We start from the raw sequence: 118,759 nt of genomic DNA, 5'->3' as shown, positions 1-118,759 counted from the left end.
ATATATATGTATATATATATATATATATATATATATATATATATGTATGTATGTATGTATATATGTATATATACATATGTATACATATGTAGACACACGCACACACATATGTGTGTGTATGTATATGTGTATATATATATATGTATATGTGTGTGTGTGTGTGTGTATTTGTGTGTGTGTGTACATGTATCTATATTTATATCTATATCTATAAGAATGAGTGAAAAAATACATGTATAAATCTATCTTATATGTTTAAGCCTGCTAATTTGTTTTTAAAAATGATCTGACAAATGATAGATTAAAACTACTGACCATTGTTTAGTCTTCAAGAGAATTAAAGGGAGTATCTAAGGTGGCAGATGGGATAATACTAAGTACTTCCCTTAGAAGATGAAAATTTCACCTCGGTGTTTCCCTCTGCTCTCAGATTGACCAGAAGATTTTTTTTTATTACCTTCTCTGTAGATGTGGTTTATTGAATATTCTTCAAAGGATTTTAGTAAGTCAAGTACTCTCTCTAATTGGCTACTCAATTTCCAATTTGGGGTGGACCTCTTCCTCAGGGCATTAATGATTATTGCAGAATTTTCTTCTATTTCTAGTTTCTTAATTTGCAGTCTTTTTGCCAGCACCAAGGGCTTGTATTTCTACCTCCAATGGGCTTGTTTAGGCTAGAAATTTTATATCCATAGTTGTTGTGAATAATGCACCCTATCCCTGCTGCACCCAGATTGCCTCTGGAGGCTCCATCAAAATTTAGCTTGTACCATCCATTCCGAGGAGGTGTGCACTTGACTTGATCCCTTTTGTTAGGGTTTCCCCTGTTTCCATTACCTATGAAGGATGGGATTTTTAGTCTGTTCCATTTTCTTCTAGTAATTTCATCCAATCTTGTTAGGAGCACTTCCTTCCTTTGTTGCATGAGGAGCCTACTATTAGTGACTTCAACTATAGCTAATTCTACCTTATTAATTAGTAGATCCTCATTCATAATTTTAGCTTTGAAGATTCTCTCATTTCTGTCCTTCCAGATTTCCCATATCAGGATAGATGGTGCTATAGTCCATGATATGCTATATATTCTTAGGTATTCTGGTGTTGGCCAGCGCTAAAACCAACTAAGAAGGTCATGATGAATAGTTTTAGACCATCCTAGTTTGTTGCTTAGCTAATTCCAATGTCTATTGCTAAATTGGCAGTTCAGAAAAATATGATTGACTGTTTGTTCATCCTTTTCGCATAAGAGGCATCTAGTAGGGCCTTCAAACCCTAATTTAGTGAACTGGTCTGCTGTAAGAATCCTTTTTTGCAAATTTTCCCAGGTAAAAGTACCTACTTTGGGTGAACATTGTTTATTCTAGTATAGCTTAATCAGCAAATTGGTATTGGGGTTTTGCAGTTTATTCTGAAGAAGATTACACCCTTCCTTAACACTATATGAGCCCATTTTGGATCCATCCCAAACAAGTTTATCACCTCCAAGATGGAATGAGAGATTTTTGGTTGCTAATAGTCTCCTAATTGATTCTATGTCTTGCCTAGGTAGGTTAAGGTTGTCCACGGATTTCCATTCCCAACCAAGGGATGGATCACCCTTGGGGAATATCACATAATCCTTGACATATATCCCCCATTGAGTCTTTAGCCTTTCTTTAACCTGAACATTATTTATCAGCGTATCTAACGTAAGATAACCTCCCCAGGAATCTTCCCAAAATAAGGCTTCGTCACCCTTAGCAACATCCCATGTCAGCTTTTCCAGAATAATGTCCCTACAGTCTAGCAGAAAATTCCAAATCCTCAAAACTTTTAGGAGGGGAGGCTATCCTAAATATGCTTATCGGTTCATTATTAGTAAGGTATTTAGATTTTAGTATTTTAACCCATTTAATATTTGGTTCCTTATACATTCTACAGATCAATTTGGCTCCTAGAGCCTTATTTTGCCTATTTAGATCCTTCAATCCTACTCCTCCTTGTTTAATAGGTCTACACGTTTTGTTGTAGACAATCAAGGCCAACTCCCTCTAATCTGCTGACCCATTCCAGTAGAAATTTCTCATCTTCTTATTAAGTTTTTCATTTATGATTTTGGGTTATTGGAGACAAGACGTCTGGTAAATGGGTACAACTAAAAGTATTGTTTTTAGCTTCATGACTTTCCCAGTTGAGGATAGCCACTTATTCTTCCACAATTCAAGCTTCTTATCTATCTTTGTTACTATATGGTCCCAAGTGTTCTTGCTCCTCTGACCCTTATCTAAGGGCAGTCCAAGGTATTTACTAGGAAGTGATTCTTTCCTGTATCCCAAAATGTTGCAAATTTCTAGCTCAATTATGGGGGTACAGTTAAAGAAGAAAATCTTTGATTTATTATTATTAACCAATTGTCCTAAGGCTTTGGAATACAAAGAGAGTATTTCCTTAAACCTCCTAGCTTCTTGTGTGTTGGCTTCCCCCATCAACATGGTATCATCAACGAATTGGTGATGAGTCATTGGATCCATTATGTTAGTTACTCTGATGCCTTTTAACTGGAAGTTGCTCATAGCCTTGGAGATAGATTTGCCTAAGGCCTCTGCCATAACAATGAAAAGAAAAGGTGAGATTGGGTCTCCTTGTCTGAGGCCCCTAGAAATATCAAAGAAACCTTATGGGGTTTCATTGACAAGGATTGAGATTTCTGGGTTGGAGATACATTCATAGATCAGATTGATCCATTGTTTTGAGAATCCAAAAGCTTCTAGGCACTTGTAGAGAAACATCCAATCCACTTTGTCGTAAGATTTCTTAATATCTAACTTAATCATCATCCCAGGGTGAAGGTTTTGTTCGATATAGTGTATGACTTCCTGGGCTATGGTGATTCCATCAAAGATTGATCTTCCTAGGATAAACCTTGTCTACTCATCTGCTATAATTATTGGTAAGATTGTTTTGAGCCTATTTTGCAACGATTTAGTGAGAATTTTATAGATAGTATTGCAAAGGGATATTGGTCTAAATTCATCAAAGTCTTGTCTATTCTTTTTTAGGAATTAAAGTAATAAAGGTGTGGTTAATTTCTTTTAAAAATCTTCCCCGAGTTTCTAGCAGCTTCTAGAGCCTCTACCATCTCTCTACCTAGAATATGCCAACATTTTTGAAAAAAAAACATGTTGGAAAGCCATCTGGTCCTAGGGATTTATCAGGATGCAGTTGATTTAGGGCAGTAAGGATCTCCAACTCAGTAAGTTTTCTATTAAGAATTTGGTTTTGATCTTTAGATACTATCTTAGGAATATTTTCTAGAAGGATAGATTGAGCTCTCATATCTGATGAGTCCCAATTATTTAGAATGTTCTTAAAAAAATTAATAGCTTTTTTAAATATTTCCTTAGGGTCTTCAACCATATTCCCTTCCCCATCTTTGATTCTAACAATTTATTAATGTTTCTTCTTTGTTTAGTGCTATTGTGAAAAAAATTTGTGTTCTTATCTCCTTGTTGTAACCATGTCTCTCTAGATTTCCATTTTCAGAAGACTTCTTCTTTGGAAAGGATATCCTCATAACTTCTTAATAATTATTTTTCCTTTTGATAACTATTTTGATCCATACCTTCCTTCAATACTTTCTCATTAAGTTCTCCCAACTCTTTTTCTAATATTTCTTTCAATTCGAAGATATTCTCAGAATGCTCCTTATTCTATTGTAGTAATCTCCTCTCAATTGATTTTAGTTTTGATATAAAACATAATAGTTTTGATCCTATGAAAGACTCCTCATTCCACCATTGTTCTATGAGACATGAAATTTTTGTCCATCATCCACATTTTTTCAAATTTAAAAGAACATTTTGAATGCCTGCTTTCCTCTTCTATTATTAATTGTACAGGGAAGTGATCCAAACCAGAGTTTGGGAGAATGTTAGAGTGCATGTAGTAGGGGAAGTTTGTCATATTTTCCTTAAAGAAGAATCTATCAAGTTTTTCTGCTATGTGGCTAAGACCTGATCTTCTGTTGTTCCAAGTGAGGCTCCCTTTGTTGGCCTTAACTTCCATTAAATTGTTTTGATTAACCCAATACCTAAAATCTTTCAGGGATTGGGGTTCTTTTCTCACCCCTCCCCTCTTTTCCACTAAATCCATAATAGAATTGAAGTCCCCTCCTAAAATGAAGTGTGTATCTATGTGTTGTCTGAAAAGACCTTCTAGTTCATTTTATAATTCATTCTTCTTATATGTCTGTATAGGTCCATAGATATTACCTATCAACAAGGATAAGTTGATATGGAAGCTTCTGACTAGCCCACCGATCCAGTTTTTGTTACTGCCTAGGATATCAAAGGATGCTCTTCTAGGATCCTAGATTACTCCCAGACCCCCTGAAGCTCCTTTATCCCTAACTGATTCCATCTTTTAGACTCCCAATTTCTTGATAAAGATTTCAGTTTCTTTTGCATCTAATTTTGTTTCTTGAATTAAAATAATTTCTTATTTCCATGAGAATATATTGCGCTTGATGATGTGTTGTTTGTGCCCATAACATTCAATGTAATGAATTTCATTTCTCATTGGGAATGATCTTCCCCTTCCCTACATTGAAAAAGGAGGTCAATTTTCCTTGGTCTTTTGCTAGACCATCTTTCATTCTTAATTCACCTAGTGATTTCCTGCCTCTTTGTTTAGCTTCTTTTGCATAATCTGGGTTGTTTATACTCTGATAGTTTTGCATAATGCCCAGTTTGAGTCCCTCCTTGCAAGCCTCCAAATTTAGAGGTTTTCCTTCCTCTACATTTTCAATCTGATTAATGTTCATGCTATTAATGTCAGGATCTACCTCTGATTTCTTTTCCTCTGACTCTAACTCAACATTTTCTTCCTCAATATCCATAATTTTTAATATTTTTTGAATTAAAAATTGTTTTTTTGTAGTCTCTTCTTCAAGATCTCCTTCCTCCACTTGATTTAATCCTATCATTTCATAAACTGCCTTCAATTCTAGTGGGACCTCTTGGGGGTTAATAGCCATAGAGTATAATATTTGATCTTTGTTATTGATATCCTGGGTCTTTTTCTAGATCGTTACTTGTGTTCTCTTGGATCTGGTCCTCCTCTGATTGCTTCATAATGTCAAGCTGGCCCTCAACTTATGCCCTAAAATTATCTATATCCATTAGAAGTTGATTTAGGGATTCTTTGTTGATTGACAAAGAATTGGTATTTGCCTCTGTCAAACTTGGGGTTTGATTATTTTGAGTGTTTTCCAGGGGTAGACTCAATTGTTCTATCCCTATGGATTCTATGCAAAACCTTCCCTTCTCCATGTTAAATTTGATTACCACGTCTTGTTTTGGAATTGAGGTTTTATTTACCTTAATATTATCGCTAGGTTTATATCTATTTTTGAGTTTGATATCCGTTTCATCTATAAACCCATCATAGAAGGAAGGTTTTATTGTCCAATTTCCTTTCTCTATTACTAGATCTAGCTAATCAAGTTGGTTGATTTTGGGGTCCAAGTTTAAGAGGATTTTGATGTTCTGATTTATCTTCCCTGGCTAGGCCTTTGCAACCAATAAATGTACCTATTTTGTTGCCAATTGTTTCTAGAATTTGCAAAAAATGATATTCTAGTGGGAGTGTTCCCAAGTTTACCCATTTAGGGCAAAGATTAGGTTTGAATGTAAGAGGATCAAAATTAGGGAACCATTCAAAACAATAAAAACAATATCCTCTAAAAAATTTAATGTTTCCACTTCATGTTTCCTATTTAACCTCCTTATTTTTGCAAATAATAAATAGGAAATCATTGTCTAAGTTAGAAATACTTACTTGGTTGGGGAATTTGTATTCCCACCAGTCGATCACGTTCTATGTAGGTTGATTCTATTTTCTCTTTTTCCAATAATCCCAAATTAAAATAGCGACCCCAAATATGTTGAATTAGATTCGTCGCTAACTTGACAAAGCTCTTTCCTTGATGCGAGTTCGTATTGGGCTCATTCGAATTCTGCTTAAGGGAAAAAACCCTAGTCTTCCCTAGTGGGACACAATTTGCTCATGTTGCAAGATAGTGCTCGCTTTTGTGCAAAAAAAAAATCGTACCCTAGAAGCATTTGCCTTGAATCCTTGCTGCTTAATGTAGGGTCTTCATGGTTCCCTTCTGTTATTTCCTGAGATACCTGCATTAGGGAGAAGAGAGTTACCATGTTCCTTGAACCGCCTCCTATTCTTCCTGGAATGGAAAATTTGTCATCCATCATCCATATTTGGAGAGATAGCTATTAGTTTTTGAGTGACGATCTGACATCCTTTTGTTGTCTAAATAGAATTCTGCATTTATCCACCCAACCTCCATTCTCAAAAACCCATTGTGGGCGATAACCGCTGTTAGAGCCTTCTTTTGAGGGGTTTGAATTGCCATGGAACCCTAGTTAGAGGGTATTGAAATTTGGTACTTTTCAAGGGGGAGATACAAGAGAACAATACACCCTCATTGTCGGTAGTTGATTAACACCTCTCTGTCGTAGGAAGCCATGTTTATTTGGTTTTCATGCAGGCTCTCCCTAGGAAGAGGGCTTCCTTTTAAGTTTAAATTTTTTTTTCTCTCATTATTCTATAATTAGAGCATATATTTTTTGCATGTGTAAGGAAAGTTATTTATTGGTTACACAATTAAAATTAATTAATTTTTTAATCTTAGAGGATCTAGTTAATACTGAGAGGGGGGATGAATAAGTATTTACAACAATTTCAAACATAAAACTTGAACTTAAAAAACTTCACCAAATCAATCATAAACTAGTAATAAACTCTTTACCATTACCGATAATCATTGATAACCAACTGTTAAACTGATTTAACAATACTGCTCATCAAGTGTTCATCAACATGCATAAGCTAAAAGTAAATCAAATCAACACATCAGAAACATTCACCACATGAACACCATATTTTTCACATGGAAACCCAAATAGGGAAAAACCACGGTGGAAATTGGTACCCACAAAAAGTGTGCACTCTTTCGGAATGCACCTTGTTAGGAGCCTAGCCTGGTTAGGAGCTTACAAAGATGCCCTGTTAGGAGCAGACCCTGTTAGGAGTCACCCGGTTAAGGGATTTAGATGATGAGCCATGTTAGGAGCTTTGACCTATTAGGATGAACCTTGCAAGAGGATTTAACACTCAGATGTTGAGCTACCTAGTTAAGGGATTTACAATGTAAGGCTTGCTAGGACCTACCCGGTTAAGGGATTTTGATTACTGCAACTGTTAGGGAACAACAATGAATGAATTGGGTATATCACTTAACTGCTTGCTTGATCAGATCCAATTCTGCTCCAAATCTGCTACACTCTAGCAAATCTCTCACACTCTGGTTCGACTTCACACTCTTCTCAAAAACCACCGACACAACAAACATCAACTAAACCGACATAAATAACCTTTTCAACTTAGTCGGTTACAAAACCCTAAGACTTACAATATACATCATCATAGATCTTTATAACTCATTATAGATCATCATTGATTATCATATGGATCATTACAATCAATTACAAATCAATTACAACCATTGAATTATCACTGCATCTCAATCTGATACTCTTTCAAACCCTTAGCTCATTCTGCTAAGCACTTCGCACATTCCCAAGAAATTCACTTTTTGATCATGCCAAAACATCATTCAAACACTTCACATGGTTCCAACCACGTCATCACCAACATTTTAACTTGATGTAGATCACCACCAAACCAAAAATCATTACCGGTTAAGAGAATTCTTTGTTGGTCCTTAAACCCTTCTTAAACCCTAGCAAAAATACAACATAAATCATAAACATGACTTTCGGTAACCAAAACATGATGCGGTTTCGGTCAGATACATATTACAATGATACAAACTCACATTCCAAACCGCAACACTTCAATCATCACCAATCACCAGATCTAATCAAAATATTTCCTCATTTACCGGTTAAGATCCTAATTCCCAGTTTCTTGTTTCTTTACCGGTAAGGTCTTTCCAGTAGACCAAAAAGACTAAGATGACAAAATACAACATGTTAAACATCAGTTGTCATCAATGACAACACAAATAACTGATCAAAGTCATCCAATCATCCAATCTCAATCTCTTCATCACAATGTCATCACAAATAGTCCTTTACCGGTTTAGTCATCATTGTTCATCTGCATCATTTATGCCAATCATGCCAATATTCTCCCCCTTTGGCATTGATGGCAACACCAACATAAATACCAACATATTCAACTAAAATCATGCTGCTCAGTTTTGGAACTTCTTTGCTGCACTTTACTCTTCTCCACCTGGAACTAAATATTCATTGCTTCTCCCCCTTTCTGTTACACATCTTCTCCTCCTTAGGCTAATATATTTCTTCTCCCCAATCATATTTCTTATTCCCCCCCTTTGACAACAATGCCAAAGGTGCATATGTATCGTCAGTCATCAAATCTGTTGCGGCTGTCTTCAACATCTCTGCCAATCTCATCTAAGTTGCTCCCCCTGCGGAGTAGCCATCATTTCATCAATCCATAGTGAAAAGTGTTCAATAAACATACTAGATTGATGCATCTCATGCATCCTAGTTTTTATTATGTAGGGGTCTGACCCCTAATTTACCTCTGAGGTACTCAAAGGTAGTCTTCGGTAATGGTTTTGTGAAAATGTCTGCTAGCTGCTCTTTGCATGTCACATACTCCATTCTGACTTGTTTTTCCTATACTCTCTCCCTTAGAAAGTGATATTTCAATTCTATGTGTTTAGTTCTTGCATGTAATATAAGATTTTTTGAAATATTAATTGCACTGGTATGGTCAAAATAAATAGTTACCGGTTCAGACATATCAAGTTTAAAACCTTCTAACACATGTCTCATCTAGATTGCCTGTGTGCAATTCATTGATGCTACAACATACTCTACCTTAGTTTTTGACTGTGATACACATATTTGCTTCTTAATTGTCCAAGCAACCAATCTACCTCCAAGAAGAAAAGCTCCATCGGTAGTGCTTTTCCAGTCATCAATGTTGCCTACCCAATCTGCATCAGTAAACACTTCCAAAGAAAAATCATTTTTATAAGGATCCCATAAACCATAATCAATTGTGCCTTTCAAGTACCGAAATATCCTTTTCACCACTACCAAGTGAGTCTCCTTGGGATCTTTCTAAAATATAGAAACCAAACCAACAACATGTGTAGTATTAGGCCTACTCTGAACAACATAATGCAACTTACCAATCATGGACTTGTATTCTTTTTCATCAACAGAGAGTGAATCATCCTATTTAGACAATTTACAACCTGTCACCATCGGAGTACCAACTGGTTTACAATCATCTATGCCAAATGTTTTCAACACTTCCTTTACATACTTACTCTAACGGATAAATATTCCACCATCCAATTGCTGGACCTACAACCCAATGAAAAACTTAATCTCACCAATAAGAGACATCTCAAATTCTTTCTTCATCTCCTCAACAAAAGCCATACATAAATCATCATCACCTCCAAAAATTATCATCTACAAATACTTTAGCTATCAACACTTTGTCTCTGTCAGTCTTAAGATATATGTTATTATCCTCACTGGTACGCTGGAATCCTATCTTGATCAAGTGTGCATGCAATCTTTTATACCATGCTCTTGGTGCCTGCTTCAATCCATATAGTGCCTTATGTAACTTGCAAACCATATCTTTATCCTCAGACAAAATAAATCCATCTGGTTGTTCTATGTACACTTCTTCCTCAAGGATGCCATTAAGAAAATAATATTTAGCATCCATCTGGTAGACCTTAAAGCCTTTAAATGCAACATAAGCAAGTAACATTCTTACTCCTTCCAATCTTGCCACCGGTGCAAAGGTTTCTCCATAATCTTCTCCTTCTTCTTGTGCATAGCCTTTGCATACCAACCTTGCTTTATTCCTCACAACCTTCCCTTCTTCATTCAACTTGTTTCTAAAGACCCAGTTAGTGCCAATCACATTCTTATCTTCCGGTCTGGGAACAAGTGTCCATGTCTTGTTCTTCTCTATCTGATCCAATTCCTCATTGATAGAATTAATCCAATCATCATCCTTCAATGCCTCTCTTACTATTTTAGGCTCAATAGTAGAAATCAGACAGGAGTTTTCTCTGATTTTCCTTCTTGTTTGTACGCCAACATTTTTATCTCCTATAATTTGTTCTTCTGAATGATTTAATCTAACATACCTTGGTATTACCGGTTCCGGTGTTGTGCCTTTTGCTTCATATTCTTCATCTTATTCATCAGTTTCTTCATTTATCGGTTGAGCACCTATTTCTGCATTTTTCTGCTCATCATTCTTTTGTACTTCCAGTTCAATAAACACAAGTTTTTCTTCATCTTTCTCAAGTTCAGATCTGCTGGTCTCATCAGATTTATCAGAGAGTTAATCTACCTTCACATTTGCACTCTCAATGATCCTTTTTTTCTCTTGTTATAACATTTGAAAACCTTACTCTTTGTAGAGTAACCAAGAAAAATACCTTCATCACACTTTGCATCAAACTTTCCAGTGAAATCATCACGTTTAATGAAACATTTACTCCCAATTTTTAAAGTAACTTACATTAGGATTCTTGGCATGCCATAATTCATAATGTATTTTGTTGTTACCTCTCTTGACAAGTACCTGGTTCAAAGTGTAAGTAGCAGTGCTAACTGCTTCTCTCCAAAACATTTTCGGTACTTCACCTTGAATCAACATGGTTCTAGCAGCTTCAACAATCGTTCTATTCATTATCTCTGATATCCCATTCTATTGTGGAGTTCTAGGAGCTGACATTTGCCTCTTGATTCCATGTTCATCGTAAAACTTCACAAACTCATCAGAAGTAAATTCTCCTCCCCGGTTAGTTCTCAAACATTTCAAATTCTTCTCGATTTCTTTCTCAACTAAAGCTTTGAATGCTTTGAATTTACTGAATGCCTCAGACTTTTCTCTTAGAAAAGTTACCCACATCATCTTGAAAAAATCATCAATGAAAATCATGAAATATCTATCACCATAATAGCTCTTAGTCCTCATAGGACCACAAAGATCAATATGAACCAAATCTAGAAGATTTTCTGAAGAGAAAAGCTTACTCTTAAAAGATACATAAGTCATCTTACCCATCTGAGAGTCCTTACATAACAAATTATCCAGTTTAAAAAGCTAGAGCAAACCTCTCACAATACTTGATTTACTAACCTTTATCAAATTGTCAAAATTCACATGACAAAACCTCTTGTGCCATAACTAGTTGTCTTCAATCTTTGCCACCAAACAACTATTCACATTAGTATTCAGATAAAAAAGCTTACCTCTTGTCTGCTTTCCAGTAGCAATCAATTCTCCATTACTTTCAAGAATCCTGCACACTCCACTTTTAAATTCTAGAAGATATCCCTTATCTTTTAATTGACCAATACTCAAAAGATTATGTTTTAATCCATCAACCCAAAAGGCATCATCTGCATTACTTTTTCCATTCAATGAAATAGTTCCTTTACCTTTAACCATGCAGGGTGAGTTGTTACTGATGAATACTAAGAGGGGGGGGTGAATTAGTATGCCAAAAATCAATGTACTTAAACACTTTACTAGACTAACAGTAAACCGGTAAAACAATTTAGCAGACAAATCGGTTAGCACATATGCAAACCAAATAGAAAATAATGCATTCACCCATAGAAGCACAAACACCATAACACAAGAGATTTTGATGTTGAAACCTAAATGGGAAAAACCACGGTGAGATGGAATTCACAAGTAACTATCTGCAGAATAGGAACCAGACCGGTTAAGGTCATACAATGTTCTTTACCAGAACAGATCCTGTTAGGAATCTCAATCTCTGTTAGGAGATAAGTCCGATTAAATACTACCTTCCTAGAGGATTTTAGATCCACATATGTGAACCACCTTGTTAGAGGATTTACAAAAGGCTTTTGGGCCTACCCGGTTAAGGGCTTCAGACCTGTCAAAGATGTGAGTAATCAACAAGTGAGTGATCTAGCAAATAGTACAGATTGCTTGGTTACATCCTTGATAGCTCATTCTTAATGCATTCCAGCATTACTTCAGACTTCAACACATTGACACTCTCTCTAACTCATCAACCACCTTGAACCCTAGCAACAACATATAACCCTAGACATGATGTCCTTATAAAGGAATCTGATTTCATGTCGGTCCAATAGAACTACATTACAATTTCCTAGGTTCAATGCATCTAGACATATTCTGTAACATGACACAAGAAGCACCGTTAAAGTGTCGGCACCGTCAAACAATCGGTGGATGGTAACTCATCACAAAATGTTGGTTGGTAACTCATCACAGAGTATTACCGGTTCATACAAAATACCGATTGCCCGTTTGACAAAAATAAAGACTGGGAAATATGTGTTCTGCCGCTTTGATCCTTCGTACCGCTTGAGATCCTCAAACCGCTTGGGGTCAACATACCTCTTCAGATCGGTAAGCACTTTCTGCAAAACACCAATAGTCTAAGGACTATAATGCATCATACCGGTTGGGAACAATTGCTAGTTGAGCATAACTCATACATATAAAAGTGATCTCAATGCAAGTGTGTGTCCATCAATGACAATCACAATATAATCATAAAAAATGCCAACAATCTCCCCCTTTGGCATTGATGGCAAAACTTAGGAAAATTTTGACATCTAAGTGTTTTACAACAAAAATATGCCAGAATCAAAATTCTCCCCCTAAGCATATACACTATCCCTTTTGTAGAAAATACAATGTATACTACTTCTTAACAGAAATAACATGAAAGTATACATCAAAACATTCAAAATTTATACTTCTCCCCCTTTGCCAACAATGACAACAAAATATTACAGACTAACCCCTGTTGCATTAGTATTAAGAGAATAAGAGTTCATGACAATAAAGAATAAAACTTGTCAAAAACTGATTTAAAGTCCTGCAAAAATTCTTTCATAGATAAGGACCAAGACTCAAGTAGGGAGCTAGCCACTTCTTTCTTTGTCTGCATCTGGGAGACTTGTTCTTCCATGGCGTCTATTGTGCTCATCTCTTGAGTCACCGTCAAGGCATCCAGATTGAGATAACATTTCTGAAGTATTTGCAGGTGTGGGAGTAGAACCAGTTGTAGTTCCTGCAAATCTTGAGTCGAATTGCTGATTTCCAACTCTATTTTGGCAGACTGGATATGAAACTGGTGAACAGTTTGCCCATAAGCTATAAAAGAGTCATATGGCGGCTTGAAGGTGCTCATGTATAACTACAAGTCAGTTTGTAGCTTTTGCTTCTGTACAAGCACATCATCACAGAAGATATGGGGTTGGCAAATCTTACTCAATAGTAGATTCCCCTCATCCAGAGCATTCCTTATGTCTTTTTGAGCTTTTTGCAGATCAGACCGGAGCTCATTTAGCTTCTTCACCAGGGCAATGTTGAGGGCTTTTTGATGCTCTTTATTGGCATTTGCCTCTACTACCTCTTCTAGGCTCTGCCCTTGATCATCCACTATGGTGCATAGGAGCTTCAATTGTGCCAGTGATGAATCAGTATTGGGGAGGTTTGTGTCGGGTAACAAACCGGTAAGAGTGTCCACCGCAGCTTGGATCACATCTTGCTCCTTCTTCCTCCTTATCACTTCAAGGCGTTCTTGAGAAACCTTAATGCTCTGTAGAAGCTCCATTTTGTTTGCAGACTGGAGGTCAATAGGGCTAGTGAGGTCAGCCGGTTTGGCTTGAATACTGGTTGCCTTTGGAGTCTCCATCTGAGTGCTTTTTGCCGCTTCTTCTTTCTCTGTAGCTCTTAACTTTTCCTCTTCTGTCTTTTTCTTTTCCTCTTCTTCTATTTTCCTTTTCTCTTCTTTCCTTTGCTTCTCTTCTTCTTCGTCCTTTTTCCTCTGCTCCTTTTCCTGCTGCTTCTTCTCCTCTTCCTTTTTCTTTTCTTCATCTTTCCACTTCTTTTCTTCTTCATTCTTCTTCTTCTCCTCTTCCTTCTTCCTCTTCTCCTCTTCATCCTTCATCTTTTCCTCTTCCTTCTTCCTCTTCTCCTCTTCATCCGTCTTCTTCTTTTCCTCTTCCTTTTTCCTCTTCTCCTCTTCTCCTCTTCATCCTTCTTCTTCTTCTCCTCTTCCTTTTTCCTCTTCTCCTCTTCATCCTTCTTCTTCTTCTCCGCTTGCTTCTTTGCTTCCTCCTTTTTGTCCTCTGCTTCCTTTTGCTTGTCTACCTGTTCTTCTTGCTTCTACTATCCTATTGCTTCTTATGGTGCATCCTGAGTAACATTTTCACCTTCTAAGGCATCTACATCAATGGGGTCTATTTGTTCTGTGACCGGTTCTTCTTCACTGTCATACACCTCATCCGGTTTGCCAGTTTCTAGTTCTTGCTCAGTTTTTCTGTTGGCTTCAGCCACTTGATGCATCTTAAGGGCTTCTTGAGCATGAGTATGTGTATCCTTGATCACTTCTTGACCCTTTCCTTCCAGTAACAGGAGTCTTCTTCTTCTCATGAAGAAGAGGCCTTTGTATTTATTCATAACTTCGAAAAGTTCTGAATTGGATACATCAGGAAAATGTTGAGCGAATATTTTCTCCCTCATTTCCTGTTCCTTTTCTATGGCAATGCACCATTTATTGTCTAAAGAATTGTACAAAGAATCCAGTGTCTCAGATCTAATTTTTGAAGGCGACCGGTCATTAACACATAAATACCTAATGATTTCCTGTTCAACTGCTTCCTTTTCATCATCATTGAAATCATCAAAACAATCAATCAAATCATTCAACACTTTTCTCCTAATATTCTTTATAGTTCTTTGACAATGTGTCAAAGGTTTGTAGGAAGAAATGTCAATATTTACCGGTGTCGATGATGTCGGTTCATTCTTTGTCTTTTTCTTTGTTTGTCTTGTCTTCTTGGGTTTTTCTTCAGACACAGTTTCTTCTGAGTCCAGTGAGTTATTCCTTGTCTTCCTCTTCCTCTCGAAGACTTTGGCAGGTGCTGTTTCCAGTTTCTTCTTTGCAGGTGACCGCTTGGTCACTTTGGGACTGGCTGCAGTAACTGGTGCCGATGTCGAAGGCACTACCATTCCTTTCTTTTCAAGGGGTTCTACAACCGGTGCAACCCTTTCCAAATAGGTGTCGATTCTCTTTGCCTTAGGATCAAGGGTGAGGAGATTAGGGTAGAAGCATACCCATCTAGCATATCATACATCACCTCATAGCCCATAGGCTCTACTTCTTCCTGTCTAGGCTCAACAGCCTCCATTATGCATTCATCCACTTTGATGATAAAGCAGCTATCCTCTTCATATTTCTTAATAATGTCACTGGATATCCTCATCCTTAGGCTCATCTTGCTTCTAAAGTCATCAAAGTACTTGTTCAAAACATCAGGGTAACCGGTTCCAACTGCTTGCAGGCTCTCTTTGATCTGCTTGGTAACCGGTTGGTCGGCAAACCACTGAATATCTCCAACTCCTGGGAAATAACCTTGGAAGTAGAAGAATAACCCTACCAGTAGTTGTCCAAACTTGAATCTCAGTGCATTATCTTGTTTGATTGACTTAAGATTCAACATAAGTAGTCTTTGCATACAGGTGCACATATCAAACGATGCATCCTCCTTGATCATCCTGTAAGCAACATTTACCGCTGCAGCATAGACATAATTAATTCTGCTGGCAGAGAACGTCCGGTAGCCTATCACCATGCAGGCATACTTGACCAGATCATCCTTGATTGAGTTGACAGTCATGCCACGTGAGTCGCTCACTGAACTAGTGAGCTTGGACATTTCAGTCTTGTTGACCTTCCTTAGGGCTGGCGCTTCCCCTGTATTGTAGAAACCGATGACACTAGTACATTTAGGTCAAGATTTCGACGGCCAATCGTCAAAATTCCAACCACATTCATCGCACTACCAACAAAAAAGGCTGTCAAAAACTTTGTGTCGGAAGTTCCGACTATCCTTGTGGCGTCGCAATTCCGACATTACCTCCAACCTTTCCGATGGCCACCATGCATGCTCATTCCGTGAAAGAATACCGTCGCCATCTCGGGCTGTCGTCGGAATTCCGACAGAGGAGTGCCGTCGGATGCACAACATCCATGTCAGGCGTTTCATTAGTTGTCATTGGAATTCCGACGATGAGAGATGATGTGGGTCGAATGGCTTTGCCGTCGGTGCATGAAAGCATTGAACAAGTTCTACTTTTAAAAATTACATGAAACATTTTTAATTTATTTGATTCAGTATTATTTGCAAAAATGATTATCAATGATGTTTCCTTTCTCCAAGAATTGTCTAGAACCTTTCCGTCAGATAATATGTAATATTGAATGACTAAATTTTTTCTTTACAATTGCTTATTTAATTTAATTATTATCTCAGCGTGAATTAAAAATTATATCTGTACAGAAGCAGAACATACAAGTTGAAGAGTCTCTTCCATGCAAATTTCCTAAAAGAAAGCAAGGAGGCATTATCTTGAATGACATGGAAACAAGCTCATCAGCTGCCTAGAAGAGAGCAATTGGAGAATGGTAGAGGAAAGTGTTTAAGGGTGATAAATAGATAGATAGTATGCAGTACAAACAAACAATGTCTGGAGTGTCTGATGTGACGTCTCTAATTTATGTCCGGAGAGTCTAACTGGTTTTGGAGTTCTTGCGAAACCTATTGGGCCACGCTTGGAGGAAATCAATGTGTTCATGCAAGGAGCACCTTTTTTCTATTATGAGAATGATACTTTTGCACCGAGGGATATTTGGAAGTCAATATCCAAAAATTTCTATAGTGTGGAACAAGAGTTGGTGGACTCGAAGTATAATTGTCAGCTTTCAGAAGACCAAGAGGTTATGTACACAATCTCCCAATAGAAGAGCGATTTCAAGAATTACCTTTCCCCCCCATGACTATTCAGGAAGCACTTCCTCAAACAAAGGACTATTGGCCTCCATGGGATCAAAGAAAAAAATTAAAGCATAGACTCTAGACGATGTGGTGGTGTTCTTCGTGAAGAACTCTACACTATAATTGAAAATTCACAAGGGAAACTACAAGATAGTGAATAGAAATACAATCTTGAAAAGTGGGAAGAATGGATCTTGGTTTGGGTGGGGCCAAGCCAGGTGGCTCCTCTAGAGGTTGACGAGATAGAAATCATATTAGGATTTTAAAAAGATCACACTCGTGGAACTTCGTGTGTGAGTGATCGATTGCGGTGTTTGGGTAATGCATTCCAAATAGATACAGTTGCATGCCATCAAGACATTACCCATTTGGAATGCATTACCCAAACACCACAATCAATCACTCGCACATGAAGTTCCATGAGTGTGATCTTTTTCAAATCCTAATATGATTTCTATCTCGTCAACCTCTAGAGGAGCCACCTGACTTGGCCCCACCCAAACCAAGATCCATTCTTCCCACTTTTCAAGATTGTATTTCTCTTCACTATCCTGCAGTTTCCCTCATGAATTTTCAATTATAGTGTAGAGTTCTTCACGAAGGACACCGCCACATCGTCTAGAGTTTATGCTTTAATTTTTTTCTTTGATCCCATGGACGCCAATAGTCCTTTGTTTGAGGAAGTGCTTCTTGAATAGTCATGGGGGGGAGGTAATTCTTGAAATCGCTCTTCTATTGGGAGATTGTGTACATAACCTCTTGGTCTTCTGAAAGCTGACAATTATACTTCGAGTCCGCCAACTCTTGTTCCACACTATAGAAATTTTTGGATATTGACTTCCAAATATCCCTCGGTGCAAAAGTATCATTCTCATAATAGAAAAAAGGTGCTCCTTGCATGAACACATTGATTTCCTCCAAGCGTGGCCCAATAGGTTTCGCAGGAACTCTAAAACCAATTAGACCCTCCGAACATAAATTAGAGACGCCACATCAGACACTCCAAACATTGTTTGTTTGTATTGCATACTATCTATCTATTTATCACCCTTAAACACTTTCCTCTGCCATTCTCCAATTGCTCTCTTCTAGGCAGCTGATGAGCTTGTTTCCATGTCATTCAAGATAATGCCCGCTTGCTTTCTTCTAGGAAATTTGCTTGCACATGACTCTTGAACTTGTATGTTCTGCTTCCGTACAGATATAAATTTTAATTCACGCTTAGATAATAATTAAATAAAATAAGCATTTGTAATGAAAAGATTTAGTCATTCGATGTTACATATTATCTGATGGAAAGATCCTAGACAATTCTTGGAGAAAGGAAACATCATTGATAATTGTTTTTTTCAAATAACACTGAATCAAATAAATTAAAAATGTTTCATGTAATTTTTAAAAGTAGAACTCGTTCAATGCTTTCATGCACCGACAGCAAAGCCATCTGACCCACACCATTATGCATAATAGAACAAACAATATAATAGGCTATTATAAAGAATATATACAAAAATATGAAAGAACATTAAATTACCATTACAAACCCATAAACCATTAAATAGTGAAAATAGATATAAATTTGTAAATGTCTCCCTATAAACACCACAACCATAACCAAAACAAAAAAAATTCTTACTCGCAAAAACTTAGTTGGTGAGTTGCAAGTCTACAACATCTCTCAGATGATCAAACCGTTTCTTAATTTTGTTCTTCTGGTTAGTCACTAGATTTAGTTGCATGTTCAAGTTTTCTATTTGAAGCTTTCTGTTTCCCTATATTTGAGACATAATAAAATTCTTGTGAGTAGGAAATTGATTCAGGAGTTACGTGTGAAGAATTTGGCAAAGTAAATGATGACAATCAAACTCAAATTTTATCTGTCTTGATTAAAGACTTTTATCCTGATGGCATTAAATTAAAGTTCTTTCTCTATTTTTTGGTGATCTCTAGAGTAGAGGTTGCTTTGCATCGACTTGGGATACATTTAACTTGTGTTGTATTTGTGAAAATATGTATCCTAGGATGATGCAATGCAACCTCTGCTCCACCAATACCAGATAGAAGAGAAAGTACTTTAATTTAAAACCATCACAATAAAATGCTTTCAAGACATATATTAGGTATAAAAGGAAGCCTACCCTGTCATTTGAAGGGGTTTACCTACAATTCAAGTGATCTCTTAATTATAAAATCAATTCAATTCCAAGTGAACATGCAATCAAGCATTCATCAAGAATTGAAGGAGAAATCAAGTTAATAAAGATATTTAATAAAGATATCATCTTTTAAATTAAGAAATGGGCAGGAGATAAAGAATACAAACCTTCCATATTGCACACTTCAAGGTATATTAAAATTAGTTTAAAGTGTATTCATTTAGGGACATTTCATAAAATATTCTCAACTTACATATCATAAAAGGATCTACTCCACCAATACCAGATAGAAGAGAAAGTACTTTAATTTAAAGCCATCAGGATAAAATGCTTTCAAGACATATAAAATCAAGTGATCTCTTAGTTATAAAATCAATTCAATTCCAAGTGAACAGACAACCAAGCATTGAAGGAGAATTCAAGCTGGCGCAGGTGAATTTGGAAGACAAAAGGACTCAATGAAGCCATTAAAGACTTTTGAAGGTCTTAGGAGTGAAGAGCCAATCAATTATGATGTCTTAATGGGGCAGCCTTAAACAACACACACTAAGCTTTGACTACTTAGGTGTGTTGTGGGCCCATTCCTTCCCTTGACGTCCCTTCCCGTCTGTTTCCGTTAAAAAGACAATCACCGTTAGCATAGATTGCAGGATATGCACAAGATGTGCTTGAAATGGATTTAGAAACTTCCAACCAAATGTGATTAGTGAGTATAGATGTTGTAGTGCAACTGCCCAGGTACACATGCATGCAAAATATGTAAGCTTAGATAAGGCACATGAACTATTTGACATAATGCCTCAAAGATCACCCAATATCCAATGACGGTTGGGAGAAAGAAAACATCAATTTTTTGATAATCTTAAATATTTCTTTATTCATCACTATAAATCTATTATGAATATAGTCTCAATATTGCAGAAATTTATTCTATTATGAATGCAATATTTAGGGATGTAATCTTTATATATATATTTTTAATTAGGAAAAGGTCCTAATAGAATCCCCAACTAATTAATCTACAGAAATATACCTCTAAAGAAATAAATTCAATCCTCACCACTATGGTCTTGAAGGATTTTAAGACACTTGGATTCCGATTTTGGCCCGCTTTTCCTTGACCCTATGTTAAGATAGTAAACTAGTTTGAGAGAATCTATTGGGTGGGAAATTGTGTATGGTTGCAATTATTTTCATGCATGGAAAGTGATTTAAAGTTTGGACCAATAGAGGATAAGTATTTCTTGAACCTTCAAGGACACGTGTAGAGCACCGCATGGATGTTTCTCCATTATTGAACTCTTTGAATATGTAAGTAAATTATTTTTGGTTGATGACACAGTAAGTGTGGTATTTGTCTTTTCGATATGTTGTGGATAATATTAATCAAATATGGAATTTTTTTGATGCTATATACACTATGTTTTGGATTGAATCTAGGTAAGCGAAGAGGTAATGGAAGAATAAAAGAGGTACACAAAGGAAGAAGAGTGAAATAGGTGGTTTGGGATGGAGGTTACAAGTATATATGATAATTCGTATGGATAATTTGTTGAAGATAAAGAGGCAAATAAGCTATCACAACTTCAACATGAATGAATGCCTCATCTACAGAAGTAAAAGGTACCTCTAATGGTTTCAAAATTTGTCAAAATAGTTATGATATACCAAATAATCAAGTGGAATATCCTTTAGGTAACTAATATTATCTTCAAACTATTTATTTTTATTTTCATCATATCCTTTCCATGTGCATTTCCCTTGGTTTTAGTCCCATTTTTTCTTTATTTTATATATATTCAAAACAAAATTTATAGATGCCTCTACTTGTCTCACCACTCATTAATTGTTTGGGATTTTCATTCCATTCACCAAGGTTGTCATCTATTCTAAGACTTTGTGTCATGGCCAAGCTAAATTATTATTCTCTCCATCTTGTTAATGACCATTTCATTAATGAATCCTTCCTCATAATTTTGGATAAGTGAGACAATGTTAGCTCAAGGAATCTTTTCAATCCTCTTTCAAGATTCTTTTCCAAGTAATAATCTTGCATATTGGAAAATAAATTACGCTTCTATTTTTCCAAGCTACTCTTCCTTATAATGTTTAGATTTATTCTAAAGTGCTCATTGTGACTCATGTTTACTACTCTTCCTATTAGTCTCATTCCAATATCTCCTACAAAAATATGGAATGATTACATTTATATTTTATTTGTGTCTCCTAAATATCCACAAAATTTGGAACAATAATACAATTTTTCAATATTACTATGAGCATCACTTTGATGAAATGAGTACTAAGTGATCCATTCTTATGAGGGGTTCATGTAAACTACTCATGAGAATGGGTCAGCTTGACTCTAAAACTATGCAAGTGAATCTTGATATAAATATCATAGTATGAAAGTCTTGTGAAAACACTCATTCTTCTAGCATTGAAAGTTGTGAGAGAGTTATTAAGGGGATTCTCGTGTGTATAGATTCAATGTATAGTTCAAGACAGATTTTGAGGTGATATTTCTTTCCTTTTGGTACATCTATCTTTAAATTGGATGTTCTTTTGCCTTCATGGTAGGGAGTAAGTAATTTTTATGTGGGTTCCTTTTTTCATTCTTGGATTATTAAGGAAAACATAGTTTGTGAAGAGGAGGTTTTGCTTGTTATCTTATAAAAAAATCGGGTATTAGCTATTATAATAAATGATAGACAAAACAATGTCCTCTAAGGCTGTTGAAGAGAAATATCTATATGATGGATTCTCTTCCCAATTTATCTTCAAAGTTATTTAGTAAAAATTTGGGAAACCAAAATAGGGTATGTTGATTTGCAAAGGAAGAACTAAATCTCCCAAGCTTGTTCCAACAACCATAAAATTTTATGATTGGGATGCAAGGGAGATTAGTGGATTTGATGGGTTGGCTTTGGCTAGATTCACCTAAGACAATTGATGATTTATTAGGCATTGTTGTCGTCGATGCATTGTTAAGGTTATTATGGTTGATTATCAAAGCTAGTGGGATTCAAATATAGAGGTGTGTTTAAGATAATTCTTATCATTGGTTGGTTAATAAAAATATGGTTTCAAGATTGATGCACAAACATATTAGAAGGGCACTTTTATGATGTATGTGAAATAATCACATTATTAAGCAAAATAATAGGTAATCTATAGGCAAGCATACTCCATATATAGATATTCTATATGAGGGACATGACTAATTCCACAAACTATAAGATTGACTAGGCTTTTCTCATTAGTGGAATCATATAATAGCTAGTGTGTATTGTTGGCTAGATGCATGAATTTGTAGTTTCCATACAACTAAGAAATGATAATGTTTCTAAGTACAAACCAAGTGGGAACTATAGACCCACTAATCTTATTTGTAACCACTCGCCACGACTATATTATGATAACTCTCTTATTGATAATAGAGAGTATCTAATACATTTATTAAGACCTTGATTATGGTCATGGTAGACCACACAAAGAATGACTTCCATAGGAGGCTAAGAAGGTGATCCATGAACAAGAGTTTGTTTCATTCAATCCTTAACATTAACTATCATTAAGGTGGAGAAATTTTTGAGGTGAGAAATTTAGTGAAATATTACTTAATATTCTAACTAGAGATATTACATACTAATCATGAAGTGTGAGTTCATATGACTCACTGATATATAATGATAAAGTATTACATAATTAAAATTGTAAAAAACACTACCTACTTGATATTAAATTTATTATTATTCTAATGTGCAAAGAATAAACAAGATAATCTAGGAATTAAATCTGTTACGGTTTCATCATTAATAGATGGATGGATTGAATGAGTGATCAGTGAAGTAGTTGAATTTGTGCCTATAATTCTAGAGGTTGGAGAGTTTAAAAGAGTTGCATGTACATCGATCATTGACGACCGAATTAATGCATCTACTTGTGCACATAAAAGGCCCACATGAATGCATCTTAAAACTTACTCATTGGATATGCTTTCTACTATTGCTTTGTCAATCACATCCACAATATTTCCTCTCGCAAAAGATTTCCATACCTAAACAAGAATGACTAATACTCATCTTGATGAGATATATAATATAATCTACCTCTTTGTCTGGATTCTCTGGATAAGTATTACATGGGGAGAAATGGGGGTGATGGGGGAGGAGATTACAATCTTCTATCAGGATGTAGATTTATTTTTTGACCATATTAATGTAACGAAAATGAACCAAAAATTTTCTTGATTAATCTGTTCTAATACCCTAACTAGCAAGGAATTTTGTTGATACAATTGTAGCACAAGTTCAAGAAAATTTCACCGCAAAAATACCAGTCCTCAAGAGCGCTCGCATCCATAATTCTTTCTCAAAGATGACTTCTTCCTCCGTCCATAACTCTTATTGCTGTTGACGGAGGCCCGGGCGTTGCCGTTTACACAACCCATTTTGGGCTCCCTTGCGATCATCCTCGCTGGTTATGTGCCAGCCCTTGGCATTTTGTGCCCGTGGCACTTCGTGCCCGTGGCACTTCGTGCCCGTGGCACTTCGTGCCCGTGGCACTTCGTGCCCGTGGCACTTCGTGCCCGTGGCACTTCGTGCCCGTGGCACTTCGTGCCCGTGGCACTTCGTGCCCGTGGCACTTCGTGCCCGTGGCACTTCGTGCCCGTGGCACTTCGTGCCCGTGGCACTTCGTGCCCGTGGCACTTCGTGCCCGTGGCACTTCGTGCCCGTGGCACTTCGTGCCCGTGGCACTTCGTGCCCGTGGCACTTCGTGCCCGTGGCACTTCGTGCCCGTGGCACTTCGTGCCCGTGGCACTTCGTGCCCGTGGCACTTCGTGCCCGTGGCACTTCGTTCCCCCGTTCCGCGTTGCGGCCGTGTTTGTCACACCAATGATCGCTACAGAGGCGGGACGAATGAGAGGCGAGATTTTGTAAACAGGCAGGATTTTGGTCTTTTCTTTTTTTTTTAAGTAATGCACGCGGTCGTCGGAATTTCGACGAACACGGGCACTTTTTCTAAAAAACCCTAATGTCATTGCATTATCGTCGAAATCCGATGAAATCGGGCATTTTTTCAAAAAAAAATCAAGTTTGATCACAATATACCTTCTCCGTTGGAATTTTAGGCTAAATGTATTAGTGTGATGACCTGAATAGCTTGCAGTGTGATATCATGTGTTCTCTCAAGATACATCTTGTCACCATGGACTCTGCTCAGAATGATTCGAATGTGGTCCTCTGTGAAATCCTCTAGGAAGTAAACCGCATTGTGAAGCTTCTTCTTCTCCAAGATGCTATACTCTGGTTTGATCTTTTTATCCTTCCCACAGAATAGACCTAACTGAGAATGGATTGCGAGAGACCCCAGGTCTTCAATTTTACAATCTATATAATCAGAAATGCCTTCTTCCACTATCACATCAACCGGTACTTGAGACAAGGCATTATATTTTGACTTTCGTTGTATGAAGTCCATAGAATCAACAGTTGCACTAGAACTATCATGAGATGCAGAAGCCATGATAAAACAGAAAACTCGAGAAATACCTTTCAAAAATTGAGAATTTAGGGCTTGCTAATTTCGCTTCGCCTCACACTTCGTCAGTTGCTGAATCACCGCTTTGAGTTCTTCTCTTGACCGTTTGATATTTGCTTCTGAATCTTCTTTAGGGTTTTGAGATTTCTTTGAATCGCAACACAAGTCACTTTTTCTTCGCTCTGCACTTGAAAAACTTCTTCGCTCAAAAAATGATAGTGAGAAATGATTTGAAAATTCCTTTTAAACATATTCCTCACCTACTGTAATAAATGCTCCACCATTAGGGCGTAAACCCTAATTTGCCAGTTACCATTTCCACTCTCCTGCCAAATGACAAGTATCACATATCGGTTAAGGTCTTTTACCGGTATAAACCGGGGGTTCGAAACATTTCACAATTTGCTCCCCCTAAGCTTTTTAGATGCTTAGTTTGCCAGTTCCGTGATTTCCACACTAGGTGCAGAAATCGGTTCTTCTTGCAACATCGCTGGTTTCCTTTTCTAAGTTTTGTTCATATCCGCTTGAACAGTGTCAATATCAATCTTTCCTTCCGGAGTGACCGGTATGTCATCCGATATGTTCTTTCTTGTTCTGCAGAATCTGGCAATGTGACCCGGTTTGTTGCAATGATAGCAGACCATTCCAGGTGCTCTCCAAGGTCCATTATTCATGTTACCGTTCTTCCTCCTACATGTTGCAACAATGTGACCATGACCATGGCAGATCAAATAGTTTGCTTTCCATCTGGTTGCCGCTTGATAGCCACCGCTTCCTGACTGATGATTAAAGGCATTAAACCGGTTGTGATTCCGGTTCAAAAAAGGTTCCAGACCAACTCCTTAAGTCCTCTGAGGATATCTTCCAGTGTTGTTCATAACAGACCTGCATTCAGATGCTCTATGCCCAAACTTGTTGCATGCATAACAGTTACCATTGAATCTATAGGATCTAGGCTTATCATTTAGAAAACAAGGAAAATTATTATAAGCCTTACTCCTACACACATTGGCAGTATGTCCTTCTTTAAGATAGTTAAAGCAAACAAGTTTAAACTTTTGCTTACCTTTATCCTTTGATGCCGGTTGTTTCTTCGATGCTCCACCATTTGTACCAGAGGTCTCACCTTCCTCATGACCGGAATAACCAAGTCCATCAGTATTCTTGATAGGTTTGGCAGATTCAAGCTTTTGCTCTAGCTTAACAGTACTCTTGTTGAACTTAGCAAGTATTTCCTTTGACTCAGAGAGTTCTTTGGAAATAGCAGCATTTGTTTCCATCAGGTTTTCATTCTCAGAGATGGCAATGTTCAGTTTTCCTTGCATGTCTTCCTTTTCCACTTTGCTCGCATGGAGTTGAGGAGTTAGGGCACTGATCTCTTGCTTCAGCTTGGAGATTTCATGATCTTTGTCTTTTACCAGATCTTCAGCTTTCCTCTGGTTCTCAAGCTCATGGCACATTCAAATAGTCAGTCCTTCCAATTCTTTTCTCAGGTTGGAATTGGATTCATTCAACTTTTCTACTTCTTGAATCAGGGCTTCCATGTCCGCTTCATCAGAAGAACTATTTTCAGATAGCTCCATCAGTTTTTTAGCATGTTCTCTCCTTTTTGCTTGAGAGGCCTTATATTTGACCATAAGATCATCATAGGCTTGCTTAGACTGAGTGAGCCGATGAGTAAGTTCCCTCATAGTATATTCCCCCATATCTCTTTCCAAGTGGTTAGACTTATAGAAAGGTAGGCTCTGATACCAATTGATGAATACTAAGAGGGGGAGTGAATTAGTATGCCAAAAATCAATGTACTTAAACACTTTACTAGACTAACAGTAAACTGGTAAAACAATTTAGCAAACAAATCGGTTAGCACATATGCAAACCAAACAGCAAATAATGCATTCACCCACAGAAGCACAAACACCATAACACAAGAGATTTTGACGTAGAAACCCAAATGGGAAAAACCACGGTGAGATGGAACTCACAAGTAACTATCTGCAGAATAGGAACCAGACTGGTTAAGGTCATAAAATGTTCTTTACCAGAACAGATCCTGTTAGGAATCTCAGTCTTTGTTAGGAGATACGTCCGATTAAAGACTACCTTGCTAGAGGATTTTAGATCCACAGATGTGAACCACCTTGTTAGAGGATTTACAAAAGGCTTTTGGGCCTACCCGGTTAAGGGCTTCAGACCTGTCGAAGATGTGAGTAATCAACAAGTGAGTGATCTAGCAAATAGCACAGATTGCTTGGTTAGATCCTTGGTAGCTCGTTCCTAATGCATTCCAGCATTGCTTCAGTCTTCAAAACATTGACACTTTCTCTAACTCATCAACCACCTTGAACCCTAGCAACAACATAAAACCCTAGACATGATGTCCTTATAAAGGAATCTGATTTCATGTCGGTCCAATAGAATTACATTACAATTTCCTAGGTTCAATGCATCTAGACATATTCTGTAACACGACACAAGAAGCACCGTTAAAGTGTGGGCACCATCAAAAAATCGGTGGATGGTAACTCATCACAAAATGCTGGTTGGTAACTCATCACAGAGTATTACCGGTTCATACAAAATACCGGTTGCCAGTTTGACAAAAATGAAAACTGGGAAATATGTGTTCTGCCGCTTTGATCCTTCGTACTGCTTGAGATCCTCAAACTGCTTGGGGTCAACATACCTCTTCAGATCGGTAAACACTTTCTGCAAAACACCAATAGTCTAAGGACTATAATGCATCATACCGGTTGGGAACAATTGCCAGTTGAGCATAACTCATACATATAAAAGTGATCTCAATGCAAGTGTGTGTCCATCAATGACAATCACAACATAATCATAAAAAATGCCAACAGCTACCAAACCTTACCACACTACCATAAGATTCTTCAAGATATAAGAAATTGTTTCCATCATCGGTCATGTGGTGTGAGCAACCACTATCTGTTATCCATTCATCACTACTATCCATGTAAGACACCAATGCCTTTTCATCAATTAGATCTTCCTTTGCAACAACAAACACTATCTCCTCGTTGTCATCTTCTTCTAATTCTTCATCAGTTACTCCTTCATCAATTGCAACAAAGCAATGTTTTTGTCCTTTTCCTTTAAATTTCCTGAACTTTTCCTTTTTATCACCGTTAGGACAATTTACAGCAATGTGTCCAATCTTATTACAGGAAAAAGACTTCAAGGGTAATTTACCTTTGTACTTATCGGTGCCTCTAGGAAATCTTTTAGCCAATAGTGCCTCAAGTTCCATCATATGATCTTCATTATCATCCTCACCTCTACTACTGCCATGACTAGACCTGCAGTCATGATTATGAAAAATATCCTTTCCTTTCCTCATAGATGTACCGGTTACAGAAGATTTAAAAGAAGATTTAGACGGTTTTGAAACACTATTATTAAAGTTGTTTAACTCAAATACAATCAACTTTACAATAAAAGAATCAATAGTGACTTTATCTTTAGAAATAGATCTCAATTCTTGAATTGCAGAAACTCTAATAGCATATTGTGGTAGGAGAGTTCTAAGCATTTTACTAACAACAATATCATCATCAATCTTACCTCCAACACTCTTAATACCACCTACAACTTCTTTAATCCTTTGACCATATTGTGCAATGTTCTCACCATCAACCATTTTTATGTCATCAAATTTGCCTCTTAAACTTTCTTCTTTTTCTCGTTGTACATGTTCATCTCCTCCATAAATCAAGTCTAATTTCTTCCATACCTCAGAAGCAGTTTCTAATCCATGAACATCTATATACTTAGAATCAGATAAAGTACTTACAATTGCTTCAAAGGCTTGAATTTTTTCTTGTTGTTATTTAAGCTCATCTGGTGTCAAGGGGCTGGTAGTAGGAGCAACATACTTGTTTACCACATGATTCCAATACTGAGCACCCAATCCTTTAATGTATATCTTCATTCAGTCTTTCCATATCCAGTATTTGTCCTTGGTAAACTTGGGACTGTCCTTCTTCATCATCTTTCTTCAGGATCTTTCCCTCAAGCTGTTAAGCTTTCTGCACACTGAGGACCAATACTCTGATAGCAATTGTTAATCTTAGAGGATACAATTAATACTGAGAGGGGGGGGGGGGTGAATCAGTATTAACAACAATTTCAAACATAAAACTTGAATTTATAAAACTTCACCAAATCAATCATAAACCAGTAATAAACTCTTTACCATTACCGATAATCACTGATAACTAGCTGTTAAACTGATTTAACAAAACTGGTCATTAAGTGTTCATCAACATGCATAAACTGAAAGTATATCAAATCAACACATCAGAAACATTCACCACATGAACACCATGTTTTTCATGTGGAAACCCAAATAGGGAAAAACCATAGTGGGGATTGGTACCCACAAAAAGTGTGCACTCTTTCGAAATGCGCCCTGTTAGGAGCCTATCCTAGTTAGGAGCTTACAAAGATGCCCTGTTAGGAGTCACCCATATAAGGGATTTAGATGATGAGCCTTGCTAGGAGCTTTGACTTGTTAGGATCAACCTCGCAAGAGGATTTAACACTAAGATGTTGAGCTACCCGGTTAAGGTATTTTGACTGCTGCAACTGTTAGGGAACAACAATGAATGATCTAGGTATAGCACTTAACTACTTGCTTGATCAGATCCAATTTTGCTCCAAATCTGCTACACTTTGGCAGATCTCTCACACTTTGGTTCGGCTTCACACTCTTCTCAAAAACCATCGACACAACAAACACCAACTAAACCAACATAAACAACCTTTACAACTTAGTCGGTTACAAAACAGTAAGATTTACAACATAGATCATCACAAATCTTTACAACTCATTACAGATCATCATTAATAATCACATGGATCATTACAATCAATTACAACCATTGAATGATCACCGCATCTTGATCTGATACTCTTTCAAACCCTTAGCTCATTCCGCTAAGCAATGCGCACATTCCCATGAAATTCGCTCTTTGATCGTGCCAAAACATCATTCAAATACTTCATGCAGTTCCAACCACATCATCACCAACATTTGAACTTGATGTAGATCACCGCCCGGTTAAGAGAATTATAAGCCGGTCCTTAAACCCTTCTTAAACCCTAGCAAAAATACAACATAAATCATAAACATGACTTTCGGTAACCAAAACATGATGCGGTTCCAGTCAGATACATATTACAATGATACAGACTCACATTCCAAACTGCAACACTTCTATCATCACCAATCGCCAGATCTAATCAAAACATTTCCTCGGTTACTGCTTAAGGTCCTAATTCTCAGTTTCCTGTTTCTTTACCAGTAAGGTCTTTCCAGTAGACCAAAAAGACTAAGATGACAAAATACAACATAGTAAACATCAATTGCCATCAATTACAACACAAATAATTGATCAAATTCATCCAATCATGCAATCTCAATCTCTTCATCACAATATCATCACAAACATTCCTTTACCGGTTCAGTCACCATTCTTCATCTATGAACAAAATAAAGTAAGTGGATAGGATTTGTTGTTGTGTAGATGTGGAGAGAAAACCTAGTTTTGATTTTTCAACGGACTAGCTAAACCACTAACTATAGAAGTCAAGATGTTGTGAATATCTGATGCATGGACTTAGACTCTTAGGTTATCTCTATGCACACAGGTTCGCAAATACCGATGATGGTGTAGATGCAACACTGTAGGATCGTACAAGAGAAACCATTAAACATGCCATACCGCAAAAACTATTCCCCATTATACACCAACTAAGAGATATTGAGATATAGGATGATCAAGGCAACCTTGAACAGGTATAGTCCTAGGACACAAGATAGAAATCAAAGAAAAAAGCTCAATCATGTAAACAACATGGACATGACCAACTGATATCTCTTGCCAAGAGTAGGACATGGATATAGATATATTGTTGGACATGAGAAGGATACATCTCGATGGGTAGGTGATGGATTTGGATAAACTACCAGACATGGGAAGGTTGCATGTCGATGGGCAGGGTGTGGATAGATTGATGGGAGACAACAAATAAGCGAGTTGTGTAGGGTTTGCAGTTGGGAGGTTTGTCGCTTGGATTTAGTTAGCACAATATGGATGGGTGTTCGGATAACACACAAGTCAATATAAGCTCAGATAGATGGGAAAAGCTCAATTTGATGGGAAAGATCAGTGTAAATGGGATAAAGCTTAGTGTGATGGGGATCATAAATGGATTAGATAATATGGGAGGGGGATTAATGAATGAATATGATTGGATGGGATGGGGAATATGATTGGATTAGATTGGATGAGATGGGGAATATGATTGAATATGATAGGATTGGATTGTGGATATAGGATAAATGGATTAGAACCAATGACAAGGGAGAACCAAGGCTTGGTAAAAGAATGGAATGGAGGAATAGATTGCTTGAATTGGAGATGGATGGATTAAGTGGATGGATAGTGACAAGATAGGTGGAATAGGGATCCAAGAACTATGTTGCAAAGGAGTGCAACACCCCACCTTAGAGGTAGTACAATGAAGGATAGAAGGGATGGTGGATAAAGGTTGAATGGGATGGAAGGATAGAGTGCAAGGGATATAGATGGAGGGGGAATTAAGGCTTGTAGTTTCCAAATCATACATGGATATTATTTTTCCTCTATATTGATCAAGATAAAAGGTATGAATGGAGGATGGATTTAGATAGGATGAGGGGTATGAGATGGAGGATATGGATAGGATAGTTAAGATCAAATATATGAAAGGAGGATGGATGTAGATAGGATGTAGATAGTGGATAAGGAATATGGAAGATGTGGATGACAGGATGGCATAGATGAAGCTTTCCCCCAAGTGTATAGTGCAAAGGGATGAGGGGATTATTCATGACACATGTTTACCAATTTTTAATCATGGTACTTACCCAAGGTGCCACAAGAAGTGGTTTTCACCATTGGATGGATTTTTTTATCTTTATTATTTTTTTTTGCTTTTTTTCCCTCTCTTTTTTGAATTATTTTGGAAATAGTTTGGATGGATACGAATTAGGATAAGGATGGTGGATAAGGGGATGTAAAAGGTAGTGGATGCATGAAATTGAGATGGAGGGGGGACTCAAGCATCTAGTTCCATGGATAGTATCCCTTAAAGATGTGCTCTATTGAACCAAGATAACTAGAGGTATGCTCATAGATGTTGGTATAAATAGACGGGGAGATGAAATGGATGGAAGATAAGGGGATAAGGATTTATTAAAAAGCTTGAATTAAAGGGATGGGAGTATGGAAAATGGATGTTGGATAATGGATGGGATTTTGGAAGACTTGTGGATAAATGGATGGGGATGTTGGGAAGATCAACATTGGCACACATCTTGAAGGGTGGTGGAGTTTTGGGGAAGAGGATTTTAAATTAGATGGAGGATCAAATGTGGATTTTGGGACATCAGGACTCGAAATAGATGAAGGGGATGAGAGACTTAAGATAGTGGATTTTGAGATGTAAGGGCCCAAAATGAATTTTGAAGATGGAGGATTGGAGGACTTATGAGTGGAGGGAGCTTTTGGATCAGCAAGTTTGGATGCCAATTTGGACTTTACTTTGAGGTGCATTTCTTCTATGAGTATCTTGGGAATCCACATAGTTTTTATTTTTTTATTTTTGGGTCTTTGTGGCCTTTTGGATCATATTTTTCTTTCCTTGAGAATGTATTTTTGAGGGGACATGTTGATCCTTGGATTTTTGTGGATTTTTAGAGTTATGCATTTTTGATTTGGCATCCAAATTGCTTCCAGTAGAAATGGTTTGGGTGCATGAGGATGGATGGATTGGAAATTTTATGGATGGGATGATGGAGGGAGAATGTGGGAAGGGATTCAAGGATGTGCGCCTTTGTTGATCTTTCTTAGGGATTATTTGAGGTGATGTAGTGGTGTATGGAGGGATGTAAGGACCCAAGATGGATGAAAGCGATGAAGGATTTAGCGTTGGAACATAAGGACCCAAACTAGATGTGGATGAGGAAGGAATGGACTTTAGGACATAAGGACCCAAAAGGAGTTTGGAAGATGGGGGATGGTGTGATTTTGATTTATATGAAGGGATTTTGGATTTAGGAGGGATGCAAGGTATACCAAAATCTTGAGCATGAGCTTTGTAGCCAAGGCCATATGAACTTGTATTTTATTTGACTTGAAGGGATTCCAATATGCCTTGTTCATGGAGGCCTAACCATTTGCCTTGATAATTCATTTTTTGACAATTTTTTTTTCAAATAAGATGTTATTTTGGAAACAAGACGCAAATCCATGTTGAGGGGGATGGGATGTGGAAGGGATTGTAAGCTCTTGGAGGAAACCATAATGGATGCCAAGTTGATAGGTATGGAATTCATAAATGGCTTGGATAGAGATGATGGGATCTTGAGGAGGAATAGGATCATGTGGAGGATTAGGATCATGTGGAGGATGAGGATCATGTGTGGGATTATGAGGATTATTAGGATCATGAGATGGATTGGGATCATAACATGGAGATAGAGGAATACTTTGATCTTGACTTGGGGAAGGATCATGTGGTGGAGTGGGAGGAATGATTGGATCTTGAGATGGAAGGAAATCATTGGATGGAGGGATTATTTTTTCGTGAGATGGAGTGGAGGGGATGGGATCATGAGATGGAGTGGAGGATAGAGATGGATTTTGAGATGGAGAGGCATCATGAGAAGGAGGAATTCCTTGATCTTGAGATGGAGAGGAATCTATGCTAGCATGATCTGGAACAAGCTCTTAACATGTTTGGGGTTGTGGGGATGGTGTGATGGAGGAGGAAATTAAAGCTTCAAGTTGGGTAGATTGAGGGATGGGAGTATCATGAAGCTGAGGTAATTGAGGGTTGTCCTTATTTAGAGGGGATGAAGGTGGATGGAGGACTTAGGGAGATTGGGCAACTTTGTTTAGAGGTGTCGATTTTGTCTCCTTTTCTAGTATTTCTTGGATAAAATTGCAGAGAAAGGACTTCGAGGATGGGGATGGTGTGGATTTTGACACCTTTGTACCTTTGGACCAAGTATGGATGTTGATCTAAGACTAAGGAAAGATCCACTTACATATAATATACAATAATGATACAAAGTGACACATAAATGCCATAGAATATAAAGAATATGTCAGAATTGATAGTGACTTTTTCATGTAGGGTATTTATTTTTTCTATTGGATGACATTAAGCCATACTGTATGGTTTGTAGAGCCAAGTACAAATCCATATGACTAAACAAACCTCTAATGTCCCCTAGAAAAAGTGTCAAAATTCAACAATTTGATAAGTTTTTGGGCCTTTTGAATGCAATGACATGGTCAAAATTGGCTCAAAGTGCCTTGAAAATTTAGCTACCTCCTAGATCTGATAACTTCAAACCTACTTAATACCATTTTAGATCTGACATAATATAACAAAATTTTATGAAACAAAAGGAAAACCTAACTTTCTAAGGCCCTAATTCAATTGCGAGATCAATGAAACCCTAACATACACCTAGCACATTCTTCAAAACTAATGATGTCCCTTAGCTTTAGGAAGGAATCTATAGTACTAGCGATTTGATACCATGTACGAGTTAATGTTGACTCCTCAACACCCCCAAGATAAGTTGTTAGACCAAAAAAGTTTCCACAAGAGAGAAAATGACAAGAATAGCTCGCTTCATTATACAAGTTTGATTGATTAAATATGAAATATATATAATGAGATGCCTTGCTTATAAAGGCAAAGTTTGATAAAGTATGATTAACTAACATGACAAAAACACTAAACTCTTAGGTAACTAAAAGTAAATAAGTCATAAAGATAATATATGAACAACTAAGACTTCTAGAAACAACACCTAGGACCAAAGTAAACTTAAGTCACATGAATAAGTCCCCTTATAGGAACTACCTAGGTAAAACGCCTTGCTAAGTACAAAACTTTATTTACACCAATAGTGCATACCCAAGTCCTTGATTTCTTGGAGTCCCTTTAGGTTTTAGTGGCTCTAGTATATGTTATTCATGTATTCAAAAACCTTTATCTTTATAGTCCATGTTTTCACATATTTGGTGACATTCAAGATAAAGCCAAAATGTGATATTTTTAAATATTTTCTTTATCTAAGGGTTCGTAATGCTTGAAATTGTGGAATGTTGTTCAAGATCCTATTAGAATTGGTCATGGTAGACCATGTGACTTGGGTAAAAGTGGGACTTGTCCTACATAGAATGAATAATGTAGTTCATACTCTCCATATCCTTTGCCAATTATTTTACCCTTGATCTTAGGTATAGATATGTTAGAGGATGTATGATGATGATAAGGTTGATGGATCATTCATGGGGCAATAGCAGGAATGGTTGTAATTTCTTTCCAAGGTCTTGTAATATTGAAAAGGTTGTTGAGCATCAAGTATGATTACCTAAATACATTTATGTAGGAATTTTATGTATTGGTGGTATGTGGATGGAACGATATCCATGGTCAATCAAGAAGTATGTTGTATGGGAGATCAAGGTTTAAAATTTGGCATGTGGTCTTTATGGTAACATGCCCAACTTGTATATGTAATTTTATGGTTCTTGTTGACTCGTGCTCGACATCATCCTAAGCTTTAATGACAATATTATTCGTAGGATCAATGACATCCTTATAACATCCCATTTTTTTTTTTATCAACTTAAGGGTATATATATTTAATCTTGCTCCACCATCTATAAAGATACAATTAATTGTGTGCTTATGTATGTGATCCTCAATGTGAAGTGGTTAATTGTGGGATGGGTTAGAACTAGGCAAGTATTTGTCTATAAAAATGGGGTGATGTGGTGAAGAAAGGTTATCATGGTTTGAAATTGATTGAGGTTGATTCCATTAGGGATACATTATTATTGTAGGGATTTGTCCAATATTTCTTTATGAATGTGCGAGGTCCTTAGTAACTCTAAGATGGATATTTGTGCTAGTTTGGACTAAGTAGTCTAGGAGGTTGTATTTGTTTGAGGAATAAGATGAGGATGAAGCTCCTAGAATGTGACTCAACTACAATGTGTCATAATAACACAATTAGGGGCTTTAATGGTGATGGTGGTTACTTGTGGATGACTTTCTTCAATGCAACTAATAGTATAATCAAGTGAGTAAGTTTTGACATTATTGGCTTAAGTGTTACAAGAGATTGCCTTGTAATAATTAGAGGCTTTGTATTCATCATGGGAGGGAAAAGGTTACGCATACATATATAACGTCTCATTAAAAGAGTTAGAGGATTGACCTTCAATGTGTACATCACCTTGATAAATAAGATCTTGGATATGGTATTTCAATTTCATGCATTTGTGTGTATGATGTCCCTTGACCCTATGGTATTCACAATATTCATCCTATTTGTACCAATTGGGTTTAGGTTGGATTTTGGTGAATAGTTTAACCATTGGAAATTTGATTAAGTTATCGTGGGCTAGTTTATAAAACACAACCTCTATGGGTTCCCCAAGAGCAGTGGAGTTTCTTTTTGGTGAGTTATTTTGCCTAGGATTTCCTTCTAGGATGATCATAGTTCGTTGAAAGATTTGGGCTTTATTGTTTTGGTTATGGGATGATGTTTGTAAGTTTTGAACATATTTAGAGTCTGTGATACCACCATTAATAAACTTCTTGTTTTTGTTCTAGAAGCAATATTTGTTATTAGATTGGTTATGGTTGACATCTTTATCTTCTTCATTGATCTTAACTAATTGTTTAGCAATTAGGGCTGTCTCTATGGTTAATCCTTTGTACACTATCTCATTGAATGAATGGCTACATTGTAATTGCAAGTGGAAGCCCATGTATTAGTTTATGATTTGTAAAAGATGGTAACTGATTTTTTTTCGAGAATTGGACAAGGGAACTTACTAGAAAGGTGTCTCCAACTTTGTAGGAAAGAAACAAAACTCACTCCATTCTTTTGTTTGGTTTTACACAAGTATAACATGGTAGCCTCACGTTCAATATTATAGGAGAAGTGGGAAACAAAAGTTTTGGTAAGGTCTTCAAATATTGAAATAGATCTAGGAGAAGATGTGCAAACCACTCCAAGGCTTGCCCACCTAAACTCCTAGGAAACAACTTGATAAGAAATTTGCTATTACATGCTTCCTCTTGGAAAGTTATATTTACACTTTGATATGTTCTCTAGGATCACCTTTCCCTTAATATTTATCACATTTAGGGATTTCATAGTTCTTGGGGAAAGGTGTTGCCATGATGACTTTATTAAATGGATAGGGATATATTTCCTAAAATGTGCATCTCTTCTTGTGTTTTTCTATTTGGATCCCTTGATCACGTTCCTTGTGTATTGTAATGTTTTGGCCATGTTGGGATTATTGGATGTGGATGTGTTTGTTGTTGATGTTTGATGTGGGTATGTTTAAGATGTCTTGATGTGGAAGTGTTGGGTTGATGTATTGGTATGTGGTATGTTGGGGGATGGGCATGGATGTAGATATTAAATTTATTTGGGGTTGTTGTTGAGGTTGGATAAAACTTTCTTAGTTGCTAGGTGTAAATGGGATGGATACATGAGGACTTTTTTGTGTCCTATTGGTTGTGGGTATGCTTACTCTAAATGGGGTCGATGTATTGGTAGGTGGATGAGGTTTAACTTGTTGCATTACTATGGAGGTCGTGTGGAGTCTAATGGTTATGAGAAATTAATGTCATTTGGTTAGAGAGAGGGTTGTACCCACAAGGGGTTAAAGGATGATGTGGGCATGTTGGGTGGGGACCTCTATCTCCTAATTTGTGATAGGTCTCAATCTTATAGTAGAAGTTTGACTCCCACAAGTTCAAGGGATTTCTTTACCATTTCTCCATTATATTGGACAAAGGTTTGTAGTCTTGGTGAATGTTCAAGTTGGTCCACGAGGATTTCTTCTCCATGCCATGGTGATGTGGGTTGGTTGATGGTATCCTATATGGTGAAATTATCATATGACTTCATTTGTTTCTTAGCTTGAGACTTAGTGAAAATGATGTAAAGGGGATAGACCTAGTAAGATTGATGTTTTAATGGGGTTTTTGATTGTATGATTAAGTAATTTTCTAATGAAGGATGTGGATAATGTCAAAGGTTACTAAATATTTTGTGATTTGAGGGTAATGTGGAGTAATATGGATCTTATGTAAGAATGTGGATGAAGATGATTGATTTTGGACTTTTGACTAAGTGTTGGATTAAATGAATTTGTAGAAGACTAAAGTATGATGGGAGGTACAAGACCAGGGATTAAGTAAATCTAGATCCTTGATGTTAAGGGGTGATTTTTTGTTGTTTCTATTTTTTTCTCGTGACTCTAATAAATTGTAGTTCCTTCATAGTTAGCTTCCTCATTTTACTTGTCATATTGTGCTTTAGGATAGGGTATACTATTGGAAAGTGTCCATGCTCATAAATGACTCTACATTTAAATAAGACATTCATAGTTGAACGGTTGTTGATTGTTCCCATTAAGTTCCACCCACCTCTAGAATAATTTTGTTCCATAACATATTTTCTAGTTCAATGCTTTCACATGACTAACATTCAAGATCCCATGCTTCATAGTGACTTCTTGAGCTATTATATATTCCCATATGGCCTCTCCCAGTGCCTTGAGGGTTGCTTCTTTCCAATGTTAAATTCAGAGCCAAAAGAGTCTTACCTAACTTAGGATTGACTTGGGAGGTCATGAAATGTTCCTGATTTTTTGGTTCTCTTGCATTGTAGTTGTCTTTGACCTTCTTGGTACATGTCATCCTTATTAGTGGGGTTATTTGATATTACTAATAAACTTAGGTGGTCTAGATGACTCAGATGACACTTTTCAAAATTATTTCTAGGTTTTGGTGTGTTCTTCAACTTGGAGAGAGTGTCTATTTACAATAAGTCACTCGATTAGGTCCATTTCTCATTATTCACCATCAAAATTACTCTAAATCAACTAGATTTCGATTTTGATGTTTTTTGACAATTTTAAAAAATTTAGTGAATTAATGAGCTATAATTTAATTATTTTTGCTAATTTATTAAAAAAATTTAATGATCACCCTAGTATAATAGCTCGTTCGAATACAAATTGAAAGTTTTAAATGTTGGACATAGATAAAGTGAGTTTTGGTGCCCTGAATGTTTAAATAATAAAATAAATCACCTTTGAAGTAATAAGGTTTATTTCAATTATAAAGTGATTTTATATTATGCTTTTTCAAAAATTCTCGAGATGGTTATAAAAGAAGGTTGGGGTCTTATTTGAAAAAAATATAAGGTTCAAAAGCTTGTTTATTTCTTTGCAGAGATTCAAAGATTTGCGCCTATGGCCAAACTCTTACTGGTGGGACAAAAACCCCAATGGTTTCTTGAGGCTGAGGGTGAAAACTCTTGTTCATTGGTGTAAATTCAAATGCATATTAAGACAAGGTTCACATTTGTGCTAAAGAGATTTACATGTTTTTACATTTGGATTCAATGATTGAAGATTGTTGAAATTTGTGAAGTCTTTTGGCAAAGACAAATTTCATGCTACATTTTGTTTGGATAGATTCCCTGCTTGTTTGGAGCCGTGGAAATTTGTATAATGGGCAATTTGCTTGATTAGTGGTTGCAACTTTTCTTTGAAGAATTGACAAAGGAGTTTTGAAATAAGGACAAAACCAAGTTTGTCTTTAAATGCCACCTCAAATTTCAAATGCCCCAATAAGACAAAAAAATGCCATTGGTGAAGGCAAAAGGGAATGAATGAATGAAATATTTTAATAACCTCCATGGGGTCAAAGTAGCCTATGCGACCCCGCAAACAATGCACATACCCATAAAAAGGGCACTAAAACCTTAAACAATTTGCAACCTCCTCTCTAGTTCTATTCTTCTATAGTGAATTTTGATTAATAGGTTTGTTGTTTTGTCTAGTTTTGTCTTTTCAAAGTGTTTAAATTGTTCATTTTGAAAATGTCTTCATAGGTGGCATGGATGTCACAGTATGCCAGGCATTCGGTGACAAAATGTCGCTTTGTCTATACTGCTCTCGCGTTACCAAATTGGCATATTTTCTTTTCTCACTCTTCTTTAGGAATCATCCATCTACCTGTATTCACACCTTAGGTGATGGGAGTTGATTCTTAATTTGGCTATTGACATTTTTGCTCTTGATTTAATATTCTCCTATGTAGGCTTATATATCATGGTCTTCCTTGGTGTTGAATTCTTTGATATAATAGACTTTTTTATGCCCATTTTGTTTTGTTCATAAGCTACTCTTGAATTTCTCATTCACAAATGTTTTTATTTCTTCATTGGTGTCCAAGCATTCCTGTATACTAACATCCCATTTTTTCATCCATGTGTTCTTTCTATCCAATTTTTCCTCCATAATCATCTTTGGCCAACATTATTTTTCCATATTCCGAGTCTTCTCTAGATAACTTACCAAATGAACCATCGTCGATGCTTCCAAAAGATAGATGCCAATTTCTACCAATGGAATCTCATATGAGATAGCAGTTTTAATTTTGAAACTACTTATGATTAGATGTTTTTGAATTCTTTCTACTTGCCTCCATTTTTGATTTGACATACTACAACCCCAAATTTCACATCCGCATAGGATCACCGAGGTGACCAACCAACCAACAAGCATTCTCGTAGTTTTCCAATCCCATAACTTTGCATTCCCACACCTATTTTGTAGCAAATATAGTGCTCTCCATCATCCTTCAATTCTTTTTGCTCTACACAATTCCTAATTAAGTTCGTTGTGAAAATCGAGTCCAAGGTATTTGTACTCATTCACCACTTCCAACATATTGGCTTCAAATAAAAAGTTATTTTGTATTTTTTTTAAAATTTTTTCTCAAAGAGAAGATCATCACTTTGGTCTTGCTAATGTTCACTTGCACCCTACCTCATGACAAAAGGTTTCAAGCGCCTTCAAGTATTTCTTCAACTATTTGTTGTTTTGGCAATTAAGATGAGATCATCCGCATATAGAAGTAACTTCATTACATATTTAACCAACTAAACTCTCTCTCCACTAGTCTTGTTTACCCAAACTAAATTGGAGAAAGTGGGCAGCTTTGTTTGACACCACTATCACTGCCGAAACATTCTAGCCTGCTCATATAGCCTATGTACTGCAGCTCTATAATTCAATTTTTTAAAGTGAGCCGATAAAATTGGGCTAAAGGAGATGTGATTCATTGTCTTTAGAAAAGTCGTGGGTTGCATATTTTGACTGCTAAACTTCGTTTACTATTGTGGTCATTATGTGACTTGGCGTGGAGAACTCAATGGGCAAATTAAGAAAGCTCTGGTCGATGTTGAAGATTCAGGAGTCTTGAATAAGACAATGTTAGGAAAGAAGACAAGTGAACACCAATATTGAAGCTTTGCTGAAAACGTGGATAGCTATAAACTTGGTCGATTTGCTTCTGCTGGCCGAGTTAGCTTTCGAATTGGACGTGATGACTGGAGAGATAAAAGAATATTGAGTAGGCCGCTGGAATCGGTTGTTCGACTGAAGCTAATATTTGCATTGAGCGATTGGAAATGAAGGAATGATTTGGCTGGGCGTTTGAAATTGATAGTTATCTTTTGGAGATTTGAAGCTATTATTGTTCTTGCAATTACTTGGAGATGAGAAATCTTCATTTGGTGAAACGTGGGTGTTAGCTGACATAAAATCTTGCTACAGGTTTGATTGGAAATTCAATGCTAAGGCGTGAAGCTATTAGTGTGTTAAGCAACAAAGAACTGGCTGGCAATAGTCTATAACTTGCGTGTGATTTCACGAATAACATGGAATTGAAAGAGCTGGGCATATCAAGAAAACATTGGTGTGGAAACAGAGATCATCATATTGGGTGTGACTATTCATTTTGGCTTGACCACTTCCCAGGAACAGCAACTGACGTTTTTTTTTCCTGTGCATATAAGTCTTGGACAGAATATATTTTGAGCTGGTGATTCAAGGGAAATGTTTAAGGGTTCACATCTGCTGAAGTTTGATTGAGTAAATCATTTGTAATCTTTCTAAGGACTATAAGTAGCAAATAAGTGCAGAACTTTATTTTCTGTTATGTACGAGAGCCCTCTACATTAATATAAATTGTGTTTCCTGCAAATAATTTATTCCTGTTCTGTTACTTCAGTTGGATGTCTACCCTACGATGCATATGGTACTATAGACTGGTATCATTTTAATCTGCAATGAGCATATAAACTCAGAAGAACACACACAGAGTTTGATACATGCATACACAAATTAATAAAGGAAGACAAACTGAAACCTTTAACAGAAACTCTTGAACAAATTATGTTATGCAAAAGGAGGAAAAAGGTTGAAAATTTTAGTAGGGGATCTTACAGATCATCTATTGGGTTGATGGTTGGTGACCAGTTATTCATGAATAATCTCAATTCTCATAAACCAGGTTCCTCATTGGAAAATCCATTTCTATTCGAATTTAGTGGCCAAAACCACCATAAAATACCGTTGGGCACTAGTAAAAGTTTCATTGATCCTGCTGGTTTCCAGCTTTCCTGTGTCCGAGGACTCAATTTTATGTCCATTTGAAGGTCTTGTGAAACGATAAGCAGCTACATACAGTCTTCCATTTTGTCCAAGAAAAGAGAAACCTTTAAAAGGTTGGCCGGGTTGAGATAACCTCCATTTTCTTTTTTTGATGGAAAATGGATTTGGAAATTATACACTAGGCATGGTACTTGATGATCCTTAAAGATCTTTGCAAATCTGACCGGATTTTGAGCAATGGCTTCTTTGAGATTGTGACTTATTGTAGAGCTTTGCAAGCAATGGCTATGTGAAGAGCTCATGGCCTCTTTGTTCTTTGGAATTTCGTTCCTTTAACCCTAGCAAAATTTGTAATACACTGTGGTAATGAAAATGGCAGCTTTTATATTATGGTATCAAAGTTACTGTTTACAGGCTGATAGGGTGCCTACAAGTCTTACACTAGCTATACACACCTTTTAAAATAAAAGCAAGTAATTTTTTTCACAAAATACAAATGATGAATAAAATCAAGTGCTCAACTGTATTTCCTTTCTATTTTATTACTTTGATATATATAGAGAGAGGGATCGCTATCTGTTTCCACTTTATTAGTTCCTTGCATTTCATTGTGCGCATGACATTTATAGTTTGTTGACCAAGCACGATTAATGCAACTGAAAATAGAATTAACACATGGACTGAATTTTTTTTTTAAATGCTAAATAAATTTGGTAAATAGCTAATGGTAGATCATAACTGAACTGAGACGTTACTTATACATTATGCACCCTTGAAATTTTAAGAGTGTTCTCAAAACCAGAACACGTTGTAAAACAAAAAAATTATTCTGTTACCTATTCAATCTTAGTTATCATTAAACTAATCCACTCAGTACAACATTTGAGGAACAATAGTGCTCAACGATAGGCAAGAAAGAAGTGTCATGAAGCCATGGTTGTAGATGGACAGTTACCAATGGTGTCACAACCAAGAATGTCTTTGTACTCTCTTGTAATCCAAAACTGATCATATACTTTCCCATCTGAGCTTTTCTTGTACTCAAATAGCAAAGAGGAATGATTGAAAGCTGTGAGCTTCACGAATCCAAAATCATAATCTTTGAAAAGGCTCCAACTGGTCTGTAAAGTGGTAAAGTCAGCCAAGGCTGCCCCACCACCACCAACCACAACATGAATAGTTGCATTAAAAGTACCCCTATAATTAACTCTTTCATCACTCACGCAATAGTTCTGCACCATAAGAACATGATGTCATTAATAAGTCTGTAAGTCTAATAATCTATCTTCAACAAATATTTGAATCTGCCAAGAAAGGACCACTTTTAAAAGGACATAGATATAAAGAAAAACAATTATGCACCACTCAATTTACATTTATTCATCAGCAGTATCATAAATAACTTACTTGATAAATGGGGCATGTTCGCTCATAACTGTGAACATGACCAAAAAAGGCAAGGTCCACCTTATACTTCTGCCATAGTGTTTGAAGACTCTCTCTCCCCATAGGCTCTTCAAATGATCCTTCCTCTGCATACCAAGATGCAGAGGAGTAGCCCAAAATGCGGTGTGAAATGAAAATAAGCCATGGTTGTTTATGTCTATCAACAGATGCAAAGCATTCCTCAATAAACTTGTATTGTTCCGTTCCCTCTCGCCAATCAAACTCTGAATTTGCAATGCAGAAATGGAACATGCCATAGTCTAAAGAATACCTGAACATTCATGCTTACAATTATTTATTAGTAGACATAATTGCATAATTGGAACTGAACAGAGGAACATACTAAAACCTTTCTTTACATTTCTACATTTCTGCATCCAGTAACTAGTTAAATACAAATTTTGTCTACATAAATAATAGTGTAAACTAGGAAGCAAAATGTAAATGAAACTGCAAAGATGTCACTCTAAACATCTACTATTTGCACATTCTTTTTGTCCTTCACTTAATTATGTTACTCAATAGCTATGGACATGTCTGTCTACAATGAAAGCTATAAATAGGACTGTGCTGAGCATTCTGCTATTTTCCTTTGGTATTTACTCATTTAACAATAACAAGTGCCATCATTCCATGTCCTTCATAGAATCATAACTAAAAGCTTCACACCTTGTGGAGCATTGCACATACACCATGTTTCTATAATGTGTTTGATCCTGCCACTTAAAATAAGCTCATACTGCTGTACATGATTGAGAGTTTGGAGGTCCTCGAAAGAAAAATAAATTGAAGTGGGGGCATGTGTGACCAGAACACATGTTTTCATCTTGTGCCCCCCTAGGTTATTTTGGGGATGTATTTTTCTAAATTATTTGTGTGTGATGCACACTATTGATCTTGTGATCCAATCTAGCAAAATTTACCTTGAGATTATCCACTACCCAACTAAATATGAAAAACTGCTTCTGAGGTCTTGGTTTCAAAGTTTGTGTGGGGACATGCAAGCTGTTCTTTTCTTCATGAAAGCACCAACAATCCTAAGTGTTAGTGCTTGGCAGTACCATTAATTTAAAAATTTTGGTTAGTGTGTCATCTCCTTCATTTAGCATCTTTGTGAAAGTGGTTAAGCCTTTAAGCTTTGCAATTTAAAGAGTATTGTTGTCCATCCAACCAGAGGATACTCAATGATTGAAGAATTAAATACTACTTGCCTCTATCAAGCAAAAAATTAGAATGGGATGTAACCCTTGCTTCTAGTAAGAATATAGAAAAGGGAAAGGATATAACTCTTGTTCAGGCACATGCAATGGAGATTGGAGACACCAACCTCTTGGCTGAAGAATTAAAGTAAAAACATTAGTTTGCACTTTATTTCCATTTTAAGGATATTGTTCATATTCATACTTTCCTTGAGGAAGTAAGCATAGAAGATGAAACAATAGGGAGGTTAGGAAATCATATTTTAATTTGGCCTCAGCTCACATAGAGATGTTCCCTTGTTATGATGATACCATTTACATTTTAGAAGAAAGAACAATTTAGGGGAAGAAAATGTATGGGCTATCACGATCCATAAATTGAGTAGGATGCTCCTAAACAACTTACCAATCACGGATATCCACTTCTTGACTTCTAAAAACCACCTCAGTACAACCAATTTTTAGCGTTTTAGTCATATAAGTTATAACAATTGGACAATCATGTATTTGAATTCAAACATCATCGTGCTAGCATGGAAACATGAAAACAAAAATAAGGAAACATATGACAATGATGTAGACATGATATTTGACCTACAGAAACCCTAAATAGGGGAAAATTTTTAGTTTGACGGGAAAATACTCATCTCCACTATGCAAAAATCAAGTAGAGTCATGTACAATGATGTATGGTTTGACTATGACCTACAAAGTTCAACAAGTTAAACAAGTTTATACAACCTCCATCCAGCTGCTTTGTTCCAAAACCCTGCTCCAAATGTGTATTTAGCATGCAAATCAATAGTTCCGAAGGTAAACCAACAAGAGTACCGACCCATATGTAGTGCTCAAAACTGGTTGAATTCATAGTTACAAGACATAGACTTGGTGTAGATTCGACAATTTGAAAAAAGTTTAAACCATGAAATATACAGATTTTTTAGGATTTACAACTTGTATCATGCACCCTTCAATAAATAAACTTAAATGACACAATAAACTAATCAAATGGAAGCTACTTTGGTTACATACACAAGCATACATCATCACATTAGTATAAAAGTAGATTTTAGTTGAAGGAAACAAATTATTAGATATATAAATATTGTCAAGTGTTTAAGGTGTACAAAACTCATGGATTATGATATCCACGACATCAAAAACAAAAATCACAATATGGAGTCATGAACTATGGCAGAAAGGAGCTTGTATCACTCACCGTAACATTAATAGCTCTATGTGAAGTAAACAAGTTTGGGATCATAGTTTGAGGACTCGGTCTCGACAACCCAAAATAGGACTCGGACTCGGGACTTGGCAAAGAGGAAAAATGTAGTTTTACAAAAAAAACAAAAACAAAAGAAATTAAATTAAATGATTTAGAGAACATAGGAGCCTAATTTGATTATCAATTTGTCATAATTCAAACATTACACATGTCATATGATCTTCAAACAATTAATATTTAAAAGTTCATCATTCAAATTTCACAATTTCATACATAGTTTCAAATTCAAATATATAACAACATTAGTTTATAAATGTTTACACATAATGATATGTCAAAATGAGAAAATCTGAAAAACAATTAAATACAATCTACATCTTTCTCTTTCCTCTCCTAATGTAACTCAATTTTTCAGACCTTGAACTAGAAGGTGCCACTGCTACAACATCTAAATGTTGATGAATTGTTTCTTGATCTTCAAAATATTCTTCGTCCTCCTCCACTGCATCCAATTATTCTAGGGGTTTGGGAGTGGAGAACCTAATGGATTTGAGGGACAACAATGATAAGTTGCACAAGGTGTTAGATATGAGAATAACCCAACGATAGAAAAAATTTTTGGATGACTAAAAATGGTTTAGTTTGAGCCAAAATATGAAGAAATGGACGAGTTTGAGCCAAAACATGAAGAAATGGACAAGAAAGTGCAAAAAGAAGTGAGAAAAGAAATAAAAAACCCAATTTTTAAAGTTGCTGAGAGTCCCGCATCAAGACTGGTGAGTTCGACTCTAGGACTTGAGCGAGTCTCACTGCAAAAATCGAGTGTTTTTGCTTTGGAATCATCTAGATGAGGTTCACGAGTCCGTGGCGAGTCGAATTAGGGAACCAATGGACTCGCGAGTTCCGCTAGTCCCAACAAGTCCTAGCCAAGTTTTCAATCTATGCTTAGGATATTTTGACTTAGAAAACTACAAGTATAAATATGATCTAATTTTTAGGGATTAAATGGGGAAAAAATAGAGAATAAAAAATGTTGCTCTTCTATTTAACATGGCCTAAAAATATTTTCATTTTAAAAAAAAAACTAGAGTAGGGATTTGGGAGTATTGCCCTCAATGGAATCAAAGAACAGTCTCCCTTGTGGGGTTGAGGGGCAATGCCCCTTGTGGGGTCTAGGGGTAGCATCCTTAGTGCACTCCTAGTCATGATATAGGGTGCCAAGCCCAAATTAAAGCCTTTGACACCACACAAACTATCATGGTGCATGCCTTCACAAATTTATTGCTTTTACCCACCCTCCAAAGGTCCTCAAACTCTCCAAAGAATGCTTGACTTAGATGCTTTTATATCTTAAGCATTTTTTAATTTTTATGCTTCACATACATATTTTTGAGGAGTTTGGTGAGTCTAGCAAGACTTTCTATGTACTTGGTTCATGAGTCCTCAGGCCTTGTTTTGACCTACTTGCCTCGAGACTTGCTGAGTTTGGGCAAGTCTTGGTGACTCTTGCAACACTGGTTGAAATAACCTCCTACACATCCCCAAAGAGTGCGGACATGCAAACCAACGCTTGAAAAGTGAGATGAATAGATGAAATCCCTTATATTCCATGTTTTCCTAAATTAGCCTAAATCATGGGGGGCATGTGAGATAGTGTCAAAGTAGTTGACGAATCTTCTCTAAATCACAACTTCGATATGACTTGAGCTCTTTGCACACCCTGCCCTATGTATTTTGATGTGAATAAGTATATAATTAATTTTATACAATAATTTTAATATTATAACTATTATGCACTATTATAGATGGCACTTTGATGAGAAAGGGGCAAACCCCTATAGTTTATAATTAATACTATAAAGTAGTTTTAAAATTTAAAGTATTGACTATTAATATAGTTTTTAATTAATATGTTTAATTTTTGCTCAAACAAAGACACAATTTATTATATGAGCAATGTATCCAAAGTGCTCCATGAAATAAATCTGAATGACAACAAACAAGCTTATATACTTGTAATAAAATAACCTCCAACACATAATCATTAACATTTGTCTCCACCTAAAATAGTAATTGCAAGCTATGCATTGCCAAAACCAATGGCTTGCTACTCTTTTGCTTCAGCTAAACAAATGCCTTTTGTTGAATTCTACCCCATATAAAGGACTTGCCAATTGCCATTAGGGAATATAAAAGCATTGCAATTGTGGAATATGATTTGATAAGCTTTCTCAAATATTGAACTACCCCGACAATACTCTCCTCAATCACAATGAAAGTCTTGGATCACTTCAAAATGGCTTTTAGTTTTACTAAATTCCTAACAGTAGTTGGATTGCTGTCTAATAAATTTTGATCTCAATTACTTCATAGACTTAGCCAATATTTGATCTCAGTCTTAGACAACTGTTTGGTGCATTTGGTGACTGCCTTCTTAAAAGGTTAACTGAATATCAGCCTATGTAATCAGCAACATGAATATAAACAACAAAAATCTATTTTCTGCAATTCATGGGTTAAACTCAATTTTAATTTGCTCTCTATTAGCTTTAAAAAATTAGGATTTTTTGTCTATTTTTCTAAAACGTTGTATGATTTTTTTTTAAATCCGATTTTTTCCCAATTTTTTGAAAAATCTTATACTTTCGGTTTGCCCATCTTTTCCCCAAATGATTTTTGCTGCTCTGGTTTTTATTGAATCTTCTTTCACTTTTGTGCTTGAATATTACTTTGAGCTTTGCTATTTTAATTCATGACTCTGTTTACCACATGATATCCTTTAATAATCATTACATTTAAGCAACATTATTTGTTATAGACAGTTAGAAGAATTGGATAATTTGCTAGCATTGCTTAAACTCTTGTTGTTCACTATTAGCAAAATAATTCAATAGTCCCCCAGAAATTAGTTTTTAAGGACTGGGAAGAAACTTCAACCATCCATGAAATAAGGAACCACTAAGAACTTGCAAAATTTGTAGAAGATTCATAATTATATTTGTGGAAGCACCACTACTAATCTTTTTAGACCCATGAAACCATTCATAATCCATACTAATAGTAGTGAAAATAAAATTGATGCAGTACTATAAGAGAAAATAATTTAATAGCTTAAGATTGTATAAAGATGAAACTAGAAGAATGAATGCAATGTCCCCTTTTCCACTCTAGTTTGTTTTGGGGACTGTTGGCCAATTCTGAGACCTGTTGGTCAGTAAGAGGCAGGATTAGGGTTTCCTATTTTCTAGGAGGATGTTTTGGCATTTTTGGTGGCTTGCATGTTGGAATTTTACAGTTCTGATACTAGATTCCTTCTGGGTTTTTGGAAAGCTTTGCAATGATGATACATGCATAGCAAGTAGCAAAGTTTGGTAACCTTACTATTTTTAGTAAGTGGAGGCGAGAGCAGCTTACTTTTTTGGGTTTCTTTGGGTTTTCAGAGAACCTCGTGTTGGTGTGACATGCAAACGAATCTAAAGACTTTTCCGGACTTACTATTTTAGTAAGTTGTGATGGTTGCTCAATATGTGGTTAAATTGCATTTGGACACAATTACTATTTTTAGCAGTATGCTATTTTTAGTAAGTGATAGTTGCTTCCCGGTTTGTGCCCTAACAGAATTTGGAGACACTATTTTTAGGGTTTTGGCTTGAGCCAGTGCAACACAGGCTATTTATGGCAATCCAGCTTGGCATAATGATCCAGAGATTCAGTTCTATTTTTGGTAGGCAAATTGGATTCAGCTTCTTTAGCTCGATTATAAGATCAAATGGACCTAGTCATTTATTAATTAAATGACTCAAGTTATTTCTTCTTTTTGGGGGCGTCCATCTTAAAAATATTTTATTAAAGATTTTAATCTTTAAAAATGTGTAGACAAATGCTTATGTTGGGTGATTATTTGTTGAGGAAAAATGTTTTATAAGTGAAATATTAGCTAAGGCGTAATGGATGCCTAAGGGAGAAATAAGTTAATTTTGCAATATATTTCACTTCATTTCCTTGGACGCCATAACTCACTTCATGGATATTTCATAAAGTATATTTGCTACCTTGAGGGGGTCGATTTGAAGAATTAAGAATTATTTTTGACTTAAGTTAAGTGGGCTTCCCTTTTGGAGAAAATACATGATTTAAAATAAAGGAAAATATTATTTTTGCTTGGGCGTCCAAATTGGATGTAATTTCATTTCATTTCATGGCAATTTGGAGGGAGTTGAATTTGAATTTGGAGCTTCAAAATGTTATAAATAAGAGTGTTGGGCTCTTGTTTTTGGTATCCATTATTGCTTTGATAACGAAGTGCTGCCAAAATGCTGTCAGACTCTTACTTCGAGGAACGCATACCTCCTAGTGCCTCAGTTTCGTGCTTGAGAGATAGCGCTTGCTGAATGTATGACTGTTTCTCATCCACAGGAGTAGATTGGACTCAATGTGGTGAAGATTTGTGTGGTTTTTTGAGTGTTCTTGTTGCTGGTCATGGAGTGTGCTGAAGTAGATTCTTGGTTGCAGGTCTCAGTGTGTCACTTTTCTCGTTCTGGGATGCTGGGAGTATATCAGATTTAGATATTTTCCGTTTTGGAGTGTTTTCTTGTGTGGAGAGTTCCTTGTACCTTGTGGAGTAGATAGAGCAATATGTGCAGCTGTGTTCAGTGATTTACCCTTGTTGCAAACATGATAATTATTGTAATGTTGAATAGTTGTACTATTAGCAAGTTGTATTTGGAATTTCTCTTCATTTCCCACCGAATAAGTGGAAGAGGCCGGTTTACCGCCTTGCATTGTTATTTATCTTTCCAGCTTCAATCTTCAGTTAATAATGAACTGCTCCCATTGCATAAAAGGTTGAGCGATCTATTCCATGATTGTAATTTCTAGTCCTCTCATTGAATAAGCGGTTCAGTGAGTGTTTGCTTCATTTTCTTGGTTTTGTCCTTGGCTGGTTTACTGTCAAGTGTTATCAGCACTTCTATCACCCACTGGATAAGTGGAAGGGGCTGGCTTGCCGCCCAAGCGTTGTAATATTTCCAGTTGTTGAAGCTAATGATCCCCTCAACACCGTATGCTCTCACCTTCCCATATTGGGCTCTTGGTGATCAGAAAGTAGAAGGGTTACAATTCCAACATTATTGTATTTTCATTTCTTAACCTTAACGGGTTCTTGTTGTGTTGTAGCTGGAAATTAATTGAAAAAAATTGTGGGGACATTTCAATGAAGATACAAATTCTCTAGTTAATTCTCAATGATAACCCACATAATCTAAATACATAAACATTACTGACAAGGTAATTTCAGAGTATCCATAAACCATGAACCTTTACCCAAACTTCCTTTCGAAAAGTCTTTAATAGTTAATAATATAAATAGTTGATTATCTTCTACACTTGCAAACAAAAAATTCACTCAAAATCAAGGTCAACAATAAACTAAGCACCTAGAGGTTAATTGCTCATTGTGTTTTGTAGATCAACATCTTGTTGTGCGTTTTGTAGGTTTGCCCGCATGGTAGGAGATAATGAGGACCCTGCAATTCGATGCCATAATCAATCTCAAATCTCCAAAATCTTATGTCGACCCCACAAAAGGGAGGTTGAGCATTTGTCCAAAATCGCACATTATTCCCAAAATTGCCTAGTTTCATAGAGAAAGAGTTAGGCGTTCAAAGCTAAAATATCTCCTCTCAAATCGGCCCAAAAGGCTGAAATGTGAGGTAAAACTCCCAAAATTGGCTTGTAGGCTGAAGATTGCAAAAAGGGTTCAAATCGCGCGGAGGGTAACTTTAGACGAAAATAGGAAAGAAAGACGAAATCGCGAATTCCATCTTTTAGGCCAAAAATGTTCTAAGTTAAAATCGCACATCTTTGGCAAAATACCCAAAGCCCTAGTCATCACTAAAAAGAAATCACCCAAAACATCTCCAAAGGCCGAAATGTCTTTGCAGGGCGAAAATGAAATCGTGGATTTAAGTGGAAGTTCGGTCATTCTCCCCTAAAATCGTGAATTTCGTCCCAAAGAGGTGGGGTTAAAACCAAAACTCGACCCTTTATTGGATTTTGCTAGAAATGAAAGAAGCGTCTAAGTTTGCAAAGCCTCTTCTAAGCCGAAGTTTCTAACGCAATGCAAAGTCGCGCTTTAAGTCTAAAATGGCCAAAAATAGACGAGTAAAGTTCGACCCTCCCCATGTTTTGTACAACATCGCAGAAAAGGCCCGAACTTCATTAAAGGCGATATAACTCAAGGCATAAAATCGCACAAAAAAAGCAAATAGCCCGAAGTTCAAATGAAAGAGGCGATAAAAGAGCAAATTGCACAATTCACCTAAATGGCCGAATTTGCAATGGAAGAGAGGGGTGATTTAAAAGTTTGAAAATTGCTAACCAAGGGTCATACATTTCATCAAACATCGCTGAGTTTTGTCTTTTAAGTGTCAAGCGTTAGGCAAATGTGGAATAAAGGGGGGGGCATTTTAAAATTCGGTGATTTTTCTAAAATTGCAAAACTAAAAATCCCGAATTTCATCTAAGGGAATGTTTAAAAAACAAAGTTTGGCGTTTCATATTGCTTTGCAGGACAAAATAAAGTTCGCTTAACTCTCATTTTGGTTCAAAGGGCTGAACTTTGTCAGGTAAAAAGAAAGAAAGTATTTTAAAGCGTTTGCAATTTGGCCAAAGATGCCGAGTTTTGCCAAGGGGTCAACCAAGTGAGAACTCGTGCATTTTAATCCTAAAGCCCTAATTTTGCAAAGGAGACTTATATTTTAAAAGTGAATGTCTTTCGTCTTTCATTTTCAAAGCCTGACCATGCCTAAATTTAATATTTTGAAAAATTAAATTTATTTAATTTTTCAAAATGATTAATGCAAAGTGAAATTCATTGTTTACAGATCGACGACATCGAGAGGGCTAGAGCGTGAACTTGAAGCGCAATTTGGAGACGCGATCGCGATCAAAGCCGGGAAGCAAGGATGCAGAGCGCAAGATCAAAAAATGAAGCATGGGAAGCACGCCACCACTTGAACCAGTAAGACCAAAGTGAAGAACACAAAATGCTACAAAATGTGCATTCTCAAAAGGATACACAGCTTGAAGAAATTCCAAAAAATCAATTTGAAAATTGAACTTCTTTAATGTAAACAACTACCTGTGGGTCCTACCTAATGGATTCAAAATGAGGGGACAAAGGTCAGTTATCTCTGACTACCAAATTGACTAAATTGAAGCAAAACAGTTGTAGGTAGTTGTGATAGTGGTTGGGGGGATAACTGAGGATTGAGTAGGCATGGGTCAAAGCTGCCATGCTTCTGGAGGGCAGATCAGGGTTGTTGGATGCAGTCAATCCTGGCCTCTGATTCAATATGTAAAATCTATAAAAGGCAGGATGCCTCTCTTTGTAAAGGGTTAGAGTTTTTTTGTAGACAGTTAGATTTTTGGGGTTAGAATGTTAGATTCTAGTTAGATTTTTAGAGTAGATAGTTTTCAGATTAGGAGTAGCATAGAAATGCTGCAGAAATTGTTGTAATAAAAGCTAGAATCAATATAATGGACATTGATTTGGTGTTTATCATCTTGGTTTTATTCTGCTTGCATGGTTTTCTTCAGCAAATTAGATAGATTCTTTTGGTGTGCAAGTATTTGATGGATTCAGGTTCATACCATTGGGGATATGTTGATTGTGTATCCTTGTGTATGGTTAGTTTGAGCCATTAAAATTGTGTTTAGTTCAATTGCAAGTGTTTGTCTGAGCTGCACCAGAATTGGGTGTTTGGGTACGCACCTGCAGTCTGAAAATCTTCTAAGTCCCCTTGAAGATTGCACCATTCTTGTGAGGTTGTGAGTTATTCTGGCCAAGCAGGGATTGGTTATGTCGAATCTGTCTACCCGCATACCAGTCTTGTTAATCTTAGGTCTCTTAACCCTTCTCTTTTGCTTTTATTTCACAGTTTGAGAATCGCAACAAACCTACTTGTTGTAAACGTAATACCCCTTGTGCTCCCATCAAAACACATCGACCGTTGAGCTATCCCGCAATCAAGAATTGACATTTGGAACCTTGAGGTTGTCCCCTTTGATCAACTAAAACAGCATTAGGGATTTCCTTATGCAAGAGAGGCTAGGATATTCAACGAGAACATTCTATTTTGCGTTGGCCGAATAGAGTTGTAGCAATACAATTTTAGTCATGTCAACACAATCCCATCTTTAGTAGTTTTACTTTTGTCTTTCAATAAATTTCTATAACTTCTTCAATTAATGTGGTGCTAATCTTATCTCTTGTATTTTGTAGCTCATTCATGGATTTCTTTCTTGGCTAAAATTTTAAACAATAAAATACCTTCCTTGCTTTCCATTCACATAAACAAGTGATCATTATTTTCTTTTTTTATGTAGGTCGAGAGTTGAGGAATACCAAGACACTATCCTCTGAACATGATCGTGTCTCTAGCTTGGCTTTTAGGGCCTTTGTTATACATATCTTTGACCAGATTAATTTAATGAGAAACTCATACACTGGTAATTTGACCTCAATTTTCAATAAAAATGGTACATATGGATTATTGGAAGAAGCATTGATTTTTATTTTTCCCATTATGAGAATGTCAGAATGGGTTTAGGGACTTCTTGGAATATTTTATTGTACAGGTTTGTATACCGAACACTGAAATTGATTGGAGGGAATACTACAATGTAGGCACCTAAAAAGAGTAGATATTGGCTCTAGCCTCAAATTCTACTACACCAAAATCAAATAAAAAAACAGATTATGACAAGTTGTCGCCAAGAAGCTACTGACATAAAGTTACATACAAGAATCATTCCATAAAAGTAGACATGAGATTTACCATGTGTACATCTTAAAATAATCAAGGCAAACAAAGGGCTTCATTAATTTATTTCATGTTTTTATATTTACAAGATAAGTAAATCATTGCTAGATAATATGGAGAGGATGATTGGGGTCTCTCTCATGTTTGCTCGCATCTCTTTTCTTTGGATATAAGGGTGCAAAGTTTCCTTCATGAGTATATTGTAAATCGATTTATGGCTAGTTATATATGTACTCAAAGAGAATGTTAATTCTCTAAATACTAGGGCCAAAGTTGAATCTTATATGTATGCTCTTTTTTGCCTACATTGGGAAATACTCCCTAAAAAGTTATGATGCTAGATGTCATAGTAGTCATTGTACTCTAATTTTTTAAGCATGTATAAGATGTTCAAAAAATGAAATGAATCAATAATGGAAGAGATCCCATTGGTTGTGTGATTTTGTCATGTCCTTTTTAATTTTTTTTCTAAAAATAACCAATTACTAAAAATAGTAAGCCAACAATCCCAGAATAGAAAATTAGGACTAGCTGACAGTTTTGGATATATGAATAAATTGAGTGATTTGGTAGATATTAGAATACTATTTAAACACCAAATATATTTTAATATTGATTATATTTTAAATATTGGCAGGGGATTCTCTTTGATCCTGTTTTTGTCATTTAGTGGTTATGACAAATGAAAACAAGTGGCACAATGCATTTGGAGTGAAACAAAATAATGGACACTTGGCACTGGGTTACATACACTTCATGCAAGGGAATATCTTCCCTTGGTTGTGGCTTTTTTTTTCCAAATTGCTTTTTGGCCTATTTTTGGCATTTAGTGACTTGTGACAAGTTGGGACAAGTGGAAATTTGCATTTGGAGTAAAAGAGGACAGGGGACACATGGCCATGGAGGTTACAGACATTTGATGGAGTGGGAATCTCTCCTTGGCGTGGGATTTGGTCTCCCAACTTGGAAATTGAAGTGTTTCAATATATACGCTTTGACTTCATTTTGCATCATTCTATCTTATCATTTCAACAGGTTAATGTTGTTTCCTTCTGAGGCCAATAATTCAATCAAAAGTGAAATCTTTAGGGCTGAAGGGTAGTGGTTATGAGAATCTCTAGAGGCAATCTCAACCATAGATTGTATTAGTGCTGAAGCTCTACATTTGTGTTGTTGTGTGCAGGTGTTTTTGGGAGTTTGAAGTGCATAGTTTAGAGTTTTAGTTTCAGTTTGGTATTGTTGTGCCTTGCACACACTCCCCGTCTTCGACAGGGTCCCCCCCTTTTCTGTTTTCTCGTCTTGTCCTTGCTCAGGTTCTGAGTAGGGAGTTTTAGTAATTTGCAAAGAAGATGCAGGAATTAGGAATTTGAGGCATTAAGGGGATGAAGGAAATTCGCCTTGGAGGGTGATCACAATTTCGTTTGCAAAGGGGAAGATGAATGAAGAGCCTAGTATCGTCAAATCGACGTCGCTCATCAGTAAGCTTAAAGTCTGAAGCGAGAATGCCAGAGGCAAAACAAAATGTACCTTTTGACGGAATTGCAAAGTTAAGAGGATGAGTGAGCATAACGATTTCAAAAATCGGTAAAATGAGTCAAACCTGAGCCAAAGATTTAAAAGTCGACCTGGTAGGTCGAAATTCAAGTCTGAATGCAACCAAAGGTAAAATTTCGGCCTCTGACGGAAATGTAAGCCTAAATCCAAAACTCGGCCCTCAAAACCGAAATTCAAAATACTGAAGGAAAATCAGCCTACTAGCCCGAAATAAGAGATAAGTGGAAAAGTTCAAAATTCGGCCTACTAGCCTGAAATGCAAGGATAAGTTCAAAATTCGGGCCATAAAGACGAAGTTGGAGGTCATTTAAAGAAACTCACAAAATTCCCATTCAGGCCGAATCAGAGAAAAGACTTAAGTTTTAAATCATGCAAATAAGACAAAGGGCCGAAAATCACTAAACGTTGCGAAATTGCGATCTAGGTTGAAAAACTTAAAGTTCACAAAATTGCCAACTAGCCCGAAAATGAAATCAAGTCTTTACACCGCGCAAAAGGCTCGATTGGGCCGAAAATAAGAGAGTCCAAATCATGAAAGCAAACAATAGAGCCTAAATCGCACATTTCAGGCTTTTAGGCCGAAAGGACGTAGGGTGTAAAATCGCGCCAGTTCACTTATTTGCTCGAAAACTTTAAAGTTGAAAGTGAACTTTCAAAATAGCCTTGTAAGCCGAAATTCATTGATTAAGTCTAAATCGCGAAAATACCCAAGAGAGTTTTAAAACGTCAACTCACAAAGTCTTCTCATCGATCGAAAATAACCAAAACGTGAGAAGAAGCCAAAAAAGTAGAAAAGGCATTAATTTAAAAATCTTGCAAAACTCCTCCTTCGCCCGAAATTCTCATTTCAATAGGTAAAAGGTCTCGCAAATAAGCCAGGTAAGCCGAAAAGTTGAATTTGGAAATCACAAGTTCATGACCCGAAGGCGTTGAAGTCAAATCTCGCGAAATCTCGCAAAGAGTTCGCAAAATGCCAAAGATGAAATCAAGTCTTTACATCGTGCAAAAAGGTCATTTGGCCCGAAACTTATTCAAATAGGAAATTGCGTTATTTGCTAATGATCCAAAAAATAAAACAGAGAACATCATACAAATCACGCAAAGGAAGGACTTTTAGCTAGAAGGGGGAAGGCCGAAAGTCTTCAATATCTCCAAGGTCATGTAGAAAATCTTCTGGGAGGCCGAAAATCTTCAAGTCTTTGCAAAATCGCGGGGTTAACCGTTCATTTACCAAAGCGTCCAAAATTTCCGAGATCGCAAAAACATCAGCATTTGGCCGAAAATCATTCTCCATTGGACAAAGCTATTTTCACCAGGTAAGTTCAAATTTCTCCTTCAAATCATTAAAATTGTGCAAAATGGTCATGATAGTTAGCCTAGGGTTAGAGTGTAAGTGAAAGAGTGAATTTTGAAGGTTATAATTTAAGAAAATATCAACATAACATGCAACAACAACCAACTGGCGAAATCGGCCTTTAGACTGAAATTTCAAACTTAGAGAAATTTTGGAAAATTCAGCTCTAAACTAAAAACAAAGAACACTCTTTTCAAAGTGCATTCTCGAAACAATCAGTGTACAATTATCAAAACATTCAAACACTAAGTTGCAGGCCAGAGCGTTTTCAACTTTTCGCCATTAGCAATCAGGAGTAACATTTCGAAAATCCGCTCCAAGAGCAGCAATTAACCAAGCCAACTTGATTTTCAGCTTCAAATTGCATTTGGCTTCTGGACGATCAGATTTAATTTGTTTAAATGTCGCGTTTTAGCAATGTTTTCAAATTTCGATTACCTCATTGATCGTCAATTTTAACGCTAACGCCATCTTCTGGCTTTGCTAACCCATTTTTTTGGCCTTAATCTTGTCTCGTAATCTGTGTTCGGTTGTGTAGGACAGATGCCTAAATCAGCGACAGAGTCCTCAAAAGCATCTGATGCAACTGGAACATCCCAAATTTCCAAAGCTGACATTCCCTGCAAGGTCGAAAAAATGAAGTACCAGTACCAAGGAGGAGTCAAGGAGTCAAAGGTCCAGAGTGTGTGGGACAGCGTAGGGGATACGGACCTAAGTCATTGATATTCAGGATTTCAGGAACAGAGTGTACTCTACTCAGCTGGGTCATGGGACTTCATCAATCCAATCTCTTTGAGGAATGGATGTTCTACTTCACTGGGCAAGTCTTCACTGGGAAGTCTAAGTTCGACTGGGCTCAGATCATCAACGACAATATTCATACACAGCTGGTTGAGCTTGAAGAAAAAAAGTACTTTACCATGACTTCCTACTTGGTCTACATGTTTTCTCGACATCGGCCGCTAACAGGATTAATTAAGAAAGGTGAGACTGGGAACAGGCCGAATCAAGTGAAAGTATATGACTTCTACCCTCAGTTGCATTACTATGACATTGCCCAGAGAGAAAAGAATAACATCGCATACACAATTGGTCAGTACGAGCATGTTAATGATGCTTTTACAATGCGCCTGGTTAGATTAATGCAAGGAGGATTGCATATAAGGCTGTCAAAATAGGCGACCACCCTGATCTGGAAATACGGTGCATGGTTCATCCAGTTCACCTACATCAGAATAGCAGGCTTTGAGAGAACACCATACCGGCTTCCGCGCTATCCATCAGACAGGTTAGTCCTCATGGAGGTAGCAAGGTAGACACACCCAGGAGGTAGCTTACTCAGAGACAAAAAGCAATCGGGGTTCACCTTCCCCATGATTTTGGGTAATCTTGATGCACATTTCAAGAATTCGGTGCAAGCTGAAGAATCATTTGCTGAATTGGCGTCCTATTGCTTATAGGACCATGAGGGATTGGGAAAGAAGGCCTATGGCAAGCATTATAGGGCCAAGGCATCGATAGAGGACTATTGGAGCAATTGTTCAGATGACTTTGAGGTCCGTCGACGGGAATATTCAAGGTTGAGTGTTCAACAAATGCGACTTTATGAGTACCGCCAGGTCCTTGATCAAGTAACAGACTATGGAAATTGCTTGCAAGTCCAGGAATTTGAAGCAGTCAAGGACCTCCCGCTAGTCATTGATTGGACTCAGGACCCAATCACAAATTTTGAAGCAGTCATGGAAGGTCTAAGGAGGTACACAGATAATTGGTTATCCCAACAAATTGAGAGTCAAAACCATGAAGGAATCCAATTCACATACAATTTGATGGGTAGTCTCGATTCCCAGTCTTCAGAGGAAGAAGGAACCTCAAGCACGCCAAAGGAAGAGGTTGAAAAACCTGAAAAGAAGAGAAAGAAAGCAAGGGCCAATAGGGGGACTCGAACATCGAAAAGAACAAGAAGAGAAAAGATCCCAATCAGGAGGCCAAAGGTTACTTCCTCATCCAAGGACCCCAGTTTAGAGGATGATGTGGTTGAACTTGATTACATACCCACTCCAGCTTCACAAAATGATCTTGTTGCATTAGAGGCAAATGATCCTCAACAACAAAATGAGCAAGAAGCAAAGGTGAGGATCATTGGTTTGGACGGACCTGGAAATCAGGTCGAGGGAGAGATTGCACCTGATCAAGGGATTGGTAAACAAGAGATCACGCAAGAGAGAAGGCATGAGTTGTAGCAGGAAAGCGGCAACAAAGATGACACCACAGTTGAGGGAGAACATAAAGAAGATGGAACTCAAGAACCCACCAGGATTGAAGAGCAGCCGTTACTAGAGGATATCCAGCAGTTGCTCACTAAAGTGGGAGAGAACTCAGCTGTGATTAAAGGATTGGATACTGCACCCATTCCTCCTAGGCCCGATCAGTTATGGATAAGCAGTGAGTCAACTGAGGCCTCCAAAGAACAAAGTGAGAATCTAGCAATTACATCTGGACAGACCATCCCTTAGGATTGGTTAATAGCTCGTGCACAACGGAAAGCAGCTGTCAAACCACCAATTAACCTGGAGGATATCTTCTCTCGAATAGGAGAAGGAAAATCCAAAGGCAGGAAAAAGCCGAAGACTTACTCCAAGATCACTAAAGATGAGCAAAGGAATCGCATGATTCATATTGCTACCCCACTTGCAGACAAACCAACAGATTAGATTGCATTGGCTGATTACAACCATCCCAATAGGGCGAGCAACCAAAGAGCAGGAGAGGGAAGAATTCAAAGATTCTATGCAGAACATGCTCAGACAGCTGGACGGAATGACCGCTGAGAGAGATATGTACCGGGCTCGTGTTGAGCAAGCTGAAGGGTACATAGATCACCTGTTGAGACCGCTGTAGCATGCCGCTGAATCCCATGTTCCCCCATTAGCGTTAGCACAGAGGACTACAACTGAATTTGACAGAGTGCGTGATACCACCAAGGCCGTCAGGGAATGGATTCGGGGCATTAAGGAAAAGGGAGAGCAAATCTTCAAAGATGTGCGAGAAATGGTTCTCCATAGGGAATCCACTCTTATCAAAGGTGTAAGTTGAGGAAAGAATGTTATAATGCTCATGAGGCGATTGCCAAGGCATTGCCCCTCATAAGGGCTCTATTTTGGACCTACACTCAGATCCCCACACTGCATATTATCCTAGATCCCTATGATGTCAATACCTTCAAAGAATGGTATTGGATTCTCAGCATGAAGAATGACATGAAGGATAATATCAACAAAATGCAAGATAAGTGTGATGACGTTTTGTCAAAGGTGAAGGATCTTGGTGAAAAGATCCTTAGATCAATGGTCCCTGGTTGGAGGAGTAGTATGATGGGTAATGAGGGACAACCACGGTGGGAGGACAGGCTGGAAACCAAAGTCACCTACTCCACGGAGGACTTGGAATTTGCTAGTGGGCTACAGGTAGATATATTGTGTTTTGAAGATCATAAATTATATTGGAGAGATGAGCTAGAGAATGTAGATAGCCTCTTAGAGGGTATTCAGTATAAAATGTTTAATCCTCCTATACCTCCAACAACCGAACTATTCGAATTGTGCCTAAGATTCCAGGACTACATTCGGGTAGAACGTGCAACAGATCAAGATATCTAGGGAGAGTACTTGTGTGACAAGGTCGAATTTGTGGAAAAAGAGTACCTCGAGGAAGGAAAAAGTGCTTTCTTGAGAATATTTGTTTCTTTCAAGTTCCAAGTGCATTTTTTCAACATAAAGTTCATTTCCAACTACCAAAGTCATTGTAAAGTTTTGAGCTCCGTGCAAGTGCACTTTTTGGAGTAGCTTTATGTTTGGTAGTTGGTAGTTATTAGTTACTTTATGGTTGGTGTTGATATTTTGTTTTCCATTTATGGGTATGGGCAACCTTGTTTTAAGGGATGAATCTAGGCCACTTGTTTAAGTTTAATCTTGGCCATTCATCTATTTTGAAACCCTATATAAAGGAGTTGGTTTCTCTTTTATTTTTAGTAAGAAATTGTGGATTGTTGCAAAAGCTTTGCAAAAATATATTTAGACAATGGAAATTGAAGTTGTTATTGTTTAATGTGAGTGCATGGTCTATTTCTTCACTCTTTAAATTTATGTATGCATTTTGCTTTACAAAATAATATGTGCAAGTTGATATTTGATAGAAATCTTCGCTCATACCATTAAGGATTGGCTGATTGCTTGTTCCTTCGCATGGTTAGTCTGAACTTATTAATATGCTTAGTTTGGTTTTTGAACATGGAATGTATGAATCTCTCAAATTCAGTGTTTATGTTTACAAACTTGAAAATATGTTTCCCCTTTGGAGATTGCATCAATTTTATGTAGCAAGATTTCTGTGTAATATTCCCACTAATTTTTTCAGTTTTTGAACACAACAAATACTACATTGTACCCGTTACAGTTAGGAAATATAATCTCAACACTGCTGAAAGTAACCCTTCCATTTTCTGATAACCAAGAGCCCAATGTGGGAAGGTGAGAGCATACGGTGATAAGGGGTTCGTTAGCTCACTGATTTGTCAGAAATTACAATGCAAGTACAATACTGGGCGACAAGCCAGCCCCTTCCACTTATCAGCGAGATGAAGACCAAGAACTTGGCGGTAAACCAGCCAAGGTACAAGAGCATAACCAGAACCAAATCACTCTACTGCTTATGCAGCGGGAGGAATTTTACATAAAAACTATCACTCAACCGCATATTTTAACGGGAGGACAATATCACTCAACCACTTACTCAGTGGGAGGACAAAGCTGAATTACAAAACATGAAGGCGGCTAGGCCATCCTCTTCCACTTGTTCAGTGGGAAATACCATATAATGCAACCAGAATGATTGATCAGTACTACAGAAACAATCTTACAAAGATAGAGATGCGAGAGAAGATAGAGTTAAGTACATATATCAAGTATTCAATATCAAATTCTCACAAAAAAATCAACTTGCTGTTCTGAAATCAGAGATAATAAAACGCAGAACCAGCCACATCCAAATCCACTAAAATGCTCGTAACTTTCTTAAAACTGAATGAAATCATGCCAAACCAAATGCAAATGAATAGTATAGAATAGGTGATCAGTTCAATACCTTGAAACAGCAACAACAAAAGTGATGCACGCAACCCAATGCAAATCTGGAAATGGCGTTTTGGCTGAATATTTCGATTTGCAACTATAAATTGGAGAGTCCCCCAAATGCCACGCCAATGTAGGAGAACTATTGTCTCTCCGATACGCTTCCAATGAGCCCTCACCCAGAACGATGCACCCAACACGTAGATAGCTATGAACAAATTACACTTCCATCCAACACACACTAGCAACACACAAAAAACGCAGCAGCACACAACTCTTCACAAACACACCCAAATATCACCAAATAGTTCACCGATTCGAACCACAGCTAGGAGTGATGTCTCACACACGAAACTGGAAAGAAAGATCTAGGAGGTGTTCACCCTCGAAGAAGTCTGGAGTCATTCCGACAACATAACGATATATTTTCTTTGGATAATGAAATGTGGAGCCAAACACTTGTATATATAGCTTTTCAAGTCTGGAATTCAAATGAAATTGCCTCCAAATTCACCTCATTCAAACTACATTTCATTTCATGTGGTGGACCCACTTCCCAAGTCAAAAAATGCGCCTAGGAGAGACGACCACGATTTTGGCATAATATAACTTTGAATTTATAAAAATAAAGTCTCCTTTCAATCATCAAATAATTCACCCAGGCATGAGTTAGGAAAAATATCATATTTTGTACAATTCCCCATAACATCACTCAGTAATAAAATAATTAAATAATAACCTTAGGATAAGGAATAATATTTAATTAAATCGCTTATAACTCCAATACTGATTATCAACAAAATCCGGATGAGGCTGAGCAATGAGGATCACTGAACTGTGCTGGATCAGGACAAAATCCAGGACTGCCAAAAATAGAATGCCCAAACTGCCACTTGCTAAAAATAGTAAGTCATGAAATAATGCTCCGAAAATCGTGATCATTGCAACCAGAGAAAGAGCTTGGCGAGCTTAGTAAGACTACACTATCTCGACAACCAAACCCTAACTTACTAAAAATAGTAAATTCACATTCCACCCCTGACAAGCTTGGTCAGAACTCCAAAGAACATGGAAACCCTAATTCTCCTTTCCACATAGCCTACGGGTCTCAGAATAGGCCAGTGGACCACTGAATGCATCATCACAAGGAAGGGGACATTACATTCTGCCTATTAGCTTGAAGGTGTTATTTTTAGGTAGATTCATTAGGCATTTTCTCCCTCTTTTCCCTTCCTTTTTCCCCTTTTTTTACCAGAGTTGAAGTCCGAACAACATCGTATTAAAGCAAAATTGGATGAAATCAAAACTGTAGGATCTTAGGGAACCTGTGCGAACAAAACCAATTTTGTCTAACCATAAGTCCCCTTTGTGTTTCCAAAAAAACACATCAACTATTGAGCTATCCTGCAGTCAAGACCTGACAATCGAAACCTTGAGGTCGTCCCCATTGATCAACTAAAATAGCATTAGGGATTTCCTTATCTCAAGAGAGGATAGGATACTTAGCATTCTATTCTGCGTTGGCTGGATAGAGTTGTAGTAACGTGACTTTAGCCAGATCAACAGGTATGGATGTTGTTAACAGTGTATTTTACAGATCTATATCTGTTATAAACATTATTTTGGAGTTTGGAGAGTTTATTTGAAGTTTGCAGTTGATTTCCTTAATGTTTGAGCTGCAGATTTGAGAGTTCCTTGGATGTAATTTGCAGCAGATCTTGTGACTTTTATTTAATTTTTCAGCAGCAAAAATATAAGTTTTCTGAGTTTCTATGTTGTTGGGAGTGAAGGCTTATTACAGATTTATTACATAAATACCTATAACTACTCAAATCAAAGAATAAATTTAATAACTCCATGCTTTAGTCAATAGATCACACTTTTGCATGCCGAGTCAGCAATTCAAAGACTAAACTCCTTGGATGATTGAAGAAACTGCCATCTTAAGTTCAGTTACAAATAGAATTCAGTTTCTTATGTTAAATCTTATGCATCTACAATACTAAGAGAAACTATAACGAACAAACATTACACAAGTTTTTCCCTAACTGAATAGGATAAAGGCTCATTAAATGAGAAATACATTGTAAAACATGGCTTCGTCCTGGGGTAAAACTTTTGTATAAGCTCAACTCCTATGCAACAAAGGATGAACCTTGGTTGTAAATAACAACAAATGTGAATCATCAAATAAAAACATTCCAATGAAAATCACTTCCTAAAGATTCATTGCTACAGAACCATTTTACATCTTTCTAATCACAATATAAGCAGCAACATACCAAAATTTTGCCCTATTTTTTGCTGGTACATAGAACATAGTTTCAGATGGCACGCCACATTCTCCACCAGAATCTAGATTCTTATAAAAGGAACCTGTATTTGGCCAATCACGTTCATGATTCCCACTGAAAAATCACAGAACAAAGCAAGACAGTGTGAACTCTATCATTGCAGATGTTTTTAATGTCCCAAAAGAATGTGGAGTTGCAGTTTAGTATGCAAGTACTGGGAAAAAACTAGTACATGTTGAATGAAACTTATTAACAAACCTGGCCACCATGTAAGGAACCTTTGAAGCAATGGGTTCTATTTGACATGTAAATTGATCCCACTGAGAAAGGTATCCATTTGCATAAACTAAATCTCCGATATGAAAGACTATGTCAATATTTCTCAAGTCCTCAATTAATCGATCAGTAGTATTAAGTGACCCAGGCTGAAAGTTGTTATACTCATTAGACCCATCACGTTCTGCCTGTAAAAAATGATAACCTTATAGTCATGTCTAGGAATCTTCAAGAGTCAACTTTTCAATTTAATGGACTCAAATTGACTCATACAATTTGTTTATTGGGTTAATTTTAGCCACAGAAGAAATATTTCTGACATTAAACAAAATCTAAGTACAATGAAAGTAACTCTGGGAAGGCAAAGAACCTTCGGAAAAATTAGCCTCAAAATTAAAAACTATAAATCTGATATCTTCTACTTTAGTATTTATGTTCTATATTATAATTTGTACAGAGAAGCTTCATGATTTTCCTATATAATTTTGTTTTATGATTTAGAAATCAAGGTAAACTTCCATCTGTATCAGTGTATAAATATCTTCTGGAAGCTGTAAACAGATGGATTTTATTAGACACTGAAACTTCAAATGCAGTAAAACTATAGGGACAATACAGAAGAAAGGCAATGGAACAAACCTTTCCCATGTCACCAAAAATAATTACACGTTGTACAGAATCTTGCCCAGGATATGGAGATGATGTAAACGAGTTCAACTGCCCCCAAATATATGAGCCATTGAATAGCTTATGACCAACTTTGTAGTAATATCTGTATCAATTGAAACAAAATGAATAGAGGAAATATAAACAAAATAAGTTATGGCCAAACACCTTAAGGACTCCTTACATGAGAATTCTGCAGGTAATTTTGTAAACTTGCAAGCAGGAGGCTGCATTGAAATATAAATATAATCCCAAAAAAAAAGGTGTAAAAAGGGTAAACATAACTCCAAAAACCATATTTAGACAATATTAAAAATTAAAAGAGAAAAAATAATGATCAAATAGTGTAAAGAATACTTTCTTGGTACTTGGCCATAAATCTTTCATAAAGCTAGTGTGTATAAAACCAGGATCTCGCCAGCCAACAGTGCGAGCAGGTGGACCTACAAAATGAAATAACACAGCTATGTATAAAGATTTGTCCATATTCATGAAAATTTTGTTAACAAAAAACATGTTAAATCTATAAAAATTATACTCCTATTCCTTTAACACCTTACCAACAACACAAACAACAAAAGCACGAGATAATTACCAAGTAGTTGCATATCACAATCCAGTCACTAGTGCACTTCAAACAATGATTTTGAACTAGCAAGCAATCATTTTTCTCCTTCGCATACACAACACTTGATTCTTTGAAACCAGATGCAGATGAAAAAGAGAGAAGAAATAATGAATAGTTTTCCTTAGATTTTCCTTTATATTGAAAGTATAATCTGTGATTGTTAGATGAGGAAAATTACAACCGACAAAGCAAGATTACTCCAAAAAGATTATTATCGCTTGCCTTTATGAACTCAAGTGAGGACCTGTTGTGCTTTGCACACACTCCCTGTCACCGACAGGGTCCCCCTTTCTTGTTTTCGTCTCGCTCCCGTTGGGGTCCCTGGTGTGGGAAATTTTGATGAGTTCGCAGAGGAGATGCAGCAGTTAGGAATGTGAGGAGATGATCCTGCAGGAGAGTGAGCCCACCCACTTCCTTAGTCCTAAGGAATTCGCGTCGAGAGTCGAGCGTGATCCCATTCGTAGAGGGGAAAATATGAGGAACCATGTGAAGTGATCGCAATTGTTGTCGAATTGACAACACTCATTAGCAAGTTGAGAGCCTGAGGCAAGAACGCCTAAGGCAAGTCAAGATATGCCTTTTGACAAAATTGCAAGGTAAAGGGTGCGTCAGAAGTGAGCCAAATAAGTCGAAAGTCGGCCTAGTGGGTCGAAATATGAGGAACAAGGCATTAAGTGTAAAAACTCCCAAACTCCTCATTTAACCGGACCCCCATTTATAATTTAATGTTCAAAATTCTCGCAGGGAGGCTAATTTCTGCCTAGGTGACCAAAAGCGCATAAGTTTGAATTTCGGCTAAGTAGGCCGAATTGCACAAAAGAGCACAAGTTTGAATTTCGGCTAAGTAGGCCGAATTGCACAAAAGGGACGTGTTGTGCGTTGCACACACTCCTTGTCGCTGACAGGGTCCCCCTCTTTGGTTTTCAGCCTTCGTCCTACGTGGAGAAGTTTCGCGTTTTGAATACCCACTATCAATCCAAGGGAGACCTAGTTATAGCATAAGCCAAAGAATCTGCTGGGTGGGTAAGAGCGTTTAAGTTTCTGAACCTTGCGAAATCGCCTTGTGGGCTGATTTAAAAAAAAAAAAAAGCAAGTCAAGTGTCAAATATGAAAAGTTTGCAAAATGGCCTTCCAGGCCGTATTTCGGCGGAAAAGTTAAAAGCGTTAAAGTTGTAAACTTTTCAAAAACCTTCCTTTCCCCGAAATTCGCCAAGTGCTAGTGAAACGTCTAAGTTAAAAAACTTTTGCAAAGTGGCCTTCCAAGTCGAATTTTGGCGAGTAAGTTAAAACGTTAAAATGTTCAAAGCTTGCAAATGTGCCTTTTAGGATGATTTTTGCCAAAAGGGAGCTAAATGTCAAATTGTAAAACCTTTTCAAAGCACCCAAGTTAACTGATTTTCGGGGGTCAAAGGGCAAACGTAAAATTATAAACCTTTTAAAAACACGCCGTTGGCCGATTTTTGCCAAGTTAAAGAAAAGGCGCTTAAGTGAAAGCTTGCAAAGTGCGTGTTTAGGCTGAACTTCGGGGCGAAGAGAGAGAGCGAAAATGAAAAAGTTTGCAAACATGCCGAAAATGCAGAAAAGGCGCTTAAGTGAAAGCTTGCAAAGTGCGCGTTTAGGCCAAACTTCGGTGAATAAGAGGTAAAAAGTTAAAATAACTAAGTTTGCAAAATCTCGATTTAGGCCGAAATTCGGCGGATAAGTTAAAACCTTGTGAAAGTTTGCAAAATGTCATTTGGCTCGAAATTGGGCAGGAACAAGGGAAATCGCGAAAATAGCAAGGACGTTTTAACACCTTACAAAATGACATAAATCGCCGAACTTTGCAAAATGGCTCTATGAGCCGAAAAAATCAAAACCGTTCATTTGGCTGAAATCGCACAGTCTTACCAATCAGGTTGGATGCGAAAATAAGAGTAGAATATCGTGCCATTTCACCCATTTTCCCGAAAACTGTAGGTTTTCCAAAATCGTGCATAGAGCCCAAGTGAGCTGAAATCCACCAAAATTGCCAAAACTCGTCATGTATGTCGAAGGTTGGGAAGGTCCAAATCGCAAAATAGGGTTAAAGGCCGAAATCGAAAATACCAAATGTGTTAAAGAAGAAAGGAGTGTTTGAAACCATCTGCGGGAAACTTGCGCATTTCCTCCTGAGGTCGTGAAATCCCGATAGGCCAAAAATCAAAGGGCGAGAATAATAAAGGGAGGGCAAGTCGCGAAATAAAAGCCTAGGTGGTGTCTTAGGGTTTACATTTGTTTCCTCCAGTCCGAAAATTGGGCAATCTGAGAATTGCGTGAGTTGAAGGTAAGGCGTTTTCAAGAGTTTGTAAAACTCTCTTTTTTCGAAAATCGCCAAGGAGTGAAAATCGCAATAAAAGGAAAGGCATTTTCAAAGTTTTCAAAAAGGACCTTGCAGGCCTAATTTTCACAAAGCCTTTCTAACCCGAAGTTTGAGGAGATCGCAGGATTGACACCTTGTTTGCCAGGTAAGCTTGCTTTATCTCCTTTAAATCATTTAAAATAAATGCAAGACTGGTCACTGTGTTTAAGCAGATAATGAAGAATTAATCAAATGGTGAAATTCTGTAGACCACAATCCTCTTTTTGAAAGGCATCAAGCAAATCAATAAAGCAGACTCTGTCAGGAAAATTAACCCAGGAATGCAAAATTCAGACTTAGGAAATTTTGAACATTTTTTTTGAAAACTGAACTTAAGAATTCAAGTGCAAAATTGGCAATCATTGAACACCCAAGCCCTGAACCGCAACCAAGTAGAAAATTTTAAACGAAGAGCTTAATAACATTTCATTTCCAAATTAATCAGGCTCTTTTGCTGAAGCATCGTACTTTCTTCAAATTTCAGTTTTCTCGTTGATCCTAATGTGCTAACATCATCCTCTATTTTGACTAACCTGTTTGTTTCCTTCATCTCGTCTCGTAATCCGCATCCGGTCGTGCAGGATAAATGCCTAAATCCGCGGTAGAATCCTCAAAGACACTTGGTGTAGCCGGAACATCTCGGGTTTCTAAATCAGACATTCCCCGCAAAGGCGAGAAGATGAAGTACCAGTACTAGAGAGGAGGACTGAGGGAGTCAAAAGACCAGAGCATATGGGAAAACATAGGCGATACAGACTTGGGCCCATAGACATTTAGGATTTTAGAGACTGGGTATATTCTCCTAACGCCTATGGCAAGCCTAGGCGGATGATGGAAAGTGGTATAGCCCATAGTTTTAAAACTCGGCGACTCGCCTCCGACTCGCCACGGACTCGCGAGTCCTTTGGCGCCACGAGGCGACTCGCCTAGGACTCGCGAGGCGAGTCCAGGCGAGTCCCTGCGAAAGACTTGCGCGAGTCTTTCGCTTGGACTCGCGAGTCTTTCACAGGGACTCGCGGGCCTAGAAAAAAGCGCCCGTAAAGGGTTAAAACCAAGTTTTTTTTTAATTTTTGACTTCATTTTGGTTTTTTTTTTGCTGTAGCAGGTTAGAAGGGTTTGGAGGATTAGAGGGAAGAAGGAAAAATCAACAAGAGAGATCTAGGTAAGGATTTTTTCTCTTTCTTTTTTTTTTCATTTGAATCATTTCATTGTTTTGAAACTGAAAAAAATCTTGAAAAACAAGGGGATATGCTGCCAAATTTTTTTCTATTTTCTTTCCTAAGTTATTTCCTCTTTTTTTTTCTTGTTTTTGAATGCTATTTTTCCCAAATGATTCATTGTCATTTTTTTTGTTGATTTTCCATAAAACCCTGCTAATTTTTTTTTTTCATGTTAAATCAACAATGGCAAGTTCAACTCCAAGGGCAACCCCAAGGTCAGGAAGACAAAGAGATAAAGCTTGGAAATATGGGATTGCAGGAAGCAAAAAAGGGGAGGTCACTTGCACCGAATGCACAAAATGGATGACTGGTGGAATCAATAGATTAAAATACCACCTTGCACAAATACCTGGATATGGTGTGGAGGCATGCCCCAAATCAACTCCTGAAATTATTAGAGAGATGAAGGCCATTCTTGCTGAGAATGATATGCATAAGGAAGAAAGGCAAAAAACAAGAGAAGCCATGACAGCTGCAATGAATTCCACATTGTCCACTTCGGGTCCCATTGGTCACAGTCGGGGTCGTCAGTCACTTTCATCTTTTGGTGACAATGAGGGTGAGGCTAGTGGCACTCCTGTTAGATCAGACCCTAATTTTTTTGTACCACGCAATGTTCCAGGTGCACAACCTTCACTTGAAGGTACAGGATGGAATAGAGAGAAGCATGAACAAGCACGGATAGCAGCTTCAAACTTTTGGTTTTACAATAATCTATCTTTCAATGCAGCAAACAATGTGTACTGGGAAAGTTTTGTTAATGCATGTATAGTGGCAGGTAAGGGGTTTAAGGCCCCAACAGGTCATGACTTCAGTGGGCCATTGCTAGAGAAAGCTGTGAAAAATACAGAAGGTGTGGTTGATGATCAGAAAAGGTATTGGAAGAGAAAAGGATGCAGCATTTTATCTGATGGATGGACAGATGGACGGAATAGGACTCTTCTCAACTTCTTGGTGGCTTCAAATGGTGCAATGGTATTCATAAAGTCTGTTGATGCCTCAAATGAAATAAAAAATGTAGAGACTTTGTGTAATCTGTTGGATGGTGTGGTTCGGGAAGTTGGAGTTGAGAATGTTGTCCAAATTATCACGGACAACGCAGCTACATATGTATCTGCAGGTAGAATGCTTATGCAGAGGCATCCTTCGATTACATGGAGTCCTTGTGCTGCACATTGCTTGGACTTGGTGCTAGAGGACATTGGAAAGATTGGATGGGTGAAGAAGGTGGTTGAAGATGCAAAAAGTGTCACCAAATTCATCTACAACCATACTTGGGTGCTTGCTTTGATGAGAAAACACACAAATGGCAAGGACCTTGTGCGACCTGGAGTGACACGATTTGCTAGCCACTTCATCACTTTGCAGAGCATTCTTAGTGCCATTCCTCATCTTAAGCAGATGTTTGTGTCAGATGCTTGGTTGGGGTCTGCATACTCCAAAAGACCTAAAGCAGAGAAGATTGTGAGCATTGTTTTTGATGAAGGGTTCAATAAAAGTGGAGAGGAGTTGACTGCGGTAAGTAACAAACACAAAAGTAAAGTTTATACAATCTTGTCTGTTTGCTGATTTTATTTTTTAGGGGTTGATTTTGTACTAATTTAAAATTTGTTTTAATTTTTTAGGTGACAGAACCTTTGGTAAGGGTTCTTCGTATGGTGGATGGAGAAGGCATGCCAATGGGTTTCATTTATGAGGCCATGGATAGGGCCAAAGAGGCCATTTCACATTACTATCGTGGAAATACAAGAAAATGTGAAATCTTTTGGCACATCATTGATCGTAGGTGGACAAACCAACTCCACCAACCGATACATGCCTTCGCCTACTTTTTGAACCCGAAATTCTACTTCTCTGATTCATTTAGGGCTGATGAGGAGGTCATGGCAGTGTTATTACATGCATTGATAAGATGACACCTGATCCTGAGTTGAGAGACAAGGTTCTTGATGAGTTGGAGGTGAGATTTGACATTTGCAATTGCTCTATCTTTATTTATGAATTCGGAAATGTTCATTATTGAATTTGAGTTTGACACTTTGACTATCTAGTATCTATTTCTGAATTTGAAAATGTTCATTGTTCAAGATCTACAAAAGTGCAGAGGGGAGACTCTTCTCATCACAACTAGCAATTGATAGGAGAGGAAAACAACAACCAGGTAAAAAATTTAGTAACTTAGTTCAATAGTGCAAGAAAAAACCTACAAACTTGATTGTTACATTTTTTTCTCAATTCTAATATTTCTAAATGTTTTTTGTAGATTTATGGTGCCGGTACGCCTAATCTTCAAAAGATAGCTATCCGTGTTTTGTCTCAGCCATGCAGTGCTTCTGGGTGTGAATGAAATTGGAGTGTCTTTGAGAGCATTCACACAAAGAAGAGAAATAGATTGTCACAAAAGTGGCTCAATGATCTAGTATTTGTTCGGTACAACCTTCGCCTTCGAGTTAGACAGGTGGAGGGTGTTTCACATGAGGCCATTGACTTGGATGAAATTGATCCATATGGTGATTGGACCATGAATGAACAAAATGATGGTGATGATGTCCTCCTTACCGAAGAAGAAATTGCAGAAATAGAGAGAGGAGCAGCACAAGATGCAGAAGGAGCAAGATTGGATGAAGATGAGGACGAAGATGAGGATGATGATGAGGACTTTGACTTTGAAGAAGAATCATTTCACCATTTAGATACCACAACACCCACTGCTACTACTTCTAGCTCAAGGCCTGAAAAATTGAGCTATATTAGGAAAAATACAAAGAGGAAGATGTAGTCTTCTCTTTGGTTTGTTCATTCACATTGTTGTTTTTCACATTTGGAGTTGGACTTGGACATATCATTATATGTAATTTTGTGAACATTTATATACTTATGCTGCCATTATACATTTTAGAGTTGAAAGTTGAAACTTGAATATGCTGCCATGAATGATGAAATTTCAAATGTTGCGTGTTTGTAGATCATATGACGTGTAATGTTTCAATTATGGCACTTATGTTCTCTAAATGCATTAATTTCTTTATGTTTTTTTTGTAAAACTACGGTTTTTTTTTTTTGCCGAGTCTTTCGCGAGTCTTTCACGAGTCCGAGTCCGAGTCCAAAATTTTGGTTTGCCGAGTCCGAGGCGAGTCCGAGATTTTCAACTATGGTATAGCCTAGGCAACAGGATTTCCCCCATCAGTGTAGAGTTATGAGCTAGTAGTTGAGGCTGCCCGACATTATCAGCCAGAGACCAGATTAGTAGTTCTAGAAAATATGGTGCTAGCTGACTTCACACCTAAGGCCATTGGCGATGCATTTGACATCCCATTCCCGGATAACCCCATTGCGACAACCATAGATGAAGCACAAGTTGCATATGACATGAATCCTGCTAAATGCTAGACATTGATAAACGAAGAATGGTATAAGGAGAGAAGGCCTCCGAGTATTAGAATCGGGAAAAAGACCCCCAGAAGTGACTTTCACAACGAGCATGGTGATATGGTCACCTTGCTCAGCCGGGTTATGGGACTCCCTCAATCTAACTTTTTTGAAGAGTGGATGTTCTACTTTACGGAGTAGGTCTTTGCCGGGAAATCCAAGTTCGACTGGGCTCAGATCATCAGTGAGAATATTCATACACAGCTGGTCGAACTTGAAGAAAAGAAGTACTTCACCATGACCTCTTACCTAGTTTATATGTTTGCTCGACACCAGCCACTAACAGGATTAATCAAGAAGGGTGAAATCGGGAACGCGCCCAATCAGGTAAAGGTGTACGACTGCTATCCTCAACTACATTACTATGACATAGCTCAGAGGGAAGAGAACAACCTTGCTTATGCAATTGGTCAATATGAGCGTGTCAATGACGCCTTCACAATGTGCCTAGTCAGGTTGATGCAGGGGGGATTGCACATAAGGCTCTCAGAGCAGGCTACCATTTTGGTACAAAAGTACGACGCCTGGTTTATTCAATTCCCTAGGTTCTCTTATATCCGGATAGCAGGCTTTGAGGGAGCTCCATTCTGACTTCCACGCTATCCAACAGACAAAGTAGTTCTTATGGAAGTTGCAAGGCAAGCACATCTAGCGAGTAGCTTACTCAAAGATAAGAAACAGTCCGGATTCACCTTCCCTATGATTTTGGGTAACCTCGATGTGCATTTCAAGAATTCAGTGCAAGCCAATGAGTCACTTGCCGAGTTAGCATCTTATGGCCTACAGGAACATTTCCCAAGGAAATGTTTTGATCATGACAATTTGGCAAAAAGAGCCTATGGCAGGCGCTATAGAGCAAAGGAATCAATTGAGGACTATTGGAAGAATTGTTCTGATGACTATGAGGTCCGACGGTGTGAATATTCAAGGTTAAGTGTGCAGCAGATGCGACTTTATGAATACCGTCGGGTCTTGGATCAAGTGACAGATTATGGCAATTGCTTGCAGGTTCAGGAGTTTGAGGCAATAAAGTACCTCTTGCCAGGCATTGATTGGTCTCAAGATCCGATTACTGATTTTGAGGCAGTTATGGCAGCTCCAGGAAGGTACACCGATCACTGGTTACACCAGCAGATTGAGAGACTAACCCATGAAGGAATTCAATTCACATACCATATGATGGGCAGTCTTGATTCCCAGTCCTCGGAAGAAGAGGGAACCTTGAGTGCACCGAAGGAAGAGGTTGAGAAACCCAAAAAGAGGAAGAAAGCTAGAGCTAATAGAGGGACTCGGACGTCAAAAAGGACTAGAAGGGAAAAGATTCCTATTAGAAGGCCAAAAGTCAGTTCGTCGTCCAAGGACCCCGATTCCGAGGATGATGTAGTTGAACTTGACTATATACCTGCTCCGCCCTCCCAAAGCGATGTTGATGCATTCGAGGCTAATAATCCTCCGACACAAGATGAGCTAGATACAGAGGTAAGGATCATTGGTTCTAGTGAACTTGGAAATCAAGCTGAGGAGGGAGAAATTCCTCCTAATCAAGAGGCTGATATGCATGAACTCACTCGTGGGAGTCGGCATGAATTACAACTGAGTAGCGCCAGCAAAGATGACACCACTGTCGAAGGAGAATGAAAGGTGGATGAGACCCACGAGCCCGACAAAACTGAAGAGCAACCATCACATGGGGATACCCGACAGTTGTTCAATGAGGTAGGGGAGAACTCAGCTATAAGTAAAGGGCTGGATACTGCATCTGCTCCTTCTATGACAGATCAATTGCAGATATGCAGTGAACCAGTTGAAACCCTTAAGGAGTAGAGTGGAAATTTGGTCATAACATCCGGGCACATCATACCTCAAGACTGGTTAGTTGCTCGTGCACAGCGGAAGGCAGCCACCAAGCCACCTATCGACTTGGAGGATATTTTCTCTCGCATAGGGGAAACAAAGTCCAAAGGGAAGAAAAAGCCTAAGACCTACTCCCGGATCACCAAGGATGAGCAGAGGAACCGCACCATCCATTTTGCTACCCCACTTGTCGATAAGCCAACAAATCAAATTGCATTGTCCGATTATAGAATTACAACTGTCCCGATAGGGCAAGCCACCAAAGAACAAGAAAGAGAGGAGTTCAAGGACTCCGTGCAAAATATGCTCAGGTAACTCGACAAAATAACTGCTGAGAGAAACATGTACTGAGTTTGTGTTGAGCAGGTTGAGGGGTATATTGATCACCTGCTAAAACCATTGCAACACGCCCCTGAATCCCATGTTCCCCCATCGACATTGGCGCAAAGGACTACAACAGAGTTTGAAGGAGTATGTGATACTGCCAAGGCTGTCAAGGAATGGATTCGAGACATTAAGGAAAAGGGAGAGCGGATCATTGAAGATGTAAAGGAAATGGCCCACCATCGAGAGACCATTCTGGTCAAATTGTTCGAGGTAAAGAGGGAATGTCTCAGGGTTCATGAGATGGTTGGTACAACTCTTCCCCTCATGAGGGCTCTTTTCTGGACCCACGCACAGATTCCCACATTGTCCGCTATCCTGGATCCCTATGACATCGACATCTTTGAAGAATGGTACTGGACTGCCACCATGAAGAGTGAAACAAAAGATACCATTAATAAAGAGCAGGCAGAATGCGAGGAAATCTTGAAAGACATGACGGACCTTGGTGGAAGGATCCTCCGATCAATGGTTCTGGGCTGGAAAAATAGTTTGTCCGATGACCTGGTGCAGCCGGACTGGGAGGATAGATTGAGAATGGATAGGGTCGCATACTCCACGGAGGACCTGGAGTTTGCCAGTGGATTGCATTCAGACATTTTATGTTTTGAGGCTCATCGGTCCGACTGGAAGGATGGGTTGAAGCATGTACATCGCCATTTGGAGGGTATGCAATATAAAATACACCATCCTCCTATGCCTCAATTCATGGTGCTGTTCCAGCTATGCATCAAATTTCAAGACTATGTTCGGGCAGAACGTGCAACATGCCGAGGATGAATTTCTAGAGAAAGGGTCTCCAGCAGAAAAGGAGAAAGTGCTTTCATAAAGTGCAGAATTCTTTTAAAATCTTAAAAAGCACTTTTTGGCCATAAAGTTCATTTCTAACTACCAAATCAGTTGTAAATCTTGAGCTCCGTGCATGTGCACTTTTTGAGCTGCTTTTTGGTAGTTATTAATTACCTTTTTGGGTAGTTATTATTTCTCCTTTGGTGGTTGTTGATAGTTTGCCTCCCATTTATGGGCATGGGTACTATGTTGTATTGATGAATCTGGGCCACTTGTCTTGTTTTAATCTTGGCCATTCATCTAAATTTTGAAGCTCTCTTTAAAGGGGTTGGTTTTCCCTTATTTCTGTAAGAAGTCTAAGATTGTTGCTGAAACTTTGGTGAAATTCATGCAAAATTAATGGAAATTAAAGCTATCTTATTTCTTTGTGAGTGCATGGTCTCCTTCACCATTTAATATTCTTGTTATGCATTTCAGATAGTATTTTTGGGATAATATTTGATAGAAACCTTGGTGTTCATACCATTAAGGATTGGCTGATTGCCATTTCCCCTTGCATGGTTAGTCTGAACCCATTTATGTGTTTAGTTAGGTTGTTAAACATCAAATGAATGAATGTCAAGTTCTGCATTTATGTTTAGTAGCATGAAAATTCAACTCCCTTTGAAGATTGCACTAGATTTTACAACATTGTGCTTTATTAGCTGGTAATGTTAAATTTGGTTTATTTGAGGTTTCTGTCTATCTTCCTGAATATGTTTTTGATAATAAAAGCAGCCAAAAACGAGGGGGCTGACTCAAAGGTACAATTAAGAGAACAGTGGTAGGACCATTGTTCGCATAAAATCAGCAAAGTAGTAGCCTTTTACCTCTATCAAAAACAAAAACCATACTACGAGAGTTAATCAGCAATAAAAAACTACCAGTCAGAGTAATTCATATGTCACGCAGGGCTGTAACCAGCAAAATATAAACATAAGCCTAAACTCGGCTTATCTGGCCCGCAACTACACAGCATAGACAAAAAACTCCACCACATGCAAACAGTTATTTCTTTTTCCCTTGGCTCTTCTTAGGGAGTAGCTTTCTAGCCCATTCCTTCGTGAGGAACTTGAACAAGCCTTTGTAGTCGTCGTCCTCCTTGCCTTTCCCTTCGGCTGTGGTATCCTGCAACAAGCACAGCGTAGTAGCCGAGCATCTCATGATATTCAACACAAACTTGGACACATTGTGCATCTTGGACTCCGTCGCCTCCAGTCTGCTGGTGATCACCTGCACATTGTCAGAGAGGGCCTCTATCTTTTTCTCAAGCTCAGCTAGGTTGGGATCTTCTTCCTTCACGCTATTGGCCTCTTCAACAACCATCATTTTTTCAATCTTGAAGGTCGGGGAAGGGAAATTGGCTGGCTCTGGATTCATGGAGGAGACGGGGCTTTCAGAAAACCAGGTGGAGCTCACAGAATGGGGGGTCTATTTGTGCTGGGTCAGGGGCACTATGACATTCGGAATGGAGTTGCCCGTGTCGTGTGAGGAGGAGGGGTCACGCAAGGATTTCTCCGAGGGTTTAGAGGCCAATCTGCTAGAGCGGCGGGGGGTGTTGGCTTTTTCAGTAATGTCCAAATCCGAGTCAATCTCCTGGATTTTGACTCTTTTAGGGGTTCTTACCTCCTCCGGGGAGTGAATCTTGGATTTCTTGCTAGAGGATCCGAATTCCGGGCACCGAGGGCTTGAATCATTAATGGTCGGGGGTTGGGTCGAGGGGCTGACATTCTGCACAAAAATGGAACAGGGCGGGCAGAGGGCGAGGTGAAAGTTATACAGGTAGAGCATGAGACCTTGATGCAAGATGGGAAAATCTTTCCCTTTCTTCTTAGCTTCGGCAATATCTTTAATGTTAGCATCCATCGAATGCAGTAAAAAGAACGGAATGGAAATGAGGTCTTTGTTCCTCAAATGGTTCAGGAACGGGAGATGGTAGTAGTAGAAAATGCCATACCTGCTCTCCAGCGTGAAATACTTCATCACGATGTAGCAGACTTCGTCCCACGGGTGGGGAAGCTCCTCCCCGTTGAATCCTCCAGCCCTCTTGATAGGGTTCTCGCCTTGGCAGACAAATTGGTTGAGGCTGGTAGAGTCCGCAATGCGGCTCTGCTTTTTCCATTTTCTGCCCTCCATTGAAAGGCTCGTCGCCTAAGCAATAACCTCTTCGTTGATTTCGAAAGAGATTCCCCCCATGGTCACCCTTTTGTCCTCCCAGGAAGTCACGAATTTTTTGGAGAGTCTCTCGTCATTGCCCTTCATATTTTCCATGAATTTGTCAATACCGCCTTCAATGCACACAAACCAGGCCGCCAGTTTGGCTTTGAACTCGTCCACTTTGTTGGGTTCCAGTCTGAGCCTGTCCCCCCCCATTCCAGAATCCTCCAGTTTCACAGTTTGAGAATGACAAAAAACCAGAATACAGAGCCGAAGCAAACTCAAGACGGAATGGATGAGAAAAGTGTGCCGGACTTGAAATAAACGGTCATAATAATTAGAGTGATTATTATCCCTTAAGATCCCGTAGATATCGATGGCCGAAGATCTACTCGGAGCGTGCGAGCCTTCACTCGGGCCAATGTGAGTTGACAGATCCCCAATGCCGCCTTTACCGTCGCCAGTTGGCTCTGTCCGGGGTAATAATTAGAGGGTAATCATTCTCGATGTCTGTACTTTCATCATAAATCCATCCCATGTGGTAGTGGTGACTCAGCCTGCCCTTGATATGTGGCCGTCTAGGGTAGAAATTGGCGGGATCTCCGCGCCAATTTAAAAATTGCAAAAAGGTTTCCTTCCTCATTGAGCGGAAGGGGCTGTCCTTTCCTTGAAAAGGGCCTTTTCCTTTTCCAAGATTTCCTTAATGGTGATTGGCAGCAGATTGGAGTCCCTCCAGCATCGTAAGCCATTCTGCAGCCTTCCTTCAGCCGCCATGGAATCGGCGGCCCTGTTTCCTTTTCTGAAGATGTGGCATATTGTGAAGTCCTCCATTTTGACCAGAAAGCACCTGATGTCCCTCAGAATAGGTTCCACTCTCCATCCCGCTGAAGCGTTTCCTTTGATAGAATCAATAATGATTTGAGAATCTCCTTCGATTTCTAGGTGTTTTATTCCTATGGAGTTAGCCATTTTCAGACCCCAAAGGAGGGCCATTCCTTCAGCTTGAGTGACTATATTATCCCTTAGGTTGCCAGCATAGGCTGCAACCATGTTCCCAAGATGATCCCTGATGACTCCACCACCTGCCTGACAGTTGCATTGAGAAGAGCCATCAAAATTCAGTTTAAACCAGTGAAGCCTGGGGGTTGACCATCTAGTCATCCGTCTCTTAATCTTGGTGTTGTTGTTGACGCGATCAAAGCCAGGGGGGAGCTTCCAGCAAACAACAATCTTCTTGTTTGCCTCATCGGGAGGATAGGGGGGATTTTCCATTTTGTGACTTCTAAATTTTCAGAAATCATCTTAAAGCAGATGTGAGCCACAGAGTCCGGGGGGGTCTCAGTGTCTGAAAATTTTGTTATTTCTTTCTTTCCACAAGGCCCAGCAGATGTGCGGTGGAATTTGTTTCTAGAGTCGAATGATGAGGGGATGATGGGAGGGGGGTCCAATCAAAACTGAAAATTTTTATATTCTTCTGGAAGACCCAACAAAGACCGCATTTCTGAAGAGTGATAGACCAAATATGAGCCACAAAGGGACAGAGCACAAAAAGGTGGTCAATAGATTCCTCATCAGCTTTACACAAGCTGCATCTATTGGGGAGATGGAATCCCCTCTTTTTCAGGTTATCAAGCGTGAGGGTTTTACCATGCATGAGGTGAAAGATCCCTGATGGATCCCTTTTACTAATCTGCTGTAATTTTTTATTAATTTAAATTGATTTTTCCTGCTTATTAATATTTTCTTTTAGAAATAGACAAAAGTTGCAGAAGGGTTGGATTCTTTTTGTATTTTGATGATTTTTCAACAAGTAATAAATGAAGTACAAGTACATGAACAAAGTACTGAAAATGAAGTTCATACACAGCCAAAACAAATTCGATTCAAGGCAGATTTCTGATTATAAAATCAAATATTTGACCAGACGAAGATTTCCAATAATTTCATGAAGATTACAATCATGAATAATCCCAACCTGAATGCTGAAAGAGTAACATAACTAGGAATGAAGCTGAAGCAAGATTCCAGCCCACCAAGTGCCGCACGTGGGAAAGAAAGTGGCTACCAAGTACAGCCGTATGGCTGCCAAGTACACCCAACTGGTTAGAAACCCCAAACCCCACGCTGAACTCTGTCAGAATCGCTGAACCTCCATAAAGAATGCTGTACAATCTCCAAGATGCTAATAGCTGCAAGCAAATCCAAACCACTGTATTGGGGGCTACGTCCCAAACAGGCAAGGCATTGGGGTTGGCGTCCCAGATGCTGAAAAGCTCTTCCAGAGCCAAATCTCAAATCCAAGATGTAAATTGTGTAAAAGATAATGAGAATTAGGTCTCAACTTCCTTATAACACCTTCCCACTTAGCTCGAACCCTAAAAGTGATTCAATGGGGCGTTTAGGGTTAAAATGTTATATTTCTCATTTTAAGTTGCCAAGTGCCTAGAAAATGACCCTTTTTCAAATATAAAGAAATCCGTTCACCGAAAGGGTCTGAGACAAAAGAGAAATATTTAGAAAAGTCCAAGACCTTTCCAACGAGCTATTACACCAAGGGATACGCTGTAATGTCCCCAAATCCGTGATCTAAAAAAAAACATATAAACAATGCATTTCAACAATTGATTTTGGATATGAATGATTTACCTAGAGTATAATTAGAAAATTCTCTTAAGGTCACTTGTTATCAATAAGTCAATTTCCATATTTAGTTCCTAATGAGATCAAGAGGTCTAGCTGCAATAGGATGCCCGTAGCGCTTGTCAGGCCCAAGGGCGGTACACTCCCCCTTGGCCCAACCGTTGGCAGACCTTTAGTCATCCGCAGTGGGTGGCCTACCTGACAAAGGCCTAGTTCCTGCTATCCTAGTTGCTCTATTCTTCATAAATCTCATTGGGTTTGAATATGCAATTGCCTCATTCATTAACATGGTAATATCTAAATCCATTCCTACTAGTCTTTAATTGAATAATACTGTTTATTCTCATTTTGTAGTTGCAATCTGCTCATTAGTTAACTTAGCACATGGAGGTTCATTCATATCGTATACCCATATATATATATATATATTATTATATTGATTTCTATTAAATTAATCTCTATTTTCATACCATTACATTTCAGTCACATCTATGAGTCTGCTATGTACTGAATTAAAAACCTACATATATTTATGTACTGATGTTCTTAATGATTTTCTACTCTTTGATGTGTAACCCTACTGATTTATGCAACCTTACTGCAGAATAAAATATTGACAGTGACTCACCTGTAACCTTTCCGCTCTTGACTTTATCTTCACCCGATCACTATCTCCTGCGCATTCCTTTTCTCCCCTGTCTTCTGCCTCACGTCATGCTTTAAATACCCACCGGAGGGGTTGGCGTGGACCCAACCATGGGTCGTGACTGCTGAGGGAGGGGTGAGCGGTGGTGACTATTGGAGTCACCGCTCCCTGGTTCCACCCGTAACTCCTTTCGGCGCCTTGAACCAACGCACTGCATCATGCCTTAAACCATTTGCACCATATACAATGTGATTTGCTGGGTGCAACATGCCCGTATAATAATTAAGGTTTAGCGTTACTTTATTAGGCATTGATATTTTATAAGTATTTTGTTTTTGTATATTAATATGGATTCTATTTAATAATATCGCATGGTGATAAGATTTTATTTCATAATAATAATAATAATTATAATGCATTAAGTTTTATATTGTATATTTATAGTTTATATTTACTTAGTAGCACATTATATGGTAAATGTTATGTATCAATAAATATATATTTAATTAACAATATTTTATGGTAAAGTTAATTTAAGAGTTAATAATTAGAACATGATCATTATATTAATATAAACAAGGAGTCATTTCCTATTTAAATAATGAAAGGTATAAATGTTATCTTTTATTAAATAATTACAAAAATGTGGGGTTATGACATACGCATCCAGATGAGGCCAAAAACCCCGTATTACTCCAAAATGGCTATAAACATAGCCTTATTTAAATAATAAATGCTAACTTAGGAAATATTAAAAATATAACCCAAATAGCTGCAAATTGCACAAATGACACCACAAACCAGAAAGTCAACCTGCCACCTGTCTGTGACTGAAGTCGGAAATCAAGGATCCACTGGCAGTCTCATCCCTAAAATCTAGGGATGCTCCTAGAAACTAGGAAACAAACCCAAATCCTCTGAAACTGAACCCAAGGAATAATCTCAAGGAGACCCAACCCTGGGTATGGTCATAACCCCCTAAATAGTAGGGATATCCTCCATAAATGTAGGAACTGTCTCCTAAAAACAAGGAATTGCTCCAAATTGATCAACTACTGCCAGAACACCAAGTCCCAGACACTGTATAACCACACTGAGTCTCTATCCATTGCTGTCAGCCTACAAGACCCCATAATAAGCTGACTCACATGTCTCTGCTAGACAGAGCTAAAGAGGGGACATGACATGAGGGCCCACCAAAAGAAATTAATTTTAGGGATTAGTTGAGGGTTCCAGACTTTCTTCCAGCATTCCGCGTCCATAAGGTACTTAAGTAGCTGATTGTAAGCAGATTTGATTGAGAAATAGCCCAATTGTGTCTCTTTCCAGATGAAGCTATCTTCATTCGGGGCTGGGGGATTCTGGTTTTCGACAATATGAGTTGCAGATCCTGAGCTAGGGGGACCAGATTAGGTCTATTGCAGCAGGTGACAATGTCCTTCCAGCCCCTTCCTGGGACCAAATAATCCGCACCATAATCCCCCAGGATACTTTTAAGGTGATTCATGATTTGATGGAAACGAGTGTTGGCCAAAGGCTTGTCCTCCATCCAAAAATCCTCCCAGAATCTTATCTTTTTACCGTCTCCCAACTGCCACTTCAGACCCTCTCTAACCATCACTCTGTTCTTCAGGATATTGTTCCACAACTTAGAACCTTGGGGAAGGTCAGTTGTATTCAAATTATAAAAGAAATGCTCCCGGTCCAAGTACTTAGCTTTGATGATGTTGCACCAATCCGCCTCACCTTTAGCCAGGGTCCATCCAATCTTGGCAATTAGTGCCTTATTAAGGGCATTAATCTTTCTTATGCCCAAACCTCCCAGAGGTTTGGGTAGACACACAGTATCCCAATTAACCAGAGCAAGGCGTTTTTTTTCCTCTAAGCCAGTCCATAAAAAGTTTCTTTGGATTTTTTCAAGTTTTTCTCCCATGGTCCCTGATATTTTAAACATGGAGAGGAAGTACACCGGAATTCCCTGTAGGGAGGTTGCGAGAAGCTGGAGCTTCCCTGCACTATTGAGGAATTTCCCTTTCCATCTCGCAAGTTTTTTCTGCATTCGTTCCAAGATAGAGTTCTAGAAAGTGGGGGTGACTTCCTTGACCGTGAGGGGGAGACCCAGGTAGGTCCCTGGGAGAGTTGCCACTTTGCATCCGAGGATGGAGAGAATTTTGAGTTGGAGGTCATTTGGAGTGTTGAAGAAGTAGAGATTACTCTTCTCATAGTTGATGCATTGTCCCGACGCCTTGGCATAGTCCGCTAGAAGGATCTTCCATCCTTTAGCCTCCATGACAGAAGTCCTACCAAAAAGGAAAGTGTCATCCACGAACTGTTGAATATTAGAGGGGGGAGAGCGTGGAGGCCGCTTTGAATCCTTGGAGCCTACCATTGGTGACCAGGTGGGTCACATTTTTGTTTAAGACTTCAGCTATCATGATAAATAGATAAGGGGATAGAGGATCGCCCTGCCGGATACCTTTCTCAGCTTTAAAGCATCCCCTAGGAGTCCCATTAATCAGTACTAAGAATTGAACCGTGGTCACACATTCTCGAATCATATTCACCATTTTTTGGTTAAATCCCAGTTTTAGAAGCACTTTGAAAAGAAACTCCCAATTAACCTTATCATAAGCTTTTGATATATCAAGTTTAAAGGCCATACCTGGCAGTTTGCTCCTATCCATGGAGTGGATTATCTCATGAGTTGCAATGGCAGCATCCAAAATTTGGCGTCCCGGGACGAAGCCTTTTTGAGACGAATTGATAAATTTTTCCAGGAAGGGTTTAATCCTATTCATAGGGACCTTGGAGAGTATCTTATAAATGGTATTGCAGAGGCTTATGGGCCGATACTCCTTCAAGCAGCTGGGGGTAGTGGTCTTGGGGATGAGGACAATGAAGGTGTTGATCTTTTTCAGCAGTCTCCCCGTTTTGAAGAAATCTTGAACAACTTTGGTAACATCGTAACTAACAATGTCCCAAAAGTCCTGGAAGAATGCCGGGGGGAAACCATCTGGGCCCGGTGTCTTATAGGCTCCCTTAGCAAAGACAACCCTGTGGACTTCATCGGTCGAGATGGGCGCCAAAAGTTGCCGGTTGTCGTCCTCATTGATGGCCATCGGCAGCTTACTAACAAGGCAGTCCTGGAGCGGAGAATCCCTTCCACCATCCGCATACAGTCTGGTGAAAAAGTCCACCGCATTCTGTCCAAGCAGAGAGTCCTCAGAGATCTCCTGGCCAGTATCATCCTTAATGCTTTTGATATAGTTCCTCCTCTTGTGGATTGAAGCCGATCTGTGGAAGAAGTTAGAATTTCTGTCCCCTTCTTTCAACCACTGGATCCTGGATCTTTGTTTCCAGTACACTTCTTCCCTGGAGAGGGTATCTTTCCAGCTCTTGCGGCAATCTTCCTCCTCCTTCAAAATGGGGTCCGGGGGGTTACCGATAGCCATAATATTCTGAAGTTTTTCCAGTCTGGCTCCCAGGTCCTTCTTTCTTTTGAAGATATCTCCAAATGTGGTCATATTCCACCCTTTGACTTCCCTGCTAATTAACTTTAGTTTCTCCATAAATCTGAACATGGCAGTCCCTTGGATCGGGGTGGTCCAGCAGCATCTTACCATTTCCCTGAAATCTGGGTGGGAGGCCCACATGATCTCATAGCGAAAGGGGGGGGGACCCTGGTAGGGTTTGTCTTTCCAGTGGAGAAGAAGGGGGTTGTGGTCAAATGCAGTCCTTGGGAGGGTTTTCAAGTAAGAGCTATTTCCAATGTCCCAATTGGTGGAAATCAGGAATCTATCCAGCCTGACTTGAATAAGATGTTTGCCTTTCCCTATTATTCGACTAGGTGAAGGGGGCACCCTGCAGATCAATATCCATAAGGTTTGTAGCATTGATGAAATTGGCTAGGTCGCCCATGCTGTCAGAGAAATCTTCCAAGCCACCACATTTTTTGGACGGGTAGAGGGGGGAGTTGAAATCTCCCGCAAGCATAAACTGGTCCTTTTGGTTAGTCATAATGATATTAGACATTTCCTCCCACAGGAGCTGTCTCCCTGATCTTGAGTTGGGAGCATAGATATTGAACATCTGCCAACATTGTTCCCCATAATGAAGGGAAACCGCTAGGAAATTTTGGAACCTAGCGAAAAGCTTGCCTTTCATTTTAGTGGGGTCCCAGAGGGTAGCAATACCCCCAGAAGCACCCAAAGCATCAACATACAGATAATCCGCTCCAGGCCAAATTTTACCAGCAACCACAGCAAAAGTTTGAAAGGGCATCTTGACTTCTTGAATGAGGCAAATGTCAATTTTCATCTCAAGAATGAGTTGTTTTATGGCGAACTGCTTCTGGGGGCTGTTCAGACCCCTTATGTTCCAAGAGAGGAACTTCATTTCTTGCTTTTGTTAAGTCCGTCCAGGGTCAGTTGTCTGCCCTTTGCAATGTCCCTTGCCATAACCTTGTGCCTCAAAACTCTTTCTGAGGGTCTACCTACTTTGTTTTCGTTACCCCCCACATCTGCTTTCTTGGCCTTGGTTTTCTTCTTCTGGGTTATCCATTCTTCATTATCCATCCGGGGGGAGCCTGGGGGGGGACACTTTCAGCGGAGTTACCAGGAATTTCCAGGGTGCACATCTCTATCCCCTGTTACTGGGGAGCGAGGGGTTGAAGAGGTGGGTAAGCTATTTTCAGTCAAAAGAGGCTTGGCCAAAGCCAAGATGAGGGCCATCTCCTACGGGATCTCCCCCTCTTCTAGGGGAAAACAAGAGTTTTTGACTGGGTCTGCTGGGGATTTTAAGATCTCAAGGATATTGTCTATGTGTGGGTAATCATCAGAAACTTCATTCGCAGTAGTCAGCTCAAGGGGAGCCGAGGATGAAGGGTCACCAGGGTTGATGGGTTCAGTCCAGATGGCTTTATTTTTGAGCTTGGGTTCCGCAACGACGAGGGCTTTACAATCAGTATATGAATGCCCCTGGTTATTGCATTTCTGGCAATACAAGGTGGCATTTTCGTACATAATAGCTTGGGACCATTTTCCCCATTTTGATTTTAGGGAGATAAAGTTTGGGAGAGCCTTGTTAATAGTGACATTGACACAAAAACAAGCATACACCAACTTGGATTTGTTGAGAGTGATCGAGTCCGCTGCAACAAAGCTGCCAAACGAGTTTCCAATCCAGCGGAAGACTTGTTCATCCCAGAATTCCAGAGGGAGTCCAGGAAGCCTAACTCAGACTGGTGCCATGCGGTTTAGTTTTGCGGAGGGGTCAAAACCAGGCTTCCATTTAGCCATGGTTAGGAAGTGCTTTCCATAAGCCCAAGACCCCGAAAAAACATAGATTAGATCCTCGTCAGTGTTGAACTTGAAGAGAAAGAGTCCCCCCGGCATCTGAAACCTCCAAGCTTCCTTTAAGCTTCCAACGAGATTTTGCCCAGCGCCTGACCATGTCAATAGATGGATGGAAGGAGAAGAAACAACCAACTATTGCCGAGTGAAGGGAAGAGGCAATTTTGTCCATCAAGTTGTCCGGGAGATTGATCTCCATTCCGTCTTCCGTTTGGGAAAACGTGGCCACAGCATCTTCAGAGGTCAACTTTGTTGACCCAAGGAGGGCGTTCTTCCAGCTAGACTTGGGATTCTCCTTCACAAGATCCGCATCCGCTTGTCTGGCAGAAGTTTCCGGTCCGGGATGGGGTATATTCCCTTCATCCCCTTTCAGGCCAGAATCAGTTAGACCTGGTGAAGTGGAAGGGGTGTGAAGGTTGGCATTTTCTTCCGTATGGTTCGTAGACCGTGAGGACCCCGCAACCGGCTCAGTAGCATGCACACCGATCCTAGAATCGGGTGTTGGATCCAGCGGGGGAGGGGGGACCTCCCCAGAGGGGACGGTCATCCAGGGACATAGGTTCAAACGCGAAGAAGGCGGGAGAGTTGCAGACGGAAGGCGGGAGTTTTAAAAAAAAAGTAATCCGATACATTCTTCCTGAATATGTTATCTTAGATAAATTAATTTGAATATTCTGTATCTCTTTTCCCTTCCTTTTTTTCCCCTTTTTTTATCAAAAGAAACCATACAGTCAAGCTGAGATAGTATCAATCCAAGCAAAAATCAGATGATATAGGACTGTTGAACTTTAGGGAACTCGTTCGAAACTGATTTTGTCTAACCTTAAGTCCCCTTTGTGTTTCTAGCAAAACACATCAAACCGCTAAGCTCTCCTGCAGTCAAGACCTGACAACCAAAACATTGAGGTAATCCCCATCGATCAAATTAACACAACATTAGGGATTTCCTTATCTCAAGAGAGGATAGGATTCTTAGCGTTTCTATTCTACGTTGGCCGAATGAAGTCGTAAGTTCAGCGATTTTAGACACGTCAATAGGACGTAAATTTAAAAATTGGCTAGTTAAGCTGAAAATGTCAAATATTCAAAATTGTGCAAAATGGACTTTTAGGCCAAAAACATTAAAATCGTAAAAATAGACTCTTTTGCCCAAAATGTCATGAATCCCGCAAAATGGCCTTTTAGGCCGAAAAACGTCAAAATTGTGAAAAGTCTTCTCTTTAGCCGAAAATGTTAAAAGTTCACAAATCGGCTGAATGAGCTGAAACTCTTAAATTTGCAAAACGGCCATTCAACCCGAAAACTCCTTGCAACTTTGTAAAGTCTCCTATTTAGCTGAAAATGTGAAAAGAAAAGCGTTTATCTAAAACTCGCAAAAGAGACTTCTAACTCGAAAATCCCCAAAACCGCGAAAATAAGCATTCAAGCCGAAGTGAAATAGAATCCCAAAGTCGCGCGAATCCTTTATCGGACCCAAAATGGATTAAGTCTGGCGATTTACAAATTTTGTGAGAAGTTTAAAGTTCGCATTTTATTCTTTCCTGCTGAAAACCCTCTTTGAATGCCAAAATGAATTCAGGCGAAATCACGCAAAGTCTACCTCAAAACGCCAAAGAAGTTTAAATGCAAAAACTCCCAAATTCTTCTCTTTTGCCGAATAAAAAAAAGAAGAGGTCATTATAAAGGTGCGGTGCATATTCTTCCATTTGCCCTAGAATCTTTAGATCAAAGTTGCACAAATTCTTCTTTTCTACCGAAAACCTTTCAATCTCTGCAAATCACGTGAAGTATTCTTCAATGCTTAAAGGGAGAGAATCGCGCAAAGGCTCACAAATTGGCTTCATAAGCCGAGAGGTGAGGTTTCACAAAAGCTCGCGAATTCTTCTTTCCTGCCAAAAATGACTAAAGGGAGAGAATCGCGTGAGACCCTTGTGTAGGCCGAGAATGTCCGAATTCGCGCAAGTCGACTAGGGAACCTGCAACCAAGGCAAAGTCGAAGATCAAGAGAGTGATTTGCATTTTGCAAAAGGCGTTCTCTCATTTCACTATGTCAAGTTGAAACTGCAAAGGTTCTCTAAACGTCGGGTTGGTACTTCATCGACATTCGAAGCAATCAATTCCCCCTTTCATTGCACTTCCAGGTAAATTCGAAATTTCCCCTTGAATGTTTAAATTGTTGCATTTAATGAATAACCATGTTTCTTTTACCTAAGGTGAAAATGCAAATCAGAACCAAGTATATTTTAAAGGTTTAAAAACGTAAAGCATCAGTGACCTGCCAAATCGACCATTCAGCCAAAGACTTGAAACTTAGGCAAAATTTAAGAATTCTAGTCCCAAACTGTGAAACGCATAGCATTATCTTTCTGGTTATTTGCACACAAAATCATTTTGAACAATCAACTTTCAATTATAAAAGCATTCAAACGCTGAGTCGCAAGCCAGAACGTTCGTAACTTTTCGCCATTCTCAATCAAGAGTAACATTTTGAAATCTGCTCCAAGAGTAATAGTTAGACAAATCAACCTGACTTTCAGCTTCAAATTGCATTTAGCTTCCAAACGATCAGATTTAAATTGTTTTAATGTCGTGTTTTAGCAATATTTTCAAATTCTGATTACCTCGTTGATCGTTAATCTCAAACGCTAATGCCGTCTTCTGTTTTTGCTAACCCGTTTTTGTTACTTTAATCTCGTCTCGTAATCCGTGTCCGGTTGCACAGGATAGATGCTTAAATCGGCGACTGAGTCCTCAAAGACACCTGGCGCAATTGGAGCATCCCGGATTTCCAAAGCTAACATTCTCCACAAGGTCGAAAAATGAAGTACCAGTACCAAGGAGGGGTTAGGGAGTCGAAGGTCTAGAGTGTGTGGGAGAACATAAGAGACACGGACTTGGGCCATATTGATATCCAGGATTTCAAGAATAGAGTGTACTCTCTGAATGCCTATGGCAAGCCCAGACGGATGATGGAGAGTGGTATTGCTCAGGCAGTTGGCTTCCCTCCGATCGTGCAAAATTATGAATTAGTGGTTGAGGCTGCTAAACATTATCAGCCAGAAACTAGATTAGTGGTGCTAAAGGGGATGGTACTAGCCGACTTCACGCCTGAAGCCCTTGGGGAAGTATTTGATATCCCATTTCCAGATGATCCCATTGCCACAACTATTGATGAGGTTGTTTATGACATGAATCCTGCTAAGTGCAAGACATTGATAAATGAAGAATGGTTCAAAGAGAGAAGACCCCCAAGCACTAGAATTGGTAAAAAGACCCCCAGAAGCGATTTTCACAACGAGTATGGTGATATGGCTACCTTACTTAGCCGGGTCATGAGACTTCCTCAATCCAATCTCTTTGAGGAATGGATGTTCTACTTCACTGAGCAGGTCTTCGCTGGGAAGTCTAAGTTCGACTGGGCTCAGATCATTAACGACAATATTCATGCACAGTTGGTTGAGCTTGACGAAAAAAAGTACATTGCCATGACTTCCTACTTGGTCTACATGTTTGCTCGACACTAGCCGCTGACGGGATTAATTTAGAAGGGTGAGATCAGGAATGGGCCGAATAAGGTGAAGGTATACGACTCCTACCCTCAGTTGCATTACTATGACATTGCCCAAATAGAAAAGAATAACATCGCATACGCAATTGGTCAGTATGAGCGTGTTAATGATGATTTTACAATGTGCCTGGTTATATTAATGCAAGGAGGATTGCATATAAGGTTGTCAAAGAAGGCTATCACCCTAATCCAGAAATTCGGTGCATGGTTTATCCAGTTCCCCAGGTTCACCTACATCAAAATAGCAGGCTTTGAGGGAGCACCATTCCGGCTTCCGCGCTATCCATCAGACAGAGTAGTCCTCATGGAGGTAGCAAGACAAGCACACCCAACAGGCAGCTTACTCAGAGACAAAAAGCAATAGGGGTTCACCTTCCCCATGATTTTGGGTACTCTTGATGCGCACTTCAAAAATTCGGTGCAAGCTGAAGAGTCATTTGCTAAATATGCATACTATTGCTTACAGGAACATCTCCTAGGAAATGCTTTGATCATGACAATTTGGCAAAGAGGGCCTACGACAAGCATTACAGGGCCAAGGCGTCAATAGAGGACTATTGGAGCAATTGTTCTGATGACTTTAAAGTCCGTCGGCGGGAATATTCTAGGTTGAGTGTTCATCAAATGCGGCTTTATGAGTACCGCTAGGTCCCAGATCAGGTGATGGACTATGGAAATTGCTTGCAAGTCCGAGAATTCGAAGTAGTTAAGGACCTCCTGCTAGCCATCGATTGGATTCAGGACCCAATCACAGATTTTGAGGCTGTTATGGAAGCTCCAAGAAGGTACACCGATAACTGGTTATCCCAACAAATTGAGAGACTAACCCTTGAAGGGGCCCAATTCACGTACAATTTAATGGGTAGTCTCGATTCCTAGTCTTCGGAGGACGAAGGAACCTCAAGCACACCAAAGGAAGAGGTTGAGAAACCTGAAAAGAAGAGAAAGAAAGCAAGGGCCAATAGAGGGACTCAAACATAAAAAAGAACAAGGAGAGAAAAGATCCCAATCAGGAGGCCAGAGGTTACTTCGTCATCCAGGGTCCCCAGTTCAAGGGATGATGTGGTTGAACTCGATTACATACCCACTCCACCTTCACAAAGTGATCCTGCTACATTCGAGGCAAATAATCCTCAAACACAAAATGAGCAAGAAGTAGAGGTGAGGATCATTGGCTTGGATGAACCTGGAAATCAGGTTGAGGAGGGAGAGATTGCACTTGATCAAGGGACTGGTAAACATGAGATCACGCAGGAGAGCAGTCATGAGTTGCAATTGAATAGCGGCAACAAAGATGACACCACCGTTGAGGGAGAGTAGAAAGGGGATGAGACTCAAGAACCCAACAGAACTGAAGAGCAGCCATTACAAGAGGATACCTAGTAGTTGTTCAGTGAGGTAGGAGAGAACTCAACCGTAAGGGATTGGATACTGCACCCATTCCTCCTATGCCCGATCAATTGCAGATAGGCAGCGAGTCAGCTGATGCCTCCAAAGAACAGAGTGGGAATCTAGCAATTACATCTGGACAGACCATCCCTCAGGACTGGTTAATTGCTCGTGCACAGCGAAAAGCAGCTGTCAAGCCACCAATTAACTTGGAGGATATCTTCTCTCGAATAGGAGAAATAAAATCCAAAGGCAGGAAAAAGCTGAAGACTTACTCTAGGATTACCAGGACGAGCAAAGGAACCACACGATTCATATTGCCACCTCACCTGCAGACAAACCGACAGATCAGATTGCAATGGCTGATTACAACGTCATGACCATCCCCATAGGGTGAGCGACCAAAGAACAGGAGAGGGAAGAATTCCGAGATTCCGTGCAAAATATGCTTAGACAAATCGACGAAATGACCGCTGAGAGAGATAGGTACCGGGCTCGTGCTGAGAAAGTTGAAGGGTACATAGATCACCTGTTGAGGCCATTGCAGCATGCCCTTGAATGCCATGTTCCCCCATTGGAATTAGCACATAAGACCTCAGCTGAATTTGACGGAGTGCATGATACTGCCAAGGCCGTCAGGGAATGGATCCAGAGCATTAAAAAGAAAGGAAAGAAGATTCTTAATGATGTATTTGAAGTAACAATCGAAATACAAGCGACACAGATCAAAATACTGGAGGTGCAAAAGGAGTACGCCAAAATTTAGGAGGTGGTTTCCTTAGCTCAACCACTCATGAGGGCTCTTTTCTAGACTCACGCTCGGATTCCGACAATCCATTCTATCCTAGATCCCTATAATGTCAATACTTTGAAGGAATGGTACTGGATTGTTTGCATGAAGATGGACATGGCGGGTACCGTTAAGAAGATTCAGGAGGAATGTGAGATGGACCTATCCCATATTGAAAAAGGTGGTGAAAATATTCATAAGTCATTGGTCATTGGTTAGACGAATACCATGGAGGATGCTGATGTAGTGTCACGATGGAATGCCAGGTTGAGGCCTGATAAAACTGCATACTCTGTGGAGGACATAGAGAGCATTAGCAAGATGCATACAAACATATTGCGCTTCGAAGATCAATAATTGGATTGGCACGAGCGACTAGGGATAGTCGACTCTAATCTTGAAGGCATAAAGTTCAAAATGCGCAATCCTCCTTTTCCCCCTAATGAGGAATTGTTTCCCATTTGTATAAAATTCCAAGAGTATGTTCGGGAGGAATGTGCGACACACTGGGACATTTGGAAAGGTTACTTGCATGAAGAGGACAAATTTGTGGAGAAAAAGTCCATCACGGGGAAGGAAAAAGTGCTTTCCCAGAAGATATATGTTTCTTTTAAATCTGAAGTGCACTTTTTTAAACATAAAGTTTCTTTCCCAACTGCCAAAGTCATTGTAAATTTTGAGCTCCGTGCAAGTGCACTTTTTGGAGCAGCTTTATGTTTGGTAGTTGGTAGTTATTAGTTACTTTATGGTTGGTGTTGATATTTTGCTTCCCATTTATGTTTGGTAGTTGGATGAATCTCGCCCACTTGTTTAAGTTTAATCTTGGCCGTTCATCCATTTTGAAAACTCTATATAAAGGAGTTGGTTTCTCCTTTATTTTAGGCAGAAAGTTAAAGATTGTTGCAAAAACTCTGGCAAAATTTATACAAATTTTAATGGATGTTAAAGTTGTGTCATTTTTACTGTGAGTGCATGGTCCTCTTCTCCACCTCTTTTTTAAATTTCTGCAAATGTATTTAATTTTCAGACAATTTGTTTATACATATATTTGATGGAAATCTTGGTTCATACCATTAGGAAATAATTGAGTAATATTCCCTTTGTATGGTTAGTCTGAGCCCAATTTTATGCTAAGTTCGGTTGTTAAATTTGAATGAATGGGTGTAAAAGTCCAGCATTTGTATTCAACAACTTGAAAATTTAAAGTTCCTAGATGATTGCATTGGTTTTTACCTAGTTGTGCTCTTTGCTGGCAAAGTAATTTCTGGTTATTTTAAGATTTCCGTCTATGTGTCTCAATATGTTGTTTTAGTTAAGCTAGCTAGCTGTTCTTATTACTCTCTATCCTTATCCCCTTTTTTCCCTTTTTTTAAACCCGCAAGTCAAGCTAAAGCAACATCATGCTAAAGGTAAATAAAATGAAATCAAACTGTAAGATCTTAGGGAACTTGTACGAAACCAATTCCGTCTAACCATAAGTCCTCTTTGTGTTTCCAGCAAAACATATCGATCGTTGAGTTATCCTGCAGTCAAGACCTGACAGTCGAAACCTTGAGGTCATCCCCCATTGATCAATTTAAAACAACATTAGGGATTTCCTTATCTCAAGAGAGGATAGGATACTTAGCATTCTATTCTGCGTTGGCCGGATGGAGTCTTAGTTCCGCGATTTTAGCCACGTCAACATGACCAAGCAAACCAAAAGGGGATGACTGGTTTCATAGGTCATCCAACCAGATATGACATATACATATATCCTCAAGGGACAATAAGACTACAAGATGCAAAGAATATAGTCTAAGAAAGATTATGTTCCTTGATATACATAGACCAATAATATCAACAACACACAGATATGCATAGAGTCATAGACCTAATAACATGGACATAGATTAAAAAAGCGCAGACTAATCATGAAGAACAAACAATGAAAAATATCAAGGAGAAAAAAAAGATTTCTCTAAGGACTATGAAAACCCCCCAAAGCGGTAGTGAGGAGCTATATCTTTGCCTCCATAAGTGTTGTTGCAGTAGGATTGACTTTATATCCACATTAATTACTGAATATGTCATCTTTGATTTCAACTAAAGTAGTAGTACTCTTTGTAGTTTCCCATGCAAGTTGCACAAGGGGTGTGTGAGCAAGAAAATAAATTCCAAATGGTATTCACAAATGTGTGTTAAGGGACACAAGGGTTGCTGATCCATAAACAAGGTGCATATTCTACGTCATGCTTCACTGAAACACATTATTCCAATCAAATCTTGGCTGTTATATTTCCTGCTCTGAAGTAAACTTGCACGAAAAAGATCCTAAAAAGCCATCTTCTATGAGTTGTTCTAGTGTGAATCATGTATGGGAAGATCACCGAGTAAATTAGAGAACAAACAATACCATGAAAAGCATCAATAACACAAGAAATATCCTAGAGAAATCCATTGAGGGTGAAACAAACAGAAAACTGAGGTTTCTCCTCATATCACTCTCCTGTCTAGATTTTATAGGTTTATTACCTTTTGGAGGCCTTCAAAGGCATCTTACATATAGTTTTTGATGACCAAAGACTTATGCAACATTGCCACAATCCTCTATACCTCCCATTACACCTCAACACATTAAAGACTACTTGACTGTAGCAAAATTTCAATATTACAGTCACATACAACTAAAAGGAACCCCCAAAACATGTTTACAAGGTAGTCACACAGACTCATGAGATACAAGATTGCCCAAACACTTTAGATCCTGAAAATTCAAAAAGGAAATTCATAAACAACTCATCTTGGATGCAGCCCCTAGTGTAATGTCCCCTTTTCCACTCTAGTTTGTTTTGGGGATTGTTGGCCAATCCCGAGACTCATTGGTCAGTTAAAGGCAAAATTAGGGTTTCCTATTTTCTAGGAGGATGCTTTGGCAGTTTTGGTGGCTTGCATGTTGGAGTTTTACAATTCTGATTCTGGATTCCTTCTGGGTTTTTAGAGAGCTTCGCGATGGTGTGGCATGCAATTGAATCTCAGGACTTTTCCGCACATTATTTTTAGTAAGTGGGGGTGAAGACAGCTTATTTTCTGGTGTTTTTTGTGTTTTCAAAGAGTCTCGCGATGGTGTGACATGCAAACGAATCTGAAGACTTTTTCCAGACTTACTATTTTTAGTAAGTTGCGACGATTTCTCAGAATATGGTTAAAATGCATTTGGACACACTATTTTTAGCAGTATGCTATTTTGGCAGGTTCAGTGGTCTAGTTCAGAGGCTATTTTGGCAGTGCAATTTTCAGTACTTTTGGCCTTTAGTTCATTTTGGTAGTTGTTCAGCACATGGAAAAAGTAATTTTTAGTATATTTTAATGCCCCCTTGGCCTAGGCGTGTGACTTATGTATTTATGGTTATGACTTGAGGTGATAAAGTATTATTTTATGTCATAAGGTTTGGGCGATTTATTGTTGAGGAAAGATACTAAATGAAGTGAAATATTAATAAGGCAAGATGGACGCCTTATGGAGAAATAAGTCAATTTTATAATATATTTCACTTATCTATCTTGGATGCCACATTACTATTTTATTATCATTTTTTTAAAGTATATTTGCTTCTATGAGAAGGTTGACTTGGAGAAAGGAGAAATGAAATGTAATTTCAAAATAATGTGAAGTGAATGTGCATTTGGGTTTGAGGTTGATTTGGAGGGAATGCAAATTTGAATTTGGAGACACAAAGTCTATAAATAAGATTGTTGAGCTCTTGTTTTTGGTATCCATGTTTATTTGCAACGAAGTGCTGCCGAAATTCAAAGTGATTGCTTTGGGGAATGCTTACCACCTAGCTAAATCTTAGCTTCTCGCTTGAAAGATAGCGACTAGTTGAGACTATTCTTCGCTCAGGTTATTAAAGGACTCCTAATTTCAAAATAATGTGAAGTGAATGTGCACTTGGGTTTGGCGTTGATTTGGAGGGAATGTGAATTTGAATTTGGAGACACAAAGTCTATAAATAAGAAAGTTGAGCTCTTGTTTTTGGTATCCATGTTTATTTGCAATGAAGTGCTGCCGAAATTCAGAGTGATTGCTTCGGGAAATACTTACCTCCTAGCTGAATCTTATCTTCTCGCTTGAAAGATAGTGACTAGTAGAGGTTGGCCTTTGTGTTGAAGATTGTCTTCGGTCCTATTGAGTGAACTAGAGGTGGCAATTCCTTCGTCCCACTCCTTGTCTCAAAAAATGATAGTGTCTTTGTTTAGTTGAGCAGTTTTGGCTCCTAGGCAACCATCGTTGGTGTTGGCTTCTAAGTATGTCAAAAGTAATTTTAAGTGTGCTTTGGTATGGATTAGAGGTTGATGATTCCCTCATCCTTTCATTGTGTGGTGTCACGAGAGAATGTGATTGTAGGTTTGTACCTGATCGTCTTTAGGTGATGTTCTTTTTCTCTTGTAGGTTTGTCATGGTAATTTTGTCCTATGACTGTTTAGTCTTCCGTTGGTACCACCTTGTGTATGCAATTGTGAGGTTATCTTGTTTGTCATTACCTCTATATTGTAATGTTCCACATGACACTTGTGTGCACGTGGAGTTTATTTGGAAATGACGAGATCGCCCTATACTTATATGCATTCAAAACAACATAAAAACAAATGGTGAGATCTGCTTTTAATCCATGAGAAATGTGGAGTCTATTTGGAAATGAAGAGATCACCCTATACTTATCTGCATTCAAAACAACATAAAAACAAATCAAGCCTAGCCGACTTGAGGAGAAAAAGAAGTTTATCATTATTTTAGTATTTAATATAAGGCTATTTGGGGCACCAAAGATAAGGTGTCAATATTTTTTGAAAGGGCCTTTGGAGACATGGACTTAACTTTATAAAGATGTTGAGTTTATTTTAATGTTTTTAAAAGCAAAGTAGAAGAGGCCAACCCCTTCTTGGAGGCTATAAAAGGAGATCGGGAGTTCATTTGTATTACAATAGATTTGATATTTGATATTGTTTTTGTTTTTGAAAGAGACTATTCTTCTCAAGGGTTGTGAGGACAAAATCACTTATAGGCAACATTCTCTACATTGTTGAAAGATACAATTTGGAGAATATTTTGGAGATTTTACACAGAGATCACAGTTGAGCTTTAATGGTGTTTTGATAACTTTCTTATCTTATTCAATTCTCAGAGCTTAATATCTTAAGAGATTATTCATCATGGTTGATTAGCAAGATTTTTGGAGCTTATTGCATATCTTTGGGTTTGATATTTGTTGGTTGTACCTTCTAAGGTTGGTTCTACCATTTAAGGAGGGAAGTGTTCGCTAGAAAATGAGGGGGCCAGGGTTTGAAGTTGGTTTGATAACTTCTTGGGTGGCGTTTGGAGTATTCTCAACTATTTCTATCCACCATGCAGCCCTAGGAGGGTTTCTTGATGTTTGGTGTCCATTTCTATAGTGCTAGTTTGCATATTTTGTGAATAGCTCAAGCCATTTCATTGTTTCATTTTGTGGGTATGTTGGAAATACATATGTAATGCTCTTTTATAAACTGGGTTGCTCTCAATTTGAAGAAATATTGTATATTCAAATCAGAAATCAAATCTGAAATTTTCAGCCTGGTTATTTTCTGTATATTGTCAATTTTTTGAGTTGTTAGGTTGTTGCGAGTATTTCTTTTATTTGCGATTCCAAACCATTGCAAATTAAAAAGAAAAAGGTAAACGGGGCATCAAATTGTAGCAAAAAATGTGATTGAGGATGGAAGGAATATTACAAAGTACATCTACAACCACACATGGGTCCTGAATCTTATAAAAGAGCACATTGATGATAAGGATCTCGCGTGATCAGGAGTCATACGCTTTGCTACTAATTTCCTCAGCTTGTAGAGCATATTAGCTACATTGCTGAACCTGAAGCAGATGTTTGTGAGTGAAAGATGGTTGGAGAGTCCTTATTGTAGGAAGAATGAAGCAGAGAAGGTCACGAAAGCCATTTTTAATGATAGTTTTGCCGAAATCATGAAGGAGATCATCAATGTATTATTTCAAACTTTGATTGATGATTTATTTTTTAATTTTCCAATATTACAATTTGCTGATTTTGTTAAATATTTGATATCCGGGGGTTAGAACTGTTGTTTAGGGTTCTTCAATTGGTGAATGGGGATTAAAACCCCATCGGGTATCTATAAGAAGCCATTGATAAGGCCAAAGAAGCAATTCAACATTTGTATCGGTCAAACAAGACCAAATATGAACCCATATGGCACATAATTGATAAGAGGTGGAACCAACAACTCCACCAACATTTTCATGTCGTTGCTTACTTTTTGAACCCCAAGTTTTATTTCTCCATTACTTTCAAAGCAGATGTAGATGTTCTTACTAGCCTCAACACATGTATTGGGAGATTAGTTGCTGATAAGAACCTTCAAGACCTCATACTTGATGAGTTACATAGTTATAAGAAAGCCGAAGGGCCATTGTTTTCTTCACTTGATTGCACTTGTAAGAGAGCCACCCTACATCCATGTAAAAAAAACATGTGTTTAAGTTTATTTTACCATTTATTTCACTCTTTAAGTTTATTAAAATCTTTACCAAACTATAAATGACATTTTTTATCCTTACAGATTTGTGGTGGGAAGATTATGGTGCCACAATGCCTAATTTTCAAAAGCTTGCCATCTGCATTCTATCTCAGCCTTGTAGTGTTTCTAGTTATGAGCACAACTGAAGTGTTTTGCGGCCATTCACACAAAATAGTGCAATAGGTTGACTCAAAGGCGCTTGAATGACCTTGTATATGTGCGGTACAACCTTGATTGCATGAAAAGAAGGCACAAAGGCGGGGTGGTTCACATGAAGCACTTGACTGGATGACATTGATCCATATTCAATAGATTGGATTGCTGACCCTGATAATGTTGATGTTCATCCACTCTTTAGTGATGATGACTTAGCTTAGTTGGCGAGGGAGGCAGCTAAATGGGAGGCGGAAGTGGCAGCACATCAGGAGGGAGAAGGCGAGGTTGGTCATCCAGCAAAGATAGTTTCCTCACATACATAGCTTGATCCTCATCCTATCACTATGGATGAGGCACCTATTGAGGAACTTATTGAGAATGTTGCAGCTGTACCATCTACTTCAGCAACACCCACACAACGACAACAAATTCTTTTGAACTTTCGTCATAGATAAAATTTATGATTTCTAATTTTCATTTATACCAAAACTTGAACTTAATATGTATTCAAAGGTTGTAGTTGTTTTGTGGTCTACGATATGCATTGAAGTCAAATTTATTCAAAGGTTGCACTTGTTTTTTAGTCTATGATATGTATTTAACTCAAACTTTGATTTATATACAATGGAAATCTGTTATATGTTCTACAAATTTAGTGTATATGTGTGTTTTTTTAGAATATTTTGATAAATTGGATATTTTCAAATGTTCGATAAATTTGGCGAGTTATTATTGTTTTTTTCCCGAATTTTCGCTGAGTCATGAGTTTTTAAATTTTTTGGGCTAGCCAAGTTATTGCCAAGTCCAAGCTTTTCAACTATGGTTCCTACAACTCGAGTTAATTATCGAGCTTTATTTTTATTCTTTCACTAATGTTGCTTATTTTTATTAAATAATTAAAAAAACACCATATTTTATAGCTCATTAGAAGGGATTAAAAGTTGTAAACCATGGACAATTGATTAAGTGACTTAAGTGCCGAGAAGATTTAAATAATGAAACGAATCACTTTTTGGAGCAATAAGGTTTATTAAATTATAAAGTGATTTTAATTTATAATTTTAAGAAGTTTCTAGAAATGATTATAAAAGTGGGCTAGAGGTCTCATTTGAGCATTCATTCATTCAAAAGTTTGTTTTTATTCTCTTTGGAGATTTAGAGATTTGTACATGTGGCCAAACTCTTACCAACGGGATGAAAACACCAATGGTTTCTTGAAGTTGAGGACGAAAACCCTTTGTCTTCCATTGAGCAGTTCCATCCTAGGATTGAGAGTGTGTTGCAAAGGTTTGGAATGGGGACAAAAACCCTCGTTTCAATGGCATGGTTCATTCAGGATCACAAATTGTGTTGAAAGAGGTTTTGCCAGAAAGATAAATTAATTGTTTTGAGTTAAATTTCGTATTTTGGGCATTTGATAAATTTTTATGGGCATTATTCCAATGGATTTCTAATGGCTGGGCGACTAGATCGTAAGTGGTTTTGAGGATCTTTTTGCCAAGTCTAATATTTTCTATAGGAAGTTGTTGCATTTCCAACATGCACATGCTACTCAACTGGGTGTAAGTTCTATCTGCACAAATCACTGCATTTTCTAAGTCAAAACTTGTTGGTCAAAGGTGTTTGGAGATGGAGTTTGGTGTTTGGGGACCCTTGGTGTGCCCATACAGTTCTGGGTTGGAATAAAAAATGTTGTCACAGTCCTGATACTTTCTCAGATTTGTGTTTCAGACCTGAAATGTGCAAGTTTTCAGTCTTTTAATGATGGTGCAATAGTGCTAGGTGTTACATGATTGTTGTGAGGGCCCGTGGAATGATCTTGGTGAAGTAGAGGGGTGTATTGAGAGTGTTTTGTTGCTGCTGTGACCTGCTACAGGACTTTGATCATCGCTGCAACCTTCATTATGATCTATCAGACTTGCAACTTTCCATCTTAACACAATAGATGGGTGTTGGTGGAGATGGACCATATTTTCAAGCAAAGTTACAAGACTTTGTGAGTCTTGGCAAGACTCGCCGAGTCTCGAGGCGGGTCGCCTCTGTCGAGGCCGGGCAACCCTGGACTCGGACTCGGTCGAGACTGGCTGGGTCTTGGCAGATTCACCGAGTTTGCTAGACTCGGCAGACTCGCCAAGTCCTGAGCCTTGGACTCTGCCGCCCAAGCAACAAAAAAAAGCCCCCAAATAATTAAAATGTGTTTGTTTTAAATAAAACAAAAAGTAAATATGTTTTGACTTACACCTTAAAATATCATTTTTCTTGTTTGCAAACACAAGGAGGAGAGAAAAAGAAGGTTTTGAGCAAAAAATAGAGGCATTGAAGAGTAGACCAGCAGATAGATTAAAGAGGAGATTGCACTTGTTGATTGTTTGAGCAAGTTTGTAGCTTGCATTCAAGCATTTAAAGGTGTTAAAGAAGGATTTGGAAGAGGTTTCTAGCAAATTTATAGAGGTAATTACCATTTTTTTGTTATTTTTTGATTTTCTTACATTCATATTTCCATTTTTTTGTACATTTGTTTTGTTTTTGTTTTATTTTATATTAATGGAAAAAATATTAAAGTTGAAATCCAAGTTTTGTTTTTTCTTTCTGTTATTTATTTTTAAGTTTTAATTTATTTCATTATGCGGAATTTTTTCATTTATAATATATTGCAACATAATGTCTTAGCCTAGTGGAAGTGGTGCCTCAAAGGCAGCCCTGATTAGAAAGGATAAGGCTTGGAAACATGGCATCCCCGGATCAAAAAAAGAAATAACATGTATTCATTGCAAAACAAAATATAATGGGGGAGGTATTAACCGGCTGAAATATCACATTGCAAAAATAAAATGCCATGATGCAAAACCATGCAAAAAAGCACCCCTTGAGGCTATTCGTGAAGTGCAAGCTCAATTAGAGAAATTTGAAGAGAGAAAAGAATTAAAAAGGAAGCAAATGGAAGAAATGACAGCCATTGGTGAGAGGCTTCTTCAAATCCTCGACCTCCATTCCCTAGATCTGGAAGTAGTGGTAGCGTGAGTGTGAGCATTGGGCCTCGCATTCATAAAAATAAATCCACATTAGACTCACTTATTGTTCCAAGCACGACTCCGGGTGCCCAACCATCGCTTGAGAGCATGGGTTGGAATAAGGAGAAGCATGATGCTACGAAAATGGCAATTGGAGACTTTTGGTTCTACAACAACCTTCCATTTCATGTAGTGAGGTATTCATTAGTATTTTGATTTCTATGTCTTAATTTTTGTTCTTTTAAGAAATTGAGAATTTAAGAGTATGCCACATTGATTATTTTAATTTTTAAAGTTACAAGTAAAACTTAATAGTTATTAGTAAATACTTATTCCGTTTATTTAATTTGTTTTAAGTCTCCATACTAGCAAATTATGGTAGATGCCATTACTGGTTGTGGTCAGGGGTTCAAAGCTCTTAATGATGAGGAGATAAAAGGCCCTATTTTGAATCAAAAGGTGGCTGATGTTAAACCCAAAATTGCTGAGAAGCGTGAGATATTGAGGAAGAAGGGTTGCACCATCATGACTAATGGTTGGACCGACAAGAGAAATAGAAAACTGTTGAATTTTCTTGTCTCCTCATCAAGTAATTGCACTTTGTATTTTGTAAAGTATTTATTAGTTGAATTACGATTTCTAAAACAACAAGGTAGCAACTTTCTAGAATTAATTTGAAACAAGACAAGATTGCATACCAGGAGTCCAATGCTCAACCAAGGTGGTGTTATTGAAAATTCTCAAATAGATCACAGTACATGAGCATCCAGGGAGGTTCAATGACACCAAACAAGTTTATTGGCATCAACCATTATTAAATAAAACAAATATACTGAAACTGCTAAGAATTGTGCGTGGCCTACAGGCAAGATTATTGAATTAACCAAGTTTTCCTTAATGAATCACTGATCTGGTTCACATATGCCTCCTGTAGCCTTAAGTAATTATCAGATTCTTGCTGATAGGTGTGGGCAAAGGAGATAGGAGAAAATTCAAACCCTTTCCTGTGTTGTACGACCGTTCTAGACAATTTGGGGTTTGTAGGATGGTGCGGCCTACTATGGGAGGGTACTCCTGCTGCAAATGAAGGTATGACTACCTTCTAAAGTCTCCAAACCCTCTCCAATCTGCAAATAATCCTCTAAAATTGCTGTAACAAGTCTAAATTGAAGCACAATTAGGAATTCTGAATGAATCCCTACATTCTGTGAACTGGGGTATTGTCCAAATCCATCTGTCTTCAAGGAGTTTTTGTTCCTCAAAGTTGCAGAAATAAATTGCAAAGCACAATTCCCAAAAAGCAAAATGTAAAAATGATTGAAAGATGAATGAATGAAGCCTCATGTCTTTTTAACAGCTCCAAACCCTAATTCGATTTTAGGGTTGCAAGACTTTATTTAAATAAAGTTTATTAAACTTTATTTCATTCTCTTATGTCTCCCTCAAGATGTACGACCCCCTTAGACTCCTTTTATTAATAGAATTAAGTTGTTTTTAAAGACAACTTAACTCATGTCTCCTAGGCATCATGGCACAAGGGGCCCCCCTTTATTATAATTTATTATAATATAAAGTAACTTAATTAAATCACTTTAATTTTATTTAAATCAAACTTTAGACAATAATTTATTTAATCTAGATTTATTCATAAATCTATCACCTGGACTCCAAACTGACAACTGAATGTTGTCACCTGTCCAAGAATGATGACTGGACGAGGCAGTGCAACTGGCAGTCTCCTCCTAAAAATTAGGATACTGCCTCAAATCGATGATAAACACTCCGAAGCCACTCTGCTATGCTCCTCGACCCTCCGATGGTCAAATAGTCAATTGGTTGTCTCCTCCTAAAAAATAGGAACCCTCCTAAAAATAAGGAAACTACCCCAGAAAATGTCTCCAATACTCCTCAAAAGGTCACCAAACCCCCAAATGGGCTCCCTATCTACCATGTTAGCCCATGGGAACCTTGATTATAGGCTAACCCATGCTGACAACTGGACTATCTAAGGAACATTACAATTCCCTGGTTTAATATTTGACAAAAATAACATGTCACTAGATTAATTGCTAGATGACTTGAACTTCATTTCTATTTTACCCATTTATATTACTTTTAATTCATATATTAAAAAAGAAAATCATTGTGTTGTTGAACAAAACATTATTGGTCCGCCATAGAGTTGATCAATTGCTGTGATTAATGAACTATTTAAGGCTTGGTCACCAGTCGACTTGAAACACATAAAGGAACCACCGGAGTACCCAAGCATTTGAATCATGTAGAAATTGATATTTAATGAGTCATTATATCATTCAACAATTGTTATGCAGTTGGCAAGTAGCTGCTTTCAATTCTAGTTATTCTTTGAAGAGGAAAAATTAGCAAATATGGGATGATTTCTGACCAAGACTAAAGGGACAGCCACCCTTGTACATTTATGTACCCTCTTGACTTTGTGGCTAACATGGTTAAAGTAAATTTCTTTGACCTTGCTTCTATGTGGTCCATAGACATTTTGGTATAGTAGATGTTAAATAAATCTTTCATTTCATGCATCAACAAGGCCCACATTTTATTACTTCTTTTTACAATTAGTCTAAAATGAAGGCATCTAATGAGAGAGCACATCTTATTCGGCACATAAATTCTACTTGATAATTGCCTACCAATATGTACTTTCTTTATTGAATTGTACAAATCCATTGCATGTATGTCCATATGTTGTATTTTATTTTGTAATAATGATTGTGTTGTCCTTATTTTTGTTTTAAAAAATGAAGGATCATTACATGAAATTTTTATCAAAAAATAAAAATTTTACTCTATGGCACTCTTCCCGAGGCATAATTTCGCCTAATCCTTGGACTGGCTTAATCCTCAGTCCATCCTCGAACTGCGTTTCAAATTTCGTCGCATTCTGGGTTCGTTTGCTATGTCTTTCCTTCAATTTCGGGTTTTTTTATCCCTGACTACAGGTGGGAAATTTTCCTTGAATTGCAAGTTTTAATGATTTTCCTTTGTTTTCGTCTTAGTAGGGAAATTTTTGGCTAATTACAAGTGCACTTCATTGAAAAATGAGAACTTGTAATTTGCTTTTTATTTCCCCCTTGTTGCTTTTTGGTTATTTAAGTTATAATAGGGATTTTTTGGATAAGTTACAAGTTTACTTGTAATTCTTTTGAAAAACCCCTATTTTAATGTCTTTTACTTGTAAGAGGGATTTTTAACCTCTATTACATATGTGCAAGTTATTAAAACTTATTGTAGGGATTTTATTTAGTAAGATTTATTCAAACTGTTTACCAGTTATGTGTTTTGTTATGTTACCGGTTGTTCTTTCTATTGTTTCTGCAATCTTGTTACCAGTTACCGATATATTTAGCATGATTTATGTGTTAAGCTGCAAGGTTGGGCCATCTTTCATTGGATCTCCCTGCCTTGACTGTGTCAAAAATAAAGGATGAATCAAAGCATGGTATTAGAGCATGGAAATTAAAAATTTCGAAAATTTTTGTTATTAAAATTTTGCGAAGTTTTTATTGAAGAGATTTTTTTTTAAAACTGTTTTTGTTAAAAAAAAACAGATTTTTTTTCTCTTCCTGGGCAGTTTTTTTTTGTAGGTTGAAAATTTTCCTAGGGTTTCTGCAATTTTCGACTAGGGTTTTGACCCTTCTGTTCAAGTCGAAATTTTATTTTGGTTGCAGATTCTTGGTGGGTTTTTCGAGAGCTCAACTAGGTCGTCGTCATATTTTTTTGGGTGCATCGTTTTTCGTGCCTCAATTTTAGAGCCGTCGGATCTGCATTTTGTTTTCAGATTCTTGGTGGGTTTTTCGAGAGCTTTTTCTAGGTTGGTCTCAGATTTTTCTAGGTGCCTCGTTTTCCGCACCTCGAATTTTGTGCCAGTAAGTTTGCCTTGGAATTTAAAAACAGTTCACAATTTTTGCTATTTCTGTGGACGTTGGGATTTTTGCTGTTTTTTTTGGGCACCATTTATGCTATTTTAAGTTTGCAGAATTTTTTTAATTTCTGGATCTCTTCCAAACCTCGAAATTTGCACCTTAGAATTCGTGCTAGAATTCTCCTCTAGGGTTTCAAATTTTTTTTGCAGCTGCTTCTATTCTGATTTTTGAATCAGATTCTTTTGTCTCATGCTTTCACTAGGTTGACCTCATTCAACCTCCATTTTTGTGATGGCATCTTTGACCAACTTCATGTTGGAACACAGTCAGAAGTTCAATAGCTACCACAACACCTGGGAACAATGCATGTTCACGATATGTGAATATCGTTGCCTTGATCAGATTGATTTAGGCCAGACCTCGTCTTACAGGTCCTAGGGTTTTCACGATTTTTTCCTGAAAAATTGTCTGTCGGTTTTCTGATTTTTTCCACAAAAAATCATGGGAGGGTTTTCACGATTTTTTCCTCAAAAATTGTTCGCAGGGTTTATAATTTTCCCTTTAAAATTATCTCATTTGTAATCCACGATATTCGCGTAAGATTTTAGTTATCTAGGTTTTACTGTTTTTTTCCACAAAAACGATGATTTGTAACCTCAGATTTCTTGGTTTTTTGATTTTCTCCTCAAAATCGTAAATTCTCTTTTCGAGGGTTCCTATTTCAGGGTTTGACGATTTTTTCCTCAAAATCGTGCTTTTTTGCAGTTAGTTTGGGTCGCACCCACCAAGGCGAACATCTGCAACCGTGGTATCTTGCAATCAGTTTTGGAGTTGGTACTCTTCTGCAAAAGGGTTTGCTGATTTTCCTCAAAATCATGGTTTCAGTTTTCAGTTTGGTTACCCAACGTTAGGTTGGATGGATTCTGATATTCTTGGTCATTAACACTTTTCAGATCCCCTTTACAAGTAAAATGTAACTTGCACATCTCTCTCCAAAACCATCTTTTGTTGAAATTCCAAGTTGAAAAGATGAAAAATGCCCATCCTTCCAAAATCGGGTTTTTAGAACTGGATTGCATGTTCAAATTTCTTCCCATTTTCATGAAAATGTCATTCCCAAAATCTTTCCATTTTTATCCACCCATAACGCCTATATCCGTACTTTCTGTTCACGTCATTTCCCGCAAGTCTAATTCCCATTTTTCACCCATTTCTCCATTTACCATTTTACAAGTATACTTGCATTCGGGTTTTAAAAATCAGATTGCATGTGCATTCTTCCCAAACTTGTATACTTGTAAAATTTTCCCCAAGATCCGAAATTAGTCAAAGTCAAGATTCCTGGCATTTACCATTTATTTCCCCATTTTCTCTCACAAAATCGTGAAGTGCAAGGGTTGGAGTTCTTCCCATTTGAAGAAGGAAAAATGTTAGTTGCAGCTGATTATGATGTTGCCTTAACACTTTTAAGTCTTCATCGCAGTATGCCAGTTTGTCCTTCAATGTCAGACTTGCCGTCATCTCCAATTCCGAAGAAGAATAAGTATAAATATGATAAGTACCAAAATGAGGTTTCACCTTCTCAAGTCTCTTCTCCTTTGGATCGCATAAAAGATACAAAGATAGGGCATGTGGACATGTCAGAATTTGTCAAGAGGGTAGAGGATCCGCAGGATAGCAATATGCAGCGGCTGTTGGACAGCCATATCTATCACACATCTTCTTTTTTAGTGGCTGCCCTAGAACCTGAATTTGTTCTCGCTTGCGCCCATCACTTTGACAAGGGGACAAGAACCATTAAAAATGATGATGGTGAAGCAATAATCCGCCTTGACGCAGACACAATTGAGAAAGTCTTCAGAATACCACCTGCACTTGTTTATATGGAAATCTCCAAAGATAGTGCAGCTGAGTACTATGTAAAAAGGGAAAAGGACTGCAAACGTCATATTAACATGTGGATTCATGAGCCACGAACCGCCTTCTCAAGGTGGGCTAAGTTATACCGTTGTGACTTCAAATGGGAGATTGGAGACATCATAACCCTCCTCAGCAGGATAATGGGTCTTGAACATTCTAATGTTTTTGAGCCCTGGATGTACAAGTTTGTCATGTTCATAAGGCAGTCCCATCATATATCATGGGGAGAAGTCATCAGTGATGCCTTGTGCGAACAACTTGCAGCAGTCCCTTCCACCATGACTTTCTACATGAACTCATATTTAGTGTATTTGGCAGCGTCACTTAGACATTTCCCTGGTCTTTCTACCAAGGGTGACCGCTCGCTTATACCGGTATGGGAATACTATGATCAAACTGCCTTTGAGATCCATTAGATTGCATTTCAGAAGAGTTCAAGATGCATTCTTCGGTTACTTCATGTGTCAGTTTGACAGAACTCTAAAGAACAAAAAGGTATCAGATGAGGCATGGGAAAGAGTGAATGAGTATGGATGCTTGTTTCTTCAATTCCCGACCTTTACCTATATGAGAGTCAGATGCTATAGTGGACAGCCATACATGCTCCCTAGATACCCAATTGATAAGATCATTCTTATGGAGTTGGGAAGACAGATCATGGCTGTCCACGCTCATCAGTCTGTCAGACATAAGGTTGGAATGGGGATTTCTACAACAAACCCATTGAAAATTAGCCGGTATTCTCTTGTCACATCCGTCAAAGCCAAGGCTATGAAGACTGAGATGCAGGAAATTAATCTCAAAAGGTTTAAGTCCAGAGCTGATTTTGATTACTGGGGTATGAAGGAATAGATAAAAAAATCCTTCCTGCACGTGCATCGTATTAAAGATATCTAGGTAGATCTCCGTAGAGAAGTGGAAATTCTGAAGATGGATTACTACAGGCTCATTGTTGAGCAAGTTGTTGATTTGAACTTGGTGGATATTCCACAAGGAATGATTGACGATGGGCATGTACTTGATCCTGAATATATTTCACAAAGGGTTGAGGAAGCTCCACTTCCTTTAATCCAATGGTCACACAAGGAGTGCATATCCATTCTTGAGAGATTTCAGCCTATCTTGGCTAACACCAACGCTTGGCTGAAAAGTAATGGTGTTAGACTCATCAAAATCAAGGTTGGAAAAGAGGATGATTCTACGGGGCCTCTTGGACGTAAGTCTGAGATTCAGGTTGATAACAAGGATGGCGCATCATCTTCTGGCACCAGGATCAAATTGCGAGTTAGTCGGGCAGTAGTGCTTCCTCCTGAGGAGGCGACAATTTGTGGGAAGGAAAAGTCACGGTTTCATGTTCAGGTGATCGATTTTGATAATCCAGAAGAAGGGCAACAATCTGATGATGCTCCTAAGTCTCCAGCTTCGGACTCACCTCATGAGATCCCTTCCTCAGTTTCCATTGAGACGCCCCTTTCTCCTCTTGACACAATGGTGGAAGAGTCTCCTTAGAATGCCATTCCTATTTTAGTATACGAGCCGCTCCTTGATCATCAACAAGAGAGTGTGCTGGAAGTTCTTGAAGATACTCTTGCATGTATCCAGCTGTCAGAGATTGATACCTCCACTTTTGGCTTTGAAGAATTTACGAGGCAATCTTCATGCCCATTGGTAACTGAGCAAACCGTGGTCGCTATCCAAACAGACACTCCACCTAGAATGACCACAGTTGTTCAAACAGAAACTTCTTCTCCTTTGCTTGCAGCTATTACTGAAGGAGAGTTGATGATTTTACCTCCGTGGCTTACTTCTTTTACCCCCAAAAGGAAGAAGCAAGAAATCTCACCTGATGCCTTTGATTATCAACAACTTAAACAGTCTAGACCCAAGGTTGCTAAAAAGGCCAAGACTATCTCCAGAGTAACTGTTGATAGCAACAAGATGAAGGTAGCTGAAATTGTTGAACCCCTTGCAGATAAGCCACTTGAAGAGATGTCAGCTGCTGATTACAAAGTTACGAGGATAGAATTGGGTAAGAAAACGCATGAGGTGATTAAACATGATGCTCGGTTTTCTGTAGCTTCACTGGTATAGAGGTGTGATGAACTTTTAGCTAAGAAAGACAAGCTAGAAGAGGACAACTGACAACTTGTTGCAGCTGTTCGTAAAATCACAAAACATACTGGTGAGGTGAGTAATCCTTCAAGTTCTATCAAGGCACGAGAATCAATTTGTAGTGTTGAAAGGGCTGCTTAGAAAGTACAAACATTGGATTCCTGGGTTGATCAGCTTCATGATCTATGTGCACAAGTGCTGAAAGACATTTTTCAGATGATGTCTAAGTTGGAGACTATTGAAGATAAATTAAGTCATACCTCCGATGCTTTTAAGAAGAAACTGGAAAGTGTTGAAGGTAGTTTGACAATCTAGCACACCATGCCCCAACAACAATTGAATGTTCTACAAGAGCATGCCATTATCCCTTCCAGGGTCATGAACTTGGAATTTGAGAGCTTCTGGAAAATAAGACCCTTGTTCTTAAATCCCTCATTGAGGAGATTGGAGATGCAATAAGATTATGAGGTGAAGTTTTCCAAGATATTGTTTCTCATTGTGAAAATGCCTCTTGCAACATAATAAGTCAGGATGGAGAGCTGATACCAGAAGAAGAAGTTCTTGCAGATTTACAAATGAGGATTCATGATGAATGGAGGAGCGAACAATTCTTAGCTGTTTCAATTCAAATTTTGATGAAACACCAAATATTTTTGCATGAAATTCAGTCCATTTTGGAGAAGAAAAACTCTATGCTCCTCCGATAACATGATACCATTGTGAAGAGTAAGACCATGATTGTTGCCAAGAACACCCATGAACCAGATCCTGATGAACTACGAATGATCATCCAATAGTTTGAAGGATTTATGTCTTCACGTGCTGCAACTTAAGTGTTTTTAAACACCTAGTTGTATTTTTTTTCCAGATTTGTAATCTTTTAGTTGTAGTTTTTCTTTTGACAAGTTACATGTAAAAGCCTTTTGTAAATTGCAAGCTAAGTGTTTACTTGCACTTTTGTAATTACATGTAAGGCAACTACAAGTTGTGTTCAGTTAGGACTGTAGTTGGAATAAGTCATAGTTAGTTATCGAATAAGTCTTGGTGGTTGAGAGAATTTCTCAAGTTAGTTAGGATCCTCCCACCTTTTTCTCAAGGCTCCTCTTCTACAAATACTTGAGGGGTCTATTGTAATCTTTATCTTTTGGAAAACAAGCAAAAACTTTGCCAAATTTACAGCAAAAAAGTCTTTGAGCTTTCATGTGTGAATTCAAGAATTGAAAGGAATAGAAGGAGATTTCTCAAGCTTTGAGTCTTTGTGCTACATACTTGAGTTTGTGTTCTATATTATCTTTCTTGCAAGTTTTTCTTCAAAGAACTTAATCGAATTTGATTTGTAGTATTTGAGGTTAATATAAAGTAGAATAAATATTGTTTTGAGAGGAGTTGTAAGTCTTTGTGCTTGCACTTATTCTTAAGAGAGTTTAGAAGTAGATTTTGTGAGAAATAGCTGTGAGTCTTTGAGCTTATACTACTTCCCATTGTTTTAAGTAGAAAAGAATAAGATATTCCAGTCTTTGAGCTGTTATAATTTGTTCTTGATAGAATTAGTATAGAAAAAGGTAGATAGGACTTTACATAATCAAGTCTTTGAGCTTGATATTGCTGTCCCGTCCCGAAGGAAGTGACGAAAGTCTTTGAGCTTTCAGGAAACTTCATTTCCTTTCTCTCATTTCATTTCGAAAGTTGTTACTGCTGTTTTATATCAAATCACTATCACTTTTCTGTGAAGAGAAAAGGATATTGTCTTTCTTGAAAGAAGAAGAAAGATTGCTGTCCCATCCTATTTTATTTTCAAAGTTGTAGTTAGATAGGGGGAGCCTTCCCTTAATTAGGAGAGTTTTACTCACACACTGTGGTTGAAACCACAATTTTGTATATTTCCCCAAGTGTACAAAATTTTCAACCAACAGATTGACACATAAGTTAAAGTGAACAGCCATGTATTTTTATCACTACTAACACTACAAAATGTTTTAGCTTGATAAAGTTATTGTCAATATTTTTTTGCACATATGAGTCTTGGTTGTCATTGATGTCGAACTTATTGGTGGTCCGGATTGTTGGTGCTACTGTGATGTCAAACTTATTGGTGGTTTGACTGTTGGTGCTATTGGTCTGATTGGTGGTTGTTGATGTCTAGTCTTATTGGTGGTCTGGCTATTGGTCCGAAAGTGTTATGATTGTAATGTCCCCATTTTCGGGTGAAAATGATTAAATAATTTAATAATTAATTTTAAGTTGTGGAATAAAAGAAAAAATATTAAACGACAACTTTAATTAATTATTTATATAGTGTCAAAGTGCTAAAAGATTTATTATTGATAAGTAGGAGGTATATGGGTAAATGAGTTTGACTCAAAAACTACACCGTTGAACCTTGATAGCAATATCATAGATTTATTATTTTAATTCACTTTTGGAGTAATAAGGATAAAATATTTTATAAGGTGACTTATTTGACAACTTAAGGTGAAAAAAATAAATTTTAAAATAGGCAAATATTATTGTTTTATTATTTTCCAAGTTGCCCTATTGTGATGTTGCCCTATTTTTTCATTAAGTTTCTATATATTGGGGCTTTGGCTTTCATTTTGGGGTGTTGTTGAACATTATGATTTTTTCTCTCAAGGAACCCTTGTGGTTTGAGGTTTGATGTTTCATCCTTCTGGAGGATGGAAACCCTTCTGAAGAAGATTGGCTTTGGTGGTGAAAGACCTACCCAGGTCAATGCTGTGGGATTCGACCGAAGTCTCAGCTTGTGCATTCAAGTTTAAGGTATTTGCAGTTTCAAATTCATTGTCTTATCCATTCAGATATTCAGATTTGCAGATTAAGCTTTGAAAGATTATTAGAGCTGCCCGTGTGCTTGCTGAAAGGTGAGGAACGGTTTATTACGTACTCACAAGTAGCTGGGTATTGTTATTTTAAAATATTTGGGTGTTGAAATTAATAAGGCAGAGAAATCGATTATTCTAAGTTTGGGGATACGTGGGTTTGTGGAATCAATTTTTAATATTGCTGATATTAAATTTGGAGCCTGCGTTGAAAATTCTATAAGTTGCGTAAGACATTTATTTTGTCTTTCTCTGAATCGTGGGATTTAGAAAGAAAATCATCTGCTTATGAAGTTGTGGGACTAGAGGGAAACGGATGATTAAAGTTCGCTGGGAATTTATTTCCTCATTGCAGCTGTCAAAGGGTTTAAAATTGGAGACTCTTTCAATTGGAAATCGATAAAGAGGTTTGGAAAAGAAAGACAAAGATCGGTTTGTCTTTTAGTGCCAGCATTGAAGACAAAGAGGTATTTGAAAGGACAGAAATAATGGAGCCCTTGAAGTGTTATCGTGGGAAATTTTATTAATGCTTTTGCTGGGTATTTATTTCTTATTCAAAGCTTGGAAGTTTCCAAAAAGGCTAATTTTTCAGAATGAGACAAATGAGAAAAGTCATTTTGCAGTGGCACTAGATGACAAAATTGAAGAGGACAAATAGTCTTCAGATAGTGACAAATCAGGGAAAAGATTAAAAGAAGAAAAAGGGAAATAAGTTTGCAGGAAGACAAATCGCAGCCTCTGGAACTTTGCAAAAAGATAAATGTTGGAGCCTCTAAGCTATGGATTGAATTCAGGATAAGACAAATTAGAAAAGACAGTTTTTCAGAAAATGACGAAAGGGCATAAAACAAAATGAGTAAAGAGTGCGTACGAATTATATATGTGAAATAAGACCCAAGTTAAGAGGACTGAATTGGATTGCTGTTGTGAATGTGCTGAGCGCTGATTTATGCATTTTCAGATTGTGCCCCTTGTGGAAGTAATCATGGTAGAGACAAACCTTTCATACTTGGACATGGGCTGGTCAGTTGGAATATTCTGAAGGTTATTGATGTTGTTATATAACTCAGATTAGTAGATATGTTTCCTTCTGTAAGTGTGGGTGGGAAAGACATTGCTGAAGGGTTATGAAGGCTTGTACAAGGTCATATATGAGTTTCCCTGTGAAGTCTGAATCAGTTCTGTTGCATCAGTACTCCTGGACTTGGTACCTGGAACTTGTTTGAGTCATTCATAGTCCTATGCATGAGGAATGGAAAGCTCAGAATGAAGCTAGAGGAAGTTCCCTTGCTGATGTAAATGCAAACTTCTGTCAACACTTATTTTCTGAAGAACTAAGGTCAGATTTATGTGTTAATTAACTGCTCTTTCCTGTATGGAAGTGAGAGAAAGTAGGGTAATAGTGCGGGAAGGTGTAAAAATCATTGTAATAGTGTAACTAGGATAAAGTGGATGGAAGGAATACTACTGTTGACAGCAGTTTGCTTTTACATAGTGCGTTTGGAACTTTGGATGGATGGAATGTACTTACTTAGCAATATGTGTTAATTAACTGCTCTCTTACCCTACGTTTTCAAGCATATTGCTAAGATGGCAAGGTGTAAAAATCATTGTAATAGTACGTTTGGATGGATGGAATGTACAAGTTAGACCTGTAGTTAATTTCATTATATGTCAAGTTGTGGTCAGCTGCTTATTACATGTTCCCGTGTAATTTTGTTCTATGACAGCAGTTTATAGTTTCAAAAAATGGCTGTTGTTTCAGTTGTTCAAATCAGTTCATTATCTTTATTTCAATGTATGAATATCAAAGGATCATTTATGAGTTACAAACAACATTAACAGAAAAACCATATTCTCCTTATGCATGCAAAGTGTTTGTCATAATCTTCATGAGAAGAGTGCAAAAATTTAAGAGGAAATTGGTAGGGGATCTTCAGCCCTAACAGTCTCGTTCCAGATCTTGTTACTAGCAAAATTAAGTGATTCAGACCTGCAGAACCGCTCAGTAAAGTTATATTAGACCTGCACATTGTGTTACCAGCTTGCAAAGGGGTTTCTCTGTTATGATCATCTCAACTTATAATCTCAAGGTATTTCAATGTTGTTTCTAGTTGGGTGATTGGGTACATGTATTTGGGCTTGGGGAAGTGACTTTATCAGTGCATATTTTGTATCAGCACTTGTATAATGTTGTTTTATCTATATCAGCCTTTATGACAACAGTTGTATCATGCATGGAATTGTATGTTCAAACATTATTCCACAAGGAAATATATGGACTAATACAAAGCATTAGATCCCAAGCCCAAGCTGGAGGCAATTACCTTTCATTGCCATAAGGAGGAAAAAGGGGTAGCAAATTTGCTGGCTGGCTAATCTCTCTGTAATTCAACTAGGAAGGAAAGTATACCTTATCTTGAAGGACTTAAATACAGATTGATTTAACCTTCTATTAATAATATACAAAGGGATCATCAAATTTTTTACCTTCTACTGCAAGGGGTGTAGTTAGCTTGTATGAAGGCTGCCATCATGTGGTGGATAATGCCTTTTATTGCAAGTCAACTACTCAGCAGCAAGAATAAGGTGATATTAATTTTTATAAATAAAGCAATGGGTGGCAAATCATAAGAGTCAATGGCTCAAATGGATTACTATTTGGTAGATAGTAATAGCTAATATGGGAACATAAATATGTCAAATTATGTCAAACATTGGAAGCTAAGCATTCAACAGTACATCATCTTCAATTGCAAATATCTTATAAAGTTTAAAGATTACACATATTCATTTGGAATAAAGGATATTTAAGCATGAGAACATGAGATAGACAAGGCCAAATCCTGTTGACAGCAGACCAGCAATGGATCTGTTGCCCCAGACACCTGAGTTCATGTTTGACTGCAAATGTATTTCCTTTTTGCTGTTGGAACTTCTAACCTGGAACTCAAATTTCAAATCATGTAACCTGTGCTGTGAGTATGGTATTGGCACCATACAAGTGAAGGAAACAGGAAATAAACTCCTATTGACAAAGATTTTGCAAAACAAAATTAATTTTATTGATAAAATATACATTTTGAACTTATTGCCAATAACCATATTTTTTTTCTTATCTTTTTAGAGCAGTGTGTAAAGGCCCTATTTGAACTTATTGCCAATAACCATTTTTTTTCCTTATCTTTTTAGAGCAGTGTGTAAAGGCCCTATTTGAACTTATTGCCAATAACCATTTTTTTTCCTTATCTTTTTAGAGCAGTGTGTAAAGGCCCTATTTTAATTAAAATTTTAAGGAAAGCAATTTTAGGATTTCACCTTTATAATTTAGGGTGGAGACTCTCCAGTTTATAATGCAACTTCTTCCTTATTTAGAAATCCTATAGATTTGCAATCTACAAGTATTCAGAAATTGACCCAAGACAGGGTGAATGTGAGTACCGCACATGCTGTTACGACTGAATGTCAATGTCCCAGCTGGAGACAAAAATGTTGACTCTTTCCCTTCAAGACCCCATTCAACAATAGGCATTGCTTCCTCAATCCCATAACCACTGGTCCATGTAACCGTCATCTGTATATTCAGTAAAAAATTTCTTCCAAGTTATTCAAGCACAAAACAGAAAACTACACTTTCAGTTAGAGAGAACTAAATGTCATTTGTTAATTACCATATGAATATATCCCACAGATTAAACTCCTATAGGAATTTGTTTTATGTGTGCATCCTTCTAGAATCAAAATTATATATTTTTTGTACAATGTGAACACAAGGTGTCCTTTGTATTGTCCCACACTCATAAGTTCACTTAAGCATTTTTAATTCTGTCTGGATATGAAGATAATTTTGCAGATTATAATCATTTGAAAACTTGGCACCTAATCTAACATTTGGGTTATAATTGTATCCCAAACCATATTAACTCACAAATAAAAATTTGGACAAATGCATTTCATACACTAAAACGTATGATATTAATTCGTATCAAATCATCTCCTGTAACACTAATGCAAAAGGCTTCAATAGCCCTAAAGGTAAAAAATTAAACTTAGTTCATGCATTCTAAGAATCTGAAATCAGACCAGCCAAAGAATTTGGATTGTACTTAATAATGCTTGAGAATCGAGATTATCTCTTGGATATTAAAAGGGAAGTGCAGTAATTTAACTTTCAATTTTCCTACATACTTGAAAACAGACGGACCAACTATTGTGAGAAAATATTACTATAGGCACATAACAATATAAGTAAAAATTCTTAAATACTTATCAAAGTCATATTTGATTATTTCACCTCCCCCCACTTTTAATTCAGATTAAGGTGGTCAAGCTAGCTACTAATGAAACCCATTAAACATTTTCAAGTATATCAATTCCTTGACACTAAAATTCATGTATCTGTAACAACCCACCCTACTTTTTTTTTGCAATATAAAAGATGTATATGCGATGTCTTCAACACTTTCTAATCACCCAGATTCTGAAGTGGGCAAGGTGAGAGCATATTGTGCTTCCAACCACACAACTATACTGAATGAATGCAGTGATAGAATGATATGGTGGCAAGCTGGCTAGAATATGTAAGTGGTTGAGCTGGCCTAAACAACACTTCCTTGGTGAATTGCATAAACGACACGCAGGCGGCGGAGCTAGCTTTATCAACATTTTGGTGGACTGCGTGAATGCAAAGCAATCCACTGACAGAATTTCAAAGCTTGATTCAGACCAAAATGGTCAATAATGCCAACTTGTTCAATGCCAAAATGGGCTGAA

At 38.0% G+C, this 118,759-nt stretch overlaps 1 protein-coding gene across 1 annotated transcript; it reads right to left on the bottom strand.

Annotated features, from left to right (window-relative positions):
* Positions 1 to 42,924: 42,924 nt before the first annotated feature.
* Positions 42,925 to 117,584, bottom strand: LOC131070309 (probable inactive purple acid phosphatase 27). The gene is made up of 7 exons (XM_059219356.1): positions 117,428 to 117,584; positions 66,576 to 66,657; positions 66,188 to 66,320; positions 65,531 to 65,736; positions 65,261 to 65,386; positions 43,651 to 43,960; positions 42,925 to 43,475 (listed from the first exon to the last, which is right to left on the bottom strand). The coding sequence occupies exons 1-7, from the start codon at positions 117,558 to 117,560 to the stop codon at positions 43,167 to 43,169; spliced, it is 1,299 nt and encodes a 432-aa protein (XP_059075339.1). The 5' UTR covers positions 117,561 to 117,584; the 3' UTR covers positions 42,925 to 43,166.
* Positions 117,585 to 118,759: the final 1,175 nt, after the last annotated feature.

This window comes from Cryptomeria japonica, chromosome 1 (assembly GCF_030272615.1).
Source record: "Cryptomeria japonica chromosome 1, Sugi_1.0, whole genome shotgun sequence".
Lineage (NCBI taxonomy): Eukaryota > Viridiplantae > Streptophyta > Pinopsida > Cupressales > Cupressaceae > Cryptomeria > Cryptomeria japonica.
The sequence above is the reverse complement of the archived record's forward strand: the minus strand, read 5'-3'. Positions and strand labels throughout refer to the sequence as shown.

Excerpts from the sequence above, each read along its gene's own strand:
- LOC131070309 (XM_059219356.1), bottom strand. The coding sequence starts at position 117,560 with ATGACGGTTACATGGACCAGTGGTTATGGGATTGAGGAAGCAATGCCT. Across the intron at positions 65,737-66,187 it reads TTTTTGGTGACATGGGAAAG|GCAGAACGTGATGGGTCTAA; the intron begins GTTTGTTCCATT and ends CATTTTTTACAG. Across the intron at positions 43,961-65,260 it reads AAAAATAGGGCAAAATTTTG|GTATTCTTTAGACTATGGCA; the intron begins GTATGTTGCTGC and ends ATGAATGTTCAG.